The sequence below is a fragment of the Strix uralensis genome, chromosome 3, assembly GCF_047716275.1.
Source record: "Strix uralensis isolate ZFMK-TIS-50842 chromosome 3, bStrUra1, whole genome shotgun sequence".
NCBI classification, from domain to species: domain Eukaryota; kingdom Metazoa; phylum Chordata; class Aves; order Strigiformes; family Strigidae; genus Strix; species Strix uralensis.
The window spans coordinates 81497357-81611225 of NC_133974.1; the positions used below are offsets into that span (position 1 = coordinate 81497357).

The window sequence follows — 113869 nt, forward strand, 5'->3', positions numbered from 1 at the left end:
ACCCTTCCACAAAGCTACTGAGCAGAGACTGATGCTAAGTGCATCTTCACACAGTTCACAGAATTCCTCATGTTAAAAGGGGGAAGAAATCGGTCTTCCAGGATTGAAAAGGATCTGATTACATTGAACATTAGAATGCCAGTCCACTTCACTACATATTTGCAGGTTCCTTTCCATTATTAATTATGTGCCAAGTAAACTTGCTTTAACCCTCAGAGTCATACAATATTCCTTTAGTCTGGCGCATCTTTATAAAGTTTATGTGGAAGCTTCATACCAATCCATTAGACAAGTCTGTCAGCAAAGTTAAAGACTGCACTGGTAAGTGGAGTAGGTCCTGAAATCAAGAGTTATTGCTACTATGTGAAGTAATTTTCTTGGAAACATGGTTGTAGGAGTCTGGGCCGTGCTGGGAGAAAGTTAGTGCAGACAGAAGAATGCAAGGACAAAGACAAGGCCAGCAAAATAAGGCTGGCAAAAACACACAAGATAGCAGATAAGTGAGAAACACCTGTGGTCAGCAAAAGCACACAAGTCTGAGCAAAACAGGGTATGAGATAAGGGAGTTTTGGCAAGTTTTGGGCTTTATGTGCTAATTGCAATTAACCAATGCAAATGCTTGTAGAGGCGCGTGAACAGCGCGTGTAGATGACCTGTAGCCTATTAGAAGATAGATGAGTGCATGTACGGAACTTAGTAGAATATAAATGTAACCAGAAAAGGAAATTAAAAAAAAAAAGATGGACGACCTGATCATCACATTGGTGTTGCGTCGTTTCTGTTCCCGCATGGAGAAATAAGGACCCCGGCTAATGGTGACCCCGACACATGGTGACTTGCTTTTCTCTGTATTTACAGTACTAGAGGAAAACGGTTTGAAAAAAGCAGGAACAAAAGGACATGCATTAGAGCCTCAGGTAAAGACAAAAGATAGATCCGACAGGGATCCCTAGACTGGTCCTGAGGCAGAAGAGATGGAATTTTCCTACAGGTCATCCTATTGGCAGAAGAGCTAGCAATAGAGGGAAGTTGGGAAAAGGTTTGATTATGGGGCCAAGCCATGGCTGGCAGCAGAAGCTCCTGGCATCAAACCTGAGGGCACTGCAGACACTGGCTCTTTCAGAGGAAGCAGAGTTCTGTACTTTTTCTTTCCTCTATGCTCCATTATATATATATATATATTTCCTTTATACTCCATTATATATAATGGTTCAAATGTAACATACAGAAGCACCAGTTTTTGATCGAAGTTATCATGAGCTTCCTGAGCTCCTTCTGTAATACACCAGCCATGCAGAAGGTGAGAATGCCCTTCTTTACAAAGCCTGGATCAACAAAAATCATTGACATCTAGAACCAAATTCTCTACTGAAAACACCCAAATTTTTCTCAGTAACTAAATAAGAATCCAAAAGTGAACATCCATGAGTTCCTGATGAGACAATAGAGAGAATGTCAGAGTTTCTCCTGATATTTATGCCTAATTCAGTGTTTGGATACCCAACAGCTGTATGTGTTCTTCCTTTAAACAGTAGAAACAGGCTCCCAAAACAGAGGCACAGGTGAATCTCAATCAGTTCATCTAGGAGATGATAGAGAGGCCAACATTGAAAGAAAATGACAAATTAACACTAAAATGTCAACACAGGCAACATAAAACAAAAACCAGAGACTAATGTAGAAGATGAACATGCAGGATATAACTAAAGCACTAGAGCAGAAGAGCATTACCTCTGCTGGATAGTTAAGAAGAGAGGCGGTATAGTCTGTAAGAGTTTCAAAAAGTAAACAATGGAAGATTAGGAACATGTTCTGTGGTACTGCAGAGGCTATAAATGTCTAGGTTCTTGTTTGCTGCCAAGGTTTGCAGGTCAGGTTTTAATTTTATCCTTACACATCTAAATTTGTCAAGTTAATTAGCAGATACCTAGATGTGCATGAAAACTTATGGAAATCAGTCCCACTGAACATGTTTGGAATACTTATACAGAAAATAAATACAAGAATCTTTCTTCACACTTTCAAGATTTTAACAATTTCTTGAATAAGTTCTGGAAAATACTATTGCATATTCACCTTTCCACAAAGAACTGTGTTATTTTGTGTATTTGGGTTCCCCATTTATTATGTTATATAACATCATGACTGTGGCTCTAGGTGTTACTCTAGCAGGCTTTGTTACTATTTATTATAATTTCATGACAACCTCTGGACGCTATTTCTCCAAATGAATCACAGAATCACAGAATCAACTAGGTTGGAAAGGACCTTGAAGATCACCCAGTCCAACCATTAACCAAACACTGCCAGTTCCCATCTACACCATATCTCTCAGTGCTATGTCGACCCTACTCTTAAACACCTCCAGGGATGGGGACTCCACCACCTCCCTGGGCAATGAAGCAGAGGGCTGCTTCCACTGTAAACTAGACCAAAGTGTATAGTTTCAATTCTGTACTCTGAGCACACAAAACATGAAAGCATCCTTGCTTATGTTTTGAAATCACTGTAAAATTAAGCACAACTACAATGATTAACTTTTAAACAAAGATCCATATTTGAAAAGAGATCCTGTCTCCAAATATCTAGAATTTTCACCATACATATTTTATACTGTCCTATTTAGGCCAATCAAACCCCAAGCTCTTGGCCTGAAAAGCAGACTCTACAGCCAAATAAAATAGCACTGTGGATCTGTTATAAACATTTAATGAAAATTTGTCAAACCCAGAGTTTTCAATTCTGTGAATATATTTTGTATTCTAAAGGACTGAAATTCCTTGTATAATTAATTAAGCTATTTTTCCAGTTTTTCTCTAAATTTTAACATGTATTAGAAAATGGCTGTGGGGTAAAGTAATAATATGTTATTTCTTTTAAAATTAGAATGCTTACTAAAATATTATCCTTCCCAGAACTCCGGCATTTAAAACTATATTTTTCAAGTTAGAAGTCTGGAAAGTCATATCTACTTGCAAAAGTATGTTTGACGCTATTACTATTAGTCCATCCTTATGCACAGTGATCCAGATAATCCTTTATATTTTACATGTAAGCAATAACACAAGAATCCACTGTTCCATAACACAAACTTTCTCCCATATGTTTACTAGAGCAAAATTCAACGTGTGTTTAATTATCACTATTCTTGGTGAAATGTATTTAATTTCTAATGTCATTGTCTTGCAAATAGAAGGCATATCTTTTTATCCACCTCATATTTATTTTGGGGTTGTTTTCATTACCTCTTCTTGTTTTAAAAAATTTTCACCTTATAAAAACAAATATCAGATCTACCCTTTCCTGCACTTTAAAGCTTTGCACTAAAATTGTGTGTGAATACACAATTGCTCTTTCTTTCTTTCTTTCCTTCCAGATTCTGTTCTACTTCTGTTTTGTTTTTGTTACATTTGGTGAGTGCAATTGTAAACAATTATTTTACATAATGTTTTAGTACTCTGATGTGCTACATTGCTAATAGTTCTTTTGAAGAATAATTTTAAGTCAAATCACTGACAAATATATTCCAATATATTCGAAAGAACAAACCCATGATCTAGATATATTTTTCTCTGTAGTTTTGCCTGACTAAGATTTCTCCTTTTGGTCACAGACATTCTAGAAACAGGAAGAAATCTTATTACATATTTACCTAGTAGATGTATTTCCTTCAGGAACAAAATATTTTGTAAATGGAAACAAAATGAAAATATTTCCTTCTTTTTTTTTTTTAAGGGCCAGTACAAAGTCAAGAACATTAAACTGTCAAGGTCTGAAAGGTATGCACAGTGTTAATGCCTCACCGTTCAAAGGTACCTTTGAAGCAAGCAACCAGATATGTTCCATATATGTGTAGAGTAGGATGGTGCAATTAGCCTTCTGGGAATCTAATATTTCATATGGGAGAACATAAAGTATAACTATTTTGACATGTAATTATCCAAACATTTATTAATAGCATAAGCTAACACTTGTATCCATAAAGCAAATCCTTTCCCTTGGTTCTTATTTCATTTTAAGAAGTCAAAACTTAAAGACATTGTAAGACTGATGGATCACTTTAGAACAACATATCCCAGAGTTGCCATCATTCCTGTAAAGTTTAATCCATAAGGAGTATTATATTGCCCTACATAGCTAATAAAGTTTTTTAAGAGGCTCAAACTGATCTATGTTAAAATTGTGAGGAAAGCATTCTAGAGACTTTTAAAAAAGATGACTCTATTCCATTCTCTTTCCCAAAAACCTAAGTTTCACAGCACTTTGCATAATGATACATAATACCAAAAAAGATTAAATAAAGAACATTTGTAAAGATCTCTGCATATTCCATGAAGGGTTATCTCTTCTACCTTTATGGGGACAGATCTCAAAGACAAATTTTACTGGAAATAAAATAATGGGTTACTAGGAATTGCAGTAGAAAAACCCAACAAACCACTGCCCTAGTGACATATAAAGTTTGTTTAGTATGTATATGGATCCAGGACCATCAGTCTAACCCAGACCTGGCTACCTGTGTTGCTTCAGTTGAGCAGATGAGCAGAACAGCTTTAACAGCAGGAACTGTCAACAAATGTTTTAATTAAGATTCTGAGAATATCATTTCTCTGCTTTTGGTGTGATTACTCCCTTGGTTAAATAATGTTACTTTTCTAGAATGAAATTTCATGTCTGTAATCCCCATTGCTTCTTTCCTAACCATCTTTATTTCTCCACAGTTTTTTTCAACTTTTGTCTTCCTTTCCTTTTCTCCCACTGCAATGCTTTCTTCCTTGTCAGTTGAGAAATTTCTCTTCTGTTCTCCTTCCCTTGCTTCAGAGGCTCAGTCTCACACATTAACTTATTTCCTTTATTCTCTCTATTACTTATTAACATATCAATGTCATCTGGTTCTTCCTCCTTCCAATGTAAACATTCCTTAGTTTCTGTGTCCTTAAAAGGCCTGCTGTTGTCCACACTCGTTTCTCCAGTTACAGATCATCTCTCATTTACTTAATAACAGAGAATGTGCTATTTGCAGTCAGGTTTGGTGGGGTTTTTTTCCAGTCCTCTCCTCTAACGTATCTTTTGCTCTTGAAATTCATCCAAATGATTCCTGACAATCCTTCTAATGATCTGTTCCTAGCCATAACTGAGAATAAATGTGTCATCCTTATTTGTTTCCTTCTATCAAGCTGCCTTCAATACAGCTGACAATGCTTTTCCTGGAGTCCAGATCTCTCTTGGCTTCCTTGATTCTTCTCTGTCCTGATAATCTTTCCGTTTCACAAATTGGTCTTTCAGGAGGGCATTCTCATTTCCCAGTCAATTCTCTACATGTTAAAGAAGTCTGCCCTTACTTTTCTCTTTCTGCCCTGCCTTTACATTTTAACTTCAGATAATGTCAAGCTACTATTTCTCTAAGCATGACACACAGTTAAACCTCTATTCTTGATCTATCTCCACATGTATCTAATAAGTCACCATTACTTCAAGTCCAACAAGATTAGAACAAGGATCTTCATTTCTCTTTCACTGCAATTTTTGCTCAAACCTTCTCCATCATTGTAGACAGCAACTTGTCACTGGGACAGATAAATCAGAGATTATCTGCAACTTCAATTTCCATCTACACCACCACCTCTAGGTTATGTGTTAGTCCTACAAATTCTTTCTGCTTAAGATCTCAAGGATATGGTCTTCCACATTCATTTAAACAGCTAAAACATTATCTAAGTCTAGGTCTCATTGCAACAATGTCCTTTTTTCTTGAATTGCTAACTGCTTTCATCCTTCCTTTCCTTCACTGTCACCTCTTGATTCAAAACAAAAATCAGAAGTCCATCAATTCGGCCATGCCACCACCTTCCCTTCTTTTTTTTCACTGCATCAGACCTAAGGTAGTCATTTTCACTACCAAATTTGCAAAGTTTGTTTCTCCATCAATCTTTGAGTATCTTGCTTACACAGGAGCACAACTCATCGGCATCAGGCATCTTTGCAATGACTAATTCATTACCCTGTCCTTCTATTTAAAAGAACAAAACAGTTATTGTGGAATGCTGCAAAGTGTTTATTAGTGCTACACTGACCTATTTTGACATCACAGATAGAATACAATCTAATTGATTCAAAACTAAATCAATAGCCAAAATGGAAAAATCAAAAAGATGATGTTTGAATGCCAAATAAAATTACTCCTGAAAAGATTATAAACATAATTGTAATAATCTTTGAGGTTTACTCTTATGGTAGTGTAAAGTAAGAGAAAACATGCATGTGACATATACTGTTAGTCTTCCAGAGTATTAATTCTTGCATCAGAATAATTAATAGAAAATGTCAAACAACCAAAGACTCCATACAGACTTACAGACAGACAGGTCTGGAGAAATTCTCATATGTTTACTCTGAGCAGCATAATGAGGACTCATAGGCAAGTTGAAAAAAGTGACTGTAATTTAAAACTGCAAAGTGTCAGCCAGTCATTAGTCTTTAATTTCACAATTCTTTAAATTGAAAAGATTTTCTAGTTCCAAAACATTTGATCCATAGCTTTATTCTTTATATAACCTTTCAGTTAAAAAAAGAAAAGACCATATTACATCAGCTATAATAATATGCCTTGTATGTCTTCAAAAAATAGCTTAAAATAGTCATTCAACACAAATTGCTAATGCCAAACACAGATTAAGTTTCTTTGGAACTTGGAATATTTAGCTTTGGGCATGCTGAATGCAGGTCTGATGTGAAATTCCAATACTCACAGTTGCCCACACATTGACCATAGAATCCCTTTATAGCACAAAGACAATCTGTAACAAGGCAGGGTAAGCAATCTCTGAATTTTCTTTAACTACATGCTGTGGCAAGATCTGAATCAAACAGACACACAATGACTCTCATGAAGTCATTTCTTTAAAAATATGTATGGTCTTACCTTGTTGCAAACTCTCTGGCTCATCTGTGGTAGGTTTACAAAATTCCTTAGTGCTGGTCCCAAAGAAATATGTTCTTAATAAATGCCTGAAATTTAGTCAAAATGGGTAATTCTGTCCACTTTTCTCTTGTGTCTCCCTTTGTTTTCTTTCCCTTGCTACTCCTTCCTTACCTACATTTAATTCACTCTCATCAACCTACTTCCTTACCACTTCCTTCCAGCTCCACTGCTGACTCAGCAGTTTCTAAATGGCAGTTTCCTTGCAGATCAAATGCTACACAGAAGCTGAGATGATGAGTATATTTCTGGCAATCTCGCTGCCCTGTCAAAAATTTTGACATGCATGCAACCCTTGCCATATAAGAATTTCTTCAGAACATGGCAACTCATAAGTTTTCCATTATTATAATTCTTACATAGTCATTAAGAACAAACCAGCAAAGATGGATGTAAGTTTGGTTTTGTTGCAAATACTTTTATGATTGATCTTGTTCTGTCACTTGCTATAAGGAAAAAAAAAAGAAAGTACAAACTGTTGATAACATCAGGCTACCATTCATTATTCATTCTCAGCATCCATGGTCCATTAATATGAGAGCCATTCTGCAGATACTTCACTTTCTGAAAAATTTGTTAGCATGATAGCTTTTAAAAATCCACTAGTGAACTGGTAAGAGATTTTGTGAACAGTCCTTGAAACACCTAGAAGTTGCACCTCAGTATCACAGGCAAGATTAATATTAAACTGATTTTCAATAGGGACAGTTATGATAAGAGCCTATATTGGTAACTAAGCTAATATATACTTTCTTTTCAAATAGTATTTGACAGCATTTGCAATGACTTACAAAAGTAAGCCCAAAAACGTGTATCATCAATGCTGAATTTCCAAAGCAAAGTACTATTCAAGCCAAGGTCATACATTGTCCAGCAGAGTCACCAACCAATCAGAGACTATTTGAAATGATGATGGAACAGCTCGGATAAGGACACATGGAAATCAAAAAGTGCTGCAAACAGTTCTGTGAGATTTAATTATCCCAGGCCTGTCTACCTCAGCATGGTATCAGATCATATATGGAATCTAGCTGTGTAAAAATATTTTTTCAGCTGTACTGACAGGAAAAGATTGCTGCCTAAATTAACTTCCTATTTAGAAATGTTCAAATACATGTAAAAGCACAAATAGATCATTAATTTGCTTTCATTTTCTGCAATTCCATGAAAGATTTCTTTACAATTACCTATCAGGAGAAACGCTTTCATTTTGCCCAAAGAATTAATTAGCTTTTTAAAAATACCTGCATTTCTTAAATAGCATGAAGGAATAAATGTCTTCAATGACAAGTGACAATAATTATTACATCACAATTATAAGCAGACTGTAATGGCAGACACAAATGGTTACAGGTACACCAGTACACATGGTAAACAACAACTTTCCTAACATGCTTAAATCTATGAGGCTGATTTCACCATAGATCAAGACAACACTTTCAGGATCTGTCATGGAACTGTACCATTAATAAGCTACATAACAGCTTTGTTTCCTCCATACTAGTAATATGTCTTCTACAAAGAATGTTAGTTTACAAGGTTTCATTCCCACCCCGCCTTCACATCTTCAGACACATGTGTTTTTGCTGAACAGATATATTCAAATATCATGTAAAAACTCTGAACATGCCTGAACATCTGTAGTTTGGCAATATCAGTTAGACCTGAAGCTTTTTTCAGAATAAGATGGTAAATTCTAGATTTTCCAATGATCTCTACGAGCGTATGTACATACAGAAAGTTTTATTTATTCATGTACCAAACAACAGCAATGTGAATTCAAAAATCAAAAAGGGATAGTTTACTCTTTCACAAACACTAATATACAGAGGAGTGACCATACCATTCAAGAAATAACTGTGAAATCAATCTGTTGTGAGGCAATAGTTGGTTTCAGATTCACATTATGAATTTTGGAAACAAGAGAAACCAAGAGCTAATTATTCTGAATTCTTCATCAGGTAAACTTGCAGTAAATTCAAACATATTCTCAAATTTGCACTTGAAAAATCAATGATCAATGTTGATCTTGGAACAACCTTTCATTTTTGTAACCTAATTAACTACAGATTTCTAAACAGTGAATGAGAAAAGAAAAGAACCCTAATTACAGCTTAAAGAAAGACTTCACTAGTCTGTTTCTATTCTCTTATTATCAGAGAAGTAGGGGGGTAAGAACGAATGGAGACATGTTACAGATTTCAATAACTAGACTGCTTTATATGCTTGCATAACTAACCATAAAATTACCAACAGCTGATTCCTAACTGGCCTTAAGGCCATTTGTCAGAATTAACTAATACTAATGCAGTGTAGTTTATTGTTTCTTTCTTTGTGATGTTTTTTTCCCACAAACTGAAGCAGCATAAAGACTCATGTCAGGTTTGTTGTACATATGCAACATGATGCAGTAGAAAACTGCAACTGTCTCTTCTCATAAACCAAGGAAAGGTACTCCATGAAAATAATAGAACCTGGCTATGATTTTAGCATCTCTTTCAAGCTCCTGGAGTATTCACATTTTTCAAGACAGACAAGAACAAGCACACAAAAAGTGTAAATAATGTCTTTCTTTACTTTAAAAATATCAAAATATTTTTTTCTTGAGAGCTGAGAAAAAAAAAAAAGTTAATAATTTTCCAAAGAGCAAAAAATGTCAGAAACTAATAACCAACTCACATGCTAAACTGAAAACATTCACAAAACTCTAGTATGATTCAACTCTAATAGCTGTTTATAGCAACACGCTTTTTCAGCTTTTTCTTCATTTTGTTTCACTTAACATAATTGGTTTTGCTATTGCAGGATTGACATTTTATAAAAAGTCAGACATAAGACTACATTTAATGCAGAATAAACATACATTACTGAGACTACTGGAAAGGAAAAAAATGGCTACTTTGCTGATTTGTCACGGCTAAATTTCAGAGTTTACCATCTCTGACATAAATATGTTAATATAAACCACTAAGAATGGATAAATGTACTGACATATGGGGAATACATGGAAGGCACTGAAACCATTAGCAATGGTACCACTGATATTTTAAACAAAAGGAGCTGTACTGTTGGAGGTAGCGTCATTCCTGCGAAACCATCAACAAGAAACTCTGCTCTAATAACAAGGTAATCAAAGTGATTCACTCCCATACTAAGCAAATATAATACAAATCAATGTTTCCTCTACAGCAGTTTGGCACACAAATTCCCTTCAACTTCAAGGTCTGGAAAAATTCTGTGGTTTGGCAAGAGAGCAGCACAAGGGTGCAACTCTATATAGTATTATAGCAAAACTGTATTCTTTCAGAAGAATGCAACTATATTAATTAATGCAGAGTTTATCTATTTTTAAAGACATTACAAGATGTGTAATCAGATAGTCTGAACTTTCACTACCTTACCACAATCCAGTAACTATACCTGCCTCCATAGTTATAAATTTAGAGTTGTAAACTCTGATTTTCTTCGCTGAAAAATAAAAAGCCAGTTAACCAAAGTATGGCTTAAAATTAGACTGTGACCTATGATACCGTTTCACATGGAGTTATTATGTATGCAGAATCTTCTTTTTCTATAATGTCTCCCTCCCTTCCAGTGGAGTGGCTGTCACAAGGTAGCCATGCCTAGGAGAATTAAACAGAGAGTACATCTATAAACAGAGAGCACTACTGGCATTCTAGACACAGTGTCTTCCTGAAACTGTGCCTCCCAGGAAACTCTTGGACCACCCACGATACATGCTATTTAAGAGCTATTTGTTATTGATGGATTCTCCCAGACTGCCAATGTATTATGACCACCCATTGTGGGTTTGCTTGAGGAATGCAACTCAGACCATTCGACAAAACCAACAAGAGACTCCATGGGTTGAGTTAAAGAACTATAAGCTCAAACACTGATTAAAAGATCTAACAAATGAATAAAGGATAACTAAACAACTGACTTAAGAGTAGGTTCCAATACCATCTTCAAAAAGGATCTCTAAGCTCTTAGAAGCCCAAATCACTTGAGTATTTTCATATCCTGCTATTTAATCCATAAGCCAACATCTGTAGCATATGCCTTACACTCTTATGTGTGAAATCCTGGAAAAGTACAAAAAACTCTGATACATTAATATGGGTTGCATGTTCTTGCAATCTACTTAGATTTCCAGACTCCAATATTACTATTAATAAAGTGCCACTGCTGTCTTTTGAGCATCTCTTTCATGAATATTGCTGTATGACCTACTCTATCTACACTCCAAAATTCCATTTCCTACAGAATATTGTCACTACCATCTACTGCATAAATCTCAGTCAATTTGATGTTCTCTTAGTTTTAACTGTAGCAGTATTTATTTTTACCTTTAAATCATTCCAATTTTTAAAGTCTAGAAATTTGTAACTTAGAAGTATAGTGGAAATGAAAATGAAAGAAGAGGATGCACAGTGGACATGGTTTGAATATTATCCATTAATGACCTCTAGCTTAAATTTAGCTCTTAGGAAGCCCTTCATTCTAGGTCATGACTATAACTCTGATGGACCGTCTCATTTGTTCTCCTTTTGAACTGAGGCCATACTTTGTGCCCATCAGGTACAAAAGGGCAAACATTTAATAAATCAAATAATATCAGAAAAAAAGGTATACATAGCTAAGTTGAAAGGCACTTTGCCATCTAATATATAATATTCTACTAAATTAAAGTAAGTGATTTTCAATACTGCTTTTTATACTCTATTCATTGGCACCACTTCTTTGGAACCACTGCACATTAAAACTCAAAAAATAACTCAATGGAACAGGAAATGTTTACAGAAGTGGGAGCTTAAAAACTATGACTGTTTTTCACTTCAGCCGTAAGCACTATGACAGGCTGGCCAGCTGTAGTGATGTCAGGCAAATGGATTCCAGACCTGATATCATCTAGTTTATTTACAAAATTATTTAATGAAATAAATAAAAATCTCTTGCTTCTTTACAATTTCCCATGTAGTGCAATAGGTTAAAGAAAAGACTCTCTCTTTTCTAGTACATCTTAATTATGTAATTAAACAAATACATTAAGGTTTTTTTTCTTTAACTTGCTCCTGGTGAACCAAAGAACACCTCTTTTCCTCCAGACTCCATCATGGTCTCTTTTGCTTGCATTTCCTTTTTAAAGAGGCCAGAAATGTTAGGTCTAGTCCAGGGAATTCTATTAGCTCTCCTTGCAGGCAAAGAGGAGATAATATGGCTCATTTCTCTATATAAAACTCCCTCGCATTGGTCAAATTTTTATTGTTTAGATAATAAGCATGTTTTCATGAAAGTTTAATAGTGATTTGCCTTTTAAAAAGACCTATGTGAATGAAGTATTTCTCCCATTCTAACACACCACACAGTTCCTTAATAGTCAAGCTCATCATTCCATCCGAATGACTTAGATAACAACTGGTTTTATTAATTCAGTATCGCTTCCTTTTTTTCAAGGTTTTGTTTTCCTCTGGATGGTACTCATCCTTGGTGGCTCAGAGATTTATAAAGTGTGTATGTGCCCAGACGATATAGCCTGAGATGCAAAATATCTTTTGCTTTTGAATTATTCTTCCCCATATTTATTTACCCACAGTAAGACAGTTCATTTTATTGTTGGGTAATCCACCTTTTCCTAAGGAAAATATTTTGCAGATCATAGCAAATTCAAAAGCCAAACCATGATCTTAAATGACATATTGCATATTTAAAGATTTTGAAGTGAAAAGGATATTCTGTTTTAATATAATAAAGGCATATAACTCACACTTAAAAAAAGTGGAATCATATTTATTCCATACAGATCTTTGTATCACTTATAAGAATCTTGAAATAATGCACTTAACTTTCATGAAGGACCTTATTATTTACAAGATGTTTTAAAACTTTGTGTTTCCGTATCTAAACTAAAAGTAACAGGAACTGTTCAAGTCATGGGATAGCAATGCTTGCATAACACTTGGTAAGTTAGTGGGAAAAGCAGCTAAACTTGCCAGACTAGCAGCTTCCCAATGGAGAGCGTATCATATTCTGCAGTGCAAACAAAACAATTTGAAGTTGAGTCATTTGGAGACAGAATTTGTTCCAACCTTCAAATATAGAGTAAAACTGAAATTTGGAAGGAGAATGCACTTAGAAGTGAGAAACACTTCACTCAATAAATATCATAATATAACTGCACACATACATTATTGATGGGAGAACCTCAAAAGTTTCGGTTCAGAGCAGATGTCAACATATCAGGTGCTTGCTGGAATCTATTCAAAACTTTCAGATCAAGCATAGATTACAAGGAAAACAAAACGGTGGTCCATGTTTATACTTCACACTAAAAATGCAATATTCTGCAAGGCAGAGAAGGAATTTTGGAAATTTTTATGAATTTGGTAATGAATCACAGCTTGGGTGTTCCCTATTTTTTTAACCTTAAGATGAGTTGTGGTGGTTTAGTCCCTGACGGGGTCTGAGACCACGCGGCCGCTGCCCCTCCCCCACAAAGGGAGTGAAATACAAAGCCCTGAGGCTGAGATAAGGAAAGGTTTAATACAACAGTGCAACAGCAACACAACAAACAACAACAATAACAATAAGGATAACAGTAATAACAATGAACAGAGCAAAATATCTACCAATACAGCAGTGAGAAGCGCGATGGCATAACACACGTGTTAACTGACCCGTCTCGTTTCGACGCCAGGATGTGACGTCCGCATGGTATCTGAATAACCCGGCTAGAGCTCACCCCCCCACTGCTGGGGAAACTTAACCCTATCCTGGCTAAACCAGGACATGAGTCCTAATAGATATTTAACTAAAACAGCCCAACAAAACAGTGATTTTTCCCAAACAGCACTTTTTTGTAATTATTATTACTTGACAGTAAGTAAATTACAAATGACAGGCATTTATAGGCACCTATTGTTATCATTAGTGTATCCCCCTAGACTTTTGCACTGCTCTTTAAGCAGAAACGAAAAAAGTATTTCTAAATTTTGTATCAGACTTCATATTAAAACAGCCCTGAAAATAAAATGGAAGGAGTGCAACTTCTAGTTAGAATCACAGGAGAAAATGTTCTGTGCTCCAGATACAATAAAATGCTGCCAGACATAGTGTGATATTTGGTTTACAGTACAATTTCTTGGAAGTTCTCAAGATTCATCTGCTGGTTCTATATCTACTACTCTGAAGAAACTCTAACACAAATATGTACACTTGAAAGAGTAACCTTTATGTCATACTCTCCATAAATTTCTATGAACTCTAATCTTATTTTATGCCTTTTCTTAGAATGATAGCTCTATGATTTCTGTTTTCCTTTTTATTATTATATTATTTATTATATTTGGCATTATACATTTATTAAAAAAACCTCTTTAATATAGCAAAGTTAGCTAAAATCTGATAATTGGAATCAGATGTTGCTTTTCACTGCTGCAGACTTCTCAGCCTGAGTGTTCTGTCTAATTTTAAATTGGGCAATTAAATCCTGATTATTCTGTTCTACTAAGGCTCCTACACTACACTCATAATCACACCTCAGACCTAAAATTTTAATTGTAAAAAACATAATCTCATTCTGCAGTGGCACATGTTACATTTTAGTGTAAATTATTTTAAACCAGTGAAGACCAACTGGTGACTGCAGGGCTACTGCTGAGACAGAGCTAGTAAACACTAATGGACTTGACCTGCCTACATATTATCAGTCTCTGTACCAGAATCCCTTGTCTATAATAAAAATGTCCATATTATATATAATTTTTCATTGCCTGCAGTATGCCAGACCTTACAGCACTAGGGGAAAAAACTGGTGTGGAAAGGCTGGTTTTCAAAACTTTTGAACTGTAGTAGATACATGGTAACGATTCTCTCTGTGGAGGCCATCACTCATCCTGGGTAATATGCTATCAGCATATGAACCATTTTACAGCATTTTTACTAGTGAAGGACATTTTCATATTGGTAGTTGACCTACTAATTTTCACCTTCCCCATGAAGTTTCTGAATGTTCAAATATCTCCAGCAAAATCAGTGTTCTGAAAGGGCCCTCTTACTATTTTTCAAATGCTTAAAAGGAGAGAAAAACCAAAACACAAACCAACAAAAAACTCAAAGGTGAGAGAAAACAGAACTACATGGTGGAAGATAGAGAAGAAGAAGATCCTTAAATCTGTAGACGATCCACACAGTCTATGCCTGCAAATGCCATACTTTACAGACCTGTGCTGCAACTCAGGAAATTTCATAGCATGTAATTAAAATACAACACAACATATATTCCTAACAAATACTGTTGAATTTATGGTCATGAGTTCTGGGTACTTACTGTGAGACCATGGATGATTCTGTCTTGACTATAAGCAAGAAAAGAAAAATCTATTTCTGATAAATATACACATTTATAATTTGAGATTTAAAACTATGATTATCTCTTTTTAGATACACTAATAAAAAGCCTTTGCCTGAAATTTATCTCAACATAAGTGAGAAACAAGATTCATATTTCACTAGTCAATTTTTAAGAGCTGTGTTAGTAGAAGATGCACAACAAAGTAATTATATTTCTCATTTGTTTCAAGAATTTCATTAGACTGATAAATTTGAAAGTAAAGAACATAACATATTTGAAGAATATGAATAAAACTGCTCTGTCTAATCAAGGTCAAATTTCTTTAGAAGTAAAAAAGTCAACTGATTTTTTATTTTTTTAGGTTTCTGGCACTAACAATTCCATGTAGAATTTCACAGCTTTCACAGTTTAACAGAAAAGTGTTTCTTTCACTAGTTTTAAATGCATTATTGATGTGTCTGGTTATAATGGATATGGTGCACACGGATAATAAATATATACACCCATTCAGACAAATATGGATACAGAACAAGTCCAGATATTCCTTCAGGATTTAGCTATCCTTGTCGTTTCTCAAACTCTCTGAATCACAGGAATTGTAGTTCTCTTGAGTAAGTTATTTTCAAAATGGAAGCTTGAGTTTCAATTTTGTTAAGAATAAACAAAAGCCTTCACTTTGTCCCAAAAATTCTAGATAAAAAAACACAGCCCTTTCTTCCTTAATCATTTTTGATGCAAAAATAATTTTTCCATTTCAGTAACACACAAGATACAGGCTTCATGAGAGCAAGGTCTATGGAGTCATGCCAACAGAAAAATTGGCTCTTTCAGCACGTAAAATAATTTTTATCTTAAAGTTGTACTAAGTAATTCATCATAAGGAAGAAATAGATTTTAACACATTATTGGGATTCATAAAAGACCACTAAAATATAAAGATTTGACATGTCTGAGTTAGCTGTAAGAATAATGGAATAATCTGAAGATTATGAGGCTATTTAAGGAATGTAAGCAATAGAAACATGCATAAGAAAATATGGAAATCTCTCCTTTTAGTTATTAGGTTCATTTCGGTGGACATCTAGAAGGCACCTAGCCTAGTATGCATTTTGAGTTTCAGTGAACAGTTAATGAAATTAAAAATGTTTTTTTCAGAATATGACAAGCATTGTGTGAAGTACACTGAAATAGCAGAAATATTTTCTTGCTCTTTTTTCAGTACTTATTAAAGGCATCATGAACTCAGGATCCTCTGTGTATAGTTCTAGGATTAAGTAAACAAAACTTAGAAGGTTTCTCAAAGATATTTATATGTGAATATATAATTAATATAGGTTTAGTAGATTCTTAAGATACATTGTATAGAAGATCTGGGTGTGGTGATGACAGCCTACTTTAAAAATAATGAAATCTAGTGATTTTTATCCAAAAATTTTGTATGAAACCCACAGGGACGGTTTTTTGTGTGTGATAAAACACACACTAAAATCTTATCAAAGGGAAGTTTCTAATACATTTAAAACATCCTGTACACCCATAACAAGATGAAAACTCCAAGATTTCTGCTTCCAAAAATGAGAACAGAGCAATGATTCAAAATTCCACTCTATGCAGAGACACTTACACCTTCACTCTATGTACAGATAAGTTTCAAATCATACTTTAAGACTGCAAGAACTACTGGACATTTTTTTCTGCACATTTTGGCTTAAAAACTCTAAAATCTCTTAAAATAGTGATAGTATTTCAGAGGTCTGCAGTTCTTGTTGTTACAAGTAGGACAGCTAGTCCTAACACTGTTTGTAAAACAAGGTGGTCCAAATAGTAACGTATAGAGTTCTTTATTCCCTAAATTTTCCTGTATTGCTGTTACTGAAAGCATTTCTCCTGTGACATAAATAATGGGATGACAGCTGAATCAACCTGAACACTCAAAAAAAAAAAAAAGGAAAAAAGCCTCAGGTGCAGAATTAACAATATTACTGTACCCACAAAGATGACAGTGCTCTTAAGAGGATTAGTTAGATGCTGTCCATATTACCCACTGTTATGACCCAGAATAAGTCATGCAAACTTTGAAATTACATTGCCTTATTTCTTACCAGCATAATAACAGACTACTTTACCTTTCCTCCAATATGTGGTGAAGAATATTCATCATGGAAACCAATAAGGAGTTAAATTTTTGGAGAAGTGGCAGAGAGCCTAATTCTTAGGGAGGCTAGAAAGGAAGAAAGAAATGGGAAAGCAGAAAAAAGAGTGGCTCTGACAATTTTGTATAAAGAGTTTAGGCATTACAGTAACTAGAATAATGAAACTGTCAGCTTTATTTGTTGGTTAAACAAAATTTCTATGATATAGAAATTTTTCAATGACATCATAATCATTTATATGAGGTTTCAGTTCTTTATGACATAATCAAAGATCTAATATAACTTTATTCAAATCACCAGCAAAGTACTTATTTAATGTGTAACTGTAAAATAAAAACTAAGCTATTGAGTTCAAATACAGGGGTGACTCTGTCTTTGGGCTGGGGAAAATATGTGAAGTCCTTCATCCAGTCTTGTCAGTTTATGGAACTTCTACATCTCATATAATTTCTAAAATTCAGAAGGATCACAAAGATTTTCACTGCTTATACATTATACAACTGACTATAGAATCATAGAATCACTTAGGTTGGAAAGGATCTTTGAGATGATTGAGTCCAACCATAAACCTAACACTGCCAAGTCCACCACTAAACCATGTCCATAAGTGCCACATCTACATGTCTTGAATAACTCCAGAGATGGTGACTCTACCACTTCCCTGGGCAGCCTGTTCCAATGCTTGACAAACTTTTCAGTGAAGAAATTTTTCCTAATAGCCAATCTAAACTTCCCCTGGTGCAACTTGAGGCTATTTTCTCTTGTCCTATTGCTTGTTACCTGGGAAAAGAGACTGACACCCACCTTGTTACAATCTCCTTTCAGGTAGTTGTAGAGGGTGATGAGGTCTCCCCTCAGCCTCCTTTTCTCCAGGTTAAACAACCCCAGTTCCCTCAGCCACTCCTCATAAGACTTGTTCTCCAGACCCTTCACCAGCTTCGTTGCCCTTCTTTGGACACGCTTGAGTAATTTAATGTCCTTTTTGTAGTGAGGGGCCCAAAACTGAACACAGTAATCGAGGTGCGGCCTCACCAGTGCCCAGTACAGGAGGATGATCGCTTCCCTGTCCCTGCTGGCCACACTATATCTGATACAAGCCAGGATGTTATTGGCCTTCTTGGCCACCTGGACACACTGCTGGCTCATATTCAGCCAGCTGTCAACAAACACCTTCAGGTCCTTTTCTGCCAGGCAGCTTTCCAGCCACTCTTCCCCAAGTCTGTAGCATTGCATGGGGTTGTTTTGACCCAAGTGCAGAATCTGGCACTTAGCCTTGTTGAACCTCATACAATTGGCCTCAGCCCATGGATCCAGCCTGTCCAGATCCCTCTGTAGACCCTTCCTACTGTCAAGCAGATCAACATTCCCACCTAACTTGGTGTGATCTGAAGATTTACTGAGGGTGCACTCGATCCCCTTTGTCCAGATCGTTGATAAAGATATTAACCAGAATCAGCCCCAATGCTGAGCCCTGGGGAACAGCACTTGTGACTGGCTGCCAAGTGGATTTAACTCTATTCACCACAACTCTTTGGGCTCAGTCATCCAGCCAGATTTTTACCCAGCGAAGCGTGTGCCCATCCAAGCCATGAGCAGCCAGTTTCTCTAGGAGAATGTGGTGGGAAAGGGTGTCAAAGGCTTTATTAAGTCTAGGTAGACATAGCCTTTCCCTCATCCACTGAGCAGGTCACCTTGTCATAGAAGATCAGGTTAGTCAAGCAGGACCTGCCTTTCATAAACCCATGCTGACTGGGCCTGATTGCCTGGTTGTCCTGTACCTGCCATGTGATGGCACTCAAGATGATCTGCTCCACATCCTTCCCCAGCACTGAGGCTGGGTTGACAGGCCTGTAGTTTCCCTGATCCTCCTTCTGGCCCTTCTTGTAGATGGGAGTCGTATTTGCTAACCTCCAGTCAACTGGGACCTCCTCAGTTAGTCAGGACTGCTGATAAATGACTGAAAGTGGCTTGGTGAGTACTTCCACCAGCACCCTCAGTACCCCTGGGTGGATTCCATCCAGTCCCATAGATCTGCAAGTGGTGTAGCAGGTCTATTTCCCTTTGGATTATGGGGGGCTTCATTCTGCTCCCTATCCCTGTTTTCCAGCTCAGGGTGCTGGGTGGCCGGAGAACAACTGGTCTTACTATTAAAGATTGAAGCAAAGAAGGCATTAAGTACCTCAGCCTTTTCCTCATCCTTTGTCACTTTGTTTCCCCCTGCATCCAGTAAAGGATGGAGATCCTCCTTAGCCCTCCTTTTGTTGCTAATGTATTTATAGAAACATTTTTTATTGTCTTTTATGGCAGTAGCCAGATTAAGTTCTAGTTGGGCTTCTTCAGCTGTATAGCAGTGACAAGACCATGAGAATGCCTTCTTGAGGAGCACTGTAGAGCTTGCCGACTTCATCTCCTGCAGACCCATCAGCAGCAGCCATAAGATATGCGATGAAGAGATGTTGCTAGGGTCCCAGTGCTTTGGAGTACCCACTGGTGTCCTGCCACCAGGAAGGATTCTTGCCCCAAAGGTCAACCAGGCTGGGGCATCTGACCACTCTAGGAAGCCCCTGATATGACTCCAGGTTAAGGGAGAACAGGGGTTGGGTATCTTCTGGGAGGCATGGTCAGTCTGTGGGACGAGAAGGCAGGTTTTGCTCATGTGCTCAGGGAACAGCCAATCACCAGCTCTGCAGTCAGGAAGGAATTTTCCACTGGTCCCTGGGACTTTTTTGTCTTCCTCTGCAGCATTTAGTATGACCATTTGTCACAGCTTCCTCAGATCCATTTTGACTAGCTTACTGCCTGCTGCTCATGCACCATGAAGATGGCCTCTCATGCCCTACAGCTGGGGGCAGGAAGGCTTTTCTTCCACCAGGGTGGACTGGCAAAGGTCCATGGGTGTTCATTGCCTTCCTCTACAGCACTGAGCACAGCCCTCTGCCAGGGCTCCTTTGGGCCATTTTGTCTAGCTGCCTGCTACTCATGCTCCCCAGGGGTGGCCCTCGGGCCCGCATCCGAGACCAGGAAGCTTTCTTTGCCCCCAGGGCAGGCCCCAAGGGTGGCCCCTGGGGGTTGCTTCTTTTCTTCTGTAGCATTGAGCACACCCCCTTGTTGGGGCTCCTCTGAGCCATTTTGGTTTGGTTCTTGCCTGCTGCTCTTGCACCTCCAAGGTACCACTTGTGCCCTGGCCCTCCCTATCTCTCTCATTGCAAGTCTGTAGTGGGAGCAAGCTCTGCTCTTCCCTTGGATCCATTTTCCCAGGTGTTTATGTTTGTGCAAAACAGCCAGTGCGTAGGAGGGCTCCAGGCTTGCTTCACCATCAGGAGCTGTCACTTTTCAGCTCTCTTCGGATGCAATATAAGCACAGGACAGGTACAAGAGCACTTTTCATGCATCGCTGGCCAAGAAGCACAGCAGAGCAAATTTTTGAAGGCAAAAATTACGCTTGTCATTGATATGTGTCATACTTTTGAAAATACACCACGGTACCATGCACCTCTTCCTCTTTTGTGTGTGGTTGGTCTTAATCCTCCTTCTTCAAGTTCTCACTCTTCAGGAAACAGAGACTGGTTGGCTTGTATTCCTGCTGCTACTTTCTGTAGCTCTGTGACTTGCCTTTGCCAGACTGCAAGGGATGTTTTTTCAAACTAAACTGAAGAATGTATAAGTCTGCTCCTAGCTACACATATGCATTGTGTTAATGTTTGTGAGCATTGACTCTGCAACAGATTCAGAAAGATCAAATAAAATAAAATAAAATAAAATTCTATTTCCGCTTGTAACTTTTGTGACATATGTCCTTGAAAGTGGTTTTGGAGATGAAAAAAACCAGGCATTTCAGGCAAATCTCATTGTTATTTGACTCATGGTGAGCACAGGAAATAGAATAGAAATGAATAGAAATGAATGGAATGGAACGGAATGGAATAGGATAGAATAGAATAGGATAGAATAGAATAGGATAGAATAGAATAGGATAGAATAGAATAGAATAGAATAGAATAGAATAGAATAGAATAGAATAGAATAGAATAGAATAGAATAGAATAGAATAGAATAGAATAGAATAGAATAGAATAGAATAGAATAGAATAGAATAGAATAGAATAGAATAGAATAGAATTCAGCTGGAAGGTACCTACAACGATCATCTAGTCCAACTGTCTGACCACTTCAGTGCTGACCAAAGGTTAAGGGCATTGCCCAAATGTCCAAGGGTATTAAGGGCATTGTCCAAATGCCTCTTAAATACTGACAGGCATGAGGCATTGGCCACCTCTCCAGGAAGCCTGTTCCAGTGTTTGACCACCCTCTCTAAAGAAATGTTTCCTCATGTAAAGTCCAAATGTTCCCTGATGGATGCAGCTTTGTCATTCCCATGCATCCTGTCACTGGATACCAGGGAGAAGAGGTCAGCACTTCCCTCTCCATGTCCCCACCTCAGGAAGCTGTAGAGAGCAATGAGGTTGCCCCTCAGCCTCTTTTCTCCAAACTAGACAAACCCAAAGTCCTTAGCCACTCCTCATAGGACATTCCTTCCAGCCTTTTCACCATCTTTGGTGCCCTCCTCTGCACACATTCAAGGAACTTAATATCCTTCTTAAATTGTGAGGCCCAGAACTGCACACAGCACTCAGGGTGAGGCTGCACCAACACTGAATACAGCCGGGTAATCACCTCTTTTGACTGGCTGGTTATACTGTGTTTGATGCACTCCAGGATGCATCTTGGCTGCCAGGGCACACTGCAGACTCATATTAAACCTGCTGTGAACCAGCACCATCAGATCCCTTTCTGCAGGGCTGTTGTCCAGCCTCTCCTCTCCCAAATTATACCTTGTGCCTGGTGTAACTCCATTCCAGGTGCAGAATCCAGCACTTGAACTTGTTAAATTTCATCCCATTAATAATAGCCCAATACTCCAATCTATCTAGATCTCTCTGCAAGGCATCTTGTCCCTCAAGAGAGTCAACAGCATCTCCCAGTTTGATATCATCAGCAAACTTGCTAACAGTGCATTCAACTCCTGCATCCAAATCATTGATAAATATGTTAAACACAACTGGCCCTAGAATTGAGCCCTGAGGAACACTGCTGGTGACCAGTCACCAGGCAGAGGTAGCCCTATTCACAGAATGACAGAATTGTCCAGGTTGGAAAAGACCTTGAAGATCATCCAGTCCAACCATCAACCCAACATTAACAGTTCCCAATTCACTACAACCCTTTGAGCCCTGTCCTTCAATTCAGTTCTTCACCCAGTGCACTTTGAACATGCTCATCCCACAGCTGGACAACTTGTCCAGAAGGATGTTGTGAGGGACAGTATCAAAAGCCTTACTAAAATAATCCACCACCTTCCCTTCATCCAAGAGGCAGGTGGCCTTATCATAGAAGGATATCACATTAGTTAAACAGGACTTTCCCTTTGTGCACCTGTGCTGAGTGTGCCTGATGATTGCATTGTTCTTTAAATGCCTTTCAATAGTATCCCGAATGATCTTACCCATAATTTTTCCAGGAACTGAGGTTAGGTTTTAATTAAAAATGTATAAAAAATAATCTTCTGTGAAAAACTATTAAAATAATGCATATATCATAACCAGTGGTAAAAGATTTGTGACCATTTCCAATGTCTTTTAAACTGCAAACATTGCATGAAGCATTCATGTATGAGTTTTGCTATTCTACCTGGCCACTCTCAACACAGAAACTACTGGAATTAGAAAAAAAGTTCAAATCTATGACACACATAGAGTTACTAAGATGTAATATGACTATAGGTTTCAGGTCGAACATCTAGAGAAAATATTTTCTTATATCTTTGAGACATCACCTGGAACACGTGGAAGGTAACTCCCCTCAAAAGGTATATAACCCAAAAGTAAAAAGCACACTACCAGCTAAGTGGGTAAGAGAAGACTGTTGCTTGCAACAGTAATTTCACTGATCTTGGTGGCACCATTCATGGAAATAACTACACATAACTGGAGGAGGAAACGATGTAAATAAAACCAGATGTCATACAGAAAGCTAGTATTAAAAGTGAAGAGCCAGATTCTTCCCTGAGTCTGAAGACAGCAAGTCAGTGTTGCAAAACACAGGAGGATTTCAGGTACTCAATACACTTGTTATTCTGGCTTGATTTACATTTACTTCAAACCCCATTTTGTGTGTGAGTAAATATAAATTAGAATTGCACCTTCTCTCTTGAGTACAAGATCTTTGTGAGATTTTATATAGGAAAGTGGCAGTGTAGCAGAGCAAATGGAGCTGAAATGAAGGTCATAAATGTTGGAATAAGTCCCAGATGTGGGTTTGTGGTATGGTATGGTATGGTATGGTATGGTATGGTATGGTATGGTATGGTATGGTATGGTATGGTATGGTATGGTATGGTATGGTATGGTATGGTATGGTATGGTATGGTATGGTATGGTATGGTATGTCAGTGGGAAAATGATCTATTTCTTTCAAGAAAGGTTCTTAAATGAGTAAGCAACTAGCTGGATAGAATACAGCTGCAGTTCTGCAAAAAAAAATGTCACAGGGTGTCTCGGCTACTATGATATTCCAGACAAAGTATCATTGTGACTGAATTATGAAAAAGCATAGATGAACCAACCCCCTCAGATGACAATGCCAGTATTTTAATGCGTGAATTACCATAATTGTTAACCATCTCAAATACCATTCTTCAGAAACACAGCAGCTAGGAACAATGGTGATTCCAGCTGTTGAATATTTCTATAGGATAAGAAAAAGAGTCACAGAATCCCCTTATCAGCATCTGCTCTTCCCTGCCTACTCCAGCACACACTGCAGGCCAGAAAGGAAGAAGGCAAAGCAGAAGTCCCCCCAGCTGCCAAATCAGCTCACAGGAAAAACTTGTAAGAGAGTGAAAAATGGAGCACTTCTGAGCCTGCTGTACTTTATGCAGTCAACTGGAAGAAAAGAGGCATAAAAGGCAGCTTTAAAGAATTTCTGCTTCCCACCTTCCCCACACCATGCTGTACACAGTTCAGATACAGCTATCTGGGCCAAAATGTTTGGTGTGGCTATATCATACTGCATTGTACAGCTGGAATCATTTTATGTTGCTATTTTAATTTGAGACAGAAGTTGTGCCTGTTTTTCTTTTCATATTTAATCCGTTAGCTAAGACTTAGCTTTCCCTTTTCCAAAAGCTCATTTAGAATGCAGTTTATTCCATACTTCATTTTCCTTGTATTTCATCTAATAGTATTTGTAATGGCTGAACTCTGCTTTGTTATACATCCTCTATACATTTATATCATAACTGTCAATCGATTTGGCCCTAAGTTTCTTGAAGACCATGTAAGAAGAAAGAATCTTCTTGGAATGCAAATGCTTGAATTTTAGTTGAAGTGGGGGAAGAAGTTTTGTACCTACCTGTTCTATGTGACAGCCCAAGAGTTTTAGAACTGAAACCTCTCCCTGAACGGTTTCTACTATCAGCAAATTTTCAACTGCATTCTATGAAAATTATTTGTTGAGCAAGAGAAATGCATGATAGTGACATTTTTCAAGATGGCAAGAAAAAGAAATTGGATACCTTAAGGACAGCTTCCTAGAGGGCTATGTAAGATAATTAATTTCAAATTCCTACTTCTATATAAGAAATATAGCTGAACAAACTCCTAATGATTAGTTCTTTAGTTCTTCCTGTTTGGCAAAGCTCCATCACTTCAGCTTCTCGGGACAGAGGAGGAGACTGTATTCAAAGTATAAAGTACACTTCACAAAATATGTTTCTACATGCCCCTTCATGGAGCATGAAAAGTAGATGCTCACTTGCTTATCCCTTTCAATATTGTATTATTGGCTCCTGGAAGACAGTTGTGTAGTGTGTGAAAGGAGCAAGAGAGGTTTATTTTATCTGGCAGCTTCTCTTCATGTCCTTTGAAAAGCATTTTTTTCTGAGGCATTGAGTACACTTATTTTCAGAACTGTTAAGTCAAGAGCAACCTCTGGTTCTCAGCAACTCTGAAAACCAGACCATGGGCATCTCACTTTTTCTATCTTTTTCAGAAAAAAGGCTTAACTAAAAGTGCAGAAACTATAATTCTTAACCTTGCAGCTATCTTCTCTTACTTCTTTCTGCAGGGCTTTCATTCCCTCCCTCTACGCACTCTCTTCATCTCTCCAATATCATCACTTCTCTCCACACATACATTCTTTCTCTCCAATTCTTACAGTTAGTCTCCACCATTCCCTCTTCACTCTCATTTTCTGTCTGATGGTTTCCAAGAAACTGTCTGTTCTCCAAATTACCCCTATGACTACAGTTAGTGCCTTTCCTTCCCACTCCCAGCCAGTCCTATCTCTTTCCAGGCCACAAGCGACCTCTGCCCTCCCTGTTGAGATACCTGGTAAACACAAGTCACATTGAACAGCTGAGTAACCAATTGTTTTGTACCACCCCTTTCAACTTAGTAGTGCCATTCAATAAAATATCTACACTTGTAAGAAGTACAGAAAAGATTTTATGACAAATGTGCTATGCATTGAGAAGCTTGCCACTGCAAGCACATTTATCTGAAATCATGTGGTGTACAGCTGTTGTTTGTTGGAAACACACTTAGAAAGGCTGGAGCATCCCATGATTAAACTGAATTATATTGTCCTTTCTAGCTTACAGAAGGGTTTTTCTTTCTTTTTTAAAATCTGTCATCCTTCTTCAGAGTTGTCATATGTACCTACAAGAATTTTTTTGGTATAAACAAATTTTTCCACTAAACAACATCGACTCCTATATTAATTGGCACACAGCATTACTGGGTTTTGTTAGAAACTGCAAAAGAAATGTTCTTCCTGATATAAGCAGAGACATATATGTGCAGTGAGGAACTCTGATTCTGAATTCTCAGGGATCGGAACAAACTCAGTAGGACTATCTGCTGTGTCATGCTAATAGGTTCTCCACAGGCTCGACCACCCTCATAGCAGGAGTGTGGTACAACCCAAACCTCTACATTCTTTTCCATCAAAGCAGTTTTTAAAAAGGAAAGGGCCAAGATTTGCAAACATAACCAGTGACTTAAAGGCTGCAGCCAAACTAGGCACTGTAAGAAACCAAGTCCAATTTGAGAGTCTCCCAAAGGCAGGTAAAGCTGAAGCCCCTCTTTTCCCCTTTTTTTAGACTAGGACTAAATTTAGGATAAATGACAAGCTGTACTTCTGTGCTTTCGCTGAATTTCTAAATCAATTTTACTGTTGAAAGTTGAATGGTTACACAATTCTCTAACTTTGAAGAGTATCTCAGATTATTAACAAGTCCTGGGCTTGTAAACTACACAGCTGCATCAGTCAATGACTGCTAACAATTTTGTAAAAAAGCACTGTCTTACATAAAAAACCCCAAAGGTCTCACTCATTGCCACAAGGATTCATTTGTTCAACAGCACTCAGGGTGTTGTTACCTGTCCCAGAGATCTTTTTACCTCAGTGTTTGGAGCAGTGAATCCAACTTCTTATAAAAATAAGAAAGGGCACATGCCTTGGACTACTTTACATGAATGTGTTGGTACCATTTACAAGTTGATCAACCTGGAACAGCCTTTATCCCATAAGAGTTAAGATAAATTGTATTAACTGCCATCCCAATTTTTTTTTTTTTACAATTAATACCATGATAATAAATCTTATATTTGAGGATAAAAGAAGAGGGATATTGAACATGATGGTGAATGAAAATAAAAGTTTAATAAAATTTAGTCAGACTGCTACTTCAGTAAATTGGATAGAAAAATTAAACTGATATGTTCATTAAATTTAAGAGATATCCACTCCAAATCCTTATTCAATTCACTGAGGTTACACAAATGAGAATACACAGATTTAGCTAACAGTTGAAGGAGAAGACAAGAAGAGAAATACATTCAACTTCAGAAAGCATGTATATGAGGTCAGCAGCAGGCTTTTTTTCTTTTTAATGCAGCTGTCTTCTTTGGCTGGATGAGGGTAAAGGAAATAACTTCTCACCCGACACAAACTGCAGTACAGTCTTTGGCAAAGACAGTCTTCATACAAAGCCTGCATTACTGCATACTACTGTTCATAAAGAAAACTGATGAAATTTCTTCCTCGGCAGCTTAAAGTAGTATGTAGAAAGAGAACAGGTTTGTGAAATGAGTGAAAAGTTAAAGACTTGATATTAAGACACATGAGAACATGCTGGAAAAACATTAAATAGTCTTTCACAGTCTTTTCTGATTTGTCACTGTGTCGGAAGGTTCTCAGCCAAGCCAGTTGACTGACTGCATATATAGCCCCAGTTCATCAAAAGAATGAAGTAAAATGTGCTAGCTTAAACCACTGACGTTGCAAACATGGTTTTTCTAACATCTACAACGACATATGAGTACAAACTTTAAGATAGCAGCACAGCATAGTAGATGCTGAAGGCCTCTACAGTAGAAAGGCCTATGTAAAAAAGACCTCTACAGTAGAACAAGTGGATTTGGGAATTTTTGTATTCAAGAATAATTAAAAACTCAGTAGTCCATTTCTGATCAAAAAACCCAACTCTTTTCTTGTCCTTTACCAATAATTCCTAAGCAGGACATTACTGCATTTAGAGAATTCCGTTTTATAAGGAAATTAACTGTAATTGTTTATCATGCATAGTAGAGGCATATTTAGTTCAGCTTAGGATAATCTGTGAATTTTCTAAAATTCCAGGAAAGTACCTCTTCTGAGATGAATAGTAACCTATTTGCAAAGCCTATTCCTTCTGAAGCTAATTAAAATCCAAAAGAGAAGTCTTCAGGTTTTTACCAGGTGTCCTTTTCCACAAATATCCTTACATCCCTAGTGTTAGTGTCTCGCTTTTTGAGGCTTCAGTAAATTAATTCTAGCCTTTATAGATTTGGATGTTTTTATCATCTCAGATAGCAAGAGGATCTCTGTCCATTGGCTGCTACTGAGTTGCCAGATTTTAATTTAAGTGAGCTATCCACCCTGAAAATAAATGTCCTGATCGCTTTCCTCAGACCTCCTTCTCAAACATTTACAGTGCTGCTTCCTCACTGCTTTCTTGTTCATTATGAGAGCACTCACACTCCCAGATACACTCCCCCTGAAGATTTTTGGACACAACTACAGCTTCTCCTTAGATGTCCAAGCTAGCTTACTTTCCATCTTCTGCTTCTATTTCTTTCATGAGTATAAAGGTTGTTCCATCCAAGGGCCATAAACAAGACAAAGGATTCTACCAAATAATTTTTCAACAACCGTCTATAGAAAATTTTTTAAAACCTGATTTTTGAAAGTTACTCTAGTCTTACAGCTGAATTCAAAAATTGAAAATACATTTCAGAAAAGCAAAAGAAAAAATAGAATTTTTAGAATCTGATAGCATTTTCTATTTGATCTCTTGGAATGGAAGATCAGAAAAGCTGACAGCTGGTTGCTTATTCTTCTCAGAGATAAAATTACAGGAGAAAGAAAAACAAAAAATTACCAAATTCCATTTACATCTAGTTTTGATGTATTTGTGGATTATGACAGGGAGTAATTGGGATTGACTGGGCCAAACAGTAGGGTCAAAAGTATCATGTGAACGAGCTTACCTGACTTCAGTGAGATCATGTTAGAGGTCAAACTGGTCACAGGTTTAAATCCACATGATTTAATCTGTGACAAGATAGTCCTGAGTCCTAAGGAAGAATAACAAACTGGAAAAAATGTGCCCTATATAGGAACGAGACAAGACTAATTCAATAATACAGCCAAACCTCAGCAAACTAAAGTCTGAAAAAGAATTTTCCATATCACTACAAAAGCTACCTCCATTGTGGAAAATTCTATGATTAAGTGAACCATCAATGGTGAACGAAAATCGCAAAAGAATGGAGTTTTCATAATAGTTGTTCTAAAGTGAAATCTCCAGATGTGACCACCAGGAAAAGTATACTTTTTTAGTAGCTAGTAAAAGATGATACCTCATATTTCCAGACACATCCAAAACCACCTGTAGCCAATTCTGACTAAAGTGGTGGTTTTAGTGCTGAATAGTATTACTATCTGAGAGACCCACAAGCAAACGTCCTTACTGGGAACATTAAATATGTCTCCCTTTCAAGCAGGTCAGCGGAAAATCAGTATGAAATTTTCAGTGGTTCCCATGCAAATCTAGCTGTGAAAGAGATTTCCAGATCTCTACTATTCATTTACCTTTCTCCTAGTATCTAACCTAAACATGCCTCAATATAATAATACCTGAAACTAATGTTATTTGAAATATAGCTGTACTACTGAACATAAAATCAGACTTACAAATTAATGCAAAAAAAAATATTCTATTGAGTACCAATTTTAATTAATACTTTCTACACATGTAAATTAGATATTTTACTGATAAACAGGCCACTAGTTGAATTTATGTGGTAATCAAAAGATGATAATGTTTTCCACATGGCAATTTTAAATTGCCATGCCTTCAATGACAAGAGATTTCTGAAAAATGTGCACTATCAAAAAATCAGAGAATAATCATCCAACATCAATACTGAAACCAGACCAGGTTGCTGAGGACTTTTTCCATTATAGTCTAGTTTTGCTTTCTGTTTTTTTTCCTCTTGAAGTTATCTCTCAGTTTATCAGTAGGGTGGTCACATCAAACTGTCATATATTTAATTTCTTTACATCTATAGACAAAGAGAATGGAACAGATTTGCTATATTTCATCCAATGTAAATTATATTTTTGATTATTTTTCATCAAACGTCCTACATATTAACTTATTAGGCATGTGTTTAAATATCTGTATGTTTCAGACAGGTAGCCTTCTGAGGACTTCAGGAAATCATGTCTTTCAACCTTCTACTGAAAATAAGGTCAATGCTGAACTCAGATCATGTTGCTCGGGGCTTGTTCTATTAAAGTGTAGTTTGGGGTGGGGTTTTTTTCTCTCTCTCTCAGCTACCTCTCAGTATATCAGTAGGGTGGTAGCAATGCATACTGATTTCAAAGTCATGAATCTGTCAGGAAAAAATAACTTCCAGCATAGTATATTGGCTCAGAGCTTGGAGCTGTTTTCTTCTTCCATGCTTTTTTTTTTTAAGCAACCTCCAATGAGAACAATAATATGCTAGAGTGTACTTGGGTGGTTTTGCCACACACTCACCCACCTTGTACAAAGATGAAACCAACACTCAACTACACAAAAGCCACCAAAAACCAGCAGATTACAGTAGTGTCCCCATTTGCTTTTATCCTGCTTCAAAAACATTTCAAAGAGAGATGATTTATTGTTCCCATATTTTGAAGATAAGACTCCCATCCTATTTTAACTTGGATTGACTCAATGTATTATAGTTCATAGTTATTATATTTAAACACTATAATATTCCTTAATGTATGTTCCCCAGAATAGATTGAAATCAATTAATATTTTTGGTAAGATAAACACTTTTCCCTACATAAGTTTCCCTACATAATGAGTGAAAAACAGGAAGTGACAATGAAAAGCTAAAACTGAAAAATCATCTTGAAAATAAATCTAAGATAAATGTAAAGCTTCTATCTTATTCCCCTTCTCCAACTTTCATTGCAACCATTTTATAAATCATTCCAGAGTACTATATGATGAAAGGAACAATGCCCCCCCATCAGTAAAAAAATCACTATTATACTCATCCAGGTTTTTTCCCCCTTTTCTGGAAGAACATTTATGCAAGTGAGAGTTATAATAATGGTTGGAACAAACTACCTCATGGACAGGTGCTGGGCAAGCAACCACTGAACTGGACTGCTGCCAGTACACCTCACTCTTGGCTGGATCTTTCCACAGCAGAAAGCTTAGCCATAATGTTTGAATTTCACTCCTCAGCCACTTCCCCTTTTTCAACCCTTACTCCTTCCCCTGCCAGTGTTTCTCTTTGAATGCAATGGGGCTTTGTGCAGAACCCAATATAATTCTTAACTGTATTCATTCAAACTTTGGATGAAACAAGAATAGTGTCAATTTGAAATCTAGTCAATATTAAAACTAGTGGTAGCGGTAGGTATAAAAATCTTCCAGTGTTGGAAATTCTGGCGGCCTAATACAAAGTCTTTCAAGGCATGGCATTATTCTTTTCTGATTCATTTGTGGTTTTCTTCTTTTCTAGTCTACAAGCTTACCATTGCATTTCTTATCTTCTTCTCCTAGTGCCTTCTTCTAGTGGCTTTAAATGTAACTTCATGTTAATCCTATATTGGAAAGCCCAGGTGGATTGTTTTTTTTTTTTTTTTGTTCTGCATTTCGTCCAAAATACTTATTTAGAAATCATTTCAGACTGCTTATTATACCGAATTATTTGGTTAACAGAATTTACATTTCATTTGTAATCCTTCAAAGGAGCAGTTTCTGCACATTCCTTGCTTTTTAGTAAAGTGTTCATGATAACATCAGCTTCAAAATCTTCACCCAGAACTATATCTATGGGGAAATTTGTCAGCTGGTTCAAATCCACAGCTCTTGCTTCTCAGGAAAGAGCTTGTCAAGAAAAAGGTTTCTAGTCCTTGAACTTCAGATTTGGCTCTTGACCATAATACTAAATTGACTGTGTGATGTTTCATAAAGTTCAGTATTAAAGGCTTTGTGCCCCAAGGCACACTTTCAGAGTTAGACCAGTCTGGCTTGGATCCATAGCCAGTGTTTATTTTACATCATTTATGGATTCTGCACCCCTAATCAACAACTGATTTGTCTGAATTTAGTTACTTCAAAGTCTTGAGTCATGGTATTATTGCAAGCAAGCCTCTAGACTTCTAACAGTTAAACTCTAAGAAGACATTTTCCACCAAAATGCATTCCAACAGCTGGACTACAGATCAGGATGCTGCAAGACTGCAGTCAGCTCTATTCTTCAGTATATAACATCTTTTTTGCACAACTGTGTTCAGTGCTAAACCTGAAACTAGTCTTTATCTGGGTGCAAAATTTAATAAACTATACAATTTGGTTGAATATAGCATTGCTGAATCCAAAGAGCAATACATAATGTTCACCATGAGATAGCAATTAACAGTTTCTCAGTTCAAATAACATATACACAAGGAATAAAACTTCCAGAAATTCTAAAATCACAGAAATGTTAGCATCTTTATTTACAAATGGAAGGAGATATGTAAATGTGACAACACTCCCACATGTAAAGAAATTATACTTACTCCATAAATACTTGTTAATAGTAGCAAGTACAGCCAGTGTTGAGGAGGTAGTGAAGTAAAGAGAAGCTACTGTGTACTCTTTTATATATATAATGACCATTGTTGTCTCTTTAAAGTAAAGAGAAGTGTAGAAAGTAGAAACTTTCAATGAAGTTTCAATACATGAAAACAAAGAAAGTAAGTCTGTAAGATTCAAAACAGTATACAAAGAATTCACGTGATAAACTTGCTGTAGGGAAGCTCTGGTTTCAAGATAAAAACTTCAAAAACAGACTCTTGTGCATATATTGCTGCACTATAATTAAACTATTACATTGAAATATAATGCTGTTAACACAGCATAGTATTAATGATCAGTAAAAAAACAGGAACTGTCATTGCCTAATGTCTAAATTCTTTGGAGTACTTTTCACCTATAGACATCTGAAAGGCTCAAAACACAACAGCAACTGTTTTTCCAAACATTGTGTTAAAGCTATTTCACTATTTATTTGGACACAGCACATTTAAGATAACATTGCTTTTTAAATCTTTCAGGCCTTTGAGTAATTATGTCAGGCCTGACCCCCTTGCCATTTCCCTGCCCCTACTTATTTCTCTCTTAAATTCTCTGAATTAGTAATCTACTCAGGTAATTTGAGGTGTTGTACATTTTCCCAACATTCAACAAGTACAGGTTCACAATAGTTTCCATGCCAGAACTCTCCTCTGTAGGCAGTTAGTCAGAGCATGTGTCTCTGTAGCATGCAGCATTTTGCATGAGTTTATAACTGACACAATAACCACACTTTAGTTGGAACTAGATGAACAGCCTTACAGCTGCACAGCATATTGGCAGGTATATAAGAACAGTAAGAAGCAAGCTTGCAATGAAGATTTTACATATTTTAATTGCAAAACGGAAAAAAAATTACTTACCTGTGGAGATGAGGGACTAAAAGCCACATTGATGACAGATTCTGTGTGTCCCCCCAGTTTATGTGAAAAACTGCTTGAATGCATTTCATATATGTAAGCCTGAAAACCAATGAGATTATATTTTCACTTTAAAGAAATATATCACATTCTAGAAGCACTAAGTTATAGTATAGGAAGGCTAAAGATTCAGCCTACAGAGAAGTTAGAAAATTTTCATAATAACTAAACAGATGTAAAAGCCATCAACAACTTAAAATTGATTTCTATAATTCAGGATAATTTAGCAAATGCTTAAGTTAACTCAAATAAGGAAAAAAGGATTTAGAAAGAGTAATGATATCTTTTCCCCTTAAATAACTAAACATTAGGTATATTTCAAGTAGGCAGGTAAAAAATGACCATTTTAAAATATATTTTTAATGGTGTTCTTCAGAATTTAAACACTTTCTTCTAAGTAGAAATATGTAGAATCTAAAACCTTGGTTTCTAAATTTGAAAACTCTTACATTTGTCGCTATGTTAAATAAAATTTTTCAGTTTCTACAGAGTCTTTGCAGTTTTAAATTGAACAGCATAGAATTCAATTAAAAAATCAATAATATTACAAGTGATGCGGGTATCATCAACGAGAAAAAGCATACTGCCTGCCTTTGCTTCTCAAAGGAAAAAGGGAGAAGTGCTTTCCAAGGAGTAAATTAAATTTAGCAGCAAAATAATTACATTCTTATTGGTACAGCCTCAAATAATGAAAAAGTGCCAATGCAAAACTGCATTAAGAAACCAATCCAAAATTCAGTGAAAGTCATAGACATACTGATACTATGAAAACTGTTGGATTGTGACATTAAATTAGCATTATCTTACATAAACAAACCAGAAAATGTGCTAAAGTAAAACCTGTAGTATAGGTCCTCCACATAAAAATCACTTGTGAGAGTCATGTGCAGGCACATAGGATTGTATTAGACTATGCCTTATCTAGTAAAAATTATTTGCAGGATACAGTCAGACAGTATGCATACACAAGGCATATCAAAAGAGACTCATATGTAGAAAATATGCAGACTTATTTGATACATTGTAAATAAAATGCGTATCTCGAAAGAATAAATTGTAAAGCATGCAAAAAATAGTCAATGATGATAATGGAAACTTTACAGTTTCAATAAAAAATTAAAATGTTCCATTGTCTTTATGAAATCTCTTCAGTTAAGACTATAAACATGGAATTCAGAGCACAGCCTAACATAAGCTAAACCAAACTGTGCATAGACACTATTACAAAAATGTATTGCTCTGTGACTTAAGTTTTTGGTTGGTAGTACCCTAAAATGAGTTTAATCATTCAGACTCAAGACAGCTGAGCTGTCCCTAGCTGACAGAGAACCGCTACAAGATATATGTTCCAAAAAATTGTGGACTCTACTGACAGTCTTCCCAATTTATGAAAAGATCCATGGACCAATGCAGGTCCTGAAAAACACAATACCTCACTCAGAAAAATCTTATCAGCCAACATTCTCTAGTCCAAACCAGCACTGAAGAAATTCCATTCATTACCATATTCACTGAGAGGCAAACTAAGAGGCCAACTGTAAATCTACTTAATTGCATTCAGTTTATATACCTCACATATTATGGATTCAGTCCAGTATATGGAATTAAAACCATCTACTGGCATAAATCAAGTACCTAAAACCAGACAAAAGCATAGGTATGCATTTTTAACCTCTGGATCTTTTGTAGCATTCCACAGAGATATTGCCATACTAACTGGTAAAGTAGGAGCATCCCCAGTAATGTGTTAAAATCATTTCATCCTTCCTAAAAGGATACAGCAAATCCTTGTTAATTGGAAATTCTGCCTTAAAAAATAAGATCCTCCCTACTTTTTAAACATCTCAGGAAACTGGTCATAATAATGAGTACTTGATTGCTAGTAATATAAAAGCAGCATTTGTTTTTGTTTTAAAACATATGGCCATACCACAGCTACTATGATTTACACCACTTGGGACATGATCAGTTCACAAGGGAACAGGTAGGTAAGGGGAACCCAACAAGATTAAAGTGATATAATGACACAAGGGAAAGCATTCTGATGTGTCTGTAAACAAGAAATTATTTTCTTTGATGGAAAGTACAAGACCATGTATTAATAAATTCAGTCTGTCCACAGGACTACTCAAAATCTTGCTGTTTCTATACAGAAAAGCTGCAATTGCTGTTTGAAAATACCTCCCGTTAGACATAAGATTCCTCTCTATTGACATAAAAATATTAAGAGGTTTTGTTGGTTATTTATTTCACATCCTAAACAGATTTCAATGTTGCCAAGTAGTCAGGCTTAAACAGAGAAGGTTTCAGAGTTCTAACATAATAGTACCCTTCAAAATTTCCCTTATTTTATAGGGCCACATCCATCCTTTCTCATCCTTCCATACTGGATTTCCACTGTTCACTCTGATGACACTACCATGACTCAACTGGTATCAAAATTATCAGATGCTGACACCTGTGTGTTATCTCAGTACCTGTAGCATTGTGCTCTCTTCTTCATCGCCAAGCTTTGTCACACTGCATGTCACCTGGCCCTACTGTCCAGACTTCCCACAAGATTTCCTTCCAAGAACAGAGTGCAAGCAATGAGCTTTTTACTCCAGCAAGGATGAGGTGTAGAGACTGCAGTCAGGTTGTACTTCACCACCACTACCACTGTGCCAGAGCAGACTACAGCAGTCATGCTCACATAATTAATGGGAACCTGCAAGTCTCAAGAAAATGGGAGATGAGATGCTGTAGAAGTCCATATTCCAGGCAAACACCAGAAAGGAAAGTGAGTGGGAGGAGAGCAAGAAGCATTACAAGCTGCACTGCAGTCTCCAGAACAGCATGCTCCACCACTTCTAGATGAAGAAAGTATTTGTGAAAACAGGGAGAAATCAGTCTTACCAAACACCCCCTCAAAATCCTGTGGACCTCTTGTCAAAATGGTTCAACACTATCACAATGCTCAGTAATTCCCTGACACTTTTTATGTGTTTGTATCATGAAAGATTCAAATCCTGTTCCTCATAGATATTGTACACATGTCCAACCCCTTTGGAACTGTGGGAACGACCAAAACAGGACATATATGTCATGTTTCTTCACACACTATGGAACTTTGTTAGATATAAGAACTTAAACAGAATAGAACTGAATGGGGAAAATACTGGAGAATAACAACAACTCTAAAATTCAGGGTTTTGGTACATAGTAAAAGTCCTCTGGACTCCACACAACTGACACATGGAGACCTAGTAAAATAGATTTATGAAACTCCTATTGCAAGCAATTATTTCCCTTCACAAGCTAATTACTCTGCAATTGCAAGTTTTTGGAATGCCTGCATCAGCTCTTCTGCATATACTAATACCAGTCTTTGGCAGAGAGGTATAGGCAGCAGACAGGACTATGGTTTCTATCACTCACCATCTTTTCTTTTTCTGGCCTTAAATTGCCTTACTGTCAGTTTTCTTTTCCTCTACAAGCCTGCTCTCCTCATACCTTTCATGGAAGTGGGCACAAAGAGGCAAAGTCAAGCACAGCAAGAGTCAAGAGCATGAAATGCTTTGAATCACAGATCTACAATGTCTTTCAACAATTTCTGAGCCAAGAAGGAACATGGCTCCATGTTTTAACCAAGAGAACATACCACGGAGAGACATGGTTAGTGAAGCTGAAAATTTTCCATCATAATCTAGAGGTTTACAGAACTTTGCCAAACTTATCCAATAAAAATTAATTTTCCATTCCAGGTTCTCTATTTTGGGGAGGAACATATTCATTTTTGGCTTAATCTCTATGTCCCCATTCCTCTCTGTACAATAGATGTGATAATATTTCACTGTTTTTTTGAAGACAAATCCCATGTCTGTGAAACCCAGGTATTCTAGTAATTTTTGCTCTTCCACACAGTTCCTAAATCAACCATTTGTCTCATACTTTTCTTTCAAAAAATGCTATGAAGCAGTTGTGCAGCTTCAGTAGAATCTAGCAAGTGCATATTAGGTTGTCTAAAAAGAGATGTTAGCCAATCACACTTCCCAAACTGAAAAGCATTCAAACTCTTACCTCCCACCTTTCAAGAAATGATTCTAAGCCCTGAGGCAGTGGTTAGGCTGGGATGCAGTGCTCTTGTGAATTGTCACATTGTGTAACAAGATTCACCAGGTCAGAGAAAAGTAATGACAGGCAAGTACAGATAGAAGCCTACCTGTAGCTAACCACTGAAGCATTCACCAGCATGGGAAAGACCTTTACTCTGATCTTTATTATGAGACTTCTTTCATATTGAACAGCTGCTAGACAAAATACACAGAACATGGCTGGGAACACAACTTTCCCACTGTACTTCATTTCTACAACTCTATCCTAACAGAACCAGTGTTAAGCTTCTGTCTGATACTGTATTTCTAGCCCTATAAATCTTAAATATTTAGGTGTTGTGGCTCTGTTTCAACTGAAAAAGTGGCAGAGACCCTGACTGCATCCAAGATTTTATTCTGTTGTGACAGCTATCATCTTCTCTTCCAATGACTGTGCTTTTAAGGAAATTAATAACAAATATTTTAAATCAGAATAATTTTTAAATGTAACACAATAAAATATGATTAAAAGAAAAACATCACCATAAAAAAAGTGTATAAAACCAGCTTCTGTTCAAGTAACTCTAGTCACAGATATTTAAGCAAGCCAGTGATAGTCTAAATTCTGAGACTAAAAGTTAACTTGGTGCAAGATGGAAAATAAACTTTTCAGTAAATTTATTTTTAACTTCAATAGTAAAAAAAGAAAAAAATCCAAACCAAACCAAAACAAAACAAAACCCAAAAAAACAAAAAAAAAACCCAAGCAAAAACCAACCCAAAGGAAATTGTATTTTAACAGAAATTACATTCAGGTATTCATAGAAAGTGGAATAACTCCAGTATAAACATTCTCCTACCGTAGTCTGCCATCATTCTAGTTTTACTACATTTCTGATGTCATTCAAATTGTTTTTCTATTCTATACTTACTAGACTTTTTAGCATATTCTTCTCTACTGAAAAAAATAAGTTAGTGAATTATAAATGATACCATAATACTAGCCACAGAAGAAAAAAAAAAAGTTGAAAATATTAATTCAATGACAGAGGAAGAACAGATTTTCAGCAAACTAAATGTAATAAAAAAGAAAGCAAAACAGTCTAGGAAGTACTCAGCAATACCCAAAATGCATATGTGCATATAATCTGTTATAGACTTTAGCCAAAGTCAATTCCTTTTTTTTATATTAAGACCAATTTCTTGTAATAAAAATACTGATTCAGTAGATATTGGTATTTCCTTTCCATTTCTGTCCAAGGGTCAGCCAAAAGTAAAAATCATTTACCTGTACCAATAGCTTCCAAAAAACTTTCCTGCACCCATAACCACATACTTACTTGTGTTTCCTTTCACTTAAAGTTTGAAGAAAATTCGGAGTAGTCGGTTTTCATTAACCCACAGTGTGAGAGTGTATTTAGCACTTTACATGTATATACAAGCTTGTGCTTTCTTCTTTAAATGTGTAACAAGAAACAGGGAAGAAGGGTGAAGGTCCCTCCTTGAGGGGAAGAATTTGTATCCAAATGGAAAACTACTTAATTCTATTGCATTGGTAAAGTATACTAAATAAATTGACACTTTATCTGCAGAGTTTGACTATAAATTCTTTCCTCTGTTTTTTTTTTATATTCTGTCTTCAAACCAAACTTGTCCCCATCTGTTCCCGCTGTCCCCTAGAAGAATCCATGGCCATATACATTTGAGTCAAATTACTTACACTCCTACTCCCTCCTGGGAAGGGAAAGAGGGGGAAGCAAATCAGAAAGAGAAACTCTGAAAGCATAACAGAAAAATTCTTCTTGTTATCAGCTCTTGCACAGGGGCCAGAAAAGCAACACCGGTTTCAAGAAAAAACCTTTGTAACTGCCGTGGCTTTAAAGTGGAGCACATATTTTACAAAAGATCACCGAAAAAAAGAACAGAAAAAAAACCCCACACTGGTATCTAAGATATCTAATTTGACCTTACGCAAATAGAGATTTTTTTTTTCATAAGTTTTGCATGGATTGGCCAAAGTCATCCCTTTCCTGCAACTATTTTTTTCTAGTATTTCAAATGATCTACAGGATGGAAGAGTTAAAACCTCTTGATAGAAAAATAAATCAATAATCTTACTTACACTTTTAGGAAAGACATCTGGATTTATTAATAAGGCATTAGTCTCCATTTGCCTCCATTAGTGTCATCAAACCTGATACACACTCCCACACTACATGATATAATTGGCTTGTACTCCACCATCCCTGTTTATGCTGGGGCACATCTCCCACTGAACCATGTATTTTTCCTCAATCTCAAGCTGAAAAAGCACCTGAACTACTTGTACTAAAATGAAGAATAACAATCACCCTGAAGCAGACACCCAGCATGGAAAGTTTCAGCCCAAAATGTTCTCAATTTATAAGCAACTGAAAACAAAATTATAGTGGAAAGTGTTAGACTACCTTAACTATAGGCATCAGTGCCAAATCCACACATAATAAAACAGATTTTACAAGTATCCTAAGCACTGATTAACAGTCTTCAGTCCCAAGATATCTTATACCCTTGCCACATGATAGCATAGAAACTTTATTCAAGCATGTCACCAAAAGTTGAGTACAGTATGTCCTCTCAGAGTCCCTTTCCCTTCTAACGCCACTTATGGAGGCTGTCTTTCTGGTAGTCACAGGAAATTTCCCACTACAGTAAGATCCCAGTTTCCATCTGAGTTCCTTCAACATAACTACAAAAGGAGTAACAGTGAAAATTAATAATGCTCTTTATCATTAAAACAGTTAATGTTACCAAGATCTGTCATCTTTCAAGATGCAGGGGATACTTTTCAAATGCATCAGTATGCTGGCAGTGATAGCTAAAACAGTTTGAATTTTACTCACTAAAAAAGATTACATACATAGATCTAAACAATATCTCAGATTTGCCTCTGTAAGCCACCCTTCTTAGAAGCTTCCACTTTATATTTTTCTTGATTTTAGTTTCTATTTAGTCAATTTCAAAGCCTCATGTATATGGTTGTTCTCATTTGTCTGTCTGTGGAATTTATATAGCACCAAACACTTCTGTATTTAGGTTGTTTTTACTTTTATAACATACTTAGGTTTGGCAGAGTGCAGAATTATTACTTGAAGATTTTGTTCTAAAAAATTTACGTCACCTCTCATTATGAAGCATCATGGTTGGATCACACCCACTCTGGAAATGGCTCTTTTCTGACGGCTGCTAAAACTGTCTTCTGTATCAACTGTACCAATAATTGCATTCCCTGTTTGTGTACTGGTGTTGACTGTTCAACAGAAATACTGCAAGATTCAGATGATGCATAGGATCCTCATTCAGATGTTTAGGCATAACAGGGTAACTCATTAACTTTACAAAGGATTACCCCATTTTAATAAGTTTGCAATCACAATGCAATTAACTAGTAGGATTATAGAATATGTACCAATGATACACAAAATTCAGCTGCTGTCAGAGTTGCAGACTGAGGTATAAATATAGAAAACACAAGCCCTGTGGGTATAAATCTATACATATCCACTTTTAGCAGCATACTGAAGCATGCATTCCAAAATAAAACTTGAGTATTTGTATGTACTTTGACTTCATGTTTTGCCTACATTTGAATACAGGGTATTTTCTATATTATTTTTCTTTAGCAAAAAGGCTAATTTCTCATACTTCCACTCAGCTCTCACAAGTACTACCAAACTTAAAGGTTAACACAGTAACACACTGCAGCCTCATAAAATTCAGTTTGACAGGCCACTAGAAAAAAGCTGTTCTGTAGTTAAATAAGCACGTATTTATAGCCAGCAGAAAATCCTCCACCACTCTCAACTGCCGGTCTCTGTTTTTATGGTGGTCAGGTCTGAGGTATAGAGGCATAGATAAAGCAATAATCTGAACTGACCAAGAAGCAAACAAGAGCAGCTAGTGTGTTCATACTCACATAATTCCACGGTTCATAAAATAATTTACCCAGGTTAAGATTTTTAATCATCCTCAAAGATATACCCAGACGACAGCAAAGTAATAGCACACTGTAAAGTCATGACTGTAATAAGAAAGCAATATTTATATTCCCTCCTAGCATTATAGGCCTAAAAGCCAAGCACACTACCAAAGAATCCAAGCAACTGAGGTTCAAGAGTAACACAGAGTTGTGTTCTTCTTTGAAATTGGATAGATTTTCACCAGCAATAGCTGGCAGAGAGGTAGTTGCAGTCTCTGTCATTCATTCTCTGCCATGGATTTCCTTCTGCCAAGCAATGTCAGTCCTGGATTTCCACAGTAAACATTACTAATGCTATTTTCTCCAGATGTTTTCTCTTAAAGCCTACCTTAGTTAAACAATATGGACATGTAAAGTAAAACTTGAGAATATAGAATTGGAATACCAAAGACACTGAAAACCAAAATATCCCAGTCCCTACCACTGCTTCATATTCTGGTCTGCAAGCCCTCTGGTATGAAGTGTAGACCAGGACAATAAATACTAGACAACACGACTATCAGATATTTCTAAAAGTAATTTTCCAGTAAAGAAAATATCTTCCTATTTTTCCAAACCCGGTATTAAAGTCAACACCGCAGCATACTCTATTGTACCAAAAATACCTAATTTAAACATCAGTGATACCTCCAAGATACACTCCCAAGAGATAATGAACAAAACATTCTGAACTACTAGCAAGTCCTGTCTCCTCTATTTACATACATCCATACCAGATGTACCATCTTACATCATATCATCTTTCTCAACCCCATGCCTCTTCCCTCATCTGTAGTCTTTTATCTTCCAAACATTAGTACCTAAAAAGTTCTACTGAAATTGTGGTCTCAGAGGGAGAAAACCAACCACATAATTTTATCACTCAAATATTGGGGTTCTTTTCTCTTTGCTATCTAGACCATTTTATGCAGTTTTGGAAATAAGTAGATACAGTTGTTAAGCTTATCACAGCACAGACACAGAAGGGTGGACACATTTCATATAAATAAGATCAGAGTAACTGACCACAGCAGTAACAAACTGAGATAGGCCTCATCTAAATTTTTCTTTTAAAAAGAAAAGGACAGAAGAAAGATACCATTGCTAATCTCCATTTTATAAGTCAGAACTGAGCCACAGAAAGACTAATATGACTAATAATATATTTATGGGAGTCAAGAAATAGATCATAAACTCCTATGGCAATGATTACTTTAGAAAGTAGTGCAGTGCAAGAGGAGCAGATGTACAGAACAAAACAGTGCTAGAACCCAAGATCCAAATCTATTTTGGTGCTTTACTTTGGGCTATCTTATCTCTGATTCTGTGGATTGAACATGGTTAGCATATAAAGAGCATTCAGTTTGCTCAAGGAGTTGTTCTTCCACTTCAGCCTCACCTGAAAGGAACTGATCTGCATGATCCAAGATGACCCTGTGATACAAATCAAAGCACAGTAGATGGGGAGGACTGGCAGACGTGCTTCAAGAAAGGGTGTGCACACTCTTTATCCAAACTAAAAAACAGATGCTCACTCTGCATCAGTGCACTGCAATTCATACAGAAGAGAAAATAAGGGGAAAAACTTTAAAAATTTAAACTACTTCAAATTATAAATCTCCTTTCATTACGGCTTCTTAAAGCCAAAATATGTGGCCAAGTAAAGCAGATGACAAGTTTAACAGATAGCAGCATTGTATTTTTAATGCATTTACAAGTGACAAAATAAGAAATATAATTTTTGAAGCTACCCATCTTGATGTAAGAATAGATAAAAATAAAACTAAGGGTTCTGTTATATCATATGTATTTTTCTTGACCTTGCAAAGAAATTATTAGTCTAATCCAATAGGAAAATACATTATGTGATTTGAAACAGTGAATTTTACCACTAAACAAATATCTGGTAGCAAAACATTGAAGTATATTGCTTAGCAGTAGGACTGACATTCTATTTGGAGTATCAACCTCTGCAACTATTTGACACTAAGGTGTCAACTATAAACAAATTCTACAGTTTGTTTTATGCCACATGCAGAATCTTGTATCTGGAAACAACTGAGTCTGCAAGCACTATCAGGTCCAGGTTTCAATCCAGCCACCACTCACAGGTTTGCAGAATTCTTCAGATATGCCCCCTGATGAGTATGTTTCCAGTACCACTTGCATAATGGAAATTTGCTCTAAAACCAGTTGTGCACAAATGTTAACATTCAGGGATTAACATGTGGTTAGTACACTCATGTTATTTATAAGCATCAAATTTCTTTATCTTGTCTCCTCTTACACCTTTCAGTGTAGATGCCCTCTGGAGAAGAAGAAACAATCTTCCTACTCTCTCTAGATTTGGTGCCTTCACAGTCGGAAGGCATAAATTTAATCCTGGATTAAGAATGTGTTTCAAAGATAATGTTGTAGGCAAAATGCTATACTTTGATGAAAATTAAAAAATGGAAGACAACTTCATACATTACCCATGTATTTTTATTATTGATGTAGCAACCTGTTATGCTGAAAAACTTCTGGGTTTGCAATATGGGTCAGTCAGTGTCAACTGTGAGCCCAGGCTTTGAGATTTGACATGGACACAGAGTTTTATGTTAGCAAATTCCATTTCAACACTAGGGTCAAATTGTGACACTTAAAAGTCTACAGTTCAAAGAGAGCTAGCAAGAATGAATCTTTAAACCATTAAAGAGCCAAATCTTTATTTCTGCATTCCCTACTTCATTTCTGGAAACTTGGAATTTATTCAGAGAGCCCTAAGGTCTTCAAAGACAAAAATGAAGGACCTAATTAGACATGAAGTAAAACAGCTAACTAGAACTACATGGAGCACAGGAGAAGATTAGCTATTTCTGTTTTAAAAAGTAGCATTTCACATTCTCCAGATATTTTTGTCCTTTTAGACTAAGATTTCTTTGGTCAACAAATGTTTAGGTAAACATTTTTGTACAGAGCCCAGGAAAATGGAAATCTAAACCCAGTTAGAGTATTTGTCCAACATCCTTAATACTATTGTCTGATAGTCAGAAACCTTGAACTGTCCACTTGTAAAATGTTTAGAAATTAAAATAATGTGTGTATTCATTTAATAAGAAGTCAATCCATTTCACTTGTAACCTTAGGCTATTTAAGATGAAGAGAAAATCTCATGTTAGAAATGTTAACTTTCTACATTTTCTAATCACAGTGGATTATGGAAAGGATGATCACAGTTCCAAATTAGGATACTGTGGTGTGCTGGTTTTGGCTGGGATAGAGTTAATTTTCTTCACAGTAGCTGGTATGGGGCTACCTTTTGGATTTGTGCTGGAAACAGTGTTGATAATGCAGGGATGTTTTAGTTACTGCTGAGCAGTGCTTACACCAAGTCAAGGCCTTTTCTGCTTCTCACACCACCCCACCAGCGAGCAGGCTGCGGGTGCACAAGAAGTTGGGAAGGGACACAGCTGGGACAGCTGACCCCAACTGACCAAAGGGATATTCTGTACCATATGACATCATGCTCAGCATATAAAGCTGGGGAAGAAGAAGGAATGGGGTGACATTCAGAGTGATGGTGTTTGTCTTCCTAAGTAACCATTACGCGTAATGGAGTCCTGCTTTCCTGGAGATGAATGAACAACTGCCTGACCATGGGAAGTAGTGAATGAATTCCTTGTCTTGCTTTGCTTTTGCGCACGGCTTTTTCTTTACCTCTGAAACTGTCTTTATCTCAACCAATGAGTTTTCTCACTTTTACTCTTCTGATTCTCTCTCCCATCCCACCACGGAGGAGCAAGAGAGCAGCTGTGTGGTACTTAGTTGCTGGCTGGGGTTAAACCGCAACATGTAGGTCCCTGCTTTGATCAGACTGTCAGGTCCTACACAGGACAAAGGTTCTCTGAAAGAAGTTGGAGTAATCAGTTAGGGGAACACTTTCAACCCATGATTTACAGTATGTACAAATCTCATACTAACACATAAAAGTAGTTCAAATAAAAATAAGTGTCTTCTTCAGCCACACAGAAGCTATACCAAGCTGCTCTCATATAAAATAGGTCATATACTTTGTAAGTAGAGAAAAAGGCAGACAGAATTTGCATCTCTTTGTTTACAATAACATACTTTGGTTTTCTGATTCTGTGCCCTGTAGGAATATGGTTTTGATTTTGCTATTAATCAGTGCAGCCAACATATTTCTCTTTGTCAAACCCTTCAGATATTGTGAAATATAAAGGCAGTTTAAGATTAATGTCTCTCAATTATATTCCAATTCTGCATCTTTTGGCTTTAAAATCAATCATATTTGTTAACCACAGGGTGCAAGCATTGTGCTTGATAAATTAAACTCCAAGATGATTGAAGATGCAGTTGCTGGTCAGTGGAAAGTTACATAACTTGTTTCCAGAATGCGTTATTTCAAGATAACACTTTTTAACCACACTGCTGAATTCTTATGCAGTTTTTTGAATTCCAATGGACATTCACTCATAGAATACAATCTGCAAAAATATGTGGTTTCTTGATACTCTCAAAACTGTACCAGTTGCACATCAGTCCATCTGTCAGGATGATATTAGTTTAACAATATGAATGGACTATTCAGTGCCATGTTCAATTTTCTTTTTCAAAAGGAAACACAAAAGTATATCCAGTCTCAACATTTCAAAGAGAAGCCTCCTAAAAATGCCTCAGAACTGTATTTTGTCCGAACAGTACAGTTATAGCAAGAGTTCGAAATTCGACTCAGTTTTCCTGAGGGGACAACAAGAAGAACAATGAAAGTTTTCTACAGACATGCGATGCAAATTATGCAAAATTTCAAGCCAGGATCCACACTAAAAAATATTGACTGGCACTGTGCCCACCAGGGACCACATGCCAACTGGAGCAGGATGTAGTCCAGCTATTCAGCTTCCTATGATGAGTTACCATGTGCCAAGACTTTGGAGTAAGGTTAAAATCATGCTCTATGCCTTTCTTTTATTGTATCAGCAGTAATTCCAAACAATAGCCTTAATATGAAAGAGAAAACAAAAGGTCTTGTGACTGCACCTCTTTTTATACTATACAAAATTAACCTTAATTAGTAATCTCAACTAAATATGTTTATATCATGTACTTCATGAGCTGAGATCAGTATTAGATGCATTTTGTTTCACAGACAAAGCAAAAAGCCTTCCTTTCATATTGCAAACTACATTTTGAAATGCAAATTACCACAAACTTGAAAAATATATTTTGTCATGGAAATGTCAAGAACACATGAGCTATTGCCAAACCTCCAGCAATCTGCCAATAAAATCTCTAACCTTCACACATGATTGGAGCCAGTATTTCAAAACTAGCCACAACAGTAAATTCCTTTTGTTCTGGATTTGAAGTTGACCAGAAAACCTGTGTCATAGTCCTGATGAGTCACCTAGAAAGACCTAGAAGAAAGTTAAACAGCTTTCCTACCCAGTTGTTTTGAAAGGATGTGTTTACAGTGAACCCAACCCCAGCCCAGTTTCAAAGGCCTATACGACAAGCTAGCAATCATCTATCTCTTAGCAAACAGCAAGAAAAACATTGTGCCAGCAATGCAGGACTTACTGAAGATTTGGTTGTTCAGGGATTTTTCAGGGAAAATAAAGAACTGCTAGATATAAATAAAGTATATCAAAGTATAATAGACCTCAGTTTTGCACATCAAGCTGAATCCTAGAAACATGCATAAAAAGACTACTTTGTGTACAATATGAGTAGCTCCTATAGTTTAGGAGGAAAATAAGCAAAAAACATTACTTACACATTTGTCATCTGATCCACTGGCTATAAACCGTCCACAAGGAGATACTGCAATTCCACATGGATAGCAGCAGCTATGGTGCCCTTCAAAACGACGTTCACACCTTCAGAGAAATTTCAGTCTTATTAACGCCAACTAAAAACTAGCTCTTTTACTGCCATTTTCATTAAATCCTGCTGAAGTCTCACCTGTTTTTCTTAGTCTACAAATTTACTAAGGCAAATCAACACATTAAGGTTTAAATAGCTCTGCAGTAGGATTTTGACAAAACTGAAAGACATTAAAGAATATTAATATCTAAAAATAAAATGAACACACAAAACTACCCTAGGACAATGCCTAAAGCCATGCCTTGGCCTTGTTTAGTTTAAAAAGATAGAAACATCATTATCATTAGTAATCATTAGAAATGAGGAGCTGTGATGCCTACCATTAAGCTACCCCTAGTTAGCCATCTCAGCAGAGAAAGACAAACTCCCCTGCATTAAGGGGAGGGTGTTGTGAAAGCCAGTCTGCCCTGTGAAGCTTTAGAAATCTCCCTCAAGTAATTTATATCAAATTAAGATCCAGTATGTGGAATTGTAACATAAAAAATTATTGCTTGTTTTTCTCATAACCAAATCCGGATATTTAATACGCATTGCTCTGTTTATATTCCTACTCCATGCACTAATCTATTGTATCTTGTAAATTCAAGAAAGGCAATATGCAAATGACATTCCAAACTGATAAATCTAGCTATCTACCCTACAACTGTTGATAACTTCTTATGTATCTGTGTTAATACAGTCTAAAGGAAAGAATGCATTTAAATTCAATGCAAAGGATTAATTTCCTACTTTTCACATAAATATTGCAAGATAGCATTTTGGAGAAAGTTTTTGATAGCTGAGCACACTTGGCCCATTTAAAAATAATAATGTTTTCAATGAGATGAAGATTAATATCCATCTAAAAAGAATCGATGGTTGTAAAGAATTGTGATAGCTTTGTAGTCACTACAAGACTAAGGAAAAAGGTAGTATTTAAGAGTTGCTTCAGTGTTAAAAGACATTTTAATGCAAGTTTCAAATCCATTCAGAATTATCATTTACCTATGTATACCTCATTTCAGAGCTTTATTTTTATACCCACAAGGTATAATTTCAAAACAGACTTATAACAATCTGTATTCTTCTTTTGCCTTTATTATGAATGCTATCAACCTGCCCTTCTTCTTACAAAACAAATTCATATACTTTGCTATAATACAGCTGTCACCTATTCTTTTTTTTTATGTATGCTAGGTCCAGGAACAAATTTGAGAGAGTAACATCTCCTGCCAACATCTGTGATATACACTTTTTCCTGGCCAGTGAAATCCCACAGCTCAGCCTCAGTCACGTTTTTTCTTGTCTCTGCCAGAGCCCCAGTTGCACTTTTTGTGAATTTCAGAGTTCCCCCCAAAATACAGTCTTTCTCAGTGCCTTTTCTCATTGATACATATGGAAAATGTTCACAAAAATGTTTGAAGAAAAAGTCTTTTTTTAATTTTATACTTGTAAGATACAACAACATCCTGTGACAGAAATTTCCTCATGGGAAAAATAAACAAAATTCATATATCCTCTGTCCCTCCTGAACATGCCTCCAGGATCACCATCCTTCCTTAAGTAGAGCACTGGCCATCAGGACTAGTTCTCAGTTTTTAAGACCTCATTCTCAGGACCTGTAAAAGCTAACTTCCTCAATGAGGTGTTTCTTCTTCGCAGAAGAGTCTCCTAATAAATCACTGGAAACAACTTCCTTTCAAAAGAATTTGACTTCTCTGCATCTGTGACCAATTCAATTACTCCACCTATAAATGGATGCATAAGAACTAACAGGATTCCACGACTATCACTGATCTTTTCTCTGCTATACCACAGCAATATAAAGCAATGTCTGAGTCACAGGACAGTGCCACTTTTCCTTGTGCCAGTACAGTCACAGTAATAACTAACATCCTGGATTCTATTTTCTTGTTTTCCTGTTCAACTTTTCCATTATAATCAGGATGTACGTTCTATTACAAGTATAACTACTTTCCCCACCCCCTCAAAATCCTACTTTAAAATACATTTTAAAAAACTGATTCCAATTAAACTTTCCACAGAATCCAGTAGAAAATTTATTATGCAATCTATTAACTCCAGATATCTCCAGGTATCACAGCAATGGAAAAAAGTGGATAAAAAATCCTAGAATAAATAGATATTATGTGTATAATTTTAGCTTATTCTAGGAGTTCTTTTATTTCAGGCTTTTTTTTTTCCTCCTGGTTTTTTTAAAGTAGCAACAGGTGGTGATCAAACTTATTTTGGATATTGCAAGCTTTACGTGGCCAGCTGGCATGCTGTCCAGCCTCCTAAGAATGATTTTCTGGTCAGAATTTTTCAAGGGTTACCATGACAAACATCTGGTAATTGCATGGGACAGCAAAAAGCCAAGTTTTTCCTATGTTCTCCATTGTACAGCTTTTAGTCTACATTCCAAAATACATATCTTTTTATGTCGCAAACAACTTGCAGAATATTAGAAAAAAATGTAACATGTTTTCCATCTTTGCAAAAGAAAGATACCAGGATGGTGCATCTCTTCATAAATCAGGGAATACTCTCACAAATAAGACTATTTCATTCTACTTGATATATTTTAAAAATCTGGACTGCAGACTAAAGTCTTCTTTTATTTAACCGCTTTTCCTTGTGTTCTAATACTTTGTCCCAGTGCTCTGGTATTTCTTCAGAGATCCTTCACTACCAGCAGATCCACTGAGGCTCTGTGTATAATCTGTGTATAACTTGACGGTAGTAGTAGCTACCTTAGATATTCTGTACACATGGGTTTCATTTTAAACACACATCAAACCCTTCACATAGGAGCTCAGCATGTTTTCACCAACACCATCCAGCAGGGACCACGTGTTCCACATCCTGTATACTTTCATGCATCTCCAGTCCCAAACTTGGAGGAAGTCCAGCCACTGCTTTATCCCTTTTTCCCTCAGAATCCAGAAAACAAGACTCAAATCTTCAGGGAAAAAAAAAGATGGCAAATCATGGGACCCTCACATTCAGAAGAGACCAAGATTAATCAAATTCTGAGTATGTGTATATCTGTATCTTGCTCAGGATGATGTCAAGCAGTTAGTTCACAGTGGAGATGCAAATTGAAAAGTATCTGAAAATTGAAGGGCCATTCATTCAAACTGCATGTCTGACCCTAAGACTCTCAAAGTGTAATTGTTAGAAAATGTATGGGAAGAGTTCCATGTGGCTGCAGGAATTCTATTAAATGTGTTGCCAGGGGAGCTTATGATCTAGTTGCACAGGATCATACTAGTTGGAGAGTTTACCCTAATGTCTAAACTATCTTTATACAATTGGCAAATATTTTCAGAGGCTGAATGAGGGTGAAACTGATTTTCCCTGGGATCATGCATCAAAGCATTGTCATGCATCTGAGTACTCTGCAGAAGAAGTTCAGTATGTCCAAGTAGTCCAATATTCTTAAATATCTTCACTGTGGTCTAATAAGCACCCACGGCCTTTTTTCCAGAAGGAGATGAAGAATGAGTATTTCAGCAGCAAACAGCATTAGAGCATTTGAACTTCTATTCCTCAACTGTTCAGAGTGTGAGTCAGAGGCAGGCTGCTCCTGCCACTAAAGTTGTTAGGGTGATGGTAGTTGGGAGCTCCTCCCAACACCTTGCCCCTGACAATCTCATTACCTGCAACAGTAATCTATCGGTTGTCACATCTACCTCCCCACACCTACCATAGTAGCAGCCCAGCCCTCTAAACTAGACAGCAATAACTTTTCCCAGCTCTCCCCACCTCTGGGTAGATAACGAGCATATGGGACAGCACAGGACAACTGTTCCATTCCTTCTTTCTAAAATTAACTCCAAGTTTCAGTTGCTATTGTCCATCCTGCTCTCTTATTCAACATTTCATGAGTTCCCCTAGCAAGTTTCCCACCTCTATATTTCTGTGGCAAGTAGAGAAGAGCAAATGCTAATTTCATAGAATCACAGAGTCACATCATGGTTGATGTTGGTAGGCAGCTCTGGATGTCATCTTATCCAAGATCCCTGCTCAGATAGAGCCAGCGTGGCTTCACCAATGCTATACAGAGGGGAAGCATCACCTCCCTCAGACTGCTGGCAACACTCCTCCTGATGCAGCCCAGGACATCATTAGCCTTCTTTGACGCAAAGGCACACTTCTGGCTCATGTTCATCTCAGTGCCCACCAGGACCCCCAGGTCCTTTTCTGAAAACTGCTTTCCAGAGAGTTGCCCCCCCAGCATATATTGGTGCCTGGGAGTTGCATTTGGTGCCAAGGAGACTTTGCACTTCCCCTTGTTGAGCTTCATGAGGTTCCTGTCAGACCATTTCTCCAGACTGTTGAGGTCCTTCTGGATGGCAGCACAACCCTCTAGTGTATCAGACACTCCTCCCAGTTTTGTGTCATCAGCAGACTTGCTGCACTCTGTCCCATCATCCAGATAGTTAATGAAGATAATGAACAGGACTGGAACCAGTACTGATCCCTAGGTACACTGCTAATTAATGGCCTCCAACTAGACTTCATGTCACTGCATACCAACCTCTGAGGTTCCCATTTAGACAGTTTTCAACCCTCCTCACTGCTTATCCAGCACATACTACATCACCTTCTCTATGAGGATGTTATGGAAGACAGTGTTTAAAGCTTTACTGAAGTCACAGTAGACAATATCCACAGATCTCCCCTCATTTACCAAGCCAGTAATTTTATCATAGATGTTTATTGAATTGCTCAAGCATGACTTTCCCTTAGTGAACTGATCCTGACTACTCCCAATTAATTCCTTGTCATTTATGTGCCTGGAAATAGTTTCCATGATTAACTGCTCCATCACCTTCCCAGGGATTGAGGTGAGGCTGACCAGCCTGTAGTTCCCTGTGTCCCCCTTCTTGCCCTTTCTGAAGGGCCTTTTCCCCAGAAATTTATAGAAACTATGTCTTCTTGGTCAGCTAGAGACAGGAACAATTACTGAATAGATATTGTAAGGCAACATATGAAAAACACCCAAGCTGCAGCCACAAAGACAACTTGTGTCTTGTTTCATCTCATATTCTGCCAAACGCTAAGTGTCTTAGGTTAAGAAGTCTGCTGTTGATGCAGGTTTTCTTCCTTCAAAAGCAAGGTAATGGCTGATAAGAGCAGAGACAGAGTATTTTTTCATGTCTCAGAACATGAAAAGACCTGAGCAGCTCTTCGCTCACCCAAAAATGTTTCTATGTAATAACCTCTGTAAAATCAGTAAATCTTTCTTCAATTATTCACCTAGCTTGAATGACCTGCATATTCATATGCTCATTGTACTCACAATCTAGCAAATTCCTCAGTGCATGGCTTCCCTGCACAGAGGTATTGACCTAGCATTATCTTAATCTGTTTGTATAATACATTACAGAGCTGTGTATATACTACCTATGTTACTATCGCTTTCAGAAGTGGACAGAATTACTTTAAAGTTATGAGTATTTCTCAGAACATTAAGCAGCTTTTGGATTCCAGTTAACTACATGGATCACATGCTTGATAATTACCAGAACCAACTTATCAGCACATTTTTTTTGTGCAGAAACAAAAATAAAAACATCACAAGGCACTCCTTACTGTTCATTTTGCAGACCTATGCACCTTATGTGAGAAATAAATATAATTGTGAATATGCATGCCAGAGTGCAGCAAGAGCAGGGCTGCTACAAAAGGGAAAATGAGTGAAAAGCCAATGGTGGTCACAGCACAATGTCATCACCGACTAGGGCACCCTCCCACCATATCTGAATAGGGTAGGCAGAGCAGTGTGCTGATAACAACGTCCATTGACAGTCCCAGAAAAAGTGAGGTGATGAACCAGGTCCAGGATCCATCCCAGGAGTCCAGTCAGGAGCAGCAGGAGATGGAGACAGATACAGGGTTGGAGGCAAGACTGAAACATGGGTCTACTGGAGGCAGAACTCAAGGCAAACTACCTACAAGGTAGGTCAAGGTCCATGCAGAAAATGAGGCTGGAGGCAGGACTTGACACAGGCCGACTGACAACATAGTTCAGGCAAGGACTAAATGTCTAGGCCTGAGCTTAAATAGAGTGCCTGAAGCAAGGAGCAGAGAGTGCATGGGTGGGGGTCCAAGGCCGGTCAAGGCAATTAAGGCCCAGTGGTGCATTCAGGGTTCTCACAGTGCAGTCTCTAACTTGAGTAAAGATGCATCTGAAAATCTGAGACCAAGCCAGGCCATACAATTAGTGTCATAAAGAAGGATGAAGCTTTACCACATCATAACTTTAGCCATATTTTACTGATGAGCAAGGAAGATCCACATGAGTGCATAAAAGCTTTGCAGAAGATCTGAAATCCACCTTGGTGAAGAAAAGCTTACACTAATTCACATTCTAGAACCTCTCTTAGGAAAGTGACTCTTTGGAATGAAACATGCAAGGGAAACAGCAAACCGCTGCAGAAATCTGGACAGCTGGTTTTTCTCAATATCAGCCAGTCATGAAGATGAGGGTATTCATGTAACTTTGCCAGTGAATGTGAGCTGGTGCTAAATCGAAGTGTTTAGTCAATATTCTAAATGCATTTAACAAAGTGAAGAGGTCACACTTTGAATTGATAGTTTCCTCCTAACAGAATGAATGAAAGAAATTTGCTTTCTTCTGAATGTTTTAATGCACATAATTATCTAAACTACAAGTGGAAGGAAACAAGAAATTGAAAAGATCCAGACTGGTAACACAGAATTAAAAACCATCATGTGAAATTTAAGTGACATAGGAATGTATTAAAGCACCTGATATTTAGTCTAGTATGCCATTTTGGGTTGTTAAGGGTTTATGGTGTAAGGGAATGGAATTTTCCTAAATTCATAAGCTTCTACACTCTTTCAATGCATTGGTTTTACAGGACTGGGATGCCAAAATATATCTGTCTTTCATTGCCCTATGTGGTCATGGACTAAAAACAGGCAGGACTGGCAGATAAGGAGGCTTAGGCTATTGGAATTTTCTGATATATCTATCCTGAGCAATCTACAGGACTCACCAACTTGTGTCATTCCAAGACAGATTTTCCCGAAAGATTAAAATTAAGTGGTAGAGACAACAGGTACAGATCCCTAAGAATCATTGTTAGATTCCTCACTTCAGAAGCAGTTATGATGTCTCTAAAATGCATTCAACAGAGAGACAGTGGAAGGAGATAGAATGGTAAAGTTTCATGCGTCTTATGGACAATTAAGAGTCTACAATGTTTCATCATAAAGAACACTTAAACTCCTTCAAGAAATGTACCCTAAAGAAATGTATCCCAATGCATCTATTCATAAAGCCTCATAGTTCACTATCCTAACCTGGAAGAAGAGTAGCCAGAGTTGGTTCTTCTTCCAAAAAGATCTATTCTCCTTGGTTCTTTTTTCATAAATCTGCTTTGTAGATTGTCTGGAGCTTTTCTTACCTACAGTTATAAATAAGGAGAATGCAGAAGTATAAAAATATTTAAAATCTTCAGATGAAACTTTACAAATCCATGCATTTCAAAGAAAATGAAGCAGGAGTTTGAGTAAATCCAAAAGTCACTAGCAGTGTCCAAGATTCCCTCATTTATTGGCAAGATGACCTGGCTGTGTGAGGTTGGCTGACAACATCAAAAAGTTAAAATGCCTTCTCTAGTACCACCTTCAGAGGAACCCATAAGACTTTCTGGCACTCTCTGAAGCAATTTTGGAAGGCCTCCAGATCATCAATAGTGAAAGAGACGGACAGATTCACAGCTTTATCCAGTAAGGATGATGAAAATGGAAGTTGCAAAATACTCTCACCAACTTCAGGAACAAAAGAAAAGTTAAATGAATTTTCACTGGAAAAAAAAATGTAGTTTGATAATATAGACTGAATGGAAAAAGTCTTGTGGAACTCAGAGTAAAAAAATCAATATATTCAAAACCTATAAAGCTGCAGGCCAGGATAACATGTCTGAAGATTTATGCTAAGCAAAGATCAAAAAAGCACCTGAGCATCCTGCTATGATTCCTCAGCAAATTGTAAGAAAAGGAATGCATGTCAGAAGAATAAAAAAAAGAACCATCATCAAAGAAATTGAATAAAGAAACAACTAAGAGTCCCAGGGAAATTGTGCAGAGTTACTCTGAAAATTACTTCCTATGCTTTCAACTGCAGCTTTCAAGAGCACCATGCTGGAGGATTTTTTCTCTATTTAATCAGAATTTCATACTTTACAGTATTATTATATAAAGTAACAATGGATAGAACTCATCAAGGGCAACAAGCAGGTCAAACACAAGCAAAACAGTTTTCACTGTGGATGTCTAGGGCAAGTATTTAGAATAAAATCAGCAAACAATAAAGTTGAGATTTTGCAGCTAGTGTTACTATCCACAACACTGCAAACAGTATAAATGAGAAGGTGGACTTACCTTTGCTATATTTCAAGAACACTGGACAAAGATTTCACTAAACAAACCCTATTCTGGCAAACCCAAAGCAGAAACAGAGAGAGGTCACTTCAGAGGGACCATTCAAAACACAGTAATGGCTGATGCACCAACTTTACAAACCAATAACTTTAAGAGATTAAAGATACTGGCCCACCATAAGATTGTTTAGGAGCTAATCTCTCATGTAAGCACCCAACACTGCAAGGAATGGACTGGATTTGATTGGACAAGACCTATGAACTAAAAAAAAGCAAAAGTTTTCAGTCTCCGTAACTGTATAGTAGACCTAACACTTCAGTGGACACTTGTTCCAAGTTCAGACAGTGCTTTCCAAACTCAGCCATTTCAAATTTATTTATGTGAAAAACACCTGGTGAACACATTAGGAAAAAGTGAACAGTTTTCCTCCTTATGAGAGCTCAAGAATAGATTTTAAAATACAGAAGACTCAATCTCTGGTCTGAGCAATGAGAGAAAATTTCATTTTAAAAAACTGGAGGTTTTTTCCCTGGAAGTTACTAGCAAGTGAAAAATAATGATTATTTGCTCCATTTCTTCTCCACAACAGTTACTACCATTGATCACTGTGTAATATGTAACAAACACACACATACACATAATACCTAATAAGCACCTTTAAAATATGTGTCATTAAGGATTTAAATTACTTTTTTTGAAGTTTGGCTAGTAGAACTCAGTGGACACTAGAATACACCAACTTTGCCAAATTAAATATAGAGCAAGAACATACATAAATTATTCCCTTCTTCCCAGGACATATTCATTTAATAGATTGCCCAGATTTTATACTTTAACTATTTTACCATTCACCTGCTCTACTTATATTAGTATTTAGAAACAAAGAGACAGATAAGTGATCTGTGAAAAGCTTTCTACTTTTTCATTACTCTTCAGCAACACAGTTTGAGCAGCTTATTAGAAAAACATAAGAAGGTAACAGATTCCAACCCCAGCAGTCTCTAGTTTCATTACTTTCTGACATTCAGTGCAGCTAATACAGCAATGCTTTTGGCAAGAACATATATGCCCCCTATAGATTTAATGCATTCTTACCACAGAAAGACAGGAATAGATGAAAGGCTCATTAAGCATTTCATAAATAGAAAATTCAGTATTAGAAAAACTATATTACATCTTTCAATAAATATATGTTTACATACACAGAAAGCAAATACGAAATTATTCTTTAAAACTTAAATATCCTCCAGTCCCTTTTCTTTTAAACATAATTCTTTTAGCCTGCACAACAGAGACTGCCCCAAGTATTCCTTTCCTTTGTCCCACAGATTTCCCAAGTACAACACCGAAAGGTTTTTTAGAAAAAGTGCAAAATTTTATTCTGAGTTTATGATAACATATTATGCAAATTTATAGCACTATATACATGATTTGTAATAATGTTGTTACAATTACATTTGTATTTTAAAAGCTGGATCATAAATTTTACCTCCTTTAGCAGTAATGACATGCTGTTTGGAAATACCATTAGCATTCACTTCAATATACTATTTTATATATACAATTAGATCTACAAAGGTAGGTAAACGTGAGTGATAAATCTTGACCATTTAATGGCTTCCACATAACTAACTGCACTGAGGAATCAGCATTTTGTTTGGTCTAAAATTAGTAAATTCCAGTTAGCCTTTAATTTTCTTTTTCAAAGGCCTGACTGTAGATCTGATTCCACATTCATATTTCTGCTGGTGTACCACAGCAAGTATGACAATTCTGAATAAAGGTAAAGCATGGCTTTTTATTCCAAGGTATCTAATTCAGTCTTACTTTAGTGTTCTTAAATCCCACAGTTTGATGCCATCACCTGCAGCTGTGGTCATGAAAAGATTGTAAGCTTCAGGTTGCTGAGTGCTGAAGGATGACCCCTGTAAAATATGAAATCAATTTCAGATAACAATTCTCACGGAGTTAAATTTTTATAGATTCATCGAATATCTCAAGTTGGAAGGGACCCATAGGAATCATCAAGTCTGACTCCCTGCTCCTCGCAGGACTACCTAAAATTAAATCATATGACTAAGAGCATCATCCAGACGCTCCTTGAACTCTCACAGGTTTGATGCCATGATGACTTCCCCGGGGAGTCTGTTCCAGGGACCGACCATCCTCTCAGTGAATTATTTAGTTCATTTAAAAAATAAACAGTGTGTAACAATTTGTTAGGTTATGTGAAAAAAAGCTTGTCTGCACACACACAAAGGAGTGCAGAGAACAGTTGGCATGTGAAGGTACCCCCATAATCCAGTCAGAGCAATGGGAGTACTGGCTCTACTCCTCTCAGTGTTGTACTAGCACAGACATGAGCCCTTTGGTCCAGGGGTGATACCCACCATGATGTGTCAACGGGAAAGGCTCTCTGGATCATCTCACAGACTGATGGGGATTAATACCTATCAGGGTATGGGATCCATTATGTGATGTAGGGGAAGATAATTTTGTGATTGCATAAGGCGTTATGGGATGTTTAGGGGAGCAAATAAGGGCAGGGAAATGGAGGGATCAAAGAGTAGTCCAACTTTTGATTATAAGCCATGTTTAGCCCTGGCATAAGTGGGCACACGTTCCCTTGACTTCAGCAGTAATTGCATTCATTCATAACAGGACTGATTTTGGCTTTGTACCTTTAAATAATTAAATACAGTCTATTTTTAAACCTCTGATATTTTAACATCCACATTGGCAAATCCTGGCCTTTTTGCTGGCTACAAAGTTCTTTCTCCAGGGAACTAAATATAAACAGTTAAAGCTTCTTTCCTTTCTCCACCATTCACATTCTTGATTTGGCTGAATACATCACAGAAACCTCAAGGCCATTTCCCTCAATCAGTGCTTGACTGCCAGGAATCTTCTATTCGTTATGAAAACTGGTGTATAGCTGGAAAATGCTCTAGTATTTAGTCAATAGAAATCCCCAAATGGCAAGACAAACTGGGGCACTCAGCAGTAAAAAGACTATAAGAGCTTTCACTTACTTTGCTTTAAGCAGGTTTCCTTCCTAAACTAAGTATTACCACAGTCTGCTCTAACAGATGAACTAAAATGCTCTGTGCAACAGATTTCCCAACAAAGTCTACACATTCTCGTATTAGCTGTGTATAGCTACAAACAAGAGTAATTGTAAAAGATAAAGATAGTAGTTGTCCAAAGGATAGTATTCATTAAAAGTTACAGAGCACCCTTTCTTTCTGTGTTTTTTAAATTTCTACTCACCATCCCTTTCTTCAGTCAGCAATGATCACAGAGTCCAATATAAAAAGTTCTATAGACACATACACATTCACTTCATGCACTGCTCCTTTAGAACACACTAACAGTAATACACATAAGAAGAAGTGTAATCCCTTTGTTTCTTTCCTGCCCTGACATTTTGTGGGTAATATACTTTACTAATATAAAGCTACTTGTATCTTCAAAGTACATTTGCCAGTGAATATTGCTGCAGAGGACAAGAAAATATATACTAGTTGGGATAATAGGCAAGCTGAATTTTATTTATCCCTTTGTGGCTTTATAGTTCATTAATTTATTATAATCTATAATTTATGAGAATCTAATGCAAAAAGTAGCATATTCAAACACTCTTCAAACTATATTCTTTCATTCTGACAGTCAAATCACTTGCCTATACCCCATCATCTTCCTCATCTGCCACTGTAATCCCTTCTCAGCTTCTCTCTAAACTAACTACACGACAGCTTTCACATAAAATTTGGCCCCAAGGAGATGGTTCAACAGAATCCCTTTCTCATTCACTAATTCTGTATGAACACCATTGATATCATCCAAACAGTGCAGTTGGCTTATGCTGAAGGCATAGATCAATAGATGTCTCAGAAAACGCTCTACATCTTCAACAAGCACATGCCTTCAGACAGGTTTGTCACTATGGCTAGGAAAAAGTTAATTAACTGAAACTTCTGAGTTGCCTGTAACATTTTTCAGCCTTCACATCATGTGCATTTCCTAATTAATGGACCAATGAATTCTGAAACAAAAGGCCCTGGGCAGAAAACTAGAAACTTGGTTGTTTCTCTGAAAATTAATGTAATCTGTAACTGTGTTTGCTAGCAGAACATAATACCATCCAAATATTTGTGGCTGATACTGAAAGATTCCTGTTCAAAGAATATGTTTTGCAGCACTACAAATGTATTGCTAACACTAAAGCTCTGAATCTCTGTGGTCTGATCTCTAATTGCCATCTTTTTCTGTATCTCAGAGGTTCATAAACTCTAAGAGAGGAACACAATTTTGATATTTCAAACAATTCATTTTACTACGTTTCTTAAAAGTTAGTATGCAAAGCAATGGAACCATGAAAAGTCACATAATACTTTGGTAATCATTGATAATTAATTTTCATGGGGTGATCTTATGTATCAAACCTAAATCATCAAGTTGAAAATCACTGGTTGAATAAAACAATTTACAGCAGTGTAAATCCATTATTATCAGTTTAGGATATTCACCTTGTCAGGCTTGGTATAAGATGGCTAAGGACTACTTATCAGAGTGAGGTGAAGTTACTACAGCCAGAAGAGCAACATCTGCTCATTGCCTCAGAAGGAGCTTAATGACATTACTTGGGTCTAGTAACACCCTGCATTAAAATATCATAAGCAGTTCTGAGAGTAGCATCTGGAAACCAGATACAGGTTCAGGGAAAAGAGTGAAGGGTTCCTCAACCCTAAAAAGTGGGAGATTAACATCTTTGTTGGTGTCACAGACAGTGGGATGGAGTGCACCCTCAGCAAGTTTGCCAATGACACCAAGCTGTGTGGTGTGGTCAACACGCTGGAGGGAAGGGATGACATCCAGAGGGACCTGGACAGGCTTGAGAGGTGGGGCTGTGCAAACCTCATGAAGTTCAATAAGGCCAAGTGCAAGGTCCTGCACATGGGTCAGGGCAATCCCAAGCACAAATACAGGCTGGGCGATGAGTGGATTGAGAGCAGCCCTGAGGAGAACATCTTGGGAGTAGCAGTGGATGGAAAACTCACTATGAACCAGCAATGTGTGCTCGCAGCCCAGAAAGCCAACTGTATCCTGGGCTGCATCAAGAGAAGTGTGGCCAGCAGGTCGAGGGAGGGGATTCTCCCCTCTACTCTGCTCTCGTGAGACCCCACCTGAAGTACTATGTACAGCTCTGGGGCCCCCAGTATAAGAAGGACATGGACCTGCTCAAGTGGGTCCAGAGGAGGCCACAAAGATGATCAGAGGGGGCTGGAGCACCTCTCTTACGAGGACAGGCTGAGAGAGTTGGGGTTGTTCAGCCTGGAGAAGAGAAGGCTCTGGGAGACCTTATAGCGGCTTTCCAGCACCTAAAGGGGACTACAGGAAAAGTGGGGAGGGACTCTTCATCAGGGAGTGTAGCGATAGGACAAGGAGTAATGGTTTTAAATTAAAAGAGGGCAGATTTAGGTTAGATATAAGGAAGAAATTCTTTACTGTGAGGGTGGTGAGACACTGGAACAGGTTGCCCAGAGAAGTTGTGGCTGCCCCCTCCCTGGAAGTGTTCAAGGCCAGGCTGGATGGCGCTTTGAGCAACCTGGTCTAGTGGAAGGTGTCCCTGCCCAAGGCAGGGGGGTTGGAACAAGATGATCTTTAAGGTCCTTTCCAACCCAAACCAGTCTATGATTCTATGATTTCCACCAGTTTCCTCAAGCTGAGGAGAACAATGAACCTCTTTCCCCCAGTTCCTGAGCAAACACTCTGAAAAATAAGCTATTACATGAATCTGCAGCAGTATCACCACATCTCCACAGAACCATGTATTTAGCCCAGTTTCCTGATGAAATGATGCTTATGTAACTGTACTGTCTGCTGATTCTCATCCAGAATTTTTTTAACCTGCTTCACTATTTAAATCCAATCTGACAGAAAGATGAAGGTCTTATGATAATTATGTTACCACAAGATACATGTAAATGAGTAATTAGCAGACAGAAATTCAAATCGACACAGCCATTAAGGAAAGTGATTTTGTTTGACAAGCCATTAACCAGCCAACACAAGAGTAATTTAAAACAGGCGTGCAGTATGGCATGCCTCTCAGTCAACTAGTAATAAGGACATGACCAGAAGATAAGGTTGTGACAGGGGAGGAGTATTTAGGGAACACAGGGAACAAAACTGAAAGTGCATGTGGTGGGGAGGTGAAGGTTATAAAGATAGTCAAATAGAAGTTTTTGTGGTGGATTTGGAAGGTGATATTTAAGGACACAGGCTTAAAATCCTTTAGAAAGGATGCTTAATTAGTTTTGTTACTGCTGGAAGAACCTGTATACAAAGAACGACAAGCTTTGTATTGTCATTATGCGGTATGTGCCGAGCACTTCAGGGGAATTTGGTGCCAAAATGCTTTCTAAGGAAGCAAAATACACTGAGGTTTGGAATAATAAACATTAATATGGTCCATTAAATCAAGATTATAGAGATTCTAAGCAAGCAGTATAAGGCCTAAAGTTCTGCAAGCAATTTAATTGTGTAAGCTTTAATCATATATGGAACTTCAAGAACCAGGCATGTGTTTTTGCGGTTTCCTCTCCTGGACTTCGGTAAGCTAAGTTGAACTACTTTGGATCCAGGACTAAGGGTTCTTTATATATCAAATCCTAAATAACTGTGTTTAACATCTTTATTGATGATCTAGACGAGGAGATCGAGTGCACCCTCAGTAAGTTTGCAGATGACACCAAGTTGGGTGGGAGTGTTGATCTGCTCGAGGGTAGGGAGGCTCTGCAGAGAGACCTGGACAGGCTGGAGCGATGGGCTAAGGCCAACTGTAGGAGTTTCAATAAGGCCAAATGCCAGGTGCTGCACTTCGACCACAACAACCCCCAGCAGCGCTACAGGCTTGGGGAGGAGTGGCTGGAGAGCTGTCAGTCAGAGAGGGACCTGGGGGTGTTGATTGACAGCCGGCTGAACATGAGCCAGCAGTGTGCCCAGGTGGCCAAGAAGGCCAATGGCATCCTGGCTTGTATCAGCAATAGCATGGCCAGCAGGGACAGGGAAGTGATCTTGCCCCTGTACTCGGCACTGGTGAGGCCGCACCTTGATTACTGTGTTCAGTTTTGGGCCCCTCACTACAAAAAGGACGTTGAATTACTCGAGTGTGTCCAAAGAAGGGCAACAAAGCTGGTGAAGGGTCTGGAGCACATGTCGTATGGGGAGCGGCTGAGGGAACTGGGGTTGTTTAGTCTGGAGAAGAGGAGGCTGAGGGGAGACCTCATCACCCTCTACAACTACCTGAAAGGAGCTTGCAGAGAGCTGGGGATGAGTCTCTTTAATCAAGTAATAAGTGATAGGACAAGAGGTAATGGCCTCAAGTTGCGCCAGAGAAGGTTTAGACTAGATATTAGGAAGCATTTCTTTACAGAACGGGTTGTTAGGTGTTGGAATGGGCTGCCCAGGGAGGTGGTGGGGTTCCCATCCCTGGAGGTGTTCAAGAGGTGGTTGACATAGCACTTAGGGATATGGTGTAGTTGGGATCTGTCAGTGCTAGGTTAACGGTTGGACTAGATGATCTTCAAGGTCCCTTCCAACCTAGATGATTCTGTGATTCTGTGATAGGTGAGAAATGGGAAGCAATGTGCCACAAGCAATACACATTATAAACAAAAATCTGGTAGTGAGCACACTACCCAGAACAATTTCTTCCCTAGGTGAGGTTTCTTTTGTTACAATTTTGCCCAGCTTCTTCTTTTCCTTCTACTGCTTTTCTTCATCCAATACTTTAAATTTGTCAAAGCCCCATAAGTCTAGCTCTAAAATGGCCTTTTAATAAGTATCAGAATATCTATCTCTCATCTGAGAGATGCTTGCTACATTCTTGCTCTGATCTCCCTTCCCTGATGCTGACAAAATAACAAAAGTTCACAACACAAAATACTGTTCTGTAGAATATAAGGAAAGATCTGAAATAAACACAATTAAGTCACTGAAATACTATAGATGGAAGGGTATAGAGTGAAAATATTTATATATCTGTGAAAATATTTATATATCTGTATATATATATACACACACAGATATATACAGTGTATATATAGACATGTTACTTTCAACCACTGTTGCAATTTAAGGTTTTCAAACCAAACAGGGTAGTATTAAGACATTTGACTATTCCTACAGTTACCAAAGATAAAGAAGGAAGGATTACATATAGCAATATATACTTTCCATCATGATGCAATGCTAGTGTGCAGACATATTTTCACTGTATTCATTATTTTTCATCTCACTATAAACATGTAAGAACACAGAGCAGCTTCTTACCTTGTCCAAATATGGAAACTACTGTCTTGTCTTTAAAGATTTACCAGCCAAGATTTTTTTCTTACATTTCTCTCTGCTGAGTCACAGTAACAATTATTTTTTCCCCAGCTTCCATGTAATTTTTATATTTCTTCAGCATCATACTACTGAATGTTTAATTTCTGAAGTAAACCTTTGCATTAAAAGCTGAATTTAAAATGGGAAGACATTCTAACTGTGATACTGCATTTAATTTAAAGATGTTTAAAATTATTCTTTGTACTAAAGCAGAAGTCCCAGCCTTCTGGGATTGAGCTTTACTGATGTTGCTTTCTTCAATTCCCTGCATCCTTCTCCCTCATGGCAATTACCTCCCCAAACCTAGTTTCTTCGAGTCCTTTCACCTGCCTCCTCTGGACCCTTGCAAGACACGAAGGTTCAAGGAGGTGAGAAGGGAAGACATAATCAGGGCAAATGAGCTGGGAACAGTGGTAATGTACATGGTTGTGGATGACTGGAACAGTACGGAGCAGGGGGGATGATTCTACTAGAGAGAGGAAATTAAGTACAAGAAGGAGGAGAAAGGAAAGAGGTTGTAGGAGTTGGAGAAGAGCTCATAACTGCAGAGGTAGAGCACGTGTAATGATACAGGGAGATACAGCATAGCTTCAACTGATGAAATCATAGGCTTGGAGACCTAAACTGTCCAAGTGGCACAGGATCAGAGGTGCAGGCTTCAGCCACAGGATGGTTATGCTGGAACTCCAGCAAACTGTCCAGAAGCTTGAGATGGTACAGTCATCACAGAGGTTGCTAGTGAGAAAGGAAGAAGAGTGGCAAGATAGAAGACAAGCTGGAAGCCCCATCTGGTTGCCGCCACTGTTCTTGTCTCCAGGGAAGAGGGAGAAGAGTCAATAAGAATGGGCAGAACCACCACCAGATTCACACCTCACCTGAAAAGAAGGACCACTGCAGCAATTGCTAGCCTACAATAGCAAACACTCCATGTATTTATTATATATATATACACTGTATGACTACATACTCTACATTCATCTGCAATATTTCACAAAGTGTTAACAAGAACAGAGATTACCTTGCATAATTCAAGCTTCAAATAAGGGACAAGTTTCATCAACTGTACTTACATCTGTGCAGAGGCTGAAGATTGAATATCTCAGGCAAGGATACAGTCTGATTTTACAACCTAATTACAACCAGAAAGATTCAAAACATTCCTGCTAAAGAAAGAGAAGCTGTGGCAAGTAATGATTTCAGTAGGGTAGTTTATCATCTTCAGCATATCATTACTGGATCAAGGCTTCATCACACTGATAACTGCCACTGCAAAAAGGGATGTGCTATACTGTACTAAATGGAAAGCGATGCTTCTGACCGCCTATGGTCATTAGAGAATTTGGGGGGCATGTGGGTGAACTCAATGATTTTAGCCAGTATATTTTGGGCAGATTTCAAGAGGAGCATCTATAAAGAATTCTACTTTGGCTTCATTGCAATTACTGCAGATTTTGATAAGCAAAACAAGGGTTTCTGGATTCTTGAGAGACAGAAGATTTTTACATTAATCTTATTTAACAGGCCACAGAGAGAGATTTTCAAAATTATACAAGAGAGTAAGGCAAGCAGTTCTTAGATTCAGCTGATATTTAAATGTTTGAATGTTCCTCTGAACATTTCCCCACAGCGCATTCTAAATTTCTGTAGTGCCATGCAGATAATCTGTGAGTATCTTTACAGAAACACTGATTTAGCAGCAGCTTATATGCACATGCAAGTAATATGACAAATTTAATTTTCACTCACAGTTTATGCTTCAAGTTATACAGACATAGTAATACTATCTTCTAAATATATTTTCACTTTTATAGTACTAAAATTCTAAAAGGAAACAGGAATTAGACACCCATTAAAATGGGTGTCCCACCCCATCATCTTCTATATACTTTATAACAGTTGATATAGCCAAATCATTTACATGAATATGCATTATATATATTTGCAATATTTCCTGTCAAACTTTTCCAGAGGAAGATTCAGAATATCATTCTATTACACATCAGACAATGTTTGCTGTGAAGAGAATATACTCTGAATGATGTAATAACCTTAATCAAGTACACTGCAGGCTGAGATGAATTTCACACATTGCCAATTCTTGCAAACAATCCCTAGAACAGACCAAAACAACAATTTAAAATCGAAGTCATTACTTTGCAAATTATATATACTTGCTTACAGCTGCCACTGTCCAAAACCAGAAATAACAGAATGTCATGCTGTTGACCTATGTTTCTAGAATATCCTATGTATTTAATAATTTGCTAACACGTTTCTCCCACACTTAATCGGAACATATGTTCCTTAGTGTTTTACAAGACCTTCTAAAATAGATTTTATTTTTTTATTTGTTAAAAGCTCCTGATCATCCCCACTTACTACTGTCCAGGTAGCATCACAAAGCAATCTTGGAACATGGGAATGGAATGAATCTGAACTATAAAATGCACTTCAAGAATATATATACTGCAATCACTAATGAGCATTCAGTCCACAAGACAAGACTAGGGCTAGTCCAAAGGAAAGCCTTCATGAATTTTGGTGTGTAGGTACTGGACCTTCAGCATCAACTCTTTCACTCCACAGATTTCCTTCTATTACACCATCCCTCATCACTAGCTAACCTTAGATTCCAATGTGTTTCACACTTTAAACAGGATGTAATTTACACATAGCATTCTGCATATTTTTATAAATCTATAAAATGTTTTAGCATATTATCTTCATGTAAATGCACTGAGTTATATTTGCTCTAACAGCTTTAAACTATACAACTGTTACAAAATAGTTGATGTGTAGTTTTCCTATGGACTTATCTAAAGTATTAATTTTATATAACTGAAAAAATAGAGAACCTTGATTATAATTTTCCCCAAAAATGGTCAATTTTCTTTGCTATACCACATACCTCTAGGTTTTTTCCCAAGTGAATACTTGCCCACAGCTTTAAAGTTTTTCTTGATTAAATAACCTGAAGCCACTAAGCTGACCAAGCAAAACGAAAAGCCAGAACTTTAAGCCTGTATGTGTTACAAAGAGTACTGAAATAGTTAGCATGATTTTAAGTGTTTTACCAGATCACATCTCTCAGGAAAACCCACAATGAGTTCTACAAAATTAGTAATAAGGAACAGTTTTAAACCCACAGAAGCAAGGACTTTCCAACTGGGAATGAAGAACCATACTCAATCAAACCTAACACAGCAGGCATTCCAGCATGTACGGTACCATAAAACCTCCAAACATTCAAATCAATCTTCAAGTAAAAAAAAAAGAGCAAGGATGAGGGATTTTAAGCCATTTATTCTATTGCAGTACTGAACATTTTTTTTTTGGTTGCTGTTTCTGAACTTTCAGAATAAACTTCAGATTCAACTTCAGAGGAGACCGGTTACATAAGGAAAAATTCCCGCTGAACTACAGTATTACAGTCTGGTGCAAGTAATGCAAAGGGTAATATGCACTTCCCTAATAGCAAGCTTGTTCAGTCATTCTCACTGCTTCCTGCTTTCCACTAGCGAACAAATGAGATCTGGGTGCCTTTATCACACAGACTTGCCTAGCCTCCCCAACATGTAAAAAACTTTATCGAATACTGTCAGTTACATTTTTAGCCTCCAATTTCTTTGTTGATGGAGTTGTAGTGGTACTACAAATAAAATTCAATAAGGTATATACCTTATTCTGGCAGATCTGATGGACTGATCTAGTATGAACTTCTGGTATCACTGCTGTGCTGCAGCCTGCATTGAGGTCAAAAACTTCCAGTGCTCGGTTTCTGCCAGCTGTAAGTACAATATCTGTACAGTTCACTGTGTTAAAGTTAAACTGATCCAAAGGAACAAAAGCATGTAGATAGACAAAAAGACAGACAAATAGATGTGAAGACTGTTGTATTCAGTGCTCTATGAACAGCACTAAAAAAATCTTACAGTCCTAAAAATTTTATGTCCAAGGTTGAAGTTCAATACCACATAAAAATACAGCATTTTTCCTCCAATTGAAAAACAGTAGAAAAGAATCAAATGTTAATTACTTTAATTGAAGTTATTTCCATGTCATTAAGTCCAAAGAACTATAAAGAAAATAAGAAATACAAAGGATACAAGAGTAAAAATCATTTACTGCTGAAAGGCTGGTAATCTCCATTGTTGAAGCCATGGGAAATTTCTGTACCAATTTGCAAACACTTCTCGGTTTGTATCTGCAAAAAATATCAAATGAATGCTCGTGCTAATGAAATAAGTTATGATTTGTGGCCACCAGTAAACTCCCATTGGAATCACAAAGCAAATCCAAATGCTTTCTTTCATTATGAAAAATTAAAGCCACAGATCTTCCGACTCATTGCTGAACTCTATTAAAAAGCTTAGTAACAAAACTCATTTGGACAAATAGAAACATGATATTTGTATACATAAGACAGATCTTCCATCAACATGAAACACTAATATAATCTTGCATGTATATTGAAAACGTTGATGAAAAAAAATCTGTTGAGTACCAATGAACAGAAAGCAGAAATACCACTGGTTTCAGTATAGCATTTAACGTGCTGACCATAGGGGCAATAAGAAAGTAAAATGAGGAGAAAACAGTGAGAAAAGAATAATTTCCACTTAGATGGCAACAGAACAAGGGGCTGATCAACCACTACCAAAAAATTTGGCTTCCCAACATACAATGGACTCTTCAAGGTCCTGTGGGATATCTGCCAGCTCCATGCAGATGTTGCAGACATGCCAAGCCCTCTAAAATGGCTTCAGACTTATTTATATCATACAACAGAAAACGGTGTTGTGATTCAATCTGATTAGATCTTTCTGTTTACTGAAATATATCAGCACAGACAACATGGATCTGATCATAAATCCACCAAAGTCAACAGAAAACGTTCCTCTGTGGATAGGTATATGGATATGTTGGGCAAGAAGAGTGTGATTTCCATAGAAGTCATCACCTAAGGAATATAAACAGAGTTGTTAATAACTGTACTGGGTCTGGTTGGGGTGGAGTTAATTTTCTTCAGAGTAGCTTGTATGGTGCTCTGTTTTACATTTGTGACCAAAACAGTGTTAACACATGAGGCTTTTAGCTATGGCTGAACAGTGTCTGCACAGCATTAAGATATTCTTTGTTTCTCACAGTGCCCCCAGAGTGAGTAGTCTAAGGGAGTGCAAGAGGTCAGATGGGGACATAGCCATGACCACTTACCTGAATTATTCAGAGAGATATTCCATAACATATAACAACAAGCTCAGCAATAAAACTGGAGGGGGAGGAGGTTTTGGAAGTAGCCATCGCTTGGAGACTAGCTGGGCACTGATCTGGTGGTGGGAGCTAGTGAGCAATTACTTTTGCATCACTTGGGGGTTTTTTTCTCTTTTCTTCACTTATTAAATGGTCTTTACCTCACCCCATGAGTTTTCCTCACCTTTGTCCTTCCAATTCTTACTCCCGTCCCACTAGGGGATCCCACTGAGGGAGCGTAAGTGAGCAACTGGGTGGGGTCTTAGCTGCTGGCAAAAGCTAACACACCACAATAACTCAATTTCTACATTATATTCTAAATGCAGACACTTCTATGCAGTAAAATAATTCCAATGTACCTAAGTATCATGCTTCCATTTTAGCATGTCTGTCTAATGATGATACAAAAGTTCACGCATGACACACTTGTAGGAGTACTTATTCTTTCCAACAATGCTGAAAGTTTGCAAAACTTTTTGACAAAAGTGATTTATCAGCCAGATCAGTTCAAAAGAAAAATGGTTAATTATTTGCTTTTGCCTTTCTTTGTCATTCTCAAACAATGAGCTGCTGAGCTTTTCCAGGTAGACATTATAGCTACTTAAGCAGTGATGGTGAAGCAGAACGTGAAATACAGTGTTTTGCAATTTAATCCAAGAACCTTTTATGGCTTCCAGAAGTATTTTATCCAAGTAAACTACAAAAATAAACTGCTCTAGACTTCAGGAACAACTGATTTATTTTCATTTTGGGGTAAATATATCCAAGCCAATTTTAAATAAGCTGACTGAGATAATAGGAACAATCTAATGAAGGCAGCATGAAGCTTCCTCTGGTCTAATTTACCCTGCTGAAAGAGGCTTACTAAAACAGTTAGATTGCTCCCAAATGCAAGAATAATTGTTTTGAGTTAGCTGAAGTATCTCCTTTCTACAGTGCAGTCTGCTACATAGATAAACACCTCACAGGGTGTTTCCCAGATAGAATTTCACCTAGAAAGCAGATCTTCAACCAACACAGTAAACTGAGATTCATCAAGTACAAGTTAGGACAAAACTGAACCAAGGTAACAGGAAAATAAATAGAACAAGAGTTCCCATTAGCAAAAAAAGAGGAATTTTAATATATTTAAGACCTTATATTTTTTGGACACAGTGCATTTGCCACATGTTCTATACACATTCAATTCAAAGTTGAAGTCAACTAAAATTCAGCCAGGCATTGTGGACACACTGAGCTGGACACTGTACATTAGTTCTTGTCTCTTATAGATTGAAGTTTATATAACAATTTGGGTTAGCTTTTTATTGCTTTAATAATACCTCCATAAACTAAGAATTAACAGGCCACACAGAAGGTAGGTAATCAGTTTGAGAAAGAAAGGTATTACATAATTCAAACAGGTACAAGACAAAAGCTTAAATGCCACTCACTTGTAATATATAAGAACAGAATTTGAGAATAAAAATGCATGTTGAAAGGTAAGCAAAATTGCACAATCTACATTTTAATTTAAAATAATTTCCTGTTTGCTACAGAAAAGATTGCTATATATCTTACAAAGGGGTTGTTGAGGAATTAATCAGAGGAATTAATCTAGTAAAGGTCAGAAGGTGTTGTAATGTTTATCAAGATAAAGGTGTGAAGAGCACACAAAGGAAAAGCTTTTTAGATTGTTGAAAGACATTGCAACTTATCAGTAAGAATGCACATTTAACAAAACTACTGTGCTTTTGTTTGCAGAAAATCTCTGTAATTTCTTATATTCTGCATACTTTGGAGATGTAATCATTTTTGGGGAATACATTTACAGTATATAGTTATTTTCAGGAGACTGGTGTACCTTCAGAAATAAAATATAAAACCAGATTCTAAGATACAAACACTTCCTGCAATGAGGGCAGAGACTGATGTGTCTACTTTCCAGCAGATTTGAAGTCCTTTGCTGAAAGCACTTTGCAGGAGACGCAGATAAAGTGGAAATATTTTGATGACAAAAACTTCAATGTATGGAAGTATGTTACTATGATAAAACCAGAAGACAAATAGACACCTAAAAAAAAACCTCCTAAAAAACAAACAAAAAACCCCACCTTGATGCAGATCTGACATTTAACATTTTAAGGAAAATATCTGCACATGACAAAGTCAAAACTAAGTGACAGACCACAAACATCATCAGTATAACAGATTGTAAGGTTTCAGGCTATTAAAAACATATTTATATGCACTGTAAAAATTAATCTTCAAGCAGTAGTCCCATTGTATATTTCTAGACACAGCCTTGAGTTCAGCAGAATAAGAAAATCAGTTACATGAAAAGGAAAAGAGTCACTTCATCTTCTGGAACACTTAGAATTTATAAATGAAAAATATTCTCTATTATGCTATGGAGGAGGGTGGATGTCATTCACTGACCCTATGTAATGAATCTTAGACATAAGAAAAGATAAACATGGGAAAATTTAAGCATTTAGAGATGGTTGCTGTTAGAACATTGTTAGAATTCATCTTATGACTTATGTACTTCTCATCTAGCTTCCGTTCTGTTTCTGGTAAAAAACAAAGAGTGTTTAGGTTATTTGATCTAATGGCTAAAGCTCAAAGGAACCAAGTTTAGAATATTCTTATTATCATACTGCTTAATCAGGTTTGCGTAGCCCATTTACTTAAGAAGTTTAAACTGGCATAAAGTGGTTTGCATGAAAATAATTATCCTGTTAAACATTAACTTTCCAGAAGTACCTGAAATGAACACGCTCCTATGTATCATTAGCATGCTAAATTTTAAATCCACTTAGCATGGCCTTTGCTCTATCCATCTATAATATGTTCTAGTATAGCTTCCCATTTCATTAGAGTAGATATTTTATCATTACTCCCCTTACTGTATGTATGATTACTACAACCAGTTGCTAAATATAATGGCTTTAAAAGACACTGTTTCTGTTAATGGAACATAATTTTCTCCTTTTTAAACTCCTTTCAAGTTGCTCATTCTGATCTTTAAAACAGTACACAAAAACTATAAAAATGAGATAACAACCCATAGATGTTTTGTTCTGCTCAAATTTTTATGTGAATTAAAAGTAATTAAGAATTAAAATAATAATAATAAACTGAGAAGCAAATAGTTACACTTCATATCAGCATGCACAACTGCTGATGAGAGTGGAAATTCAATAGATAGCAATTTTGGAGAACATTAGAAAATTGTTTAGGTTGTGAATCATTTTGAGATTAATCACAGAAGCAGAAATCAGGAGATCCGTATCCTATTACCAGAACTGTAATAAATCTCCTCTATGACATTTGTAAATAAGGATATATTTAAATAAGCCAATAAGGAATATAACATTGTTTTTTCTTATTTCCTCTTCTCAGTTTCACCTTTAAAACTGAACCAATATCTGACCATTTAATTCAGTTGTTGTAATGCTTAGTTAATTAATACTTATGGGGAGTTCTTTGAAAACTCTGCACAGAGAAAGAGTGATATGATTTGTCATTGTACTGTCTTCAACTCTGAAATACATTGGTTAGCCAGACTGCATTGCCGTTCTGATTAAGGGTATAAAGCATGTTTGGGGCTAGATCTATTGTCTTCTTGAATCAGTTCCATTCAAGCACTCTTCCAAACTTGACTCAGAAGGCAGAATGAAAGAGTTGTGAGAAACAAAAGGAATGATGCAGTGTTCAAAAAAAGAAAGAAATGCTGGAAAATGAACTGGAGGGAATCCACAAGAAAATGTCAAAGCAAATTAACCTTTAATACCTTTTTTTATAGCTATAGATATAGATATAACCAGGCCTCAGACTGGTTTGTGGATTTGTTGTAATATCTACATTTGTGTGTTTGGTGTTTCGGCATTAGACTAATATCCCAGAGAGTCTAATTGCATATTTTTGAGTTCGTGTTAATGCATTGAGAAATACTAAGATGATGGCGATAACAAAATTCTGCTAGAAGCAGAACCTTACACACATATTTTAACACTTTAACAGCTTTAAACCGGGATATTGTATGCTTCTAACAAAGAAATTGGAACAACACAGAACACAGTTGAAATTCACTGCCCAATTCCTTGCAAAACTTCTTGAGTGGGTTCTACAGTTACATCAAGTTCCACATTGCCTTTTGTTTCTGAACTAACTAGCTTAAGACAAGTCTTCCACAACAGTAACTGCAGTATGGATTTTCTTCAGGTTACTGGATACTTTGCTCTGGGAGGCATAGGTATTTATTAAAAAAAAACAACGGAGATATCTAGAGCCAGCACATTATATACTACAATAAAAGTTCCTTGTTAAAGCCTAAGCCCCCACAAATACAAGGAAAAAATATTTTAAACTAAATCTTAAAAATGAAAAATAATCAGAAGGCGGAAGGATCTAAAATACCAGAATATCGTTTTCCATCTTATTTTTCTACATTCCTCCACAATTGCTTGTATAAATTTAAAGAGTTAAGAATAGTATGAGAGAAGTTGCCTGCCTCAGTTTCCAAATATTACTTGTTTACACTATGAATAGATTTCAGGCAAAACTAGAAACAGGAATCACTTTTCCTGCATTCCAGGTCCTTCATGTACTGTTACACTTTGCTACAGGGTAAGCACTTCAGAACATGAGATCTCTGTAGAATCAGTTACGAGAAAAAAAAGTCAATGGGAAAAAAAATCCTTTCAAAAGAACTTGTGTCTCTATTTCAGTATTTTCTTTTCATTTTATTCTATTAGTTTCATGCTCTTAATGTAATGCATATACTATAAAATCAAAGCAGGAAATTCTGTATTCCTTTGTATTTAGTTTTCCAGTCTATTTGCTATATTCCCATTCCAAATAGAGTATATGACTAAAATAATAAGAGCCACAACAACACCCTCCATTAAGGATTTTGACCAGAAATGGAAGGTAAAGAATCACAAAGGACAGTGGATTAACTGTAAAACCAAGCAGGTGACTGAAAACCACAATTAATTAATAATTTTGAAGAATTTTTAAATGGAACTTAGATCATAATCCATTAGCTATTTTTTCAAAGAAGAAGGAATTTATGTTCTTAAGAAAGTGTATTTTAAAGAAGTGATATAACTTGGCATTTTTTCTCCTTTTGTTTTCTGTATGACCATTTAAAGTTTCAGTGAAGTTCCACCTACCAGGTTGATGCCTCAATCAAGGAAAGCACTCCTACGCAAAAACATATTTAAGCCTGTGCTTAGTATGTTTTTCTGCGCAGGGGCAAATCTACCAAGGAAATAGGCCAGTTTATCCCATCTAAGGATATATCCCAATACTATTTAATATCATGAACAGATAGAACACACCATTCACAATATCAACTAATTGACTTCAGTGTTGTAACCTTAATTCTGTTTGTCCTTCCACTCAAAATCTAAAGTCATAATATCAGACAAATACCTCTTCAAGGTGTTTTTAAATGCTATTGTCTCTAAACATATACATATATACATGCATATATGTATATATATTTGAATGTAATAAAGTATCATATACACAAATACCTCTGAAAATCATCAAGAGCAAATGAAGAGCAGAGAAACTTAGTAAAAAAGGATACAAGGACAGTTTTATCTCCAATTATAAACTAAAAGAATAGAAAAGGTATATCAGACACTTAATAAAAGAACTTATTCCAAGTCAGAAAGAAGGAGACACAAAATGATAAACAGAATAGTATTAGTAAAAAGCTTATGAAGGATGCCTAGCAATGAAGAAACACAGAGACAACATAGTATAATAAGAAAAATAATTAAATACAATATAACAGTTGTAAAGTCAGTGAAAATTATGAAAGTGATCTACTACCATTTGACAGAGAAGGAAGAAAACAGTCGCAGCATGTTGGAGTCTTTGAAAGAAAAAATATATAGAATATTCCCACAAGGGAAAGATTTGCAATAGCTACTAAAACATAACTTCGGACATTAATGCACATTGAGATGTAAACAGGCAGAAGATAAAGCTCAGAAGGTCCCAAATGGTAACAGTAATAGTAATACAGTGTTTGCAGCAGTTAAGGTATGCACTATAAAAAATTATTTGACATTTCAATTTTTTTTTCTATTATTCCAGAACAAAGGTATTTTTACAATTAGCTTTTACAACTTGTTCACTTTTTAATTCTGTAATATTCTTGCCCCCCAGACCACCTCACCACCCACAAAATCACAGCTCAAACAATATAAGTACTTTAACTGGTCTGTTAATGAGAAATTGTACTCACCGTTTGAGGTCATCCTTGGTTGTATCTACATGGAAACTTAACAGATGAAATTCAGCTCCACAACACAGCAATATAAATGCATCTATAAAATAAAACTGTGCAAAGCGTACAGTCTCATGGAACTTTTCTTTGCCCTGAAATGCAAAAAAAATTATTAAGAATGGGTTCTAAGATTACAAATATTTTTTGTCTGAGATTCCTGGTGTTAACGCATAGTGTCCCTGTTATCCTGATTATATGCCAGGAGGTTAATCTATTATGGAGTGGCCCTTCCTATTTTTGACATCTATTAATCTCAAAGTTTTCATTCTACTTAAATTAGTTGGCAGTAATGTTGATAGTATCTGTAGTCGATTAAATCTAATACAATCTAGCTTTATACACTAAACTTCCATTTGAATTGGGGAGTAGACTATAAAGTCAAGCAGAGCTTAGCTAATGAAAATAGAATATATTGAGCAGACAATAAAACCAAAACTTCCAGACTTGCCCACTAGTTTTGTCTACCAAAGCTGGTTTTTTTCTTTTCATAAATTATCATGATAAAAGCCTAATCTGAAGTCAATGGAGACCACCAAGATCATAGTATCAGTTGGAATCACCAGCACTCAGGAGCTCTGAAAATCAGTATGTGCCTTCTGTTAAAGTGCAAAACAGTGTCCTCTGTGAACCAAACTGACAGAAGTTTCTAATTACCAGAATTAGGGCAGGTTCATTATTGCAGACTGACCAGACCCTTAAAGTTCTGTCTTCTGATGCAGAAACTAACCATTTCTTGTCGTGACTCCAGCCAACAGAGTTAAGTGCACCATCATGACCTAATAAAAACAATAATGGAAAAATAATGCTCATTTCTTGCATTTATACATTTCTTCAGAGTGAAACGTACTGTTTTAATATAATTATACACAATATTAAAATACATTTTAAATACAGGCTTCAAATGGTTGGATTAAAACTGATAACAGTAAACCAGCTATTGATTTTTTCTTCCATCAAAAACCATGAAAAAATGTCTCTCATCAATACTCAGACAATGATAATTCTGACTAATTTTTCAAAGTTACTGGAAGAGCATTTTCAAGAAACATCTTTGAAATTTAGTTTAAGCAAAGACACAGTATTACTCAAAAAGAGAATCTGAGTATTATATTTGTATATTTAATATGATCTGGAAACCACTTAAGACCTTGCAAATAGTTGCAATACTTTGTTTTATTCATTAGGCTTTTATTACTGCGTTAGCTGCTTTTGTAAAAACATAATGAACATGCCACTACAACAACTTCTGCAGGACTGTCTCATTAGATTAAAAAAATGTAACTGCCTGTTTAAAAATTGTAGTTTAAAGTATTATAATCTCCAGTTAATAACAAAAAGCTTCTACAAGAAACAGACTTCCAGTTTGGTGTCACACAGTTAAAAACAAGATTAGAAACTTACAAAGAAAGAACTTCGAAAGCCAGAAACATCATCCGGAAACTAAAATTATTAATTTCATCTGAAATTATATTGAAGCTGATCAAAAACGTCAAAAAAGAAGAAAGTATGTCAAACAAATTTAACAAACTTTGGCCCATATTATTCTAATTTGCCCAGATGAAGTCTGATGAATTTCATCTAGCCTTAAAACATTCAAAGTTCTTATGCTGCCCTCTTGTGCACATTTTCTCTTTAATCAACTAAAGTTTTATATAAAAAAAGATGATTGCTTTAAATTACAGGGAGGCTAATCAATTTATATCAGCAATGAAGATCTTCTAGGATACCATATATATATGAAAATGTTTATAAACAAGATATTTTAATTCACAGTTACCAAAGACTTGTAGAATTTTCACCAGAAAACTGCATAGGTACTGGATAAGAATGTATGTAAGTACTACATTTATTTTATTCTTAACACAAAGATTTATTTGGAGGCTTTGGTTTTGTAAAACCTTTTGGAAGCCTTGAGTTATCTGCATTAAAGAAAAACAAAACAAAGCAAATAAAAACAACTTACCAGAATATACAAAAAGTTTTCCAAAGTGGTAAGAAACATGAGAAACTTTAGGAAAATCTGAGGTTTGGAAAATTGGAAGAGCCATGCAAAAAGCTTAAGAATCTCTGCACTCCAGGTCCCCCAGTCCCAAAGCACAGTGAAGGAGATGCCAGCTGGCTTACAAGAGGCCAGTAAGCTTCAAAACAGGCGTTACTCAGGGTTCCCCAGTCCTGAAGCACACTGAGAAGCAGAGTAGTTGCTTTTGTAAAAAGACTTCTTCAAAAGGGCCATGCTGACTGTAACTGTTTTAATGCTGGTCAGCATTACCTGCACTTCACTAAAGGACACAGACACCTGAAGAGCCAACATAGAAGAGGAATGCAGAACTACTTAAAACTGTAACTGAGCACTTCAGGGAACAAAACTGGATAAATCAGGGTTATAGCAAAATTGCTGCTGTTATACCACTCCTCTCTGATGGTGCATTATAAAAATATGTTATTCAATAATCAGCTATATTCAGATGTTAATACCACCTTGAAATTGAAATTTTTTAGCAGGATATCATTGCCATTTCTTGAAAGGGAAAATTTTACATCACAATTAATTGCAGCTCTGAATAAGAGTAATGCATTATGGTTTTTAATGAAAAGAAAATAAATTTATTATGACACTTCAAAACCAAAGGCATCTAAAGTAGAAAATATATAGGTGATTTCATGTTAATCTGAACTGTACAGAAGTACTACCTGAATGAAATAAGCACATAATTGATAGTCTGTGGTTCCTACTCCCCTATAGTACAGTATCTGACAGTTTCACATTTATGTTGCTTTTGAAAAGAATTACAGGCACTAACAGGTTGCATTTTTATGCTACCTACAGAGCCTGAAATAGAATGTGGCTTACACTTCTTTTCAGACTGTGCATCATAAAAAAAGACATAGGATAAAGAATTAAAAGTAACAATGAAATAAATTAGATAGTAGTGCAAAACCTGAGAAAACTAATAGAACAAAGCCAACTGTCAGAAGAACAATTTAGTAATAAATAAAAAGATTTTAAAGCAAGAGAAAGAACTAGTACTTGACGCCTTACCTACAGGCACCAAAAAAAGCTTCTCTAGTAGCATGAAGTTTGGTGCAGATCACTTTTATCACAATAAATTAGCCCACATGTTCAGAGTACTGAAATATTTTAGGAAGCTCTGGATGTTGAAACATCTTATGAAATCATAATACTTAACTTTACTTCATAGAAAGACAAAGCCTTTCATTAATAATATGTCAAAATCTAAGTACAGTTTCCTTCATGATTTACAGAGTAACATGAACTAAGATTTTCTTTCAAATTTATAAACCTCTAAATTCTAATCTTTGTCTTCTGCTTTCAAATATGTCTACTTAGACGAATATTGTTTCTTATTAAAGTCTATGTTTTCTGTTATTGGCAGTATTGAGCCATTCCTTAGATATTAGTATATAGCAAGTATACAGAGGTATACATGCAACAGAGTCAATGAAATTAGTATCTTCCCCTGACATGAAACAAAGATAAAACCCAGCTATTACCAGTTCAAGATCAATGAAGCTGGCATAAAAGCAAACCCCAGTGAAAAAAAATCCAAACAAGAGTATTTCACAGAATTGAAATGTCACTTTCTGCAGCACATAATCTCTATATACATTCATGTAAAACCAGCCTGTCTAACTTCTTGATAGCAATTCACATAAAGAGAAGGTGGATCTGTGAAGCAGAAGACAAACTGCAAAGAACAGCTACAGAACACATACTGTACAATGATAATTCATAGCGTCATGGAATAATTTTGCAACATTTATGTTCTACTTCATGTTCAGAGTAGCCCTGCTACCAAAAAGACTTTAAAGTTCTTGAAAATCATTTACATCTTAGCTTCTTCAGATTACTTAAAAAAGATGTGTTACCTGAAGAAACACTGAATTCTTTAGGCACAAGTTTGTTAAACTGCTGTGTACTAAATACTGTAGCAGTACTATTTTTGTAGATGCTTGTAGTATTATTTTTGTAGATGCTTGTAACAAGTAAGGGAAGGAAATACAGGATTTTGATCTCTTTTGGTTAATAGCATTTTTTAGAAATCCATTCTAGAAGAAATATTCTAAAACAATGTTAAATATATTCCAGATATATGGGGTCCCTTTGGAAAAAATTGCTGCTTTCATTTCAGTACTACTTAAATAACAAAATTATGTCAATAAAACCTCAAAAGACTATTCCTGCCTACAGTTTATATGACTTGCACTAGGAATTTAATCAAATTAGTCAGTGATACATGAAGAAAAATATTTTTTAAAGTTTATGAATTTGCTATTGTGTAGAAAAAAGACCTTACTACCCTGTCTACAAGGCATATTTTCATCAATTTCCTCACACAAAGAGGATCATATCTGTAATGTGGCCTCCATTAGTTGTCACAGTGCCACCACTTCTTCCACTAAATACAATTTAAATTACTCCAAAAATCCCCAGTTTTCAGAAATCAGTTATCAGAGTTATCTACTTAGAAATAATTCTCTAAAATAACTTAGAATAGTCTACTTTTATACTTGTTAAGGCCTGCTTATGACAGCCATCTTCCATTAAGAACTTCCACAGAAAATTCATTTAGCAGGATTGATTTAAAGTCATAACATTTACTGTTATTAAAAATTTAACAGATAGTTATTCTAGAAATTTAGAATTATTTTCTAAGGTTCATTTACAGTGTTAAGTAATGCATGTGTTTGCACATGCATACACTTTTACAGATATGGATTTCTCCATAGGAATAGTCCCTTTTTTAAAAATAGTTGTTCTTTAGAAGTTTGGAGATGCAAACCAAACACATTTTTTGCCAAATCATCACAGTCATTTTTTCCGCTAATAATCTATTACAATACACTACTGCAATGTGCACATGCATTATCATTACAGTATATTGTCTTTATTATTTCTATTTAATTATTTTAATATACATACACAATTAAGACTGCAATATATATCATGATAGATTACTATTTACATCTCTAAAAATTGAGAAATGGGAAAACCCAGTAGGCAATTTAATTCTAGAACAAGATTAACCAATCAGAGAAATAACCTCTACATCTTAAATCAGCGGTATCCCCTCTCCCTCCTTGTTCTCAAGGTGATTTAAGTAAGTGGAATGTTTTAATTGCTATGCCATTTTGGGTTAAACTCAATCATATACTATTTCTTTAATAATGTAATTCATAAATTTACCTGAAAAGACATTATACGTATCGGTGAGATTGGAACTGAGTATCAGTACAGTTTTGTCAGCCAGGCCACAAGCCAGCATCTCTCCATCCCCTGTAAAGAATGTCTCATGATTTATATTTGAAAGCAACAAGGACCTAATGTGCTGTTTCTTTTAATCATAAAAAATCACATATGTCACTACAACAAAACACAAACCAGATATTATTTCCTACACTGGTAGGAATTTGTATGCAATTCATTTCTTGTTCTGACATATTCTCAAAACCGTTATTCATCACAAGGCAGAAATTCACTTTTCACAAAAAAAGGGCTACAAAAATTTAAGTGCAAAAATTTTTAGCAGTCATTTAAATCTATTTCCTTACACTAATTTTTTAATATCCTCTTATTACCTTCTTATTAAAGTCATATCTCCTTTTCTTATATATTACAATAAAAAGCACATATTAGTCATTCTGGATTGCTTCTTAAAGATGATAAATTTTCTTCATAAGGTAATCCTAAAAACTATCCAAGTGCAGTCAGACTGTTCATTTATGTTGGTAATCAGCAGGAATACACAATGACAGGACAGACTCCCTTCATGACTACATAATGGCATGATTTGTGAAATTTAATTGTTTGCTCAAAAACTTTTTCTGAAAAAAATTAAAATAATAAAGAGCAGATACATGAACCAATGAGAAAAAATAAGGGAGGGTGGAGCAAGAGAAGACAGCAATGAGAGAAAGTATGTAAATGAAGTGCAGAATTCAAATCACTGCTATGAAGTTCACCATGAAAAGTCTTTTTAAAGGGGTACCACCTGAACAGCCCCTTCATAAATCCCCTGAGCATCTTTACAAAGGGAGAGGAAATAAAAGTCATGCTTGACTTCACCAACATTATGCACTGCTATTCACTGTCCAAGTGTCATCCACATTGCAGGTTCAATACTATATTCCACAACACATTTTTTTCCCAAATTATGGCAATATAAACAGATAAGAGATCCATATTTCTAATCTCTGAGAGTTATCTACTAAAAGTGAATTTTAAGTGAGACACACAATAGGGTAAGAAGAGCCATTCCAGAATCTTTTCTTCTGTTATCAGTTATTAAATGTACCATCATACTAAACTGGCAAAGAGCTACTTTATAAAAATATTTTGCAGTTTATCTGACCATTTCAGTTGACTTTTTCTCCAAGTACTAGTAATTGCACATACTAAATAATGCTGTTAAATATTTCCATCACAAAAATAAGATAAGTAGTTCTGGACAAAATATTCCAAAAAATGTATGCCCTACAAACTCAAAGGTATGAAGTCTTTGAGCTAAAGGGTGGTGCTCTTCTGCAGGTTTCCCCCAATTTTCCTAAAGTTTTGACTATATATTTTCAACAGGAGAACTGATTGGTAAGTATATCAGGTAAGTGATATAAGGTAAGTCACAGAATTAACAATATATAAACATTCTTGTGCACACAGAATGAGAGAAAAAAATTTTGCATAGAATATTGGAGGCTTGCTTAATGGAACATCATCTCATATTCTGAACTGTTTTCTACACAGAACAACAAGTCATAACTTGTAACACCTCCAATACTACAAAAGGATGTTTAATAAATCTAAGAAGGCTTGCATTAACTCATTAATGCAACTTTACAATCTCTTAAGTTTTACTTAAGTTTTCTATTTCATTTTCTTTCTACTATGTTTAGATGCACATAAATATTATTGTGATTCATACTTTACAGAGACCACTTGAAAGATTGTTCCAAGCTGCAATTCCAAGTTGCAAATTTGCAACATAAAATATACTGTAAATCTAGGAACCATCTGGTCAACACAGACTCCAATAACAGAACCCCTTTTTACAAGCTTACAATAAGATGATTTTTTTACTCCAAGAAAAAAAAATCTCTGCAATTTTCGCTAAACCTTGTTTTGCTAAACTGTGGTTAAGTTGTGTGTGTGTGAGACAGAGACAGATGTTCCTTCCTCAGAGTAAGTAAAAGAGGATTTATACTTAAAATGCATTATCAAAACTATAACGTTGCTTTTCTTTGATAAAAAAGAGCTTTTAGTTTTAAGTGCACATAACATTCCTAGAAATAAACTCTCTCCAACCAACTTCTTTCAGGAGCCATAAAATAATTTCTTCCCATTCTCAAGGGAACAGAGAGATGGCTGGAATATATTTTAGAAAAGTTACTGATTGCATCTAATTGTTTTTATTTCCTGAAGATGAAAGTTGCTTGTCCTCAAAATATATATAAATATATATATATTTAGATACTTTGAAAATATCATGGTTTGCAAAGTGTACACTGACATAATTATATACTTGGTAATACATCTGATTGCTAATCTAAGAAGTTGTTCCTGTATAATCATATTTATGTGGATTGGAAATGACTAATTACAAGACTCACTTCCAAAGCAGTTAAGAAAAATACCCTTCTTTGGATTATATGGAAGAATTCTTTTTTTTATATTTTAATATATAAAAACTGGATAATCTTTGCATGAGAAATAGGAGTGTTCTGATTCTTTTGAAACAGAAATTCAGCTTTTAATACACCCTAATGACACTAAGTATATGTCTCAGAAAATAAATTCCTTAGTGAGTGAACTCGTTAGACCACTAATTTTCAAGTTGTAGTGGTAAAGCCATAGAATAAGTCCAAAAGGAAACAAGATGTAAAATCCTTTTGTGTACATGTTGGCAGCTTACATGGTTTTGCAAGTCAAAAAATGATCAAACAGAACATGATATTGCCAGAAAGTTTTCTGGAAATTTATCTAGTAAATCCATGGTCTTAATAAACCATGTCACACAAATTTTGTTTTTCTTCCTGCACACTGACACAACTGTAGATTTTATAAAGCCTGTACATACCGGAATACTGAATGCAGCAAATTGGTGTTGGTTTACAAGTAACAGATATCTCTTTCTCGTACTTGATTGGAGGATAACTTTCCAATGGATATTCTTTGGTTTTACTTCAAAGAAGGAAAAAAGAGAAAGAGAAGAAAAATATTATGATATCTAAACGCAGTACATTTTCATTTCAGTTATGAAATAAATGTGTTTTGGGAGCTATTCTAAACTTCTTTATATAAATATTTCCTGGAAAACTTATGTTAAATCCAAGATAAGAGGCAGAATGAATTTTATATTGTCATACTTAAATTACTCTTATCACCAACTGTTATGAATTCATGAGATCAAGAATTAACATAGTCTTGTACATAAAATCAAATTTCTTAAATTGCATACCTATCTAATAAAAATGCAAATTCTACCTTGTTGTGACAATAAGCAATATGAAAAATATCTCCATACGTAAAAATAATTACACTGATCATCTATTTAACAAGATACTAAAAAAACCCCCACAAAAAGTTCTAAGTAGCTTAACCTATCATAAAATAGTGCAAACCAATCTGAAGTCCTCATCTAAAGGCTTGCCTATGTGTGCAAGGATTACAAAAACTTAATCTTGAGCTATCAAGAGTTTAAGAAACAGGTTTTTTTTAAAAAAAAAGAAAAATGATGGCATTAATCATTCTTTATTTTTGTTTGTACTACATAGAACAAAGACTTTATATAATACTAAAGAGAAAAAATGTGTGTAATATCCCTATTTAACATGTCACACCAATTAACATGAAAGTGCCAACTCTAAAAAAACATTCATTCTATTCATTCTTTGTGTCCACAGTGATGATGAATCCACTGGTCAACCTGTACCATTATGTATACTCTATTTAAATCCATTAGAGTAAGTTTGCATTAGCTTAAAATAACATAATTTATGGGTGAATGAGGCATGTGATCTGAAATCACTAAGTCTTACTGTGCCACATTCAGTTATTTTTGTAACTACAATTGCAGCTTAAGAACATGTTGGGACTATGCTTCCAACTATACTTAGCACCGGTTCTTTATAGCAACAAAAATATAAGAAAATAGATATGTATTTTTTCTTTTATACGTAGGATTTACTCAAATTTAATTGATAGTCTGATAATCTGAATCACTTGCTGCAGTCATTTTATAACAGATTTACAAAGCCTTTTAGTTCCAGTGATACCCCTAAAGAAACTACAAACCATATTTCCAACAGAACTGTATTTATCCTCATTTTAATTTGCTCCTCCTCTAATGAAGTTTCTAGATCACCTACCGTTTACAACTGGTTTTCCACTTTGATACCTCATTTTTCTTCAGGTTATTATTTGGAGAAAACATGGTCATTCTACAAGAAAAAACACAGACTCTCCTATATGAAATATTAAATGTTTCATGAGAGAAATAGTTTGTTTCAAACAAAAAACAATCCTACTTCCTTCCCACTATTTGTCTCCTAGCAATGTCAGTAGGTAAAATAACATACACATTGATGACAAGATAACTTTCTAATGATCTAATGCTCGAATTTGCACTTAAATTTTGGGTTTTGTGAGTTATCTGTTGCATAATACATTCTGAAGGTCAAAATCCATTCATATAAAAGTTCTCAGACATTTCTTTCTGCAAGCTGAAGAAACAAGAGTTTAATCTAATGAAAGGGACACAATGCCTAATATAGGTTTTGAAAGGAAGTTGAACACTGACCAGAAGCTGCAAAAATTTTGGTTTACAACATCTTTTTAAAATTATTTTGTTTGATAAAATCATATCTGGTTTTCACAGGTAATCAGTTTCACAATCATGAGATTACATGGCTCTATCATGTGACAAAATATCACACACAAATAAAACAGACAAAATAGTAATGTATCTACTCACCGTGGTGCTGCTGTATAACCTGATGACTTAATTTTATTATGGAAAACCAATGGCTGATCTTTCACTGTGCTTTTCACTCCTATAGTAAAACAATTTAATTTTCATTAAAATTTTTTAACATCATATTTTTACAGTTAAGGTAGATACTTAGTTAAGCCAGCACAGTAAAAATATTTGATGTCTCCTTATGTTACAAAACACATTTATGACCAAACACTCTAAAGTAATAAGAAAAGGAGATAAATATGAACTGAAAAATGAAATGTGAAATATTTTCATATGAAATATGAAATATTTTTCATATTAAATATGAAAAAAAATCACCAAAACAGGTAATCAAAGTTAAGAAAGAAATGACGAATTATACAGAAAAATATATTGCATGTTATGGAAAAAGAATGACTTATGAAAAATGTAAACATTCTACACTCTAACTCTGAAAATCCACAAAAAGTTCTCAGAGGATTGTTTCTGAAAGAAGAAAAATATGTTATTAGAATCATTTTCACTACAAATACATATGTAAGATATGAAATACTACTAGAAGTATAAAATTCTTCCTACTAATATAAAAATATAATGCAATATATATTTAAAACAAAATCAATATATTGATTGTATTAGGCACAAGCCAGTTGTGAGTCAGTTGCTGTTATTAAAAATATAACTTTATTAATTCCTTTCAAGACTAGTTTATACTTACCAAGTGTTTTACTAGCAGGTTCTTTCATGTTTTTCTTTAAACCTTTACACAAGGGAGAATTTGTCAATAAAGAACACCTAAGTTATAAAACCAAGCACAAAAATCAATCAATGCAATGGACAAAAGCATCAAATTAGGAAATGGTGTTAAAATTCCTTTTTAGTGTGCATGTGTGTATGTATATGTGCAATACCAATGAGCTTTTCGTAAACAGAAATAAGGCATAGTGGACTAGTTATCAGCTCAGATTCCCAGTAGTACAGACTAGCCTTGGCCCTGACTAGATTCACAGACCATTGCATTTACATGTTAAATCCCATTTCTGTGAATATTAACTGATGATTTTATTATAAGCACTGAAAGCTGCACTTCAGTGAATATTGTATCATGCTTGATCAACTTGATAAACTTCTACAATAAAATGACTGGCTTGGTAGACGAGGGGAAGGCAGTGGCTGTTGTCTACTCAGAATTCAGTAAGGCTTTCCACACTGTCACCCATAAAATCCTCATAGAGAAGCTGATGAAGTACGGGCTAGATGAGCACACAGTGAGGTGGATTGAAAACTAGATGAACAGCCAGGCCCAGACAGGGATGATCAGTGGCATAAAGTCTAGATGGAGGCCAGTAACTAGAGGAATACCCTAGGCATCAATACAGGGTCCAATTCTGCTCAACATCTGCATTAATAATCTGGATGAAGGAGCAGAGTGTATCCTCACCATGTTTATTAATGACACAAAACTGAGAGGAGCGTCTGATACAACAGAGGTTGTGCTGCCATCCAGAGACATATCTGCAGGCTGGAGAAATGGGCTGATAGCAACCTCATGAAGTTCAACAAGGGGAACTGCAAAGTTCTGCACCGCGGGAGGAACAAGCCTATGTACCAGTATATGGCTGTAAGGAAGACTCTAGAGCCAGGCTCTGTGCCCTGTGAAAGGACAAGAGGCAATGGACAAAAACTGAAATACAGGATGTTCTGTCTGAACACCAGGAAACACTTTTTTACTGTGAGGTTGACTGAGCACTGGTATAGGTTGCCCAGAGAGGTTGTGATGCCTTCCTCCTTGGAGATACTCAAAAGCCATTTGGACATGATGCTGGGCAACTGACTGTAGGCAGCCCTGCTTGAGCAGGGCAGTTGTTGGACAGATGACCTGCAGAGGTGCCTTACAACTTCAGCTATTCTGTGATTATGCGATTTCTCCCACTCAATACAACTAAAGCATGACAGGAAAACAAGTAAAATAAAACCACGTCAACAAATAGCACTATACAAACCCATCTAATGCACTTCAGTATCAGGAAAAAAAATTCATAATCCAACTCAAAGGAAAAATAATTTGGTTATTCTGTACCTGGCAATAACTGATAGACTGTTCTTGTTTCCACGTAGGAGAAAATCACTTTGCTGACTTCTCACCAATGCAGCAAGGTTAACTTCAAACACAGCAATCACATCTTCAAACATTGAGGTGATCAAGCATAAAACCTGCACCAGTAATTATACCATAAAATAACACTACATTTACATCATAACTTGAGCACCAACACTGAAGCATTTATAATAGAAAATGAAATCACCTTCTGTCGTTTATGAAAATTAGTCAAAAATATCCATGGGTTTAGTCTTGCAGAGCATTAAACAGTAAAAAGTGGTTAATGCTGTCCTTCAAAAATATGCTTATGTTGCATAAATACATGTCTTAACAGACTTGCATACATAACAGTCCCAGAAATTCCAATACCTTCTACAATAGAGATACTTCTGCAGTAAGAGTTGTGAAAAAAGCAGCACACATGGAAGAAAGATTGTTTTCAGAGACATGCTGAGAACATGCTAAGAGCTGAATTTAAAACAAAATCCTTTAAAACAGAACACTGCTATGTTAAATATGTAGAAAGGCTGAGATCCAGCTCAGTTCTGTAGCAAAACTGTAACATCAGAAATGTAGTATACAGACAAGAATGCCTTTAATTTCCTTAAAAGCAGTTTTAGTGACTTTCCACAGAAATTTTCCCACAACTCAAATAGTTTTCACAGATTTCTTGGAAGGATTCAGAAGCAGTTCATCCTAACATTGCTTGAGAAACAAGGTGTAACAATGCTTATATCTTTTTTCCCCTAAAAGATCGCCTCTGCTCCCACAGTGATCATTCTTGACATTCAAAGTCCACACCAAACACTATAAAAAACAGTTCTCCTTTTGCTTATTAATCACTTTGGACAGTATACAAACTGTGAGAGCTTTAAAACTACCTAGCTATTTAAACTACTAGATTCCATCAAGAAGAATCAACCTTCTCCAGAGAAACTACTGTGTAATTCACATCAAGCAAATGTGTACATGAATCTTGTAAACAAAATGTGTAATTAATATTTATTGAAAATAACTGGAAATGTAAACATTCATTAAATCAATGTTTACTGTGTACTGACCTTTCCATTAACTGCCTTCCTTGTTAATGCACACGATCTGGCAAATCGAATGCTGAGGTCACTGTAATCTTTACCAAAAAGAACATAGTGCTATAAAATTGTATTTGCATTTCAAAAGAAAAAGCTATCATCTCTAAGACAGGAAAAAAAAATTACTCATACTAATTTGACACCACCATAATCCAGTCTTCAGTGTATATCCTTCTAGCTTACCTCCACATTTTAAAGTAGGAGTAGAATAACATTCCTTGTATTTAACACTCATGAACTGCAAAATCAAATAAAAATTCATTGCTAGCCACTACAGAAATCTAGTGCTGACAAATCTCCTGACACAAGTCAGCAGTGCCAGAAAAACATACGAAAAAGAATTAGAAAAAACATTTATAAAGAAAAACACTTAGTTTCTACTGTATTCTCCTATTTCACAAATGAATTCTTACACTATTTATATCAGATAACAAAGGAAAGCAATTACATTATAGTGTAGTCAGAGATCTTATAATCATACCTTTGTAAGACAAAAAAGCTTCTAATTCAAAGTTTCTCAAATTAATTATTAACAAGCCAGTAGAGCTTCCTATCCAAAAATAGCTAGTATTCAGGGCAGAATATCTATTAAAAAAGGAGAAAAAATTATCTGAGTACAATAAAGAAGCTTTTGTTATTACCATACAAGGCACAGCAATTGGGGTTTTCAATACTTGTTACCCAGTCCCAGTACAACAACAATAATAAACCACACCAAAAAAGATATTAAAGTTACAGCATTTTCCAAAAATCTGTAGTTCAAAGTAAAAAGTCTTATCCAAAATTGGGGAAGTTTTGAAAACTAAGGACACAATCATTGATTTTATGTAAATGCTCATGGCAAGTCTAAAACAGCATAGGAAATACTTTTCTTCAAAAATTACTGTGTTTTTTAACAGTTGGAAGATGCTGTAAAAGCACGGTATACACAATGAGTAAATTCAGAGAGGCAAATCCATATATATTTTTACTTTTACCACCTGTAATATGAAAACACAAAAAGCAGTGAAATTTAAATGTGTTTGTACATAGTTAAAGTCCAAGAGAAAAACCAGCACAAACTAAGGAAAAAAAAAAAAAAAAAACCAGGAAGCCTGGAATGTCTGTCTTAGTCTGTGCTTAGTGGCAGTAGTATTGCTGTTATGTAATGAAATCCATCCTTCACAAACACCACAGAGTAGACCAACTGGTTATGTTTTCAGTCAACACCCTCACAGAAGAAAAATGTTATCAAGCATAAGAAGATTATAACAAAATAACAGTTGTCATTCTCAAAAACTAAAAAATGTTTTGATAACACAATAAATAAAAATTGATATTAACATTTTAATAAATTTTCCAAATAAGAGTGAGTAGACTTATCAGCTTGATTGGTAAAGTCAGACCACAAGAGTTGAAGTAAGGGTATGGAAAAATTTAAAGCTGAAACTTGCCATGAAATGACTCAGCACAGTGGCTCAATAAAAAAAAAAAAAAAAAAACAACCAAACAAGCAAATCCAGAAACAGTCAAATACTGTCAAATACTTTAAAAAGCAGACTGGGAAAGACAGTTTCAGTTCTGGTTCGTGATACTTCTATGTGCTCTATATAGTTTTATTTGTGGTTTGCACTACTTTCATGCATGGCAGTAACAGACTGATTTAATTTGTGAATTCTTTGAATTATTTATAAAGAAGTTGCACTATCAAGTTATTATTAACAACAATATCAAGTGATATACACAGGAAGATGATCTCACACCCACTTTACAATAATAAAATGCCATCCGCTGTGATGAAATTCCTCAATGTCAAAATGCTTAGGGAAGTATGACACCCACAATTTTTTGGAAATCATTGTTGCAAAAATGTTTCACTGTTGCATTTCATGGCAGGCAGGAAAAGTGGTAAATCAGTGATTGCTCAGTGATTGCTCAGTTGTTCAGACAAATCTGAACCACCTGCTAAAACCAACACATGGCAATTTAAAAATTAAACAGAAAAATACTTCTAAATTAAAAACTCTAAAAACAGAAGATAGTGGAACTGGGTTCGTAGTAAGAATTTAATGGTCATGGTTGTTTATAAGCAGAACAAAACCTCCAACTGTGATGTGATAGCTGAAAGGGTAAATAGTCCTTAGATGTACAACACCAGGCAGTATCAGGTGGGTATTGGAAAGTAATGTTATCTCAATTCAGAAAATTATTTCAATTAACTTATTACTGTGGATCCATTTCAGGCAACCATGTCCAAAAAGGGCATTAAAAAAGAAAGGAGATTGAATTTCAGAAAAAGTTCAAAAGCAAATGTTTAAAATGTGTCTTATACAATGTGCAAACTACTTTATCCAGAAGTGTAAAGATAAGTTGTTCATGAGCTAAAATTTGCTATGCAAGGAGGGAACTTGATAGTAGCTGTCTCTAGACTATCAGAATAAAAAACATACTAAACGCCAATAACTGTACATGAAAAGAGGGCAATTCAGATTAGAAATAAAATGGAATGAGTTAGTTGCTGGAACAACTTAACTGGGGACATGGTGGATTCTTCATCACTGGAAAATTAGCCATCTTTAAAGATGTGCTGTAGTTCAGATCAAACCTATAGTTTTGAATGAAGACAAAGTTTTGATGATTTGAAAGTGGTATTATACAAGCAATAAGACTAACTGACTGTAATAATTCATCTTCTGGCCTTAAGAATTCTGACATTCCATTAAAGTATGTCTCATCTCAACACATCTTAAAAATCACCACTTCTTTCCTCAAAGCGGTATTCCTTCTGAAAACGTAGGCATCATGAAAATAACTCTTTGTTAATAATTACTTCAATTCATAAAGACAAACAAAGTTCTCCAGGACTGCTGGATATTTTTCTTCGCTGTTTATCAAAATCTGTTATACCTGTGCATACCACCATAGGGCAAAGGTAGAAGAAGAGTTTCCTACAATGTGATGTGGATGAGAAATTTATCCAAATGACAATTGTAAATAACAACAAAAACAAGTTGTTCTATGAGACAGTTCTTGTGGCAGTATCCTGAACAGATCCCCAGGTGCTGGATAATATGGTTAAACTTCTCTTCAGGAAAGAAATGCATTATAAAATTTAATTTAGATATCTCTCCTCTACCTGGCCAAACAATTCCATGGGAAAGAGTAAAATCAGCATGCTTTGAAATGTCTGTCTCTCTGTCAGAAGTTTGTCTAGAACAGGTTATGTAGTTCAAAAGTTATTTAAATTTGGAAGGCAAATTGACACAGGCACACAGGACTGCATCAGACTTATTTCCTTAGGAAAGCAAACTAAAAATAAATTTGACTTTTTAATTCTAATTGTCTTCTTAATTATTTTTTTAACTGATCTTCCCTGATCAACTCCTACCAATAGATGTTAAAATGGATATTCCCAATACCATTTTTATAAAATTATTTTTTAGACACAAAACCAGTTTTAATTTTGTATCAGTTTGTGTATATTATCTGCTGAAGAGTAGGCCACCAAAACTTGCACATCACTAAATACATTCTTTGACTTTCCTATTGCACTGTTAAAAAAATAGTAAATTGCAGTGAAAATAATCCAAGATCCATAGGAACTCCTAGGAATAGATTCCAGCCAAATACTTGGTAGTATTTTAAGGGACTTACATGTTTTCTTCATTATGGAAACATACTAGAAAGTCACAGTGTTCAATGAAGAGGACAGGCAATGATGTTTCCACTGATCCTTCTGGTCTCACGTTGTTTGTTTTGCAAAACTTGGAAGTATTTTGCCCTTCACCTAAGAAAGACAATCAACAATACTAGCTATCAAAAAACAGTTAAAGAAAGGAAACAGATAGGATTTAAGAGGGAACTGGAAGTAGTAGAACAGCATAAACTAAGACCACGCTCAAGAAGTTTCTATTTCAAAAGATGGATATATCTTAAGAGCTAGCGCTCTTGAAATATCTTTCCTCATTACTATGTTATTTTTAGCACCATCTCTTTCAAATACTTAGAGATAAAATCCAAAGAGCCTACTTAAGGAGTCTGAAGAATTTAGGTGTGTTCACCTCAAAAAGTGACTCTAAAAGCTGTATTCCAACAACCCTTAAAGGTACTGGATACCTTTCCACTTAGCCTGATAATTCCCTTGACACTAAAGTTACAACATAATTCAAAAATAAGATGGAAAGCCACCTCAGTTTCATCTTCCCAAGGAGCCTCCCCTCCATTATGCATGCGCAGTTCACATCTAGGAACTACTAGCACTGGATTCAGCATTAGGCACAGACACTACATCATTCTCTTTCAAACATCCAGAGATAAAATGACATCCATATATTTTCAATAATAAAAAGAAATGTAAAAATTCTTTCTCATTAGGTTAGGACCTTGGGATTATTGAAGCTGGACCACTAGGCAGCTAAGAATACAACAGTCATTGCAGCCAGAAAAAAAGCAAGCAAGAGAAAGCAGATCTCCCCTTCCCTAAAGAAAGCTCCCTCTTTTTTGCCTTTCGGAGGACCTCAACTCACTTCAGCTAGTGTGCAGGTAGTCTGAATGCCTCATTTGGGAACATGGAATCACCTTGCTGAAGCTACCAGTGCAGTGTTTAAAGACTTATAAGTACTCTGTGTTATACCACTAGAAATACCACAGCCAGGGAAATATCATATCATGGAGGCAGTGGTATGGATACAAAAAATAAAAAAATAAAAAAATAAAGAGATTCCTAGAAGCTTCAAAGGTAACTGACAAATTGTACTCCACTTAGACAATGGATGAATTTTTAGGCAGTGATTCTGCTCTCACTGAAGCCTTGGGCAATGAATTTAATAAAAAACAAATGCTTAGTAGCTCACATCATGCAATGTTTTATAAGCAGATGCATTGGCCAAGATTTTATTACAGACATACATGCATAATTCTTTCCAGATACGTCAAATAATTCTTTCCAGATATGCCAATACCCAACTCCATATCAGCTTCAGCAAGAATTCCATGCCACAGTCTGAGACTTATAACTCTATCACTTATAATAAATTCTCATTATTCTAGAAGCACTGTGCTACCTATTTCTTTTCCAGATTTCCACACTTTATTGCAGAATTTCTCTTGCTCTTTCTTTAAGTTGATATGTGTTACACAACGGTAATTATGATCACTGATTAAACTGAAGATCCAAAGCTGCAAGAAAAAGAAGAAGCAATAGTAATAACCTTCTAACACTAAACATAAAGCTTACATGAATACAAACTAAAGGTACAATATTTTAAAATGTTAATGAATTTTTGTATGTGGAATCTCACCTTGGACCAGAAATTCAATTATATGCATTTCTAAGATTATCAAAGGATATATTCAATATTAGCAAATCATCAATTTGAACTGCACATCTAATTCCTAGATTTATGTCTTTGAAAAAAACTCCTCATAGACTATTTCCCACAATTAAAAGTCACAGGAAACCTGCATGTAATTGCTCATTGAGTCATGTACATGAATTTCATTTATACCTTTCTCTTTTTAGGCACCACTATAGTTACACCTTTATTTTTCTTCACAATTCCCTGAATGGTAACACTGAAGGAAAACAGCTGAAAAATCTCACATAAATATATTCTTAACGTTATATTAAAGAGGCAGTGAAATGCATATTCACATTTATCACATTTTGATAAGAATTCCAACATCCTGAAATCATAATCTCTTCCATTTACTGTCATGTGTTTCATTCCTTTGCCAAATTAGGAGAACCCTATTTTTCACCTATTTTCTTTTAAAACAGATATATTTATAGCCTCTCAGAGTACTCATCTTATATAATCAGTGATTGTGCCCTTAAAAACTATCTTGGTTTTCAGGAAAAAGTTTCCATTTCATAATGTACCATATATTATCCAATATATCCATAATTCATTAGGTACCATATATGGTTTATGCTCAAAGTATCGAATTATGCTTACTAAAATAACTGTTGCAACAGTTGAAAACATGTATGCAGATTGTGAAGCTTTTGTATATACAGATACATTAATAATAGCTGACTGTTTTGACATAGAGATTAAGTTTAATGTGTAATTCTTACCGTTCCCTCAGCAGATCCAGTGATAAACTGTTTATTTTCTTCATCAATTAGCAGACTTAGCAAAGGAAATGCTGCTTCAAAACAAGATAAAATTGTTTCTAGAGTACACATAAATCAGATATTTAATTAAAATACATGATTCAAAATTGAATCCTCCTATTCATAAAGATGGGTAAAAAAAACCCTTATTGTCATTCTTACAGTGGCGCAACACTTTGTGTGCCTTAGCCTTTGTGTTGATAAGGGCTTTCCATCTGCAGGTCTGTGCCCTGCCTTTCACCCAAGCTGACGTGGCAGTGGTTTTCTGTACCCTTCCACCCAAGCCGCTGTGGCATGGTTTACTAAGCCCCTGTGGCAGTAGTTTCCCCTTGTTGTTCCCATGCTGTTACTCTCATGGCCTTGCACCTGCAAACCCTGAGATTGCAGTTAAGGCAGGTTTTCAAGGGAAGCAATTGCCACAGGCAGCCAGCAGGGAATCAACCCTTTTTCTTCTCCTTTCCTACCATGTGGTTTTAGCTTTTAGTTTACCTTAGGTCACAGAATCACAGAATCATCTAGGTTGGAAAAGACCTTGAAGATCATCTAGTCCAACCATTAACCTAACACAACAGTTCCCAACGACACCATATCCCTAAGCGCTATGTCAACCCAACTCTTAAACACCTCCAGGGACGGGGACTCCACCACCTCCCTGGGCAGCCCATTCCAACGCCTAACAACCCGTTCTGTAAAGAAATGCTTCCTAATATCTAGTCTAAACCTTCCCTGGCGCAACTTGAGGCCATTCCCTTGTCCTATCGCTTGTTACTTGGTTAAAGAGGCTCATCCCCAGCATTCTGCAACCTCCCTTCAGGTAGTTGTAGAGGGCGATGAGGTCTCCCCTCAGCCTCCTCTTCTCCAGACTAAACAACCCCAGTTCCCTCAGCCACTCCTCGTACGACATGTGCTTCAGACCCTTCACCAGCTTCGTTGCCCTTCTCTGGACACACTCAAGTAATTCAATGTCCTTTTTGTAGTGAGGGGCCCAAAACTGAACACAGTAATTGAGGTGCGGCCTCACCAGTGCCGAGTACAGGGGCAAGATCACTTCCCTGTCCCTGCTGGCCACGCTATTTCTGATACAAGCCAGGATATCATTGGCCTTCTTGGCCACCTGGGCACACTGCTGGCTCATGTTCAGCCGGCTGTCAATCAACACCCCCAGGTCCCTCTCTGACTGACAGCTCTCCAGCCACTCCTCCCCAAGCCTGTAGCGCTGCTGGGGGTTGTTGTGGCCCAAGTGCAGCACCCGGCATTTGGCCTTATTGAAACTCCTACAGTTGGCCTTAGCCCATCGCTCCAGCCTGTCCAGATCTCTCTGCAGAGCCTCCCTACCCTCGAGTAGATCAACACTCCCACCCAACTTGGTGTCATCTGCAAACTTACTGAGGGTGCACTCGATCCCCTCGTCTAGATCATCAATAAAGATGTTAAACAGGAGTGGCCCCAGAATCGAGCCCTGTGGGACACCACTCGTGACCGGCCGCCAACTGGATTTAACTCCATTCACCACAACTCTTTGGGCCCGGCCATCCAGCCAGTTTTTTACCCAGCCAAGCGTGTGCCCATCCAAGCCACGAGCAGCCAGTTTCGCCAGGAGAATGCTGTGGGAAACGGTGTCAAAGGCCTTACTGAAGTCAAGGTAAACAACATCCACAGCCTTTCCCTCATCCAATAAGCAGGTCGCCCTGTCATAGAAGGAGATGAGGTTTGTCAAGCATGTCCTGCCTTTCATAAACCCACGCTGACTGGGCTTGATCATCTGGCTGTCCCGCATGTGTTGTGTGATGGCACTCAGGATGAGCTGCTCCATCAGCTTCCCGCGCACCGAAGTCAAGCTGACAGGCCTGTAATTTCCCGGATCATCCTTTCAACCCTTCTTATAGATGGCCAATTTCCAATCTGTCGGGACCTCCCCGGTCAGCCAGGACTGCTGGTAAATGATGGAAAGCGGCTTGGCGAGCACCCCAGACATCTCCTTCAGCACCTCGGGTGTATCCCATCTGGTCCCAGAGAGTTGTGTGTGTCTATGTGATGCAGTAGGTCACTGACTATCTCCTCCTGGAAGCTTAACAACCAATCTCCATGCAGCTTGTACCCCCAAAGTGTGCTCCGATCACCACTAACAGCACCACAAGCAGGAATGACCAAGGGGAGTGTGAGCAGGTCCTGCTGAAAACTATATGGTTCCTGTAGGAAATGTGCTATTGGAGGAGGGGTCCCTCCTGCACTGGAGACAATGCTTGCCCTCCTCCTCTTCTCTCCTTTTGCTCTTGTCTTTCCACAAAAGTAGCTTTTACCTTTAAAGTCAATATATGCCATAAGCTGCAGTCACTGCTAATAAATCTACATATTGTATACCTAGAAGTATCCTTTCATGTCATATACAAAACATGAAAGAAAACAAGCATATAGTACTCAGACAGTGGAACTGCACCTACAGAACAAGAGAGCTCCATTTGCATACTGAGTTACATGAACAGCCTACACAAAAAAAACTGTTTATGAAAGTACACTAAAACTATCTACCCAGATGTCCTGGTTTAGCTAGGATAGGGTTAAGTTTCCCCAGCAGTGGGGAGGAAGCTCTAGCTGGGTTATTCAATACCATGCTGATGTCACGTCCGAGGCGCCCAAGCGCGGGAGAATCGGTGAACGTGTGTTTTGTGCGATCGCTCTCCTCACTGCTGTATCCGTATATTTCTTGCTCTGTTCATTGTTATTACTGTTATCTGTTATTGTTATTGTTTGTTTTGTTGCTGTTGCACTGTTGTATTAAACCTTTCCTTATCTCAGCCCCGGGGCTTTGTATTTCACTCCCTTTGTGAGGGAGGGGCAGCAGCCGTGTGGTCTCGGACCCCAGCAGGGACTAAACCACCACACCAGAAGTACACTTTAAAGCAAAATGTATTCACTACTGGCTTTAAAGGATAATATATTTACTACTGCCTAGTCTACTAGAATTATTTTCACTAAATCAACTAAATACTTCTACAATAACTTTATATTATTGTTTAGAAAGATGATTTTGTTTAGAAGAGGCTATGAAAAAGTATATATAAAAAAAAAAAAACTTACTTGTTAATACTGCTGACTGATATATTAATTGTCTGGCAGAATAGTCCCACACCTTTATGAAAAAAAGAGTAAGGATAGGCATCTACTTAGATCTTTAAGGAAAACACAAACTTCAACAGCCATCATGTGGTGAAAAGAGAGAAAAGCAGCCATTGAAAGTGATGCAATATGTTAAGGACTTTTTTTCTAACCACGCAGGACTTTGTTTAATTGATAAGTATCCATAGTGAAAAAGGTGAAACTCACCTGGTATGGATACACAAAGTAATTAGAAGTAACCATTATCATCTTTGTTTTGGCTGATCTCCTAGTGACTTAAGCTAAATTAATGAAAAGATGTACTTGAACTGGCTCTAGATTTCACACAGGGAGATTGCATAATTTCACAGTTTTCATATTGGGCTCTGGCATAAAAGATCATTAGTAATAATAATTATACTTACTATGATCTATAGACCCACATGTAAGTCAACCTGCATTATTAACATGACCGTTTCTAAGTGATGCATTCTATGTTTAATAGTTGATTATGAAAGCCAAATAAAACCAACTTTTTCCCCTCATGTTGTTACTTCTATGAGCCCTACTCTCCACAGGTACTTCCACTACATTTTTGATAGCTATCACAGCTGGGGTTGAAAAAATCACAGCCAGGCAGCCCTTGCTTTCTGAACATGGCTGTGAGCCTTTGTTTAGCTCCCACGCCTTTCTCTTTGTTCATGTTTCATTTCTCTGAGAATGTAAACATCATTCCTCTGAAAAGCTGTTTCCTAAGACTGTGTTTCACAAATTTCTCTGAAGAGATTCTCATCTGGTTTACCTCTTTAGCCAAACAAAAGGGCTAGGGGAGCATAAGGTTTTGGACGCTGCAAGTCCTGCAATCACAGGAGCCAACTATCACAGACTCCAGCACAGCTGCCCTCAGAGAATTACCCCTGATCTACAGAATCAGGCAGAGAAAATAAAACTTGAAGACTTACTAAATTATTTGAGACACCTGCAAAATATTTTCATGTGATTGTCATTTTAGTCCCAACATTTATCAAGGGGAAAAAAAAAAACAAAAAACAAAAACCACCCAACCAATTATTCATTAGGATTTTGTATGATTTATCAAGTCTTCATTAAATTAATATGAAGAAGCATATAGATCTTTTCCTTCAGTAATTTTAACCTTGATTTAATTTCTTAAATCAACACAAACAATAAGAAACAATTAATCAGAAAGTCAGAATTATTAATCTCTCCCAAAATTCTAATGCAGTTTTTGCATTTTTTTTGTCCAAGACCAGGACAAAAATCAAAATCACATTTTCTCCAGAACAGAGTTACATAAAAATTAAATTTAGGGAAAAACAAAACAAACCAAACCAACCTTTGATATTGCAAACTTTAATTTTACTTTATCTTGTAGAACCAAATGTTGGGCTACACTTAGAATCCTACAGAGGACAATCAGTAGCAGACTAAACTGTATCTAATCAAGGTACCCACCCCAGTATCTCCTGGAAAATACATGTAGATTCACTCAAGCTCTTTGTTTCCCCTTACTGTCTAAGTTGTATTCAATTGTCGTCATGTACAGCAACAGCAATCCATGGTGTCATCATACAAAATGTTGTCTGGTAAAAAATCCTACCACTACGCAATAACCCATCCATTGCATGCAATAACCCAAACCAATATTCCCGAAAGGGAAGATTCTAATCAGTGTCAGCAGACTCCAAGTGAAATACTTTCATTCAGTTCAGCATACCTGAAACATTTCAGTTACAGCCAAACTGATCAAAACATTTTATTTCCATTTTCTAGATGATAATAATAACCGAAGTTAACACTTCGCTCTAGAAAGTTTTGAATTTACAAAACCTGCAGTGCCCTTTTAAAAAAGAGTAATTAATTTTTTACAATAATTTCCCAAGCAACTCTAAGAACAATGTTCTGATCTCTATAAAGTCAAAGATGTTTTTTACTTAATCATCAGAGAATATTTAAAGGGAAAAAAAAGACTATTTCACATATTCACTAAATTATATTGTTTTAAGTGCAGCTCTACAATTTCCTTGCCTTAAAGGTTCTGTCTTCTGACACTGATATAAGCATAGTTTTCTCCCATGTGCAAAACTCGGCAGCAGTCACTGGAGCCAGGTGGCCATGCAATTCAGTTAGTATAGCTTCAGTCTGTGATAAGTCAAAATAAAAACAGATTAGTTTTCAAACTAAAAATGACAGTTAAAAGTTTTAATAATTAATAACTGTTGCTAAAAATTGTCAGATCTTGATTCAAAATATTAATTCAGCAAGATTTTTCTTATTGAAACTGCAGCCCTATACATCATCCTGCTGGCAAAATCCCTACACATTACATTTGCTTCTTCGGAATGAATGATAATTTTTCAGATGCCCTCAGAACATTTTCTTTTTCTAAGTTATTGAGATATTGTTTCATTTCAACTTTTTAAATCTAGTCTTCTATCTGGCATATGATGTATTATCAAGCATTAGTCCATACTTATTTTCATCTATATAAGAAAAATTAATGCTTTTGCTTAATTATATTGATATTTCTGTAGCATTATTTTATCTGAAAGTAAGTTAAAGAAATACCAGCACCATGGCTACAAAGAATGGTATCTCACCTTTGCACTTAATATGTAGATCCGATTTCCAGCACACACTGCCACTTGTTGATCATCCAGACTAAATCTTACATGAAGCACCATGCCCAAAAGAGTTCCTACAACAGTTCCTCGAGGTGTTAACCCTGCAGCAATTTTATTGTTAATGAGACTCAATGAAATATAAAACTCTGGTGCAGGGAAACTTTGCATACAGTTATCTAACCGCAGAGCTATCCCAGTTTCTGTCAGGAAGATGTACAGAACAACCCACAGTTTAATTATACCAGGCTATTGGAAAGCAAAGCACAGAACTGTGCACCAGTGGGATTCTTCCATCTGCCTTGTTGCCTAGACATGATCTGAGATACTAAGTGTGCCATCAAATCAAAGACTGCCAGGGACAGTAGGGTGATGTGCCCAAAGAACCCAGTAGTGCCACACTCATTTTGGACACAAGAAATCCTGTCTGAAGCCCAGAAAAACAGGGGTTTGAAAAATACTTCTTCCAGGAGTACATCCCAACCACTCAGCCATCAAGCGAGGGGGACTTTCCTTCTCTTGGTTTTAATTCTTCTGTGGGAAAGGGCTGAAGGAGGAAGTATACCATCAAATATCATGACAAAGATGATAAGACTAGCTTTGAGAACAGGCTCATGTTTCATCCCTCTCTTCACAGCTTCATTGTGATCATCTCACTGGTTCAAGCAGGCTGGTTTATGCAGATCCCTATTTTATGATGATACCTTTAAGTATGTGAGGAGATTTGGGACATCTCATTGAATTTTAGGATTTCATAGGCAGCAAATTAACTAGGATACAGGCACAACAACTATACATGTCCTTTTCTAGGTTTTATCTTAGATACTGTGGAGTGCTTCTACAATTGATTAACATGTCAAAATCTACCAGGATAGAGAGATGGATCACACAAAGAACTCCTTAACTACCTTGATACAGTTGATAAGCATATGATCAGAGAAAACATGCCTAGACCGTGCAGAGCACAGTTTAGGGAGAGAAAGACTACACAACAGCTGCTGAAGAGCCTGTGGATAGAGAGAAAAAGAGAAAGAAAAATCAGGCCCTCAAATGTCTTTATATTAAAATTACACATACTCTTTGTCTGTCTGCTAATAACTGTCTATTTCTAACTTCCATTTTTGTTTCCTCCAAATTCATAGTCCCATTTTATCCCCACTCTCTGAAGTATTCTTTGATTCTCTATGTTACACTTCCATGGATTAAAACGTAATAATGACATTTATTATAAAAGCACTTAAAATGTTCACTTTTCTTTACAACATTAATTTTCATAATATGTAGATTTCGAAATTCAGCGTGGAGTAGAATACAAGGGACAACTCCCACACATTAAATCATAGGCAAATCTCTAACTACAGGTAACAAGGAGAAACTTTTAATAGTGTTGGACAATGCCATGCAACTCTCAATATTGACACTAAAGGGGGACTGTAATAACTCTCAATTATCATGCCGTGACAATTTATTTTGGACAGTGAGCTGTGACTCTGGGGGTGTTGCTCCCTTTCTTTCTCTTTCACTATTCCTCTACTTTCCAAATAATTTAAGCTTGAAGAGGGGGTTAGCACTGCTCCCTAGAATCTAACTCCATGGGTGGAGGCTCCAAACCCAGATGGTGGTCAGGATACTAGAACTTCTGCTTTCTTTGTTCTCTCTCACTCATGCACTCTCCTCCCATATCAGATACTTGCATTGCTCCCACACACAGATGACAACAGTGTTCCGGACAGAGGCAGAAGGAGAGGCAGGACCAGACAAAGCAGGATGTAAAACACTAGTTCTGCAGGCATTCCAGAAATGGTAGATTTATTTCGGCATTGCATGTTTAGTTGTGCCGTGCTGCTATGATTAAAATCTGTCCTGTCTGTTTTGTTCCACGGTGGTTGAACCCATCTGCCCTCGCACCGGTTCTCTGCGTTACCCGCCGGTTGCGGGCACCGGCCCGTTCCCGCGCAGCACCTTGGCCAGCTCCCGGGGCTGCCCCGCCGCCACCCGCCGCCGCCTCGGCTGCCCCGGCCCAGCGCAGCGCCCGCCGCGGCGGCTGCAGCCGGCCGGGAGCGCGGCGGTCGCGAACGCGGCGTCTGCTGGGAAGGGACGATGGCCAGAGCGGCGGGACTGCCGGCCTGATCCAGTCTGGCGTTGCTGAAGAGCAACAGAGAAAGAAAGCACTGTTTGTCACTGTTAGGGCTGCTGAGCCTGAGCAGCTAAGGCACGCTACTGCCAAATAATATTTTTATAGAAGTAATAGCGGAGAAAAGGAGGTGTTTGGGGGTTGTCTTCTAAGGTGGCCGTTGCTCAGAGACTGGCTGGGCATTGGTCTGCTTGTAGGAGGTGGTGAGCAAGTGCCTTTGCATCGCTTCCTTTATATATATATACGAAATATGTGTATATTATACAAGTAATACTCTACCTTCTTGCACCTTCTGTGTGCATTCATCAAGATTCCACACTATCACACGTTCACGAGAAGCAGAGCAGACAAGAAGTGGACTGGGTTTATGTCCAAATGACACCGCAGAAATTGAGTAATGATGTCCTGACAAACATAATGGCTGAAAAACGTAGATAAAGAAGAGTTAAATGAGTCACTTCAAACTAAGATTATGAACACAAAATCGCAAATGGATAATGTGTACACAATTAACAAAACAGTAAATTTTCTTCATTGTTTCAAAAGCACTTAACTACAATGTAACTGAACTGGGTTTGTCTGGGATGGAGTTAACTTTCTTCACAGCAGCTTGCATGGTTCAGTGCTTTGAATTTTGTGAGGAAAACACGGTCAATAACATGCCAACGTAGCTGCCAAACACTGCTTGCAGAGCATCAAGACTCTCTTTTTCCCAACACTGTCTCAGCCCTCCCATCCCCAGCAATTAGGCTGGGAGTGCACGAGAAGCTGGGAGGGGACACAGCCAGAACAGCTGACCCGAACTGGCAAAGGGATATTCCCTACCATACGATGTTGTGATCAGCAATAAAGCTGGGGTACTGGATGAAGAAGGTGGGGGCCGGGGGGGTTGTCTTCTAAGGTGGCCGTTGCTGAAAGCCTGTATGGGGATTGGTCTGCTTGTAGCAGGTGGTGAGTGACTGCCTTTGTATCACTTCTTTTTCCCTCTTCCCTTCACTTGTTAAACTACCTTTATCTCGATCTGTGACTTCTCACTTTTGCCCATCCGATTCTCGCCCCCACCCCGCTGGGTGAGCGGGAGGACTGGGTGGTGCTTTAGCTGCCAGACAGAGTCAACCCACCACAACGGTTTATATTATTCTCATCACCATAACGACGCTCATAACAAATGCTAGTACCTTCCCAGCATTAAAGTGAAATTGACACTCCTACACTACCCTCAAATATTTTGTTTCTATCCTCCTTTTAAGTCTCCTTCTGAAGGAGCAGCCTATGAAGTGAGGTATTCTGGTTTTACCTGAGCAGTCTCTGTATTCCAGATGCATAGCTCATTGCGATCCAAAGGGAAAGCACAGCGAGGGTGACTCCACGCCAGCTGCACAAGGGACTCTGACACTTTGGATTTAAACAAGTGTTTTTCGCAGACTACGTCAGCACTGCAGCCTCCTCCAGCAGAACGACGGTCTCCGCCACTTCCCATCCTGCGGCTGAAAACGGCCCCGCAGCGGAGCACCACAGGGGGCCGGCTGCGCCCTCACCGCGCGGCAGCGCGGGGGCCCGGGACCACGCAGCCTGCCGCGGCCGCACCCTCACGCGGGGAGCCGGGGGGGCCCGCCCGGCTCCGCGCCCCCAGGACGAGACAGCGCGGCCCCCGCGCTACCCGGCCCCACAGCCCGGCCTCGGAGCCCAACGGCCGGCCCGTCACAGCGTGCCACCGACTCCCTCCGAGCGCCGCGCGGCCCGGCCGCCCTCCTGCCCAACGGCTGAGCGCGAGCCCAACCGCTCCGCCGCGCGCACTGGGGACGCCCAGTGCGGCGCAGGCCGCAGCCATCGAAGCAGCCGCTTGCGCCCGTCTTCCATCCCGCCAAAATATGGCGGCGCCGCCAAGGGGCGTTCGCTCCCGGCAGCCGTACCCGGGGCTGCACAGAAAGCAGCGCGGCCAGCAGGTCGATTCGCCCCCTCAGCTCCGCTCGCGTGTGACCCCCTCTGGAGCACTGCGTCCAGCTCTGGGGACACCAGCACAAGACAGATGTGGACCTGTTGGAGTGGATCCAGAGGAGGCCACGAGGATGATCAGCGGGCTGGGCCACCTCTCCAACAGGGAACAGCTGAGAGAGTTGGGGTTGTTCAGCCTGGAGAAGAGAAGAGAAGGCTCCAGGGACACCTTATAGCAGCTTCTGAATACATAAAGGTGGCTTATAAGAAAGATGGAGAGAGCGTTTTTACCAAGGCATGTAGTGACAGGACAAAGGGCAATGGTGTTAGACTGAAAGTGGGTTGATTTAGATTAGATATAAGGAAGAAATTCTTTACTGTGAGGGTAAAGTGAGGCATGGAACAAGTTGCCCAGAGAAGCTGTGGCTGCCCCCTCCCTGGAAGTGTTCAAGGCCAGGCTGGACGGGGCTTTGAGCAGCCTGGTCTAGTGGAAGGTGTCCCTGCCCATGGCAGGGGGGTTGGAACTAGATGATTGTTAAAGGTGCTTTCCAACCCAAACCATTCTGTGATTCTATGATGCAGTGGGCACAGCATGAACCAGTCCATGACAGCATGTGGAGCAGCATCACTGAGAAGAAAAACAAACCTCTTGCTCTCACCAAGTTTATGGATGATGCCAAATGGGGAGGGGGCGGGGGCAGTCACCACAGTGGCAGGCAGGGCTGTCAGGGATTCGTCAAGCAGGAGAAACAAGCTGATGAGAATCTCGTGGAGTCTAGCAAGAGTAAGTGCAGAGTCCTGCATCTGGCACAGAGTCACCCCATGCAAGGACAGGCTAGAGGATGGCTCTCTGGGAAGCAGCTCCATAGAAGAGGATCCAGAGATCTTGCTGGACAAACTGAATATGAGCCACCACTGCGCCCTTGCAGCAGAGGCAGCCAACTGCATCCTGGGCTGTATTAGTAATAGAGAGTAGCCAGCAGGTCCCAGGAGTGATCTTTCCTCTCTGTTTGGTACTTGCAAGACCACATCTGTCATTATTCTGGGCGTCGCACCGATCCCGGCTGGTCCGAGACCAACAAGTGGTGCCCCGTGTGAGCCATACGGAAAATTGAAGAAGACAGTGGCATGCTTGTATGCGAAGTAGGAAAGTGGCGTCCGGACTTCAATATTCATTTAGCTGGTAAGTACCAGACAGCAGCACCCAGCTTTGGAAAAGGTGCCGGCATATGAAAGAGCAGAACGGGTTTTTTCTTTAAGTATCTGGTGAATACTAGACGGCAGTACCCGACTGTGGGAAGCTGCTCGTTTCTTTCTCTTAAGTTATCCGATGGGTGCCAGGTGGTGGCGCCTGACTGTGGGAAGCTGCTAGCATAACCCTCTTCTCTTTTGGTTAAATCATAAGGGTTTTTTTTTTCTCTCTCTTTTTTCTCTTTTTCTCTTAAATCATGGGGTTGGGGTTTTCTAAGAAACAAAAACTCTATATACAAGTTTTAAAGCAGCTATTGAATGCTATTCAGTAACAGATGATCAACTTCATGAGCTGCTGCGCTATACCTTTAAGTATTGTACGTGGTTCCTGGTCAGTGGAACTTTTGAATTAGCGTTATAGTGGAAGGTCGGACAGGAGTTTAAAACTAATGAAGACCTGGGGAGTACATTGCCGACCTCTGTCTTGCTTACATGGCGATTGATTTACATGGCTTTACAACCACTGATAGGAGACATCCCAGAACCTGTTGGTACCTCGTCCTGACAGGAGAAAGAACTAACTCCTACTCCCCCCCGGCAGAAGCAAGCAGGGATGAAAAGGTTAAAGATGAGAAATTACAATCTGTACCTCCAGATTTTCCACCTCCCCCACCAGAGGCATTCCTGGTAGAGACTCAGGGAAAAGGGTCTGGGTTAGAAACATGTTTTAGGGAGACACTAAATAATGGGGACCCTGTGGCATTTCAGGTAATTTTAAGATCCAACCAGCAGCCGTAGCATGAGTCCCTGCCATAGCAGGTTTTTAAAGAACTACATAAAAGCATTAATGAGAACGGGCTTCGAAGCTCATTTGCAACAGGTATATTGGAGGCGATCGCTCAAGGGTATCAATTGATTCCATGGGATTGGCTGGCACTTATAAAGATGGTATTAACGCCGGCACAGTATTCCATCTGGAAAATCAGCATTTGCGCCCCCCCACCTGCCAGCGCGGAGTTGGCGCTTTGTCCCTGCGCCCCCTCCGTGCCCCACCCCCCCCGTGGGGCGACCACCTGCGGCCGAGCCCAGCACTGCGCCTCCGGCGTGCGCCTGGCCTCCCCGCCTCCCCCGAACACCAGAGGCGGCTCCGGCACCAAGATGTCCAACTGGGGGCTCTGCCGGAGCTGGGACACAGCCTCAGCGCCCCAGCTGAATGCACAGCTAAAGGCTGGCTTTCTCAAGTACAGTCCACAAAAAGACCTGTTAGAGCCATTACTGGACCCCATGAAGGATATACCTCTTGTGGATCAGCGTGCTACCCTGGTAAAGAAAGGACGAGAGCGATGTCAAGCATTGACAGGGCTTGATCCGCAGATCATACATTTGCCTTGTACTAAAGAACAGCTAGAAGTAGGACACATTGAACCCTCTAATAGCCCATGGAATACACCTTTTTTTGTAATACTGAAAAAAGGGATGAAAGTGGCAGTTTTTATAGAAGATGCTGACATTATGATGCCGCATCCTTTGTCTGTCACCATGAGAAATTAACTGATTAAGGCTGCCCCACCAGCATATAAAAATGTAGTCATGACTCTTTTGATTAATAAGACAGAAAATCCCCTTTGTAATGTGATAGAAAAAAGACAGCAGTTGGGTGACCTTGGAGAGTGGGGCCCCCAAGGGAGTGCAGGGAATCGAGACACTCGAGACAGCCCTAAAGGCAGAGAAAACAGGATTTCTCGTAAGGAAATGTTTACGGCTTTGTTAAAAGACGGCATGTCTCATGAAAAAAATTGATGGTGGTCCAACTGACGAGCTGTGGTGAATATATATACACAGAGAGGGCTGAATAAACCTAGCAAGAGAGTGCAGAGTTCTAAAACTAAGGATCCAGGGACAACTCACCCTAGAGCGCCCCTTCTCGAACTTCAACAGGACCCTTCATCTGCTCACAGAGGGCCCCCATGAATGGATCACCGGTTCCAGGGGTGAAAGAGGATTGGGCACCATTTTCTGACTTGTACCCTTTGCAGGAGGCAAAGGAGGTGAATCAATATTATAGTCCCCACAAACTGTGGATGCCCTGGTTGACACTGGAGCGGAGGCTTCCTTAATATATGGGAACCCCAGGAAACTTGAAGTACAACCTGTAATTATCACAGGTTTGGGAGGAAAACAAATTGAAGATGTACAAACAAACAGAAATTAAAATAGGAAACCTCCCAAGACAACTGTATTCAGTCATGACTGTCCCCGTTCCTGAATATATAATAGGTACAGACATTCTAAAAGGACTAACTTTAAATATTTCTGATGGTCAGTATCAGTTTGGAGTTAAACCCTATATTAGTACCAGACCTGTTACAGTCAGTAGAGTAAAAATGCCTTCCATGCAGATTCCAGCTGCAACTAAGTCACAATGAAACAATACAGAATTCCAGGAGAACATGAAGAGATATTGCAGACAATTAAAGATTTGTTAGATGTAGGAGTTTTAAAGCCAACCACCACAGCTTGGACCAATCCGATATGGCCTGTCACGAAAAGTGATGGATCCTGGAGAATGACAGTGGATTTTAGAGATGGAAGGTGGCAGACTTACAACTGTTTTTGCAGCAATGGGGAATTCGGCATAAGACAGGTATTCCTCATAACCCCACAGGACAGGCAATAGTCAAATGTGCACATACTACACTAAAAGCCTTGATTTTAAAAAAAAGAAGGGGGAATTCTCTGGACACACCACATAATCAGCTGGCAATGGCTTTATATTCTCAATTTTTTAAACAGAAATCGTTTTGCCTTGACAGCAGCAGAATGTCATTTTAGCACCACAACAGACTCTATAATTAAACCACAGGTCTTGTATAAGGATCCCAAAGGAGACCTGACCTGGAGAGGACCTGTAGATCTGCTGATATGGGGGCAGGGGTATGCTTGTGTTTTATCACCCACAGGTCCTCGGTGGATACCAGCAAGGAAAGTCAAGCCATATCATGAGCTGGAGGGAGCAACGCACCAACCCAATGCCACAGACCCCTCAACTGATGATACAGGAATCGACGCGCAGGCTACGTTCCCCTAGGAACTCGGTGACTGCAACTATTACTTGGAGAAGTCTAAAACAACTACAACAGAAAGCAGAAGACATGGTGGCAGTGGTGGGATCCTGATGTACCAGTAGCCAATAATGACACACAGTGGACTGGAGGAGCTTGGCTTCCTCCTTGAGACACAGAGAATCAGTCATATTGTTTGAGTGTTGCCAGTATAGCATTGTATGCGGATGCCCCCCTGTGTGTATGTCCACAGGAGGAGGGGGTGCCTGTGTGCCGCTGCAGCCACAACACACCTGTATTTCAGACTGACTGTGCAACTCATCCATATATTTTGTTGGCTGGAAAAGAGGCACGAATAAGCAATAGTACTGGCTAATATAAGATCATCATTGCAGATCCTCACTATTTTAGTTGTCTCTCTAGAGCAAATGTATCTAGCCATAAGCTTGCAGTAATTTTTCCTTTGAGATGTGGATCTGAATTTGTAGTGCTAAGGCCTGAATAACAGCCCTGAAACAAGTTGACCTCTAGATGAACCTTATAACTAAACATTATCCATTATTAGTATTTGTTAATTAGTAAAATCTGTATTACCATTAGCATTATTAGTATTGGATCATTAATGAAATATATAGGCTTACTAGTCATTAGTGAAAGATGTAGCTTAGACAAAATGTAATTAGTAATAAGGATGAAATGCTGTGAGAATGTATCCAAATTTCTTTGTTTAGCAGTGTTAAAGATTAAGAACCCAAGTGTTTGACCTTGTTAGAGACTCCCTTGGTTTTCCCCCTCAAGCCCTGGCAAGGCTTTGGGTGGAATCCAACAGGAGGATGAAATCAGATGTTTCTGATCAAAGAAAAGTGCAAGTTATTTTGGCTTGCTGTTCTTGGTATATAAGGCTGGACCCGCTTGCTGTGACTTTGGATGACTCACCTACGGATGGACGCATTGCGTAGGACTTCCCATTTGCAGGGAAAGGTACTCCAAATCCTCACTGCAACCGGGGCTCCCCAGCAACTGCGGATCTGGATATTAGCACCCCATTGTATAGTAATGATTAGGTGCATTTGCCTTGTTTAATTATATATAGTAATAAGTAAGTGTACTATTCTGTGTTTTTCTTACTGCTTATTTTTGTAGTACTTTAATTATTGGTAGTGAAATCAGCCTACTCTTTTCACTCTGATGTCTGAGTTTAATTGGCATCCTCGATCAGCAGAACAGAATTATAGCTGCCAGACAATTTTACTCACCCTTAAGAGGGTGACTCTGAATTGTCTCAAGTAAACAAGCAATCTGCAACCACAAGTTACCAAACTACGTAATTCATTACAGCATGAATTAATTGAGGTTCAGAAATTAATGCATGATGACATCATGAGAGAGTTAGGCGAAAGTTTATCATGGCTCAACCCTAGGCATTGGTCTGCGGGTGTGAACCTACAGATGTGGGTTTTAGCAGGCCTGAGATGTTTTACAGGATTTGCCATCCTGCGACGCATATGACGCCTCCTGTCCACAGTGTGGAAGGCCGAACCACAACTGAGTGCAATGATTGCCCTGGAAACGAAGGTACTAAACAAAGAAGGGGGAGATGTGGGAATTAAGATGTGGTGGTTAGCAAAATGTAAACTGACCTTGAGGATAGAAGAATGATTGTGGATAACTGAGGCAACATTATGTAACACTGTGTTGTGTGAAAAACAGCAGTAAAAAGCACCACCTGCAGAGTGTGGTGAGCATGTAAGCAATAAACAGGCAAAACTTGAAGGTCAGTAGGATGTAGAAGTGAAAATGAACCTATGTAAACAGGTGGTAATAAATTGGGAGCTGGCACACAGTGCAGCCGCATTTGCTCTTGGCAATGCCCCCCCTTCAACAAACTGGCATGAGTTTGCCATTATTCTGTGCGTCGCCCCAATCCTGGCTGGTCCGAGACTGACACACATCTGCAGTACTGCGTCCAGTTTGGGGGTTGTTGGTACAAGAAGGATAGTGACATAACCACGATGGTCAGGGGGCTGCAGAAGATGTTGTACAGGCAGGCTGAGAGAACCAGGCCTCTTCAGCCTGGAGAAGAGACAGCTGAGACCTTATCGTTGCCTACAACTACATAATGGGAGGATACAGGTAAGATGGAGCTAGACTTCTCAGAGGAGCTCAGTGATAAGTTGGAACCTGTGAAAATCCAATTAGATGTCAGGATTTTTTTTTTTTTTTTTTTTTTTAAGTACCATGAGAGTGGTTGAATATTAGAACAAATTTCTGAAGAGAGGCTGTGGATCTCTATCCCAGGAGTTGTCCAAGAGCCAAACAGACATGGCCCTGAGGAACCTGATTGAATTAGACCTGTTTTGAACAGGAGGTTGGACTGGAGGAGTCTGGTCCAAGTTTTATGATTCTACGATCAAGTTTTTGATCCACACCAACTTAAACCATTTTGATGCAGATCAATCTGTGGACTCAATATCTACCTCAACTGCATTTCAAACAGATACTTTCTATGGGAATGTCTTTCTGTGTCTGCCTGTAATTAACACTACAAGCATTTTTGCCCTATATAAGCATCTAATATATATTACCATTGACAAAACAATCTCCTTGTGTTAGTTTTGTCTGGAGAAAGTACCAGTTCTAATTCTCTTTAATGTGTCCTTGTGAATTTCAATAAAGCCACTCTTGAGCACCAGCTGCAGAGAGGTAACTCAATGACAGTATTTCTTTTCTAAACTGACTCATGGCTGAGAATACTAGAGAAAAATTTTATTGGAATATGCTGATGACAGTTTTCATAAGTGTTAGAGCCATGAATGTGTTATGACAGTTTAATCATCAGTAAATAAAGATAAGTGCTGATACAGAAAAAAGCGGGCTGTTCAGACAAGCAAACAACCCCTAGGAGTAAAGAACTTGTCCTGAAACATGTTGTGTCTTTTTCTATAACTGTTTCTAGGCAGTTTAGTACATTTTTTCCCAATTATTTTCACTGTAGTTTATTTTCATCTTTCAATGTTTGTAGCTACAGTACTTTCAACAACCATAACATCCATAACAACTAGAGAACTAGTAGAAATCCAAGGAAGCATTAGAGGTCTTGGACTGATTTCTTGACTGATCAAACAGGAGTTAGAACACCAACTCCTTTCCTGCAGACAGACCCTGAGCCAGTAAAGTCAATCTGATGGAGACCTGTCAATTCAGACAGGTGCGGACCCCCACTGCTTTTTGCTTTTCTTCTCAGTGGCTGAGACACCAGTCATCCAGTATCATGACAAGAAGATTTCTGCCCTGTTGGGACAAGGTGACAGTTGCATGAGAACACCAGTGACATGGAAGTGCGTGGTGAGAAATTTACACCACACCGCACCCCCATGGAACACACCTCCTGGAGATGTCCTGTTTCTGTGCAACACAACACTAAAAGACCTTGGCTCCAGCGTGTTCCCACAGCTTGGGTATCCACCCATTTCAAATGGAACCAACAGTCACATGAAAAAAAATATACTTACAATTTTAGGGCATTTTAGGGAAATAGCAGTTCCTTATCATATCATGTATTTGTGTTCAATATTATATTTCTATTGGTCTCAATATTCAATCATTGTAAGAACAACTTTAAGAGATTTATCAGCTTTTATAATGTGTTTCGTGCAGCTGATAAGCCTGTTTATAAGATTGAAACTGATTTTAATAAAACTCAACAGAATCCACATTTGGTGGGTTTATGCAGCAGCCTATTTGAGGTAGGAATGAACAGAACAAGTTACATGGGTTTTATGAAATTAAGAGAGCTTTGAACACAGAACATTAGCTTGTTCTGTTAATACAGGACCCTTGGGGTACATACACAGATTCTCTTGAATCTCTCGGCACACAATAACACTCCCTGCAGATTTTCTTTCAGTTTCAATCCTTTGGTCTTGCTTACAATTTTAAAGAGCTCAGTCAAGTTAACATAACTGTGTTGAAATCAATGGGTATTCAAAAGCGATTTTTTTTTTTCTCTTCCCACTGTGTTTTTCAGTTCTATGATCTTAGGTTATTTAGGCTGATAGCCACATAAGCTGTCACTAATCGTTGAAGGGCAACCTATCCTCCAGTAAGCGTATTACATCCAATTTCAGTGCAGATAAAATTAGATTCCTCTAATTCTAGGATTTCATTGTGAAAAAATGCTTAGCGTGTTGTAGAAAAAATCTACATATTCACTCAGTATCTCACCATCCTCCTCAAATGTGTCAACCTCCACTCAGAATTTACAACTAAGCAAATCTTATTTCACAGGACCTCCGAGTGTCTGGTGCTCGGAAGCCGTGGCGAAACCAGGGCGACCAACTGCCCCGACGGGACCCGAGAGCCAGCGCCGGCGTGGCCTGCCCCCGGCAAAGCTCCCACCCGCCCCGAGCCTCACAAGCAGCCAGCGGGATCCGCCACGGGCCGCTGCCCTTCCCGTGGGGACCCCACCCCAGGCGCGCCCCGAAGCCAGAGCACGAACCCCGCCACTCGCAGCTGCCGTGGGCACGGCCACCGCACCCAACGGCCGTGATCGCTGCCCTCCCAACGCACCCAGACCGAGCAGGGGCGCCTGCTAACGCAGTGCAAGGGCCCCCCACTTTTGGA

At 37.6% G+C, this 113869-nt stretch overlaps 1 protein-coding gene and 1 long non-coding RNA gene across 2 annotated transcripts; one reads left to right on the plus strand and one right to left on the minus strand.

Annotated features, from left to right (window-relative positions):
• Positions 1 to 32971: 32971 nt before the first annotated feature.
• On the minus strand, positions 32972 to 104538 carry WDR27 (WD repeat domain 27). The gene is made up of 24 exons (XM_074864613.1): positions 104356 to 104538; positions 103338 to 103479; positions 100904 to 101028; positions 100332 to 100445; positions 98265 to 98316; positions 95148 to 95221; positions 94132 to 94246; positions 92723 to 92855; positions 89571 to 89674; positions 89060 to 89127; positions 87978 to 88111; positions 86616 to 86692; positions 85913 to 85991; positions 85308 to 85379; positions 84017 to 84120; positions 81133 to 81222; positions 76581 to 76702; positions 75885 to 76018; positions 68494 to 68591; positions 68066 to 68187; positions 57821 to 57918; positions 47484 to 47586; positions 33581 to 33679; positions 32972 to 32989 (listed from the first exon to the last, which is right to left on the minus strand). The coding sequence occupies exons 1-24, from the start codon at positions 104536 to 104538 to the stop codon at positions 32972 to 32974; spliced, it is 2460 nt and encodes an 819-aa protein (XP_074720714.1).
• A 1493-nt stretch (positions 104539 to 106031) lies between these two features.
• Positions 106032 to 111176, plus strand: LOC141941826 (uncharacterized). Its single transcript, XR_012628433.1, has 3 exons — positions 106032 to 106176; positions 109145 to 109348; positions 110730 to 111176. It is a non-coding gene; the product is annotated as an uncharacterized LOC141941826 (long non-coding RNA).
• The last annotated feature ends 2693 nt before the right edge of the window (positions 111177 to 113869 follow it).

Coding starts and splice junctions, on each gene's coding strand:
- WDR27 (XM_074864613.1), bottom strand. CDS start 104,538: ATGGGAAGTGGCGGAGACCGTCGTTCTGCTGGAGGAGGCTGCAGTGCT. Junction 94,247..95,147: donor CTGGATCTGCTGAGGGAACG/GTAAGAATTACA, acceptor TTTTTCTTGCAG/CTTTGGATCTTCAGTTTAAT. Junction 57,919..68,065: donor ATCAGATCTGCCAGAATAAG/GTATATACCTTA, acceptor CATATTTTACAG/GGGTCATCCTTCAGCACTCA.